We start from the raw sequence: 144,179 nt of genomic DNA, 5'->3' as shown, positions 1-144,179 counted from the left end.
CATTCCCACAATGCGTCTTGCTCCTCGCCCCTGACAGTTCGTTTCCGCTGGTGCCAGTTCGTCCCACCCCGAAAACACGGAGCGAGCACGTTTTCGTGCTCCGTGCACGAAGTCAATTATCGCCTCAGGATCGAAAGACTACAACCTCTGTGCCTTCCGACTCCTTTTCCGTGAATACATTCACAATGTACACGGGTTTCGCTGCAAGTCTATCTCTTCCTTTTTGCGGGGTAAGCAGGGCCTCCAAATATTAGAATAATCATAAACTCCGTTTATTTTTTATTGTTCTCTGAAGTTGCTGTTGCGAGCCCCGTTAAAACGACGGCTGAGTGTTACGTGCCGCAGGAATTTTCATTATAAACGCCGCGGAAGACACATGCACAAAGCAGGAAAACCAACCTTCGTGCAAATACTGCCAATGCGTACGGTATTCGCTACGAGGGGAAATTTATTGTAAGCTCACGAGTATTAACAGCTGGCAAACCGATATAATTTACTTTGACAGCAGCATGTAATCTGCTTGTTAGTCATCGCCGTTGTATTTTCTAAAACTTTCACGGAATTGCGCCACCTGTGAGGCTGTGACCAGCCTTCCCAACTCGGACGATTCAGGGCAGCGAAGGCGGTAGCTTTGCTTCTGCGCTTTGTTTCTATTTAAAGCCTCTCTCTCGGTCGATAACACTCCACCCTGTCGCCGTTGCAGCGTATGCCGCAAACCAGGGATTTATAGACACACCCCTAACACCTCCCCAACACCCCCCCAGAAGGACTTCGACACCCCCCAAAAAAGGTTCCGCAACCACACGCACCCTGCCTACGGATTTATACAACACCCCCCCGCCCAAAATCGAAATTCTGCATAAACCCCTGCCGCAAACTTGAGCCACTTACGCGCACCTAACCACTTGATAGACGCCTTTGCAAGGGCGCGTGCACAGTGCCTAAAGCGGGCGGCCGGCCAGGATGGTGCAGCTCGGCCTACCCAGTGTTGCGCGGAGGCGCGGTAGATGGCGCTACGTCCGCTCGGCAAACTTGACTGCACGGAGCCTATAAAAAGTAAACTGAACTTGGTTATTTTTTTCTTAATAATGTTCTGTTTTGTCATTTTTGCACCGGGTTTTAACTGGGAATGGCATTTTTTTAATAATATTTTTACGTTTTGATACACGGTAGTTGTGGTAATGTATCTCACATTGAAATTTTAAAATCCCAAGAACATTAAGTTTACTTGTTTTGTTTTGGGGGGTTCTTTTATTTTATGCTTCCAAAAACATTCGCAGTAACGCACTCTTTGCGCCGAGCGGAGGAACAGCCGGTTGCGGTGATGAGGCGCGAGGTGCCGTTCTTAAGTTGTAACCGGGTATAGAGTAATTGACACCACTTGCTCCGAGCCAGCCTGAGGTGAAATCAAGATAACTGTGACATAACAAAGCTTTAGACCCATTTTTTTTTCGAAGCACCACCACGTCCCCTTACACAACCCCCGTGCACGTATTAACAGTACTATAGTTTCGTGTTACCTGTGGAAATGAGAGGGAAATGGTGCGGTAAAACGCCAGGCGTACGGGAGTTGCTGTTGTAACCTTGTACAGCACATCGTTTCCGAAGGTACCGAGGAAAGCGCTCCGCTCCAACCGTTGGCAGCATCGTCCCGTAGTTCACCGTGCCCGCTCGGCAGAGTACTAAACGTGTTCACTGACGATACAACCCACCTCGCCACTCCACGCACAGCAAAAGTTAAGCGCACACCAAATTAACAAGGAAAAACGAATGCAAATGCGCACCACCAAAACACGCGAGGGGCGTTTCCTAGCAGACGAACTTTAGGAGCGCCTTTCCGTCGAACACTACAAGGACTGCATCACAGAGCAATGACATGTGCCGTTCTTCAGAGGGCGCTACAAAAAAGGTTTTTGAGAATGAAGAGCATTTTCATAAATTATTTACACTCTCTGCCTAAATAAATGTGATTAAAAAATAAATATTGTTCATAAAATATAAATGCTGTTTTATTGTTGAACAAAACTTGGTTTTTTGTTACTAATGTTTGTTCCCTCCTCACCTAGTCGCGCTTCAACCGCCACTCCCATAAGCCCCCCATGCTGATGTCGCTGGCAATAGGTTCTGAACCGCTTTTTGCCCGTAGCTTCGCTACCATTTATATTTACCTTGGGGTCTGCCGCCCACAATGTTGCCCACCGAGCCTGGTGGGGCCACTGAACCTAGCGGCCAACAAATATCAGGGTTGGGGAGGGGGCGCCACACAATTGTCACACCCCTCACCCCAAAGTTTGTTTGCCCACACAAACACAAAACAACACCTGTCACCCCGGCCTGTACCGGTCTGGCGGTCTCCGCAGTCTCTCACTCCGCCTGTGCACAGGTGTCGAAGCAGTTGTGGCAGCATTGGGTGCTACCTGTGTCACACTCGCACCAGCAGTCGGCCTTGCAGGTGGCACCGGACTTGCACGTGGCGCCACAGTGGCGCGAGTAGAACCAGCACCTGGTGCTGTGCTGGCAGCGGTCGGTGTAGCTGGCTCCCCTGCCTGCTGGCTTCCTGAATGGGCGGCTGAGGTTGCCAGGCGAGGCCTCACATGGTCAGCATGCCGGTGCCACGTGGTCCAGTCCGACATACGGACGAGCAGCGACGACGCACTGGCAGGAGAGACCACGTGCCCGGCAGACCAGCGTGGACCAGGCCGGAAGTTCCTGGCAAAGACCGGAGCCCCAGACTCCGGCAAGGGCCCAGGAAGGAGTCCAGGCTGAGGCAGTGCGGCGGGCCCGTGGCCAGGCAGCCCGGCTGCGCCAGCAGGGGCGCCAGCACCTGCTCGGGCGCGTACGGGTCCCCGCACAGCATGCACAGCATCAGCCGCAGGTCCGGCCGGGCCCCGCGGCCGCGGGCAGCGCCTGGTACATGTGCAGCCGGCCCGCCCACCGCTCGATGCTCTCCACCAGCGCGCACAGCGCCTGCTCCAGCCGCACGGGGTCCAGGCCGCCGCCGTCCACGAAGGGGCACTGCAGGCTCTTGGCCCTGTTGATGCCCTCCTCGCGCAGGGAGTCCCTCTGGTCCGCAAACAACATGACCAGGGGCAGGCTGTGGAAGGGCAGCCGGTCCTCCTGGTGCAGGTTGGCCAGCAGGGTCTTCTCGAGGCTCTCGCGGATGTACTCCAGCCCCGGCTGGCTGGCGTACACGCACAGGCAGCCGTGGGGCAGGGCGTCCGTGCGGAACGAGTTGTACGGCAGGCCCACGTCGCCGTCGATGATCCTGAAGTCCAGCGCGTACTGGGCCTTGTCGTCGAGCCGGAAATCCTGCGGGAGCGCCTGCCGCATAGCCTGCGCCACCTGCTGGGCGCTGCCCCTGGCGCCCAGCACCACCAGGTGCAGCAGGTGGCCGTTGGTGCCCAGCACCCCGCCGCCGTTGGTGCCGGCCTCTCGCCGGTGCAGCAGCTGCTCGATGACGCCGTCCATACAGTTGGGCTGGGCGGGGCAGTGCTCCCTCTGGCACCTGAATGCTTGCAGCTGTGCCGGTGAATGTCCCCACCCCGGGCTGGAACAGGGCCTTGAACTTGGTCAGGAGGCTCGGGACGTCTTCCACCGCACGCACTGCTTCCCGGTACTCCGGCAGCCGCACACCCAAAGCCTGGATCCAGTCCCGGCCCAGCAGCGTCGGTGACGACCCCTTGGTCAAGTACAGGGGCAGGGTGGCCTCCCTGTCGCCAAGGCGGACGCTGACCTGGGCTTGATCCTCGACTTGGGCGAGCTGTCCGGAGTAGCTGCGCAGCATGACGCCCGACGCCTCGACGGACACACCAGGAAAGGTGCGCTTGGAGGCTTTCCCGGTCATGACCGACACACTGGCCCCTGTGTCCAGCTCCATAGAGATGGGGCGCCCGCAGACTTCGACGGTCTACATGTATGGTGGCACCGACGGCTGCACTGTGCCCGCGTGCCACATGTCGAAAATCTGCCGGTCTTCGGCCACGACGTGAAGCCTAGCCGTTGAACCCGAAGCTGCTGCCGCACGCCCCCGCTGCCTACCCTTGCGCATACTTCCTTGGCCGTGGGCTGGCGCGGAACATGTGCTCGACGCCGGCTGCTGCTTCCGTCCGTCCGCCGTCGTCCCCCCTCGGCGCGCCCGAGCAATGTGCCCAGTCCTCCCACACGCAAAGCACTCCGCTTGCGGGAACTGGCACTGTGAGGGGGAGTGGTCACCACCGCACCGAACGCACCTGCCATGCCGTGTCGCCACCTTGTTCACCGCTGACCCGTATCTCCAAGAGCAAGTGCAGCAACCACCAGCGCAACAACCATGCCAAGGCGGTCCCATTGCGTAGTGAGGTCGAGAGCGGCGACGGAGTCGCTCACGATCTGGCAGTGGAACTGCCAAAGCTTCGGCAACAAGAAAGCGATGCTTCAGCAACATGTAAGGGGGGCGTCAAAGAAGCCGGATGTTATCATGGTACAAGAAACGGTGGTAAAGGACCCGACCCTGCCGGGGTACAGGGCCTACGCCGACCCGTCCGGTCGGCGCGGGGTGTGTACCTTTGTTAGGAAGGGTCTGGCCGCCGTGGAGCACCAGCTGAATAAGGGCAAGAAGGACAAGTGCGAGCACGTGTGCGTCGAGATCGTACCTGGCAGGGGATGCAAGCAAGGGATGTTCGCGGTGAACGTGTACAGCAATCCGAAAGACTACGGCCAGAAATTCAAGACCCTTCTAAGAGCGGCTAGCAACCAAGCCAAGAGAGAAACACTGGTAGTGGGGGGTGACTTCAACGCTCCGCATCACTCGTGGGGCTACAAGAAAGACACGGCCAAAGGGAAAGACCTCATGCACGACGCGACGGAGCAGGGGTACACGCTCATCACGAATCCCAAGCAACCCACGCGAACAGGCCTCACCTCGCTTCAACGGGACACCACGCCGGATCTAACCTTTGTCAAGAACGGAGGAGAGGTGACGTGGCGCAACACTGGCGAAGACCTGGGAAGCGACCATTACATCTTGGAGGTCGAGTTGATCGGCAGCGGAGGTCGCAAGATCGAGCACAAGTGGACGGATTGGGACGCCTTCCGGAAACAGAGAACGGACGGCACTGTGGCGCAAGACATCGCCCATATAGAAGAGTGGACGGCGGGGCTGAAGGAAGAAATCAGAAGAGCGACCAAGAAGATCGAGACCGCCGAGGACATCACATGCGTCGATAGCAAGCTGGCGCATCTGCTCGAAGCGAAGACGTCGATCAAGGAACGCTGGAAGAAGCAGCGGTGGAACAGAAAACTGAGGAAGAAGATGGCAGAACTTAACCGGGCAATCGCGAAACACAGTGCGTTGCTCAGTAGACAGCAGTGGGACGAGGTGTGCAGCCGCATCGACGGCAGCCTTCACCAGGGCAGGGCCTGGTCCCTAATCAGACACTTGCTCGACGAGACCACGACCAAATCATACCAACAGAACCGCATGGCTCGGGTCATGCACGAGGCCGAGAAGAGCCTCGGCAGGGACGAGCTGATCAAGCGTCTAAATGACAAATACCTGCCGGAGACAAAGACCGAGCAGCACCCGGAGTATGCGGGAGCTCCCAACGACAAGTTAGACCGAGACATCGCGACGGCCGAGGTCGTGACCGCCCTGCAGGAACTGAACACCAGGTCAGCGGCGGGACCCGACGGGGTCTCTAACAAGGCGCTGAAGAACCTGGACGACCCGTCGATCGAGGCGCTGACTCGGTACTACAGCCAGTGTTGGCGAAGCGGAAAGCTGCCGGACCAATGGAAAAAGGCGAAGACGGTGCTGATTCCGAAACCAGGCAAGCCGCTGAACATTGAGAACCTGAGGCCCATTTCGCTGACATCGTGCGTGGGGAAGGTCCTCGAGCACGTGTTGGTGAAACGATGGCAAAATTACCTAGAACAGGAGGGACTGTATCCGGACTCGATGATCGGGTTCCGGAGGGGCCTGAGCACTCAAGACGCGATGTTGCAGTTGAAGGAGATAATCGAGAACGAGACGAAGGACAGCAAGGTGATCCTGGGCCTCGACCTTCAGAGTGCCTTTGACCGGGTGAAGCACTCGGCCATCCTGGCGCAGGCGTCGCGGCTAAACATGGGAAAGAGAAGCTATGAATACATCCGAAACTTTCTATCGGACCGCAAGATCGCCTTGCACGCGGGGGAGATCAAGTTACCGGAGCGACGCGTCGGCAGCGTGGGCACGCCTCAAGGCTCTGTGATCTCACCGTTTCTGTTTAACATCGTGATGGTACAGGTAGCCGAAGCGGTGTCGAGCGTCAAGGGCGTGAGATACACGATCTACGCAGACGACCTTACCCTGTGGACGACCGGCGGCACGGATGCTGGTATAGAGATGAGGTTGCAGAAGGCGATCTCGGCCATCGAAGAACGACTAGACGGAACGGGTCTGCAGTGTTCGCCGTCCAAGTCCGAGCTCTTGGTATACTCGCCTCGAAAGGCGGGATGGCAGCCGCCGCCCCCGAGGGAGTGTGATCGCATGGAGCTGATCACGAAGATGGGCCAGAGAATTCCCGAGGTTTCGGAGATCAGAGTGCTGGGCATGCTGATCAGCAGCAATGGCAGCAAAGACAACCTGCTGAAGAAGCTGGCAACCAAGACGGCGAGTACCCTGCGTCTGATCCAGCGAGTGTCAACCAAGAAGGCGGGCATGCGTGAAGAAGGGCTCCCAAGGTTGGTCCAGTCCTTCGCGATCAGCCACGTGGCGTACACGGCGGCGTACCACACGTGGACGCAGACCGACAAGAATAAGATCGACGCCATGATCCGTAGATTGTACAAGAGGGCACTCGGACTGCGCGAGTCTACGAACACCGAGAGGCTGTTGCAGTTGGGCGTCCACAACACGGTGGACGAGATCATCGAGGCGCAACTGGAAGCGCAGCGAGAGCGGCTGGCGGAGACTAAGACGGGTAGAAGCATCCTCGAGACCCTGGGCTACGGCTACCGGGTCACAGGAAGACACCTCCAGGAACTCGACGAGAAGGTGCGCGAGAAGGTCCGGGTGAGCCCCATCCCGAGGAACGTGCACCCGGAGCACAACCAAGAGAGAAGACGGGCGAGAGCAAAGTTTCTCGTCGAACAGTACTGCGGGGACACGCGGACTAGGTACGTTGACGCGGCGGAGTACGGGCAAGGAAGATACGCGTTGGTGACTGTGAATGCACGCACAGGGCGGATTTCCAAATCGGCGAGCGCGAAGTGCGAGAACGCCACCGAGGCCGAGGAGATCGCCATAGCCCTGGCGATGTCTGAGGGAGGTTGCGACACAATCCTAAGCGACTCACAAGAGGCCGTCCGCAACCTGGAAAGAGGTCGAGTGAGCGGCAAGGCGGCTAGAATTATAGAAAGATCGGGAGTTCGAGACGGAAGACGAGTGGAGGTCAGATGGATCCCTGCGCACGCAGGAAACTGCTCACCGTACGCGCCGAACCACAACGAGACGGCCCACAGGGAAGCGCGCGCTATCACTCACCGCGCTCCCAACGTGGGCACTCGTCCCGAGTGGGAGTGGTGGACGGAAACCAAAGACAGAGCCAGGGGCTACGGAGAAACACTGAAGGCCCTACGTCTGGCCAGACGAGCGTACCCGCCGCCCCACCGGGAACTGGGCCGCGAGGAGGCGATACATCTAAGAAGACTCCAAACAGCGTCGACAACGTCGCCGGCCTCCTTACACCAAATGTACCCGGACGAGTACCCGAGTGATCAGTGCAGTGTGTGTAAGAAAGGACCGGCCAACCGGTGGCACATCATGTGGTACTGTGCCGCCGACCCAGACGGCGCGCACTTCGAAGAGTATCCGGAGGAACTCCAGAGAGCCATCGAATCTACAAGCAAGACAGACCAGTCATGGGCCATCCAGCAGGTCTTCGCCGCGCTCGAAAGGCACGGGCTCCGTAAAACGGGCTTGTGACGAGTAGGGTCGCAGAAGAAGACGCGACGCCAGGCCACGTCGAGGCGGAGCCGTAACCCGGCTCCTGCCTACTGCAGGGTTTGTTTAAATAAAGTCCTTTCCAGTCCAGTCCAGCCTCCGCCGACGGTGAGCCGGCCGCACGCGCTATCTCGCCCGCGTCCTTGGCCGCAGCATCCATCGCCAGCGCTGCCTTCACGGCGTCGTGCAGCGAGGGGTCGGGAAGCTCCAGGAGTCGCGTCTGCATGGCGGGGTCGTTGATGCCGCAGACAAAACGGTCCCGGAGTAGCGAGTCGAGCTGCTCCCCGAAGGCGCAGCCGCTCGCCAACCCTCGCAGCGCTGCGTCGAACTGCCCGAGCGTCTCTCCGTCTCGGCGGCTCCGGTTGTTGAAGCGGAAGCGCTCCATTAACGTCGACGGAGCCGGGCTGTAGTGCGAGCGTAGCGTCGCGAGCAGCTCACCCAGCGACTTGTCATGCGGCGTGGCCGGCTTGAGCAGGTCGAGCAGGAGAGCGAAGACGCGGGTCCCGCAGCTGGCCAGGAAGATGTCGCGCTGTTTTGCCTCGGGTGTGTCGTTCGCCCGGAAAAAAACGCCGACGGCTCGAGCCTCTCGTACAGCGGCATGGCGTAATGGCGGCTGGCTTGAGGGGGCGGGGCGGTGTCTCGGCGTTCTCGGTGGCGGTGCTCTCGTTGGCTTCGGCCGCTCCGCGGGCTTCTTCCCTCGTCGCCAGTGTCACGATTTAGCCCCGTGTTCGTGAACCTGGGAGGGTAGGGGTACCCTCCAGCCGAGAGACGACATGCAGCGTGCTGGTGGTGACGGTGACTGACCGCGAGCAGCCGTGCTCGGCGGTTTGTCACCGTCACCACCAGCACGCCTCATGTCGTCTCTCGGCTGAAGGGTATCCTTACCCTCCCAGGTTCACGAACGCGGGGCTAAATCGTTTGAACGGGTTTGAATTCACAGTTTGAACGGGTTCACAGGCTTGGCAAGTTCACCGAGGGAAGAAACCGTCCAATAATTGCCAAACTAACCTTCCTCAAAGATAAACAGCAGATTTTGTGTTCTGCAAGGAAACTAAAAGGTACGACGTATTCAATCGGCGAAGATTTTTCGCTGGCGACGCGACAGGCCAGGCGCAAATTGGCGGGCTTAGCCAAAATTCAAAACAAGGCTTTCAAAGTGTCAGTTGACAGGCTGCACATTGATAAAAAAAATACGTCTATGACATCAACACGGACGCAGTTGGGCTATCAAGCAGATAGCTAAAGTCGAACTAGTCCTTGCAAGATCCCAATGTAACTTCACTTCATACCATTCCAACATTATCGCTATCATCTACTAATATCCGTAGCTTAATGCCGAAGCGGGATTTGGTCTGTTCATTTCTAGATGACAGCGACTGCGGCATACTTGCCCTTACTGAAACTTGGCTTAACCCAGATATCACCGATAATGAAATTTTTCCCGATCGTAACAACTTCCACATATATCGAAATGACCGTAAAAAATTCCCCCGCACTTCCCCGAGGGGGAGAGTGTGTAAGTGCGAATGCACGGTTGTTGATTGCGCGATTACGGTGCATATCGTGATCTTAATGAGTAGTCGAGAGATTACACACACGCACACAACTGTAATGTTCGCGAAAGAGAGATCACACACACACACACACAACTACAAAGAAAGAAAGATGCATTTATTCACAGACACCTATTTGTGTTGTCGTTGTACTTGATTGCTAGAGCGGATCTCAGCTTTGAAATTTCGTGTCAGTACTCCTTTAAGCGGGTGCATTAGCCCTTCTCACGCCCGATTCCTGGCCAATCCCCCACGTGGGTATGTGCCATGCACAGACACCTATTTGTGTTGTCGTTGTACTTGATTGCTGGAGCGGATCTCAGCTTTGAAATTTCGTGTCAGTACTCCTTTAAGCGGGTGCATTAGCCCTTCTCACGCCCGATTCCTGGCCAATCCCCCACGTGGATATGTGCCATGTCAGCGGCCAGGCAGCGCGCGCCCATCTCCCCCCGTTGCCAAGGAAGACGAGGAGATTACTGGCCAATCCCCCACGCGGGTATGTGCCATGTCAGCGGCCAGGCAGCGGCCGCCCATCTCCCCCCGTTGCCAAGGAAGACGAGGAGCGCGCGCACCCGCAGCTGTTGCTATGCGGACGGCGGCGGAATGCGGACGGCGGCGGACGCTTCAGGCTCGCTTAAGAAGTGCATTCGCACTTAATAGGCGTGGCGGAGGTGTACTTCTTGCAGTAAGAAAGACTGTGCAATCATGTGCTATCAATATCCACTCTGATTTAGAAATGATCTGGGTAGCCTGTGTTACGAAGTTCACCACACTACTTATCGGCAATTGTTACCGGCCTCATGATTGTTACAATTCATTTGTAGACGACTTGCGCAGTAGCATAACCCAAACCACCAAGTTATGTCGCACCGACGCCATCTACATTTTCGGCGACTTCAACTTTCCCGAAATAGATTGGATCCACTTGTCTTCCTCTTGCCGCAATTCCACGGAATTTATAAACCTTGCGTTAGATTTTAACCTATTTCAAATAGTGAACCAACCCACACGCGGTTCTAACATCCTTGACCTAATCCTTACGACAGTTCCTGAAACAGTAGGTACTGTTCTTAACATAGATGGTTTTAGCGATCACAGCCTCCTCCAAGGAACTCCTAACATTCCGCTACCTTTCTCCGGCACCGGCCACAAAAAAATTCGCGACTATAGTAAGGCCAACTACAGCCAAATTAACGCCGAACTCGAAACTTTTTACACTGACCCATTCCTACCATTTTTCGACCGTCTTTCAGTAAATTATAACTGGGTGCTGTACAGAGATAAACTATGTGCACTAACTAATGAGTATGTCCCTTTCGTAAAAGTGAAAAACGATAAATCAAACCCGTGGTTTACGATATCTCTCAGGCAACTTAGAAATAAAAAGAAGCGTTTATACCGCACAGCCTTTCACTTTTTTGTTGCGTCGACAGGCCGGATGCTCTGCTAGACTCGCAATATCTTCACTCGCAATTTTTTTCCTGACTATCCTGTTCTATCCAACGATTTGCTTTTCCTTCGCTCAATATTTTTCTCGTACTACACTTTTTCTCTCTCTCTCTCTCTAAAATAACCCGGGTCACAGCCTAATCATTACAGCCAGCTTCTTGGCCAATCCCCCGCGTGGGTACGCGCCATGACTTGAGGATCCAACCAACCAACGTGTCGAAAGAACAAGGCTTCTGAAGGCTGCCCGTCAGATGCCCTGTGTGCGGTAGCAGTGGTGTCCCGAATTGTTCGTGAGCTAGGGCGACCGGAACCCCAGCCAAGCTTCAGTGGTCAGACGTTTGAACACTTCAGCATCGTGTTGAACCAGAGCACGTAAGACGCTTATCTATCGCAGGCATGTTTCGAATCTGAACTGGGAACTTTTTTTCCTCTCTCGCCGAAATTCGTGATGTTGCCGCCGTAACATCAGCCTCGTTGATTTGCCCGCCCGGATAAACGTTCGTCTGCGTTTTTTAGCCTGTCTCCATTTTGTAACGCGAGTTCCGGTGACTAGCCAGTAATTCCATTAACGCCGACCTCCATGCAGCGAAATTTCTCGACGAACTTTGCGCGCGGGGGCCGCCACGGTTTGACGCGGCGCTGTTTTCGCCCGCCCCAACGTCCACGCAATGTGATGGCTAGAATGGAAGGTGTGATGACCGGCAAGGAAAAGCTGGCCGCCGTTAAGGTGGCTGGAACCGCCGTTAATAAAGGTTCTAGCCACTTTACCGCCGTTTGCGTGAATGCCGTGCGGCGGCGCTGTCGTCAGGGGCGCCGTCAGCTTGCGCGGCCGTTCTCCGTGCTACGCGTCTCTGGCACGTGCCGGCGGCGCTATTCCGTTTCGTCTACTTTCCAACGGGGGCGTGGCCTTCGGGGCCTCTGACGTATCTGGCGCCGAGGCCGCGCAGCCGCCACATCCGCTACACGCTTTTTAGTGGCAGTAGAAGCAACGGAGCTGTCCCAAATGCATTTTATAATTCGCCTGTAGAGCTTTTAAACTGTTCAACGGGAATATATGTGCTTTTGCGATGATTTTGTTAAACGGGTTCAGCAGTTCGGCGCCAACTCAGATTCGCACTTTTTTGCTTAACAGGTGGCATCACGTACCGCCTCCAAAAAGCTACGTCAGGTAGCAGCACCCTAACAGTGTAAAAACAACCAGGACACCGAAGAACACTTTATTCTGCCGCACGAAAGAAAATATAGCTCCGAAGGCGGCATGCTTCAGCCGTGCTCGGGCACGAGCGTTCTCTAATATGAGCGAAGCGAAGATCGTAGCCAAAAATGTCAGATAACAGTACGGAAAGAGTACTGGCATGACCTGGTCCAGATGTTTTAAGTGCGAATGCACTTTATAAGCGACCCCAAACCATCCACCGCCGGCGGCGGCGGCGGCGGCGGCGGCGTCGGCGGCGTCCGCAGTGCTCCTCTATATTTAAAAAAGAAACAGCATCCGGCGCCAGGTTTCGATCCGAGGACTTTGCGGCCGCAGCGCGACGCTCTACCGACCAAGCTACGGACGCGACGGTGATATCAGTGTTAGACGCGCCTTATATCTTTAACGCATTCAAACTACGTCGTCAGCGGCGTGCGTTGGCGACTCAGCGGCGTTATAGCGGCTTGATAACTGCGTGGTGTACACGTGATACTACAAACCCGATGGAAGAGATGGAAGAGAAGGCGGCGAGGCGGTGGGCTGCGGGGGCCGAGCGCAAGCGCCGCAAGCGGGCCGACAACCGTGCATTCGCACTTTCACATTCTCCCCCTCGGGGAAATGCGGGGGAATTTTTATTCTTGCCTATTCGCATGCTGTCTTTTTTTTTTCTGGCGAACACAAAGTCGGCGACTTGGAAAGAGGGCGAGGAGGATGCTTTTCGCGGTCTGAATGCAATTCTAGATTCATTTCCTGTGTCCCCCAGATAAGGTTCGTGCGTCTAAGAAGGCGAAAAAAAGTTTTTCCCTCTTCCCTAAACCTTTGGTATCACTCTACACCCAAAGGTAAAAACACAGAAATACGACAGCGCGTATACACAGTTCCCTTTCGTGCCCGCATTTACAGCGGCGGTTACATGGCTTCGACAAAAGGGCATTGCAGCGAGCTGATGCAGCGGCAAGGGAGCGCGCGTGAGCCTACTGGGCTACAGACATCCCTCAGCATTCGTTGTGAATCCTGCCGATTACGTAACGTTAACGTGATAGAAGCTTGGTTCTCTGCGCTTCTGTCGAAGCCACGTGAACGTGTAACCTCTCAGAGAAGCATACACTCCCACTTATGCGTGTGAATTTCCAGCAACAACGATTGCGAGTGTTACGTACGCACCAACGACAGGCCAAAAAAATTCCCCCGCATTTCCCCGAGGGGGAGAATGTGAAAGTGCGAATGCACGGTTGTCGGCCCGCTTGCGGCGCTTGCGCTCGGCCCCCGCAGCCCACCGCCTCGCCGCCTTCTCTTCCATCTCTTCCATCGGGTTTGTAGTATCACGTGTACACCACGCAGTTATCAAGCCGCTATAACGCCGCTGAGTCGCCAACGCACGCCGCTGACGACGTAGTTTGAATGCGTTAAAGATATAAGGCGCGTCACTAACACCGATATCACCGTCGCGTCCGTGGCTTGGTCGGTAGAGCGTCGCGCTGCGGCCGCAAAGTCCTCGGATCGAAACCTGGCGCCGGATGCTGTTTCTTTTTCAAATATAGAGGAGCACTGCGGACGCCAACGCCGCCGGCGGTGGATGGTTTGGGGTCGCTTATAAAGTGCATTCGCACTTAAAACTGGAAAACACATATTTTGCGGGCGAGCAAATCACGCTGTGGGACGTTGTGCTTGCAAAAAACTACAGCTTTATAAGTGCTTCTATGCAAAGTAGGGTGCCTAAAGTTGTCCCCCGCCCCGCTTTTAACATGCAAACATATCTGTACTCTGAACAAATTTTTTGGTAAATTTCCCACATTAGAGATAACGTTTCTCGAATAGTTAGACAACTTCGTTGGAATTTATTACCGCTGTATTGCTTTTGAAAAGTTGCACACCGCTACATGGGTTTTGAATTAACAGTACACGATTATACATTGTATCGACCAGATACCATTTAGTCATACAAAATCACCAAACAAAAATAACTATGATTTCCCAGATCATACTGTTATGCATGCGGTTGGGCCCTATCCAAGCTAGGCACATAGTGGTTCGAGCGGAGGTCCTTGTGGTCATTGCTGCAACGACTTGTGAGTTCTAGTAAAATTTAATTTGGCTAACTGGCCGGTGTTTTTAGCATAAAAAGAAAAACTGAAAACTGGGTGTTGCGGATAGGATCAGCCATGGCTCTGCTGAAAACGCTCTTTTATGACATCTTCTTGCCCTATTTAACGATGGTGATTTCTCTCTTAGTTCGTTCGTTTTGTTCTTTTCCGCGTTTTGTTCTTTTCCACATGTGGTGGGTCATCCCCTGGAGCTGAGCTATGAGATGATCAGGCACTTACACAATGACATACTTTACACAATACTCTCTCTCTTTAACAAAATATGGCAGAAAGGCCGCTTTCCAAGAGCATGGAAAGAGGCAATCGTTGTACCTCTTCTAAAAAAAGGGAAAGAACCCTGTTTTGCTTCTAGTTACAGGCCTATTGCCCTGACCAGCTGTTTATCTAAGCTGTTTTAAAAAATGATAAACCGGATACGTTTTTACTTTCTGGAGTTTCACGGTGTTCTAGACAAAACTCAGGCAGGGTTTAGGTCTGGGAGATCAATTACAGATGATCTGGTTGCGTTTGAATCATATGTTAAAGATGCTTTTGTCCATAAACAGCACTGCTTCTCTGTGTTCTTTGACATGGAGAAAGCCTACGATAGAACGTGGCGATATCGTATTCTATTGGACTTGCAGTCGTTTGGCCTTAGTGGCAATGTATACTCAATGTTATTAAAGATTATTTGTCTGATCGCACATTTTGTGTCCGTGTGGGGACTGCCCTGTCTAGAACATTTGTTCAAGAAAATGGCGTACCCCAGGGAGGAGTGCTGAGCTGTGCACTGTTCATTGTTAAAATGAGTTCTCTTAAAACTGTGGTTCCTCGAGCTGTTTCAAACTCTCCCTACGTTGACGATATCCAAGTCAGCTTTAAATCCTGTAATCTATCGATATGTGAACGTCAAATCCAATTAAGTGTCAACAGGCTGGTTACATGGGCTGAAAAAAAAATGATTTCAGTTTAACGCTGATAAAAGTACTGTTGTTGTCTTCTCTAGGATACGCGGTGTTCAACCTCTTCCTTGCATCACGTTAGAAAGTCAGCCCATACCAGTGAGAAAGGAGCGCAGGTTTCTAGGTATTTTGCTCAACCACAAGCTCACATTCATACCACATGTTAAATTACTAAAAGTAAAATGCCTGAAAACAATGAACATTTTAAAAGCACTATTTCATCAGTCCTGGGGAATGGATACAAAATGTCTGCTGACACTTCTTAATGGTGTTGTTAGGTCAAGAATAGACTACGCCAGCATTTTATACCAGTCTACAACCAAAACAGCTCTCGCCAGCATTTTATACCAGTCTACAACCAAAACAGCTCTCAAAATGTTGGACCCAGTATACAATTTGGGGCTTCGCTTGGCCACAGGTGCATATCGAACAAGTACTATTCCATCCCTTCATGTAGAATCAAATCAGTGGTCTCTAGGGTACCAGCGCGCCTACACTGCTCTGATGTATGCTGCAAAGATCACTTCTCTGAAGGAACACCCTCTGAATATCATAATAAAAAATAACACAACTGATCATCGCTTTGAAAACCGCCCATACATAGCTCCACCCTTTCCGCTGGCAGTGTCACACCGCGTCAGCGAGTTCCAAGTTCCTCTTACTGATGTCTACTGTACCTCAATTTATGATTTTGTCGCTCTGTGGGACACTTTACCAATTCACAGTGACATGTCCCTTGAGAAATACAAAAGAAAAATGTACGAAACTTTGTCATCACTCAGAAATTTCTGTTCCTTCGTGACAAATACAAGGCAGCTGAATTTTACACAGATGCGTCAAAAACTACCACAGCCGTATCCTGTGCTGCAAATGGCCCCCTACTTAATATATCCAAAACAATGAACACGAACACAAGTATATTCACTGCAGAGGCATATGTTATTCTACTGGCTTTAAACCACATCCTTCAAAATAAAATTAAGAACTCAGTTATATACACGGACTCTCTGAGTGCCATCTCAAACCTTTCATCTCAGAAGGTCAGTAGAAACTCTACTTTTAATTGTGTTTTAAGAGCTCTCTACTCGGCTTATGGCCTGTAGCTCGTTGTCACCGTCAGCTGGGTTCCTGGCCACTGCGGCATTGCTCGAAATGAAGCTGCTGACCGTAGTGCTGCAGCTGCAGCCCTTCGAAGCAGCATAGACATAAACGAGGTCCCATATCAAGATCTGAAACCTTTTGTAAGAAGGAAGCTGCGGGACCACTGGCAGCAGCAGTGGGATGGAGAAGTAGAGAATAAACTACATATCGTTAAACCCAAAATAGAAAAGCCTCCTGCTGAAAAACATGACAGATTTGTAGAGGTGGCATAATGCAGATTAAGAATTGGCCACATGCACATCACACATTCATACCTTTTAACAGACGCAAACAAGTCACAGTGCAATCGATGTGGGGGTCAGCTTTCTGTCTTTCATATGCTTATTGAGTGTGACATGTGCAACAGTGAAAGGAAACGTCATTTTAATGAAGCTTACACATATAACATTCCCTTGCACCCTGCATTATTTTTATCAGACTATCCAATGTTCTCATACAAAAAAAGTTTTAGTTACCTAGCAGATGTAGACTTTTCAAAACACATATCATATAGCCCATAACCTCACCTGTGTTCATTATGTGTTTTAAAACGGTGGTAGAACCTGAGGCTTTACACCTTAGGTGCTTGCACTCACTGTTTTAATATGACCCTATACACCATTTCTCTTAGTATACTCACTATGCTTCAATTATGGCCCTATACACCAACCTCCTGAGTAAAGTTTTTTTAAACTAGTGCCTCCGTTACAAATCCTTCTCATCTCTTTCATCATTGTCATGGCGCTATTTGCCTTTGTCGGCCTTGCGCCATTAAACCAGAAATCATCATCATCATCATCATCAGCTCAAAGCCATACTCAGGAATCATCAAGCGTGCTATACGAGCCACGCCGTACAGTTTCATTGTCAGTATTTCGGCCGTTATGGGGCATCGCATTTTCGACGTAATAACGAAAGCTTATTGCCCCTTCCATGCAGTTCATTGAACGTTGAGGAACCGAGCACGACACCCTTGCTGCGCCTTTCATGCGCACATAAGGCACGAAAAAGGCACAAAGCGCGCCCACGGTGCACATTCTCCCGCTACCGTTCAGCGGAGCATCCACACTAGCGGCGCAACGCTGTCGCCACCTATACGTCGATCTCGCGTCAAAAAGTGCAGCCGTTTCGGCTGTTTTTGTTTTTGTTACGGTTACAAACATTTAGAACTGATTTAGCTTTAGGACAAATTCGTTTCGTTAGATGGCAAAAGACAGCTGAATGGTTTTAGGTCTGTACACTTAAAGCTAAACAATGGCCTATAGCCTGCCAAAAGAGCTTTTATGTCTGTCTCTCGTTAGCTTTACAACAAATTCGTTCCATTAGCTGGCAAAAGACGGCTGAATGGTTTTAAGTCTACACTTAAAGGTAAACAACAGCCTATAGCCTGCCAAAAGAGCTTTTATGGCTGTCTCTCGTTAGCTTTAGGACGAATTCATTCCATTAGCTGGCAAAAGACAGCTGAATGGTTTTGAGTGTGTAGAGTTAGAGCTAAACAAAAGCCCATAGGCAGCCAAAAGAGCTTTTGTGGCTGTCACTCTTTACTTTAGGAAAATTTTTTCCCAATAGCTGGCAAAACACATCCGAATGGTTGAAACTCTGTAGACATGAAGCTAAACAATGGTCTATATCCAGCCAAAAGAGCTTTGTCGCGGCTGGTCTACAGAACTAAAGCCGTACGTATTTTTAGATGCAACGCATCTCTTTAACTCGCCTTGTCCCTCCGGCGTCTTCCGGTGTGCGTAGTCCGCATCCCTCCCCCATTCTCCTCGCCGCGCCAGCTGCGTGCTAACGCTGCTCTCACCGCAGCGCCATCTGCGTGTTAGCGCTCGCTCCCGTCGCCGTAGCGCTCGGTTAAACATCTAACACATGCGCATGCGCTGCTCTCTCTCATTCCCCTCACTGTTAACGCGTGGTACATATAAACGCGGTAACTGCGCCGCTCCGCTCAGTCGTTCCGCCGCTGCGATGACATCCGATGTCCACCGATGATTTGAATGGAGACTAACAGGCCTGCTATCGCGATGGTCGGCGCAACCGTACGTAATATAATGGAAACAACAACAAATTGACACGCTAAATGGAAACAACATAACGGAAACGCAACGGAAACCCCACGATGCGTCGCATCTACCCATGGTTCCCCTCGCGGGAAGATGGTGCAAATTTTTTTAGCTTAAGGTAACCTGAATAGCCGTGACTCTATCGACTAAACACACCTGCATGTTCTATAATCGTGTGAAGAGAATTGTATCGTTTGCAGTCTTTAGTGCCTGATGCATAAAAACTTGCAACAGCTGGCTATAGCGTAATTTATGCTCTTTTGTTGCGCTGCTGAGCACGAGGTCGTGGGTTCGATTCCCGGCCGCGGCGGCCGCTTTTCTGATGGAGGCGAAAAGCAAAAATGCCCGTGTGTACGAGATTTCGGCGCACGTTAAAGATCCCCAGGTGGTCAAAATTAATCCGCAGCCCTCCACTACGGCGCGCCTCATCGCCTGCGTTGCGTCGGCGCGTTAAACCCTACAACCAACCGACCAACCTAATTTATGCTCTTTTATGGGTGACCAGAGGCACCCATAGGCGGCCATAGCTCACCATAAATTTTCCCGTAGACGCCCATAAGCCATTTTTGAGTGGGATCCGCTCCCAACCCGTGCACGCATAAACCGGCGGGTGGTTAGAAGTGCAAGACAACGTCGAAAATTTCGCTCTGAAAGCTCTTTATGCTGAACAACTAATGTGGCCGTTCCAAGCGGCCAAGTTGCTGTTCATTCTGGAGGGATATGAAGCTATTTCATCAGCTGGAACTTTAGGCGGCAGTATCGGTGGCTACATGTTCGGCGGCGGTGGCTTTCGGTCTTTTTTACGCTTATTCGCGGTTCTGTCGATTCTCCGCAATAGTGGGATAATGGGGCTACCGCCGTTGTCAGCCGACTGCGCAGCTTGGGAAAGAAGCATCGGTGGTTACGAGGGCAATAACAGATGCGATAATAGCAACAACCACGTGTTAGAATAAATAAATGGGATTGGTAAAAGCCCATAGTCCATGGCATTTGTAATCACCACTCAAAATGAGTAACTTCACTGCAGTGTGTGAATACTTGGCACTCAATAACCTTACCAATAATTTTTAAAATTTTTGCCTCGATCTTTGTTATTTGCATAGCTTGACTCTTTATTGACAAAGCAATAGCTTTATTGACAAAGGAATAAGGTAACCTGCAGGAGTACATTATTAGATAATTAGTATGACAGTACAAAATATTTGTGATAAATAACCTGGTAGTAGTGCTTGGTTATACCTTAAAAATGAATGGCTGGCAGTCCATAGCTTTATTAGAGACATTGTTTTCTGCTCACACTGAAGGTAGATTTAGGCTCGTTGAAAGGGCTCGTAGAAGGGGCTCGTTGTGAAAACAATGAGCCCTTTTCTCTTTAAAACATGAGTAACCGGCGGATGTGTGAAATCATTGGATGAATTGATCGCGTTGTTATCGCCACCACGCCTGAATAAACCGTTAGTCATCGCATAAATATACGTACCTGCGTGTAAGGTATAACTATTTACCGGCCAATCAGCAGGATTCAATATTACGCATGAAATTGCACTTTTAACATTCTGGTTGGGCCCTTTTCCAATATTCTCCGCACAGGTACGTCGCCACACCCTCCACCCAGCGGCTCACAGCATTCTGGTGTCCTTCCTCCTGGAGCACAATGGGAAGGGTGCTGGACGTCGCGAGTGCGTTGCTGCTTTTCCTGAGCACGGCTTCATCTGCAGAAATCGACCGCACAGACGGCGGCTACAAAGACATCCACGTCTTCCTTAACAAAGACATTCCATACGAAGAGTCTATCGTTGAAAACATCAAGGTGAGCGCAAGACCCGCATTCTGCGTGGAACTCGGGTGGTGAAGTGTGTATGTGAGTAGCAGTGCCACTTCGTTTTACATTGGGTTCAGGGTAGGGGCTGGCGGAGGCCCAAAGTGCCCCCGCGACGTCCAGGGCTCTGTCCGCAATGGCTTCTTGCGTTGCGAGCTCAGAGCTCCCCAGAGCGTGCTCCCAGTGAGAGGGGGGAGGAGAAAGGGGGGAAGGAGTCGTGCGGACGCTCACAGAGCGAGTGGAAGAGAGTGTCCAGCGTACTACGAGAGGGGCCGTGAGGGGAAGTGAATTGGTGTGGGTGAGTGTGCACAAGCAGAGCGCGGTGTGGGAAAGTGTGGGTTTGAGACGCCATATGTGCGCTGCCGGCGGAGTAAGCGAAGGGTGCGGGAGAGGTAGGTTTCAGCGGAGGAGGCGGTAATGTTGAGTTATGTCCCTGTACGTAAGTAGGTACGCGTGGGACATTTCGGGGATGCCGTTTGTAGGCGTAAAAGAAACGGGAGCCCGGGATATCCAAGCTCGGGCGTGTTGGTGTGACGTGTCATTACAACCTACGCCGGTGTGGGCCGGAGTCCACAGCAGCATCACGGGGTGGCCAGAGGGATTCTGAAGAATTTTGAGGGCCGCTGTGCAAATGATGTCCTTTGTGTAATTTCGTATGGCAGTCAGACAAAATAACCTGGGGGGTAGGTAATGAAGTATAAATTGTCTCGCCTGGGGCCGGACACCGGATTGCCTCCCGGTGTAGGGGAGGTGGTATAGCGAGGAAAGAGTAGTACATAGGAATAGGGGGATAGGAGAGAAGGTTAACATGGCACATGTATACAACACGTAGGGGATGTTAGCGAGGATCGTATATAAAACACAAAGAAAAAAAGGAGTTAAACAACAATTTTGTAAAGTAGCAATGCAGAGAGAACCACTATGCGTATAAACTAAACGTGAATGTGCAGAAGGCAATGGCGTGACATACATGTAAAAGGGACACGCACGCACGCATGCAGATACGCGCGGACACACACACACACACACAGAAGCTGCATAAGCAGCAGCACTCCACTAAAAGCTGGGCGGTTCGATGCTGTTGTAGGGGAGTGCACAGTGCAGCCCCGAGGCACCCAGCTATGCACCCAGGGCCTCGAGCACTTGATCCCGACCCCTCGGACTCCTCGGGGGCCAAGTGAGTTAATCGAGTGGCCGCACCCCTTGGAGCAGGGCCGGCAGCTCCGCCCGGCCTGGCGCAAACTTGGGACACTCGTACAGTAGGTGCGGCAGGGACTGGACGGTGCTGGGCGCTGGAGTGCAGGCGGGGCTGGCCACCCGCCCCAGTCGGTGTTTCCGTTCTGCCATGCACGCGTCCCCCATGCGGACGCGCAGGATGGCCGAGCGGAGGCAACGACGCAGGCGTGAGGCCCCCGCAGGCGGCGGGCCTCCTCCGACACGCCGCCGCGGGTCTGGGTGTCAGGTCCGGAGGTGTCGCGGTATCAGCAGGCGGGCGTCATCCGCTGCCGCCGTGGCCACCGTGTCCGAGGGAGGCAGCGCGTGTGCTCCGGTGGCCAGCTCGTCTGCCCGCTCATTTCCATCCAGCCCGGCGTGCGCGGGGACGCAGTGCAGACACAGCCGGGTGCCCCGGTCCGCCAGCTGCGCTGCCTTCTACCAGATGCCCCGCAGGGCATGGGAGTCACCGTCCCGGAGACGAACCAGGGCCAGGGATTTATACACACCCCCCTAACACCCCCCCCAACACTCCCCCGGAAGGACTTCGACACCCCCCCCCCCCCCCAAAAAGATTCCACAACCACAAGCAATCTGCCTAGGGATTTATACAACACTCCCCCCAAACATTCCGCCGACAACCCCCGAAATCGAAATTCTGCATAAACCCCTGACCAGGGCCATCCGATTGTCGCACAGCAGGGCGCAGTGCTCGGGCAGTGGCTCTATCTCCAGCAGCAGGTCCAGGCCTAGTCCCACAGCCTCCAGCTCAGCCGTAGCCGAAGATGAGGCATAGGGCAGCCGCACTGTGATGGACTCGTTTGGCCTCGCAAGTGCACGACGCGCACGAACGGGACTCGAGAGGGGTAAGAGGGAAGAAAGTACAGGGTGTTGCGACGATAACTGGAACACTTTAAAAATTTTTCCTGAGCGATCCGCCCCTCTGTTCGCGCTCAAACTTCACACAAAGGTGGCATTTTGTGGTCTATTTTGTTTGACACCGGGAACAACAACGGTACTTACCTGTTTATTCTGAAAATAAATAAAAACGATTTTCGCCTATGGGAAAATGGCCGCTGATTTGGACGTGCGAGCCAGCGCAACTTGATGTTGGAACGACGAAACCACCTGCAGAGTGAAACGCATGTTTGGGATTCACGTACGGAGCCAAATGGGGCAGCAGACGATCAGAAAATGCACCTAGAAATGAGCTAACAGACGATCAGAAAACCCGGTTTTCGGGCTCGCACGTCCAAATCGCCGCCATTTTCCCATAGGCGAAAATCGTTTTTATTTATTTTCAGAATAAACAGGTAACTACCGTTGTTGTTCCCGGTGTCAAACAAAATAGACCACAAAATGCGACCTTTGTGTGAAGTTTGAGCGTGAACAGAGCGGCGGATCGCTCAGGAAAAAATTTTAAAGTGTTCCAGTTATCGTCGCAACACACTGTATATTAACCGCGCTACCAGAAAACGAGACGACGGAAAAGCGGTACCATTCTAGTAAAGCTCAACCGAAAAAAAATGAGTCCAATATCCCTAACGGGAGTTCGAGGGAAGAAAAAAATTGTTCTCACAGCCGCCACGACAAACGATGTTCTGCGAAGTCGATGGGCTGGCCGAGGCTCGCACGATCACGCCCCGGTCGTCTGCTGGTCCCGCACGCGTTGGCGGGCCACGACTCCCACGCCTCGAACCACTCGTACTCGAACTGGCCCACAGAAACTGCCGGTCCGACCCCGGTCCTCATCAGCTCGTCAGCGGTGCCGCCGGAACCATGTTCCACCTTCAACCTTTTAAAGACGATAGTCTTTCTTGGGCTACTTAAACCCAGAAATTTTGGTCTGTCTGTATGTCTGTATGTCTGTCTGTCTGTCCGTCTGTCTGTCTGTGACTCGATTCAGCCACCCGGCCAAAGCAAAAGAATGCCTGCGCAATAGTCTTATATAGTCACAGCTAAATCTACCCGTCTTGGTCCGGTGTAATGTTCATACTTGTCAACATTGTTGAAGAAGAACAAGACATTACGCAAATATGAGAACAAATCAATACAGAAGTGATATTTGCAGTGTTCCTTTATAAAAATTCAAACATGCCTGACTTTTGCGAAATTAAATACTTCATCAACTGCAGAAAAAGAATTCACTCAGCCGTCGCCTGCTGTCGCCCGCGCCACTATAGCTTCTGGCGCCATTTTAAGAAATAAACCGGCAACAGTTACGCAAGGTTCCACTAGATAGTTTCCACGTTCTGCTTGAAACGCACGTGGAGTAGGGAAACTCGGTTCTATAAACGTTGAAGTAAGGTGCCTCGATTAACGCGCGTCTTCGCCGTACGGCAGCGTTCGCATCGAGACACCCGGTTTGGAGCAGTGGAACGCGCAAAATTTAAAATGATTTAAGCAAACATTTGGCGTCTTTGCCTTGGGAGGAGCGCGACGCAAGAGGAACAACATGAGAGGTGAGCGGTAAAGCGAAGGGAGGCATTTACTTCGCAAAAGCCGAAAAAGACTATCGTCTTTTGACGTCATTTGCAACGAAAGGAGCAGATACGCGGCCAATTTTTTGTTACAAAACAAAGCAGTGGGTGCTCGGTAACTGCGATGTGTTGTAAACTGAAGGACGCTTTTGAATAGACTTTGATTATTGAGAATTGGTTAAAAAAATCCCCGGCCATGTCCACTATCGTGAAACCTGGGGAGAAGCGAAGCATGCAGTGCATACGTGTATTTTCGGCACCTTAGCGTTTTTGCCAACCCAGAGAATCAGAAAGACAAAGCACTTTATTAAGGTTTGCGCGGTTAGAAGGTTGTTGTGGCTGCCGGTTTATGCCGGGCAGCCACGTCGGCGGATCTGGTGACCAGGGAGATTTGGATCTCCTGGTCAGAGCTCGTCAGTGCCTCCTCCCACTCTTCATTGAAGGAAAAGGGGGGGAGTCTCTGATGCATCCCCATATGATGTGGGGAAGGGTAGCGAGGGTTCCCCATGCCTTGAGTTTCGCAAGAGGTAAAGGGAAGGGTGGATGTGGTTGAGCTTGCAGTGGCATGATTGGGTCGAGCCATTTTGGAGGAGCTTTTGGAGCAGCCAAAAGTAGGTTTTGGAGCAGCAAAATCGGCTTTTGGAGCAGCCAGAACGAGCATTAAGATTTGAGAAATAATGCTAGATGGGGAGCGAAAAAACTGAGAGGAGCCCCAAAAGCAGCATCCTGGGCACACATAAACAAGTAAAATGCCTTCGCTACAGACGAGTTTCTGCCACACAGATATCTTTTAGCAGTGACTATGAAATACCTCAAGACAAGCACCGAAAGAGTACGTGTGAGTGTGTACATGCATTCACTGCATGAGCCAAAAGTTCACGGAAGAACTTGAAGTTTTAGTTTAAAAATGACTATTTGGGCAGCACTCCAATTGCTAGGCTACAGAACATTTCGTAAAACCATAATGAACGGAACACAGTAAGATAATGTGGACAGTTTGATGTACGTACAAAACATTAGAATGTTTTGAAACAAGAAACAACTACGTGGCAATAAAACACAACATGACTAGACTAAGCAGAACATGTAATGAAACAAAACAGGAACTTGTGCTATACCCATGCTTCTCTGGTTAAATATGCATGAAAGTAGAACTACCGTGACTGGTCCAAGGTTTTATTTTGTGCCATTTTGTCTAGTGCTGCCGCAATTCTTTTACCCTCAGCTATAAGAGACTGTCCACTTTCGACATCACGGAAGCTCTTAGACTTTATGCCATGGCTAATTGCTCCGCATTCCACAGCATTTCTTTTGCAGTCTCCACTTTTTGCAGGAGCCTGACTCGGCCATTGCGACTAGGACCAGCCTTGGCTGGGTCAAGACACCACTGCATAGCTGCCTGAGCTTCTTCAGCTGCAATGCGTTCTTGGTAGTTTTCGCTGAATGTTCGTACTGCTCTCACAACCTCTGGTGTCACATTGAAGTCACTTGCACCTCCTTCAAAGCGCTCGGAGAACGATACGGTGTGCCTGATGCCATTAACATTTTCCATCGTCAACGAAGCTCTTTCATTACCGTGCCGGCGGTTCACACTGCAGCCCCTTCCCGCATCTGCGTTTCTATGTATAAGGCAAAGCAACGCCTTCACTACGTCAAGAGAGGGACATTGGCTTTTTTTCAGCCTCCTTCTGCTCGAACATCTGCTGCCAATACTCGTCAATTTCTGTAGACAGATCTTATTCAACATGTTCGAGCTGGAGGAGCATGTATTCATCCATCAAAGTAAAGGCAGCGCAGGGTTTGATCACTTGCGGCAGCCTGGTAGCTAGTACCCTAAAATGAGCTCAAAAGGACTTATCTTTCCTCAACTGTGTGCTTAAGAAGCGCAGGCTCTGCAGAATAACATTGTCGAAAGGCAGCCGCGACTATGTACTGAGTGCATTTTACGTAAAAGCTTCTAGCGCCCAACCTAAATGTCTGTTTCTCTCCGGGTTCCCAAGACAAAATTGCATGCTACGTGTCCTCGCAGACTTCTACTCTCACTTTCCAATTTCTAGGGGACTAGGTTTGCAACAACAGCAACTCTCTGGCTTTCTTTCAGCGGTAAGACGCTGTCTTCGTGAAGCGCCCACCCAGCTTGTGAAGGAGGGTCACCTATTATGATCATTGAAAAGGTGGACCGACGGCTAACTTATTTGACACGAAGACAAAACAATCAGTGAAAACATCAACCACACTCTGCCCGAAGAGTAGCTTTGCAAAGAAAGTTAATAAGAAAATGCTTTCCTGAAGCGCTTCTGTAGCGTTCCTCCTGAACGACATGCTGAGTCAGACAAGATCACTTTCTTCGAAGCTCAAAACTGTTCAATAAACCGGCTTACAGCCTCTCCCAAATTAAGCCATCTTGAAATTTTGTCCCTTTATCCTTTCCCGCTGGCTACCCTTGCAATTCCCTCCCCATCTCGACCACTCGGGGTTATTCACGTGAACTCCTGCCAAACTTTAGTGCAAAGCAGATACTAAAGCATGAACCGCATGGCGAATTTTTGAGCATGAACAGCAGAAAACGCGCTGCGCACGCGCTGACGCTGCCGCAGAACCACCCGCACGCTGTCGCGGCACGGCCGACGGTGGCAACATGGCGGTGTCTTCGGCCACAGAGTGGTGTGGGGATTGAGCGACTGCTTCTAACCGCTCTCTAAAATGCTGCTCAAGGACCTCACGAAGTTGCTTCTGCGGTAAAGGAGCTTATAATGTGTGCGAAAACGGCCCTACAAAACGTCATCCGTGCAGCTAGTGAAAGCGCTCATGCAATATCTGACGGGGTGGTAAGCTAAACATCTCTGGCGGAGCCAGCCGGCTCCTCCAGTGAACTTACATTAGAAACTGTTAAAGAAAAAAACTTCTGCTTTAATCTTGAGTGAGCGGATGTAACGTCCGGGTCAAATACTTGGCAAGTTTTGGCCATCTAAATATTTGTCCGAACACAAAATGAAAAAGCGAAATTGCCTAATAATGCGTAAGCATTCTAACACCGCTTTACATTTTACATTTTTCTTTTCTTTGTTATTTTAAACCGGAAACCTACATCTAGACTATCATAATTATTAAATGCTGTAAATCCGTCAATTACGCATTTTATGTGCAGATACAAAGCATTACACGTGCATTACGGAAAGATATTGCTTGGGTACTCGACAAAGAAAGCTGGCGTATTAAAAACGTACGTGGGCATTGAGGGACCCTACGCTGTGAAAATTAATTCGAATTGAAGCGCAGTATGTTCGCACAGCAAAATTACCGGAACGTCTTTAGCTGAGCGTGCTAATTTCCGCACACACTGGTACTGCTCCAGGAGCCTGGGCGTTATAGTTTGAGCGATAAATACATGTGGGTTCAAATCAGCGATGAAATAATTGAGGGATAGTACCTAGCACTAGATATTATCGCAAAGTTTAAAAAATGCGTAACAGCTAGGAGACTCGGCCGTACGCACTGTTTCTTAAACACCACATGGTGCATTTGTTTTTCTTTATATACTGCCTTGGACGCGGGTTCGATGCCCAGCCGTGGCGGCCGCTTTTCTGATGGAGGCGAAAAGCAAAAATGCCCGTGTGTACGAGATTTCGGCGCGGCATAAAGATTGCCCAGGTGGTCAAAATTAATCCGGAGCCCTCTACTAAGGCGCACCTCATGGCCTGCGTTGCGTCGGCGCGTTACACCCTACAATCAATCGATGAGTTTAATTACAACCTTAAGTTTTCAGTAGCGTGCTTAAAGGCAGTGTCACGCCTGCGGCAGTGTCACGCCTGCGCTGGCATATGCAACGAGATGGGAAATTCCTTTCTGCCCCTGCAAAAGTACACTGCCGATCGGTGCGGTAAAATGGCTGGTTCGAAGGATAAAAGCTTCGCCGGTTCACGACATATATTCGGCGGAAATCGGGTTAATGAGGCTTTTGGCCTTCCGCATCCTCTGTGTGGAGTGCTTTAGAAGCTTGTCGACGTGTTTTTTCAGCCGGAATTCGTGGTTCATACTATTTCAACATGTGTATGTGCAACAAGCTGGTTTTAGAGCCCACGTCGAGACGTAGTCGACATCATTTCTTCGTTCCACGTCAGGATGCGCTTGTTCGTATCGGGCGGGAAAAGGAGCAATACTTGGTCTCCAGGGCTGAGTTGACGCCTTTTCGCCCTTCTGGCGTAGTACTGTTTATGCACTACGTTAGCCTTGCTAAGCTGTTCTTGTGTAAGGCGACAGGTGTCCTCCAGGCGCCGTCTCAGGTCGACAACGTAACCGTGCGATGTCTTCGTGTCCTGATCGATTCCTGGTCCTGTCCATAACTCTTTCAGGATGGCCATAGTACCCCTGACGTATCGGCCATAGACAAGGTCAAAGGGCGAGAAGCCTAGGCTAGCTTGGGGAACCTTACAGTGAGCGAATAGTAGCAGCGCCAGGTATCTATACCGGTTGTTAGGGATCTCCTGTCATATGCCGCGAACCATTTGCTTCAGCGTGCCGTTGAACCGCTCGACCAGCCCGTTGGCCATGTGATGATATGGAATCGTTGGCAACTGTGTAAGAAGAGAGAAGCCTACTCAGCCTCTTCATCAGGCCTGATGTAAATGACGTTCCACGGTCGGTAATGATTTCTTGTGGGATACCGACGCGGGAAAACATTTCCATCAACCCTTTAGCCACCTTCTCCGTCTCAACACTCGGTAGGGCAACTGCGTCCAGATAATGTGTTGCAAAATCTACTATTGTGAGGCGGACCGATTCCCCGTCTGGGAGTCTTGGGAGAGAGGACCGATACTATCGATCGCTACTCGCTGGAGCGGGGTCTCGATGACTGGCATGCTTCCAAGAGGTACGAGCCCTACCAGATGTTTCATTACGGTTTTCTGGCAGACATCACAGGATCTTATGAAGCGCGTGGTATCGGATCACACACCTGGCCGATAGAACTCCTCCAGCGCCCTATCCGTTGTCCGTTTGATGCCTTGATGGCCGGAGAGAATCTCTTCGTGGGCCATTTTTAGAACGAAGTCCTGGAGACCGCTAGGGAGGACTAGCTGTTCCATCCCTTTCTTCGATGGAAGCCGACACCGGCGGAGAAGAATTCCCTGCACCAGGACGAAGACCGTTTCTGCGGTCTTGACGGTCTAAGCCGAAAACTCTACATAAACAATTGTGCCTTTGTGTGGAGCGAAGAAAAGGGAGATAGGGTGCCTTTAGACAAAAAAAAACGGGGACACACGAACCCGACCAACAACCCGCAGCAGTGCGCAGGCCAAAAAATAACGCTGCTTAACCTAAACGCACGAAGTATTCTGAACAAAATACAGTCACTCGAAAACACATTGCTGCTTTATGAACCAGATATTGTGGCTATTACTGAAACTTGGCTGTCGCCATCTGTGTACAATCATGAAATAGCCCCCGAAACTATGTGGTTGTCAGAAAAGATAGGCCATCCCGTGGTGGGGGCGTGGCAATGCTGATACGACGCTTTATATCGTACACCGTTCTTCCGCCAGTGCCAAACGCTGAGGCAATCTTCTGCAAAATCATTTGCAACGGCGTTACATTAGTAGTCGGCTGTTTTTATCGTAGCCCCTCTTCTGACAACGACTGTATAACAAGCATTCACGATTTTCTTGCACATCATGTTCGTAGCTCCCGTATAATCCTCATGGGTGACTTTAACCTTCCCGATATAGATTTGACTAACATGTGCCACACATCTCCTGGTTCAAATGCTCTCATTGATTTAATGCTGCATTTTAACCTCCGTCAAGTTGTACAGCAACCGACGCGTGTTCAAGGCGCAGCATCAAGCATCCTAGACTTTATCTTCCTCAGCCATCAGTTTGAACAGCAGTACCAAGTCAACGTTGTAGATGGTATCTCAGACCAGAATATGCCAATTTGTCGGCTTACACTCGACCGTCCCCTACGCATGCGTTCTACCGGAGCGCCGGTTGTTAATTTCAGTCAAGCGGATGACGGTTCCATATTAACCTACCTTGCGCATGAATTTACCACGTTCTTAGAAATGGCTGGAAAGCCCGGCACACACGTCAATACGCTATGGCTTCAGTTTAAGAACATCGTGTCACATTGTATGAACAACTTCATCACCCTGAGACTAACACGGCCCCGCAAAAATAATCCGTGGATCACACGCGAAGTTATACATGCCAAAAAAAAGGTCAAGAGGTTGCGTAAATCTTCGAAGAAAAACAAAGCGAGCTCTCCTAATGCACCTAACCTGAGACGCACAATCGCAAACTTCAAGTCCAAATTAAAAGAAGCAAAAGAGAACTACTTTAAAAATACGCTGTCTTCATTCATAAACGATAGCCCATGTAGATTTTGGAAACACATCCGCCCTCCTAGAACAGACACCCCGGATTTTTCTCCAGAAGCAAAAAAAGCTCAAGCTAATTATTACAATAATTTTTCTCACTCTGTAATCACACAAGATAACAGAAATACCCCAGATCTCCCTTCCGCCGATGGTATTTTAATTGACCCCTTGATTATCACTGATGAGGGAATTCTGAACCTCTTGCTGAACGTCGATTCTAAAAAAGCATGTGGGCCCGATGAAATCCCCAACAATTTTCTCAGACGTTATGCGGAATGGTGCAGCCGGTATCTAGGACTGGTCTTCCGTAAGTCTGTATCTTCTGCAGAGCTTCCGGATGATTGGAAAAAAGCAAAGGTCGCACCGATACCTAAAACAGGCAATAGCGAAGACCCATCTGATTTCAGACCCATCTCACGCACTAGCACATCATGTAAATTACTTGAACACATCATTCTGAAGCACATAACACTATTCCTAGAGGCAAAAGGCACCTTATCACTTTACCAACACGGATTTAGAAAAGGGCTATCCACAGCAACGCAACTAACTGAAGTTGTACATGACCTCGCTTTTTCTATTAATAACCGCTCGAAGACAGATTTGATACTGCTAGATTTTTCAAAAGCATTTGATTCAGTATGCCATAAAAAATTAAACGCAAAACTCAAAAGTATACTCGGTACCAGAAACCTAACAAACTGAATAGAAGACTTTTTATACGGCCGCTCGCAATTCGTAATCTTTGAAAATATACATTCAGATAGCATGCCCGTAACATCCGGAGTCCCCCAGGGCTCAGTTCTTGGCCCTCTACTCTTTCTTATATTTATAAATGACATAACGACAAACATTTTTTGTAAAATCAAACTTTTTGCTGACGACTACATTATGTACCAAAAAATCAACAGTTCCAAAGACCAGGTCGCTCTACAGGAATCTCTAAACCAACTAGATAACTGGTGTACTAAGTGGCAAATGAAGATTAACCTCAGAAAAACAGTGTGCATGACCGTAACGAGAAAGAAAGAACGCATGAATTACCCTTACAACATTAACGGCACGCAACTGGTGAAAGTACATCAACACAAATGTTTAGGCGTAATTTTAACATCCAACCTTAAGTGGGACTTACACATCACTCACATTACATCCACTGCGTTGCGCAAATTATTTTATATTAGAAGGTGTCTAAGGCTCACACCAAAATCAACTAAGCTTTTAGCCTACACCACGTATGTCAGACCAGTATTAGAATACGCCAGCACCGTTTGGTTCCGTTATACGCTCACTAACATAAAAAGACTAGAAAAGGTACAGAGGCAAGCTGTAAGATTTATCTGCAATAAATTTAAACGTACGGACTCACCAACTAATATGCTATTGGACTGTGGACTTCATACACTTCAGTTTAGAGCTAAACAAGCTCGTCTAAAATTTCTCTTTCAACTATTGGACAATCATTATAAAATCGACGCATACAAGTTCATCCACCCTTCAGAATCCCGGCAAACAAGGCGAAAACACGCGCACACTTTGACTGAATATCCTTGCAATAATGACGCCTTCAAATATTCTTTCTTCCCGCTTGCTATCAGAGAATGGAATCGCTTGGACCCATCGGTTACTAACACGGATTCACTTACCGATTTTTTTGTCCAGAATCGCTAACATTACCAATTAACAGGAAAGTAAAACATGCAACGTTAATTTTTATGAAGTGTGGACTCGGATGTTATGTGTTCTGTACACTTCACGGCGAGCACCCCTAAACCGGCGTCTACATAACGTACAGCATCATGTTCAGTCACTGCGAATTTTGACTGTACTAACTTATCTGTAATGTATTTTCTGGGAATACAATATGTATGACTTGCCTCACAATGTTCCTTATGTTCCTTATCTTTTGTTTTCTTGCTTTGTAGTAAATACTATATACCCGCATGCGCAAACTTTCCGCAGTGTTTTTACTGATTACTCATGGTTTTGAGACTTTTTTTTTACGGTTCCGCTCGGCGCGGTATTGTTCGTTATGAATTGCGCAACGTATGGTTAGTCTGTATAGCAATCTCTTTTCTTTACACAAGTTGCTTTTTTTGGCTTATTTGAGTGCACTTTCCTTGTTGGTATCCTTTAAAAAACTGAGGAACCTCAAATTATTATGCTTGTATTATGCGTTGCTCAACCCTTCTACACGTTTCACTTCCTTTGTATCCTTTAAAAATATGTGTAATCTAAAAATATGACGCTTACACCAGAGTTAGTTAACCCTTGTTCTTGTTTTGACATTTTCTTCTTATTACTGTTGTACTACCTACCGACTAAGTACTTTTGTATGTATATGATTACACCATTGTATGCCCGCCTGCCTTGGTCTCAAAAAGAGACTGGCAGTATTTCAAATAAATTCAAATAAATAAATAATAAATATCGTTCTGCTCCAAATCAAGATTCTTCTGCTCCAAAATCGAGATTTCTCTGCTCCAAAAACTGCTCCCAAATCTGATTCAGCTGTCTCACCCCTGTGTTTGTGTTGCTCTCATTTTATTAAAAACCGCTACGCTGACTGGAGTTCTCGTGTAGTGAGGGGACCCTTGGGACGCTCACCTGTCTTGGAACAGAACCGTAATACCCATGCAATTACTCTTATCAGCTTATGCAAGTCGCTGAACTTGTGAACGTCTACGACGTCGGCTTTCATGCTTGTTGCGCAACCGGTGAGTACAACGGTTTCAGGGTTTGGCGTAGTATAGTCGGGTTGAACGCTGAGAATATTCTCAGGTCATGCATCCGGATTCAGTCTCAACCAGTCAGGACCTTTCCAACAGAGTTCACTTCCAAGTAGTCCTTCAGCAGAACAACCTCACGAGATTAGATCGGCGGAGTTATTTGATCCAGGACAGTGCCGCCATTGTTAGGGATCAGTCGTCTGGCGATTTTCAGGGACTCGGTTAGCAACAAATGGTTCCAACATTTTGTTCCCTGTGTTCCATGCCAAAGAGATTGACGAGTCCGTCTAGTACCAAATAGTTGTGGTACCGTAGAAGACCTTCCTGTTCAGGTATTGACCCGTTCTTGTGGCTGTGAGAGTTTTCATTAGTTCGAGTTTGGGCACTGTCAATTTTTGGATTGGCGCTACTTCCAAAATAAGAATGTGTTCTCTGCTGATGTTGTCTTGCTTAAAAAACGAAGGTACAGCCTCCCAAAGTTTTAATAATATAGCGGGAGCGACGACCGACCGGCATGTCAGTGCCTTATCACGGTGTTCAGCGAAATAGGCGAGAGTAGGCGCATAGGGCTATCCGCTGTACGAGTATCGTCTGGTACGCTGTTTTCCTTGAGAGCGGTACACCCCCTGCGTCTGCACCTGAATGACTTTGTGCCCCACGCTGCTTAGCTATCTTTTGCGGCAGCGAAAGAGCCTTGCAAGATACGATAAACGGGGTGTGGTGCCCTGAGAAGAACAGCAGAGCAGGCGGCACTCCGACAATAGATAGGTCTCTGCGCGTGCGCGCACTCTCGCCTGTTTCGCCGGTGAACACCGTGATAAGGCGCTGACATGCAGATCGGTCACCGCTCCCCCTATATTATTAAAAATTTGGGAGGCTGTACACCATGGCGCCATAGGCTTGAGGACTCGCATCAGAAAAAAACGTGTACCTACAAGTTTCCAGGTAGTTTTTCACGCCCATAAAACAGGTAGCGGAGGATTCTGCCTGCATGTGCGGAGGGAGAGGCACATCCTTACTGATCTTTTCTGTTCAGAGTCGCGGAAACAGCATTTTGCCCTTGACGACGAGTGGGCATATTGCTCCGAGCGAGTCGAAAATAAATTCCTGCCATTGCTTGAAGCACAATCTGCTCTGTTGCTGGTGTTCTGTTCAACAAAGGTATTGTTGACTTCATACTGACCTAAAGTGCATCGTCGTCATCCTAGGCAATGCAGAAAATCTTTCTATCCTTCTTTGGTAGGACTGGTTCCTCTTTGCTCAGTGCGGCCGTTGGTTTCTCGTTGCTGTCAAAGAATTTTTGTAGCTGTTCGCAATTAGTTGACCTTTTCTTAAAGGAGCCACAAAGATAAAATACAAGTTGGGTTTATTAGAAAGACTGCTTAGTCCCGATAACAATGATACCAATATCATCGCAATTTTCGAATAAAGAACGGAGATATTTACTCGAACATAACGGAGATATTAAAGAAAACGTGTGAAGCAGTCGTGACTCCCTAGCCAATTTCCCGCAACTTTTCTATGACGTCACGGAACCTTGTTGGTGCTATTGGCGGCCGCCAAACTCACCTGCCGCGACGACACATGACTGGACGTCAGTAATGGGGCCTCTAGTTCCATTTGACCGCATCACTTGAATGCTAACGTGCAGTTAACGCACTGAATATTATGTTGTATTGTTGGCCCGTATGACGTCATTCTTGCTCATAACACGTCACTGTGGTGCAAAATTTGGAAGTTTTGAAATAATTCTTGCTTTTTTCGTTAAAAAACATCTTTTGTGTCTGTAATGGAGCTGAGTGAGATACTGAATCCTAGTTCTTTCAAAATAAACAAAGCTGTATTTTCTCTTCATGGCTCCTTTAAGTACCAGGCCTCCATCTGCCATAATACTCTGTATATATATGCGTATAGCCTCCTCTTCACTTTCGGCCCCAGTCAACAAATCTTCAACATAGAACGGTGATTTTAAGAGTTCTGCTGTTCCTTAGTTGTGTTCCGAAACTTTGCTCAGGTGGTGTCGAATGGTTCCAGACAGCATAAAGGGGCTCGATGTTCCTTCGAACAAAACACGGGTCATGCGCCACTCTTCTAGACGATCTGACGGAGGTCCTGTTGATACGCTCGAGTACCAAAAAAATCGAAAAACGTCCCGGTTCTTTTCTTGTATTCCTATTTGCAGACAGGCTTTCTGAACGTTGGTGCTAAGTCTGAATTTCTGTCGTCTGAACCTCGGTTACTGTTCCAGAATGTCTGGATTCAAATTCTCGCCATTGTCCAAGCAGCCGTTCAGGGAGACGCTTGGTGGCCGGGAAGAAGACTCATCGAACACCACTCGAAGTTTCGTGGTGACGCGGTCTTCTTTGAGAACCTCCCTATGGGGCACGTAGTAAAGCCGCCTGTGTTCACATGTGTCACGCTCTGCCGCTACTTCAGCATGTTCGTCGACCAGATACTGCCGTATAGCCTTGTCCTATCTTGCTAGCAAATCTTTTTTCGTCAAGAGTCGTTCAGCTGAACAATTCAATCGTCGCAGGGCTTCGGATCGGTTGTCTTCGAGGGATTCCTTCGGATCCAACTTCCACGGTGAGGCCACTTCATATCGCCTATCGACTTTGGAAATGGTAGACTGAAAATCCTCCATACTTTGGTTGTGTGGCGTTCTTGGTCGTCTCACAGTAATCCCATGGTTTCGAGTTCCCAGAACTTACGTCCTACCTTGTCTTCAGGTGATTCACGGTCTTCTGTTGTCGCATAACTGTGCAAAAAGCTAAGCGAGCATGCGAGCGTGTAATGCAGATGTAATGCAGATGGTGTTGAGTTGGACCTTGAAATGTCCATCCAAACATTGTGTTGATGGCAACAAGGCCTGAGTTGGCATCTCTGGTAAGCTCTGGAGTCAGGACCAGCCACATCTGATCAGCGCCATTGAGCCATCCAATATTGTTGTCTCCAACAGTCCAACCAAATTTGTCAATGTCAGCGGTGCTTCTGCCTGTTTTTTCAAATTTCTTGACTAATGGGATATCGGCTACGTTGGAGTAGATATCTTGGCATATTTCTGGAATTTCTACGACGTCCAAGACACATTCACCGCTGTGTCGAATTGCTTTGTAGCTTGAATCGAACGATGCGATATTTTCGGCTCTTGGTTCTCCGGCTGTTGCCGAACGTGTTGATCGCCAATTTTACCTCTCGAACCACTGGAAGTTTCAGATTCTTGGATATATCTTCCCGAAGAAAACTTCTGTGACTGCCCCCGTCAACGACAGCACGCACAAAGATCCTTGTTTGGTCGGAAACAGCCCATACGCGGATGGCGTGAAGAAGTACACGGGACCTTCCTTCTTACTTCGGCTTGTCTCCGCAGATGTACAGTACACCTTTTCGGCATTAGTCTTCGTCTGTCCAGCGTTGGTACTTTGCTGTATGCAGAGAGACGTCGTGTGTGTTCGTTTGCAGTGTGAGCATTCGATACGTCTCCGGCATTCGCTTGATCGGTGCCCCTTTGCTGTGCAGCGAAAACAGCGTGCGTCCATGCGAATTATCTCCTTTTTGTCAGTACTCGTCAGCTTCGACAGACATTCCTCGGTGACATGTTGTCTGTTCTTGCAGAAAGGGCAAGGACTTTCCTTTTGTGGTGATTTTCCTGCGCTGTGAAAGACAGCAACTGTCGGAGGACGTGGCTATGTGAGGGTCCTGGTTGCGCCATTCATAGGTCTTGTCGAAGTTTCTTGACGCTTTGGCGAGCACTGGTTGTGATTTCTCATGGCTTTCAACCTTGCTACGAATAAAATCCATGAGATCTTCCAGTCTCGTATCAGCTGGTTGAGCGCGCTGCCCAGAAGTCGTCGTAGAAGTTTCAGCACGACGTCGATGGTACTGAACAATGTCGGGAGGAAGACTCCGAAGCAGTTTGTCCATAAGCATCGAATCATATGATCAAGTGGGCACTTTCAATGCCGTCGAACCTCGAACGTCGCTCTGGACGGTATCGTAGAGGCCGTGTAACCCAGTCCCATCGGATGAAGACCGAACAGCAGTTAGTGATCGTAGACGGTATAGATGTTCCTGTTCAATGGGAAACGGATCTCCGAACCTGACGGAAGCATCTGGATGGCATCCTTAAAACATGCTTCGGTTGTCTCTAGATTGGTAATTGCTGATGCAGCCTGTCTGGAAAGGTGATTCCTCAGGTAGTGAAATTTCTCCGTTATGCACAATGTAGGGTTTTTGTCGATAGTTGCCTCAAACTGTTACCAAAACGGCAGCCATTTAGCTATGTCACCCCAAAATGGCGTGATTTCCAACTGTGGAAGCCTGGGTCCTGTTAAGCGGCTAAATGACTGAAGCGTCTCCCGTGATCAGCCATCAAACAAGGTCGCAGATGCTGCAGCTAACGCAGTCGGGCTGTTTAGAGATTCTATGACTGTGTTGAGGCTTGATATCGTGTTAGGCACCTTATCTTCGTACTGTAGTGCAGCCTCTAGCTCAACTTCCAGTAATTCGACAGGTATCAAAAGCTGCGTCTTGGTACTGATGGCGCGGAGTTCCGCATCGCAAGTCGTCAAGGGCTGGAGCACAGACTGCAAGCTCACCAAGTCTGGAGGTACAGATTGGAGCGCAGCCTTGGCTTCGCTTACTAGTTTCGTCAGAATTTCCCGCTTGGCCTTCAAACGGTCGCTTGGCCTTCAAACAGTCTATTGTCGTCTTCCAGACCCAATGGGTCGTCCGGTCGGTGCCGGGTGGTTGAAGATGGGTGATTTCGGCACCAAAGGTATTCCACAACACTTCCACAACAGTCTCTTTACTGCTGCTGCCATGTTAGTTTCCGCAGGATCACCATCTGCAGCGCGTACATAAGGAGACCCACAGCCGAGGCGCTCTACAGCTGTAGGGCCATCCGCGGTGAATAGCCACTGTCTCGGGCCACCATCACCGGGCTTAAGAGGAAGGGGCTAATGACTGAACCCTGCGGGGTTCTCACGTCCACCGGCCGGGGGGCCAACAGGGCGGCCCGTGAGGAACGTCTCTACGAAGCCCCTCAGCTTGCCCGCAATGCCAGCCTTCTCCACGACCAGGGAGATGGCGTGACGCTGCAGGTTGTCACAGGCGCCCTTCACGTCCAGCAGCACCAGGGCTGCCACCTGCTTAGAGGCCCTAACATTTTCGGGGGCCACCACGACGACGGCGATGCAGTCGAGGCTTCTGGGTGCCCTCGAAAGCCCGTGAGTGGCTCGGGGATGGCCTCCATCCTCCGCAGCGCCACCCGTTAGAGCAACGTGCAGCCGGAGGATGTGAGGGCCACTCCCGGTACGCTGCGACTGCCACGAAGCCCTTTGCTGGCTTTGGGATGGGCCGCAAGATCGCTAACAGCCAGTGTCTTGCAACACCACGGACCCGAGCACATGTGGGTTGGACCCACCCACGTCCCGGCTGTGTGTGGCTTTGCCGTGTCCGGGGAAAAGGGGAACCTGGTGGCTGAGCCAAAGTTGGGGTTGTTTTGGACCTTTACGGCCCCCCATCAGCGGCAACACGCCACTTCGGCCCCCGCTTCTCGCAGGCGGTACCCCGGTCTGACCCGCGGGGGGGGGGAGGGAATCAGCCAGTCAACTTTTCCTCTCTTCCTCTCCACTCTTTCACTTTCCTGTCTCCTCTCCTACCCCTGTCCTGTCATCTCCTTCCTTCTTGATCTCTACATTTTTCCTGGCGGCAAGGGTTAACCCTGTGCAAGGATAGGGTTGTAGTGGCAGGGGTAACGGTTAGGGTGTACTTTAACGTCACGTTCCCTTGTTGGGCTCGGTGGTGGGTGACCGGCTTTGCCGCCGAATTGATTCCATGCTCATATGGCTTTTTCTATTCCCCCCAAAACACTTATCGGCCTTCTAAAAGGGGCCGCACCGAGGTAACAGAACTGAAACCAGTCTCCCAAGGTGAAACTTTCACAAAATACCTGGTTATCTACTCTGAAGACGAAAATGCACCACTTGCTAAAAAATCTGTCTTCCTCATTGCAAAGTGCCTTGAAAGTCGGCCAGGATTACCAAGCAAAGAAACTAGCCTCTGGTGATCTGCTGGTAGAAGTGCAACGAAAGAACCAAAGTCATAACCTACTAAAACAGAACACCCTGGCTGAACTCAAAGTAACGGTCACACCACATCGTAGCCTGAATACAACGCAAGGCGTGATCTCTGAGAGGGAACTGCGTCACGAGACAGATGAGGATTTGCTTGAAGGACTGAGGAACCAGGGCTTCACGGCTGTGCGGCGGATCACCATGCGTCGCTTAGGTGAGGAAATTCGAACTAAGCATGTTGTTCTGACCTTCAACCGTCCAACGCTTCCTGAATCCGTCCATGCTGCCTTCATATACTGTCCAGTACGCCCTTACATACTTAGTCCTCGAAGGTGTTTCAAGTGCCAGAAGTATGGCCACGGAACTCAGTCTTGTCGTGGCCGACCCACCTGTGCTCACTGCGCACGTGCTGACCACATCAGTGATGACTGCAAAAAAGAACAAGTGAAATGTTCAAACTGTGGTGAACCACACGCTGCGTACTCACGTGCATGTCCCGCATTCAAAAAGGAAAAAGAAATAATCCAACTCAAAGTCACCGAAAACCTAACCTTTGCACAAGCACGCCTGAAGCATGCCCTGCTTTCAGGCAGAAGTTACGCAGACGCTGCTCACCGGGGGGTGGAGCGTCGTCTGGTGGATGCGGGCACCCAGTGCAACCTGGTCCCACCACAGCCCCCCGCTCAGCAGCAGAAAGTTGCTCCCGTGGCTTCTGCTGCTACACCCTGTTTCAGTGCTGTGCCTAAGGCCCCCAGCGCGAGCTCCAGTGCTTCGCTTAAGGCCTCCAGCACGAGCTCCAGTGCTGCTCCCAAGGCCTCGAGCACGAGCTCAAGCACGAACTCAGTCCAGATGAGTGATGATCTGGCTCCATCCCGGGCATCTGCAAAACAGCAGAAGGCTGCTCCTGTGGTCACTGCTGTTGCAGCAATGTCCAGTGCTGTGGCAGCGGCCTCTAGCACAAACAGGGTCGCCACTGACACTTCTCCTTCGGAGACCTTGGATGAGGCCATTAATGTCTCTCCAAGTACACCTGCTCCTGAAACTCAACAGGAGCGCCGCAGTTCCCCTGGTCGTGGTAAATCAAACAAATAGAAGTCACCCAGGAACACTACACCGGGAACTAACTGGGCGACCTAGGTAAACTATTCAAAGGGCCCAAGAAACACACCTCCTTCTCTAATGACTTTTTTAATGGAAAAAGACCATCTCTTGATCTGTATTTCTCTTCTTTTAGTATTTATGGCTGCTGAAAGTATTATCCACTGGAATTGTAGGGGGCTGTTTAGTGGTTCTGAGCGTTTTCATAACATGTGCCAGGGATGTCACTGGCATCCCTGTTATGTTATGGTGCCTCCAGCACGCACCTAAAAATCGTCATTGTTACCTCTGATTTTATTCATCTTCGCTTTTTAAAGTAAGGGCCCTTTGCACCCATATATACACTATTTTTATCGAGTACATCACAATCATTGCGATGGTACTTCAACAACAAATGTCACAAAACAAACACTGTGTTGGCGCTCTTCGGCCTCAGACGCCCTTGCGCCAACGAAACCTACATAGTAGTAGAACCTGATGTTTAGCGTAGAAACATTGCTTGTTGATTAGCGTAGCTAGTCCTCGGTGATTTTGCTCACGTCTGCTGACCGTTCTGTATCCAGAGAAATTGCATTTTCGGCTAGCGTTTCCTGGAGCAAGATCACCTGCGGTCGCACAGTTCTACTGCCTTATAATGAAGTCCTTAGTTTTGGGTGCCATTGTATGTGTGATCGGCGATGCCCTTATGTTCGATATGTCAAGATTCCTCTCTGATTCTGAGGTTGCAATTTGCCATAGCGCCCTCTATTGGTGATTGACGTCTTGAAGTGCCACCATCTCTTCCCCTTGTTTCGTAGTTTCATCCTCAATTTGACCAAGTCGCCTCTTAATTGTTGCTAGGATCTCCGTGAAGTATTCCTCCTCTTTCTCTTGTGTATCACCATTGTTTAATCCTCATCTAGCGACTTTCCTGCCTTTACTGTAATCTCCGCGTTCTTCGGTTTGTTCACGTTTGATCTCTGGGATCTCCGCTCTAATTTCTCTGTCGTCTTGCTTAAGTTCTTCAACTGGTCTCACTAGCGTTTGGAGCATTGTCTCTATGCCTCTGATTTTTGCTGCTACATGCTCTGGCCAAGCCGTATGCATTACCTGTTTCTCCTCCCTGTTCCTGGGTGGATTGCCCGCTTTCGCATCTGCTGCTCGGTCGGCCCAGGTCCTGTTGTCCCTGGCCTCGTTGTCCCGGGCGGGGTCTTTGAGCGGTGGCCTTGTTCCCCGCGGTTGGTCGGCTCCTCCGCTGGGGCTTCTCCACTGCACGGTGCTGCGGCTGCGCTTGGATCTTGAGCGGAATTTTCTTGGGGGCGGAGCATCAGCGCGGTGGCCTTGTGATGACTGCGAGCGCCCTCTTTCTGGGCCAGCTGCGGCACTCGTGCTGGGGCGTGGCCTCCGCGATCGGCTGCCGGCGGAACGGCGCGCCGCCGGCAGCCGATCGCGGAGGCCACGGCTGGGGCACGGCCGGACTGGAGGAGCGGCGAGCGCGCACTTGCGCGCTCGCCGCTCCTCCAGTCCGGCCGTGGCTGGGGCGGCGTTAGAAGCTGCGTCGCCTGTAGCTATGTGGCATCTCAGAGCAGTATCTTTTTTTGTTTTGTTTAGCCTTTGAACATCTTGTCACGTGGATCTCTCTGCTGGCGCCGCTCCCCGATGCACTGCCTGCGGCGGCGTTGCCGCCAGGATGTAAGGCACTTGGAATCACGTTTTGTTTCCAGTGGCGGGCGCCCCTCCGCATAGGCTACATGTCGGTGTGCATTTGTGGTCTTCCTGCGGGTTTTGCGTACCGCAGTGCTTGCACGCCTTACCTATGGGGTTGATACACACATCGGCCCGATGGCTCGCTTTCCCGCTCGTGTAGCGTACGTCGTGTTGGCTTCGAAATAGCGAGCACAGCACCAAGCAGTCGCCCATCATTACATATCTTGGCACCTTCATTCCATTGATTAGCGGGACCACCATCTTCGCGTTCTTGATTCTTTTAGCATCCAATATGGTGGGGTTCCTTTTGTTCACGAACATTTACGCGAGGTCTTGGTCCGTGTGCATTAGGCCCACTCCTCGCGCGACTCCTTTGCATGAATATTTCTGGGCGGCCAGGTATACCGCGGCTGCGCAAGTCTTTCCTCCAATCTGCAGTTCCTCCAGCTGTGCGTACGCCTTGGTGTTCTCCATCCTCGGCGTCGATATGTTATAAATGTTGGGCCCGTAAATCGGGCAGAGCATGTCATGCTTCCCTTGCTCGTACGATACGCCGGTGGCGTTGGCGATCGCCTTCATGAGGGTCATTTTGTCCATCTTCTTTACGCCAATTCCATCCCTCGGGTGGACGATGCCCCGAAAATGGTCCTCAGGTAGGTTCGGGAGCCTGGCTTCGGTCGTTAGGCGTTTGAGTGCGCCTGTGGGGTTGCCGTTGCGGCGCGGTGGGTTCCTGTTGAAGCTCATTGTCAAAGCCGCTCTCCCATTTTCTTCAAAATCGCGCTTCTTTTTACGCATTTGCTGCTTTCATTCGGGGAGGCGGGCCTCCTCCTCGTAAATTCTCTCTCCTTCAACAATTTCCATGTTGCCTTAGGTTACCGGCATGTCAATAGCCACCTTTGCTGCTGCGCAGCTAGGATTCGCCAATTAGGCCTAGCCCAGCGGTGGCGCGGTTTTCACAAAAAGTGTCGTAAAATCCACTCACCGAAAACAATTTTCAGTGGTGGTGGCCGGATAGGCTTCTCCTTGTTTTGGTGAGGTTTTCAACTTTTAGTTGGCATAATTACCGCCGAAATTCAGCAAGAAGCAGGAGCTCGATGAGGACACGTGCGCAGCCTCTTCTGCCGGGTGTCAGCGATGACGAATTTAGGCGGGTGCTCGATGAGCATGGCTGATAGCGAACGGCTAACACACACAACGGAAACTCAAAAATGAGTCTAATAACGCTAGTGCGTTTATAAATGAACTATGCAAAAGGCAGGTGAAACGTAGATATAATTGTGGACCCAATATACTGCGAGCAAGATCATGCAATAGAGCAGAGCACGCGTAACGTGGTTTTGGTGCACCCCTTCCCCCTACCCACCAAGGTAATCTGTCTTTGTATGTTGCAGCATGTGAAACATTCTTCCAAGAGTAGCGCTGTAAATGCGGCCAGTGCATTAGTATAACCAGAGTCCTTCAATGCTTTACTGGTCACGAAACTTCGGCGCTCGTTTCATATAGGGACCGCGCGCGCCACTACAGGCGCCACCGCCGCACGAAGGTCATCCAGCCGCTGCTTTCGCGGCGTATTGGCCTGCTCTTGGCGTGCAAACGCTCGCTGCTTTTGGTGTCTGTGCGCTGATTAAGTGTTTTTAAAGACGATTGTCTTTCTTGGGCTACTTAAACCCAGAAGTTTTGGTCTGTCTGTATGTCTGTCTGTCTGTCCGTCTGTCTGTCTGTCACTCGATTCAGCCACCCGGCCAAAGCAAAACAATGCCTGCGCAATAGTCTTATATAGTCACAGCTAAATCTACCCGTCTACGTCCGGTGTAACGTTCATACTACTCAACATTGCTGAAAAAGAACAAGACATTACGCAAATATGACACAAAAAATCAATACAGAAGTGATATTTGCAGTGTTCCTTTATAAAAAAAATCAAACATGTTTGACTTTTGCGAAATTAAATACTTCATCAACTGCAGAAAAAGAGTTCACTCCGCCGTCACCTGCTGTCACCCGCGCCACTATAGCTTCTGGCGCCATTTTAAGAAATCAACCGGCGACAGTTACGCAAGGTTCCACTAGATAGGTTCCATGTTCTGCTTGCAACACACGTGGAGTAGGGAAATTCGGTTCTATAAACGTTGAAGTAGGGCGCCTCGATTAAGAGGCGTCTTCGCCGTACGGCACCGTTCGCATCGAGACACCCGGTTTGGAGCAGTGTAACGCGGGAAATTTAAAATTATTTAAGCAAGCCATTGGCGTCTTTACCTTGGGAGGAGCGCGACGCAAGAGGAACAACATGAGAGGTGAGCGGGAAAGCGAAGGGAGGCATTCCCTTCACAAAAGCCGATAAAGACTATAGTCTTTTGACGACATTTGCAACGAAAGGAGCAGATACGCGGCCATTTTTTTTTTCGTAGTAGTTAGCGATGAATAGTCCAGTCATCACCTGCCTTCAATGGTGTTTTAGTTTTTGTAGTAAATTACCGTAGACTTCGGCCGCGAATGGCAACGGCTTCAGCGTGCTCTGGCACAAGCGCTGCGCCGTCGTGTTTTCGGATTTTTAAATCTCTATTTCTTCTTTTCTTAAAGTAAAAGTTGTAAATACCACACATACGGTAGCTGCGTAGTCAGGGACGGCTGCGGGCCTATCGATAATACAATAAAAAAACGGACAAAAACCAAGTACGCGTCGTTCAGACTACGCTTAATGAATCCGTTGATTGCTCTGGAATGCACAGAACACTAAAAGAGATAGCCCAATAGTATTGTCGTTTCAATGAGTGGGTACATACTTCAGACCATCTTCAAACGCTGCAGAAACGCGAAGGATCAAAACACGAAGAGATATATGTTGCACCATGTGTCTTTCCGCTTCCACGCTTTGCAATCCTTGCAAAAAACAGGAAGCGAAAAAAGAACAATAAAACTGATTTTTTCACACGCAACGAAAATTCAATGTTACGAAGGGAGACAAAAGAGCGTGGTCCAGCGTGCAAAAATTTATTTTTTCGCGCTGTGATGTGCAGCACACGGAGGAAACAGAATATTGCCATGTAGCCAAGAACGACGCAAAGCTTTTCTGAACGCAGCGAGCTAGCGAGCTCCTGCACTACAAAAGACTAGAATGAAACACAAACATCGAAGAAGCAGTCCGCAGTGTGACGTGCACAGATGAACGTCAATAAAGTGAGTTGCGCGGCGTTTGCTATGCATGCATTACTCAGGGAACGTTATTAATTTCAGATCCATGGAAATGGGATCGATAACATTGTCGAAGAAACAAAAAATCAAGTTGGCGACAAGGTGGCACCCTTTCCATATCAAACAATATTGCCCGATGGGACGTACGACAAAAAGAGCAAATGGGCGCTCCGGTTGAAACGCCAGATAAGAAACCGGAATCGGCCACGCGCGGTTACAAAACAAACAAGACGAACTCTAAGGGATAATTCGCGGATATATGAAAAGTAAAAGCACAAGGACTTCCCAAAGCTTTTTTACACGCGAGCCTGAGCGCAAGGCAATACAAGTTTGCAAACAGCTAATGAAGCACCGCTACAACCTGACTGATATGACAAAAATCCGGCTTTAAGTTAGCCTTGTACAATTATAGGTCCACGATGCTCTCAAAAGGGTACATTGCTTCTTCCATTCTCACACACAGTGCATTTCCACGCACTGTCACACACTTATAATCGAAGCTGAAATCTCCCGAATGGAGAAATTCTCTCGCAGCTCCACGTCGCTCGGTCAACAGAACAAGGAAACATTTTCTGTGGTATCGTTGTACAAAGAACGACATCCCGGGACGCAACACATGTTAGGCATCGTCGTTGCACTACTTAAGTCACATCACAAGAGCGCGAGATGCACGTTACATTTTTTTCCCGCACAAAACAAACACAACTCGCCGCGGCTCCGCCGTTCGAGCCAGCGCAACGCCCCCCGAGGAGTGACCTCAGTGAGAGGGTGGCGCCACCGCGCGGCGGCCAAACGCAGCATATGAAGCTCTCCCATTGAGTTACGGAGCAGTTTCGTGGCCAGTAAACCATTGAAGGACTCTGGTATAACTTAAGAACGTTCGGTGGTAGTTCATAGTGCAGATGTGTGCCACTGTGACTGCGCCCAGCAGTCCACAAAACCCCATAAAATTGAGTGAAGAATTGGAAATCCGTTGCAACGGTCAATTGATAGGTGTAACTTCAAAGAAAGACAGGAATCCTAAGACGTCATGACAATGTTCATACATGCTATACAGCGCGGATGAAAACAGTTTTAGTCATTGACGCTTGCAGAGCTGTTCATTATCGCCTCTGCCTGCTTTTTAGCATGCTGGGAAGGTTCACAATGCCCGCTTTATTGGCCAGTAAGCGAGCGGCGTTGTCTCGATTCTGTCTTTGTTTGAGCTGCTGAAAGGCTTTCGGGCACATATCAAGGTGGAACAGTGCTATGACGGGGCCTGGAAGGAGAAGACAGGCCCTGTGTTTCGTTTTAGTGCTGTACCATCCTGAGATGCACCTACTCCTCCTAGTTCAAACTGTCTTGCTCTCAGGTTAAATGCAAATTAAAACGCGGGATGAAACTGTGCTCCAGCCTTCAAATGTTTCCAAAACGTGCAGGCCCTTTTCCAATCATCGTCTGAGTTCCTTCACCAAGCCACTCATGGACGAGTGTACTTCAAGGAAGTGATCATCGAGCTACCCCACACGTGGCCCAGGAGGGCCAGCGCAGAGGAGTTGCCTGAGAGTATATTCCAGAAAAGCGACGTACGCATCGATATGCCCTCGAAAGGCTACGGCGACGAGCCGTTCACATCAAGTCCAAACCGTTGCGGCGATATTGGCCATTTTATCCATCTTACACCAGGATTCCTGGCCCAAACACGAAACGTGACGGCACGTTCCACGCTGCCCCCAGGCAAGTTGGAATTTCTTGCGCTTTGTGGTTTCGAGGTTTTTGTTTTAATTAGGCCCTCCACCATGGTATTCTATCGTTATTTAGTAGGCTTGTGCGAATAGTACTATTTTAGTTCAAAGCAAATTTCGAAGCGAACAGTCATTGAGGTCGAATACTTTCGAAGCGAATTCGAAAGTATTGTAGGTGCATTACAGCTCATTACAGCTCATCAGGTGTCACTGAGCTCCTTCTAACTGAGACACTGAGCTTCCGGTCGTGGCGGGACCTTCATAAAAAAGTTTTAACAGTAAAATCTCGAGGATACGAATCTCGTTAGACCGCGAAAAATATTCGTACGTCCGAAATTCGTATGAAACAACACAGACCAAAAAATTGAGTTCTTAAAAACGTTTTCCTTGATTTATTTTTTTACTTTCGCGTAGAGAAGTCCATAACTTTTTTCTGCTTTTTTTAACATCCATGTTGCCGAGCGCTAATTTCTGGACTTTCATCTCCTCACTCGCGGTGCCCAAGCTCGCTACAGGAGCACGCAATTTTGCACGCGATTCGTGCGCGTCAGCGTTGCGCGCGCGATATTTTCACGCACGCGTCGGCGATTCCGCGCCCGCGGTTGCCTGTGCCTCGGTCAGAAAATGACGCGCGACGCGCGTGGCAGTGGGAGGAGCCTGATGATTTGCGCCAATGGGAAGGCGTGCGCCCCGGGGCGGCAGTTTCGAGGTGATCCAGATGACTCGAGACCGCTGGATGCCTCCGCCGGAGATGTTTAGGCTTAGCACCACGGCAGATATTTCATGGGTGCTTTCACTAGCGGCGCAAATGACGTTTTATAGCCCCGTTTTCGCCCAAACTATTAGCTCATTTACTGCACAAGAAACTTCGTGTGAGCTTTGAGCGGCATTTTAAATAGCGGTTAGAAGCGGTGGCTCGCGCGCCCCGCGCCACTTCGGGACCGAAGCTGCTTCTTGGTTGCTGCGGCCGGCCGCGCCCCACGCAGCGTGCGGGTGGTTTCGTGAGCAGAAAACAACAGCCCGGCTGTTCCTGAAGAAAGAGCGACACAGATGGGAGAAAGAGCCCGTACGTCGCCGTCGCTTGCTCGTTCGGTAGTCGGGCGACTCGCCGGCTCGTTTGTATCATCCACCGGGCCGCGCAGGCCCGTTCGTGAGAGCCGAAATTTTTCCCATTGCAAACAACCCCATTTCTCTGGGACTTATCAGAAATTCGTATCATCCCGAAATTCGTATCACTCATAATCGTATCATCGATATTCCACTAGGTATATGTATTGGGTTCGCACCCGTGGATGCATTTGCCATGTCACTTAACTGATTGAAGCAACTGATCGCCACCGAAGTTCACGAGCGGAGTGCATACGGCACCTGCACACTGCACGCGTGTCACACGGTAACCAAACAAATTGTTTCGTTACCGTTTCATTGTTTGAAACAATGAAACGCGACTACCCTGACGAACGTGTGCGCGTGAGAAGGCTACGACAACGCTCTGAATGTGGCTTAACTTGTCTTGGCTCCGCATGTAGTCATGATGTAGGACTGATGTCAATGGCACTGCGGCTTGCCTAACGAAACCGAACCTCGAAAGAAGTTTGATATTCGTTCACACCGAATACTTCGAAATATCTGAAATTTTAAATTCGAGTCGGAGCGAATTCAAATACTGTTATATTCGATCGAATATTCGAAGCACCCGATTACTCGCACAAGCCTATTATTTAGCGTGCAAAAGGAAGTTCTCTTCTTAACACTGCTTGTGCTTTGGGAGTTTTAATTTTCAATTTTAGCAGACTTTTTGTTTACAAGAAAAGCTCAATAGAGCACCTGCGCTTATGTTCATTTTACATCTTGGCACGTAGGCGCAATCATGCACTTATTTCTTGGTGTCTTACGCCCCCCGTTTACTGTGACTCGGAGCCCCAATCAGCCACTTTGTTTAGGCTTAACATTAGGTAGGAAACGCTTTAGTCCTAACGGTGGGACAAACCAACGTGGAGCACATTATCAAGGAGTGGGTACTTGTGTAAGTGGGTAAGTGGGTAATTTTGGTTCTAAGATGAGGACGTAAGATCCCAAAGCGAAATGTTCGGCCCAGCGTCCACGTCATACCCAGCACATGCTGTCGTTTTCTGGGCGTATTTGCCTCCTTGTCTCCTTTACCCTTACTCGGTAATTTCGCCAGTCATTCTGGTCAGGCGGATGCTTAAACGTCGGCAGCGTTAACTTTAAGCCTGACGTGTGTATAACAATGTGAAAGTTATTGCGTGTCTAGCTTTGGGTGCTGGTTTACGACGTAAGCATTATTATGCCTTACACCCAGTGTGCACCTAGAAAGTCTGCTGTTCTTTCCGCCTTGATATGATTTCCGGGAACCGCTAGGGGTCACGCAGGAATCATAGAATGGTGCCCAAATAATGCTTTGCGTGCATGTTGAAAATGTGGTATGGCTAAATTGCTTGGCCCTATAAATGTCTGCCTGCTATATTTCCAGGTTTTGTGATGCATACTTGTTCAGTCGTTTTTGACCCTGTTTTCACGTATGCAAGACTTAGCAGTGCGGATGCATTCCGGTTTGACAGCAATCTTGATCATACTACAAAACACAATTATCTCGGCCGGCAATTGTAACCACAAGTCACAACCTGCGCCCGGCCGGTGTCCGTCGTAATGCCACATGGAAATGTTCCTATAGGCTCCGTGCAGTGGTGTTCCGAGTGCGACCGCAGCGCCGCCGAACAGCTGTTCCGGCAATAATCGGATGTTGGCCAGCCCTAAGCAGCTGCGGTGCGTGGCTGAGGACGCGCAGTCGCTGCGAGAAAGTCGAGCTAGTAATGCGTATTTCTGCGTACTGCTGGGTCTACGGCTCCCGCAGCATTAACCAAAATGCCGCGAGCAGGCTACCGAATAAATCATTTCTGTCGGTTTCTTTGAAATGAAGCGGAAAGGCGACAACGATGCATCCCCGCAGTGGACGTGCACTGTAAGCAACGCCGATCGACTTCTGTCCATGTTTTGCTGTTTTGTGAGTCGGGTCCTGTGCACACCCGCTAAAAGCGTCGGTGGGAACCTGACAGCCAGTGCACGGCGAAACGCGCGTAGGCAACGCGATCTTCGCCGGGGATAACAACAGCGCGCCAGCACACGCCCCAGCAATATTCCCTGCGTGCTACGGAATATGAGGCGGAGTAACGCTTGGCGTTTTTTCCCTCACTGAGCGCATGCGTACCCAGGTGTTTTACTGTAACGTTTTGCTTATGTTTTGAAATTCTGTACGGTTGATTTCTCTTCTGTATTACAATGCTCATTGCTGCTTACCTTTTCCTACGCGAGGCAGCGGCGGCTTGCTTTGACGCATAGGTCGCGGCCAACTCCAGGCGGTGAACATTTCGCTGACTCTGACAGAGGAAACATCGGTGGCAAAAGTGGGCAGTAGCTTCGCGGTGTTCAGAGTTATGTGTTGACGAACCTGGCCGTTGCATGAGCATGCACGAGCCGTGGCAGCCGGCCTTGCACGTGCAGCTTGCTTCTACTTGTATTCGCCGAAATAATGAGCCTGGTGTTTACAACTGAACTCACAACCGTTCACTGTACCCGCCTTTAACAAAAGTCGTAGCCCACACCTGTTATGTGACCAACGCCGTTGCTGGAAACATGTGAGAGCTTGCGTTGCGCTCGATAGCCCTTCCCCGGACGCAGTAAACATCGTTTGCGGCGTCCGTACGTAACTGGCGACATTGGTGTATTGCATTGCCTGTTCTTCTTGAGGGTGCTCTCTTCTCGGTTGACAATCATGAAAATGATGGTATTACAGTTATCCACTTGTCCCTTATGCTTAGTTATGAATGCGCTTTTATGTCGTTATGTAGATGCATTACAGCTCTTATTTTTTTCGTGCATAGTTCGTGCACAGTTTTGTTATTCAATTGCACTGTCAAATGATTTGTGTCTATTGGTATAAGCTGATTGGGTGATTGATGTTTGTGTGACCACTGGGCTGCCCCGTCCGCATACAAGCTCCTTGGAGCGCTTCTTTGGGAAGGCAAGAAAATCTATTGTATCATAAGCGAAATGAAACTTCAAACTGCATTCGCAAGAACTGCGTCGAACCTAAATTGTACCGTGCGCTACGCTGTTGAAACGCAGAGAATCTGAATTCGGTGTTGTGCCCCTTGCAAAAGTGTCCCTTTCGACTTCATCTTCGAGACACGACACAGGTGCGCTCGCGAGGGTTTTAACTGGCACCACTGCGGAGAAAGTGCTGCCCGCTTTTTTAAGTTTGTGCCACTTGCTTCTCGTCTGCACTGAGCCAATTAGAGCTCCCTTGAAGTGGATAACTTGTAAGCAACATGTAATGGACAAAACTGGGAATTCCACCGCAGACGACGTTACATAAAATGTCTCGCAGAAGAACGTGACAAACTTCTTCTCATCTTAGTTCATCCTCAAAGGCCCACTGCTGGAAGCCTGACCCTGTATCAGAATGCAGCGTTTCATTGTTTTTTGTTCCCATGTTATATTGTTCTCCACCTATCAACACTTTATTTTCTCAAAGAACAAAGTGTTGATAGGCGGAGCTCATTGAAGTGTTGCTCCTGACTCCGTAATGCATGTTTCAGCTTACGTCTTCGTGCACGAATGGGCGCACTTCCGGTACGGCGTGTTTGACGAATACGGAAGCGTGGATGACAGCAATTATCCCATCATATATTGTCGCAACTCGAGGGTAAGCAAAACGATTCATTTGGAGATTTGAGTTCGAGATTGAGTTCGAGTGAACCTTTGGAATCTCTTTCTAGCGACAGGTGTACCACCAGAGCCTCAAAACAAACGTTGCCGACATTGGTGCTATATATGGAGGAAAGAAACTTTCGGAAGGGAGCGTCTCATGTGATAACTGTGAAGCCTAGTCACAAAAAAAAACAAAAGGGAAAACCCATGGGAAGTGCACACCGCCATGTGACAGGCAAGCGGCAGTTGTTTGCGCCTCGTGCAGCCGCCCGCTGGCGCTGCGTGCGGGCATTTGCGTGATGCAGCGCTGCCTGCAGTCACTGTTGTAAGAGAATACTTCTCCTGTCGTTGCAGGTTTTTGAATTAACCCAGAAAAAGCACTTCGATATTTCGTTGGTTAAACTGTTTATTCACTTCTCGTTGGAGCCAATTCGAGCAGTCGCCGAGACGATGCTCGTCCGTGGGCCCCTCCGAGTCGTTCTGTTGCTTTCCGCTTTCGCGGTCACCAAGAGCCGGGCCGCTCCCTCACTTCCCCGAATTCTGCGAGCGGCCCCCTCCCTCCAGTCGTGGTGTCCCGTTACGGCCTGAGGCGCCTCTTAATGGCTTTTCCTTTTCTGCGCCCGGCCGTTCTGTCGTCCCTCTGTTCTCTCTCTCCACGACGGGACGGAGGGTCCGCGCACAGTTCTAGCACTCCCCCCCGGAATGAGACAGGGCTCATTCTACGCTATGTTGTTTCCAATGGGAACAGAAGCTGAACCGGTTGCTTTTCTGTTTTTCCCTGCGGCACCCTGACCTCACAAGAGCGGATTTTGCCGTCTCGGCCGGGAAACACTGCTGTCACGATGCCGGTCTTCCACAGCAGCCGCGGGCGGTCCTCCCGTATTAAGACCACGTCGCCGACCCCAGGGACCCCTCCTTTCGTTTTCTTCGAGGCGTATGCCGAACGAAGCTGCCCCAAGTACTCTTTTTGCCACACATTCCAGAACAGATGCAGGATCTGCTTTCGTTTTTGCCAGAGCAGTCGGAGCGAGGTCGCAGAGCTTTCCACGAATTTTAAATGCAGAGCATTTCAGTAACTCACGATGTCACCCGCGTTGGCGTCCGTGGTCCGCGTCCGCATCGCTCCCCCTACACTATATAAATACTTGCCGGCGCCAGGTTTCGATCCTACGACTCTGCGGGCGGAACGCAAGGTGCACGGTGCTCTACCAACTGAGCCACAAAGCCGACACAGAACGGAAGGTTACGAACGTGCCTTATATCCTTGACTCATTCAACCGTCGGCCAGAGGTGCGCCCTCTACCCCGCGTCCTCCTCGCCTTCTCTCCGCTCGCAACGCCCTCTCTCGCCGCGTTCGGTTCGGGCGCACAACAGGTGGGGACGTGCGCAACACCCTCTCTCGCCGCGTTAGGTTCGCGCCCAAGAACAGGTGGGGCGCTCGCATCTCGCTCTCTCGCCGCGGTCGGTTCGCGCTTAAACCACATATGTCGTTCGCGCGCGCTGCGGTCGCTAACATCTGTGGCGTGATCGTGACGTCAGCATCACGCGTTCGCGTGGTGGCGATTTCGGCGCTATAACACTCTCTCGCGAGGGGCATTGGATTGGATTCGATTGGATTGGCTTGGATTTGGATTGGATTGGATTAAAGTGGATTGTGTTGGATTGTGTTGCGTCATAGCCGCGCCACGTTGTGTCATGGCCGCTCCACGTTGCGTCATAGCCGCGGCAGGGGGTTCACGGCACGTTTCACCATCGACTTCATCGACAATGTCTACGCTGGAAGACAACAATTACAACAACAACAACCAATACGTAATCCATACGACTTGCAGGTGCGCCCCCCCGCAGAAATGCTCTGCATTTGATCGTGCCCCTCGCGAGGGGGATGTTTTTTTTTAATTTCCTCGTGCAGTGGCAGTGTAGTTAGGCGTCTTCCGGCCAAAAAGCTGGCTGGTCTGAGGGGGGCGCCATCGTTAGGGTCGTCGTAAGTGTAAGTGAGGGGCCTAGAATTTATGACTGCTTCGACCTCGGCGAGCACTGTTGACAGCTCGACAAAGCCAAGGGTCTGCCGGCCGATGGTCTTCTTTAGGGCCAATTTTACACTCCGAACCATTCTCTCATAGAACCCTCCCCACCACGGCGCTCGTTCGCAATAAACTTCCACTCAATGCCCGAGTTGGAGAAGTAGCTCTGGGAATCGGGGTGCCGCAGGGCCTTCCAAAGATTGCCCATGTCCTTAGAGGCGCGTTTGAAAGTCAAGGCATTGTCCGAGTAAACTACTCGGCATAACCCCCTGCGTGACACAAAGCGACGAAAGGCATGGATGAAAGTTCCTGTGCTCATGTCCGTAACGAGTTCCAAATGCACTGCACGCGTCACGGCACAGGTAAACAACACTATATACACTTTCACCATCTTGTCCTTCTCGTTCACAAAAAGGGGGCCGGCAAAGTCAATGCCGACAACCTCAAAGGGCTCTGCTTTGGTGGTCCGTTCGGGGGGAAGGAGTCCGGTGTCTGCCTCGATGTGGGAAGCACTGTACCGCCGGCACACAGCACAAGATCGCACCACACTTTTCACGAGTTGGCGTCCACGCACAATCCAGTATCGTTCGCGCAGCTGCACGAGTGTGTCTCTGGCGCCCGCGTGTAAGAGTTGCAAATGTGCTCGATTTACCAGCAGGACTGTGTATCGGCGCTCCTTGGGCATCACGATCGGGTGGCGCTCATCCCTCGTCTTGTTCGCAGAGCAGAGTCGGCCGCGTATTCTGAGCAGGCCCTTTTCGTCTGCAAACAAGTTAAAGTCCTTCAACGAAGAGTCGTTTGAAAGCTTCATACGCTGTGTCGTGCGGCGTATTTCGTCCGAAAAGGCCGTTTGTTGAGCTTTCTTCAGCCAATACTCTTCGGCTCGTTCAATCTCGGCTGCCGTCAATGGACCGGACATCTTTTCCTTGCTTCGCAGGTTATGCAGAAAGCGCATAACCCAACCCGTCACGCGATTCACCTTTGTCGCCGAACTGAAACGCGTCAACTTCAGGAGATCGGGTTGTTCCTCGCAAGTCGTTGTCTCTACATTCACTCCCCTTTTCGTTTCCAACTCTTCAGGCGTGAAACTAGACGGACGCTCCTCGGACGGCCATACTTCCTCCTGTTGTCTTATCCATGATGGACCGTGCCACCACATGTCGCTCGATTTTAGGCTAGCCGCGGTGATGCCCCTCGTCATGAGATCGCCGGGATTACCTTTGCCTGGGCAATGCCTCCACTGTGCGACGTTCGTGTTTTGTTGGATCTCTGCAACCCGGTTCTTTACGAACTCCTTCCACCTCGTCGCGTCACCTCGGATCCAGTGAAGGGTGATCATCGAGCCCGTCCACAAGTGGACGCTGTCGATATGAAGCTTGAGACTTGACCCGATGAACTGGCAAAGTCGAGATGCCATCAAGGCTCCCATCAGCTCCAGCCTTGCCAATGTGATGGGCTTCACTGGTGCCACGCGGCATTTGGCCATGATCAGGGTGCAGGTTCGTTCTCCTGTGCTGCTCTCTGTGCACAGGTATGCAGCCGCACCGTACGCCTTCTGGCTGGCGTCGCAAAACACGTGTAGTGTGCGGTGCACAGGGTTCCTTCCGATATTTCCCTCGTACGTTCGGGGAATGTTCATCTCACTGAGCAAAGGTAGCTCCTGGCACCACTTCGTCCATTCGTTCAGTAGATGGTCGGGTAAGGGGTCATCCCAGGCGATGTTTGCCTTCCAAATTTCCTGGAAGAGTGTTTTTGCCCTCACTGTGAAAGTTGACAGGAAACCAAGTGGGTCGTTCAGCCGAGCGCTTGTCTGTAGGACGAAGCGTTTCGTGTTTCTTTGTTCCGCAGAAATTTCGATGACAGGATCTGGAGCAAAGGTTAGGAGGTCTTCGTTAGGTAACCATGTAAGGCCGAAAACCTTTAGCAAGTTGGACGGTTGACCAAGAGGTACTTCGTTGAGGCTATCCTGCGCGAAAAGCTCCCTCATTTGGCTGCTGTTAGACCCCCACTTGTGCTGGCGCATCGATGCTGCAGCGAAAATGCGGTTAACCTCGCCGTACACCTTTACCGCTTCCTCTTCGCTGGAGGCGCCGCACAGCACGTCATCGACGTAGATGCAGTTTTTCAGCATCTTCGCTGTTCCTGGGTATTGCTGCTCCATTTTCTCCAGGTGGCACTGCAGCGTTGCCGCCAAAACGAAAGGGCTTGACGTTGTCGCGAACGGCACTCGAGTCATCCTGTATGCAGCGATTTCCGGCAAGGGCTTGCCGTTTTCGGGCTTACGAGCAAACCACAAAAATCTAAGCGCATCCCGGTCTTCAGGGGCGACACTTATCTGCAGAAACGCCTTTTCCGCATCAGCGACGAGTGCGACTGGGTGGCTTCGGAAATTTAGTAGCAGGCGCACGAGGTCTAGATTTAAATTTGGCCCACTGTCCAAGTTGTCGTTCAGCGAGTTTGCGTCCGTACTGTGCGATGACGCGTCGAACACGATTCTGAGCTTGGTTGTCGTGCTGTTGTCTCGGAGAACAGGTTGGTGCGGCATGTAATAGGTACGCTGATTGCCGTCGTGTGGATCAGTGGGCGCTTCCTCTGCTACGCCATCGTCAATCAGTCGCCGCATCTCGGTGTCGTATCTTTCCATGAGTTCCGGGGCTCTGTTGAGCCTTTTTGTCAGGGAACGAAATCGTTTCCCTGCCACTGCGCGGTTGTCTGCCAACTTTACGTTATTCTTCCACGGTAGCTTCACCTGGTAGCGGCCGTCAACTGTCTCAAGGTTGTTCTTGAACTCGTCCTTAACTTGGCAGTTCGAGGGGTTTTGTGTTGTTTCCGACACACCGACGCCCTCTAGCTCCCAAAACTGCCTCAAAATTGGCGCTGTTTCTTGGTCGGCTACTGTCGTACGTAGGACGATCGCGTGGGCACAGTTAACTAGCTGACATGTTGTCGAAGTCTGACCCTGAACTGCCCAACCGAATCTTGTCTCCACTGCCATGAGTTTGTTTTGCAGTTTTCTTACAGAGCCCGTAATGCACTCCCAATAATGATCAGAGCCGACAAGTATTCCGGTGCTCGCGTTCGTTAGCAGCGCTGTGTCGTCACCCAGTGGGCAGCGAAGTTCTTCTAGCGACTTGCGAATTTCGTCATCAGGGCAGGGAATTTGTTGCTCGCAGATTGAGGGTGTTTCCAGCGCCTCAATTACCCTTTCCGTGTTTGCATTATGCCTGCTGATGAGGCGAACCTCAACCACCCGGAATGTTCGTGCGTCGCTCTGCCCTCCAAACACTCCAATCGAGAGTTTCTCCGTGCGGAGCGGCCGACAACCGAGTCTCTGAGACAGCTCCTCCGTAATAAACGATCGTTGGCTGCCGCTGTCGTAAAGAATTCTTGTGATACTCTTTGTGCTCTGTCCACTGCTCCACGCTGTCACTGTCGGCATTAGCACAGAGGGGCGATCGGTTGCATTCTCGGATGCATGCAGAGAGATGGGAGCGTTAAACACCTCCTTCACGATAACAATAAAACTGCGCAAAAGGACGGGACGGAAGAAGAGGACAACAAACCTCCTTCACCTTCGTTTCTTCGCCAGGCGCTTGCATTTTCCTCAAGAACTCCGGATCGCACATCGTCGTTGCATGCCGTCGTTTGCAAGCTTTGCATTCGATGCTTGCCCTACAACGCCTTGCAAGGTGTCCGCGCTTGGTGCAGCGGAAACACCTGCCTTTCGATGTTAGGATGGCCTTCTTTTCCGTCAGGTCTATTTTTGCGTTGCAGTCGGGAGTGTCGTGTGCCTTCGATTGACAAAGTAGGCACTGTGTGTCGGACGACGTCCCGTGCAAGGCCGCTACCGTTGGGGTTCTAGGGAAGCCCTTGTCTGATGCCGCGTGATGCTTGCGAAAAGGAGGCGGGGGCTTACCGTGGTTGTCGTCGGGTCGGCTTTCCGCTGCCCTCTCACGGCTCTCCAGCTCTCGTCGGTAGAAGTGGAGGAGAGATCGGAGTGGAGACCCTTGAGATGACGTTGATGAGCCAGTTGATGCAGAGTCGCCGTTCGTTGATGCTGGACTGCTACTCATGTCACTATCCTCGGCCTGCCGGCGATGATAATCCAATATCAGGTCCGCTGGAACCACACGTAGCAGCACGGGGTAGAGCATTGCGCTGTACGACTCGTCCACTACAGCAGAGTCTTTCAATGTTTTACTGGTCACGAAACTTCGGCGCTCGTTTCATATAGGGACCGCGCGCGCCGCTACAGGCGCCACCGCCGCACGAAGGTCATCCAGCCGCCGCGCGTGCGGCGTATTGGCCAGCTCTTGGCGTGCAAACGCTTGCTACTTTTGGTGTCTGCGCGCTGATTAAGTGTGTTTTTTTCGTAGTAGTTAGCGATGAATAGTCCAGTCATTGTGTATACCACCTGCCTTCAATGGGGTTTTATTTTTCGAAGTAAATTACCGTAAACTTCGGCGGCGAATGGCAACGGCTTCTGCGTGCTCTGGCACAAGCGCTGCGCCGTCGTGTTTACGGATTTTTAAACCTCTATTGCTTCTTTTCTTAAAGCAAAAGTTGTAAATACCACACATACGGTAGCTTCGTAGTCACGGACTGCTGCGGGCCTATCGATAATACAATTAAAAAAACTGAAAGAAACCAAGTACGCGTCGTTCAGACTACGCTTAATGAATCCGTTGATTGCTCTGGAATGCACAGAACGCTAAAAGAGGTATCCCAATAGTATTGTCGTTCCGATGAGTTGTTACATACTTGAGAACATCTAAAAACGCTGCAGAAACGTGAAGAATCAAAACACGAAGAGATATATGTTGCACCATGTGTCTTTCTGCATCCACGCTTTGCAATACTTGAAAAAACAGGAAGCGAAAAAAGAAAAATAAAATTGATTTTATCACACGCAACCAAAAATTTCAATGTTACGAAGGGAGACAAAAGAGCATGGTCCAGCGTACAAAAATTTATTTTTTCGCGCTGCGATGTGCAGCACACGGAAAAAACAGAACATTTCCACGTAGCCAAGAACGAAGCAAAGCTTTTCTGAACGCAGTGAGCTAGCGATCTCCTGCTAAAAGACTAGAATGAAACACAAACGTCGAAGAAGCAGTCCGCAGTGTGAGCCCTCATTCCCACAGCCGTTTTTCACCCCGTCACGTCACCGTCCCGTCACCGTCTTCCGTCATGGGCGCCGTTTTTCGACCGATTTCTCGCCGAAAACGGTGCGACGGTGACGGGAGGCCGAGCTCTACGTTTCCGACACGTCAACGTGACGGGACCATGCCCCGCGCTCAATCAGGTAATCAGAAAACAAATTTTTACGGCTACATTTCGTGAAAAGTGAGCCCAAACCATTTTCTTTACTTTTTAAATTAAAAATGCTCAATTCTAGGCTAAACTGATCACTAGGCAGACGACCCTGTAATCTGACGGAAAGCTCCCGTGTAGATCCAGTCCGAACACTTCTCCGTTCCGTCAACGTCGCTTTTTGTTGACGGGACGGTGCCGTGACGGAGAAGGGGACGGCTGTATGAATGACGGCTGACGTGCACAGATGAACGTCGATAAAGCGAGTTGCGCGGCGTTTGCTATGCATGGATTACTCTCGGAACGTTATTAATTTCAGATCCATGGAAATAGGATCGAGAACATTGTCGAAGAAACAAAAAATCAAGTTAGCGACAAGGTGGCACCCTTTCCATATCAAACAATATTGCCTGACGGGACGTACGACAAACAGAGCAAATGGGCGCTCCGGTTGAAACGCCAGATAAGAAACCGGAATCGGCCACGCGCGGTTACAAAACAAACAAAACGAACCCTAAGGGATAATTCGCGGAAATATGAAAAGTAAAAGCACAAGGACGTCCCAAAGCTTTTTTACACGCGAGCCTGAGCGCAAGGTAATACAAGTTTGCAAACAGGTAATATAGCACCGCTACAACCTGACTGATATGACAAAAATCCGGCTTTAAGTTTGCCTTGTAAAATTCTAGGTCCACGATGCACTCAAAATGGTACATTGCTTTTTCTATTCTCACAGACAGTGCATTTCCACACACTGTCGCACGCTTATAATCGAAGCTGAAATCTCCCGTTGCTTGCCTTGGAAGGGCGGACCCTCCATTTCTCACACAGCTTCCCGTCGCTCGGTCAACGGGACAAGGACACATTTTCTGTGATATCGTTGTACAAGGAACGACATCCCGGGACGTAACACATGTTCGGCATCGTCGTCGCACTACTTAAGTCGCATCACAAGAGGGCGATATGCACGTTACATTTTTTTTCCCCGCACAAAACAAACACAACTCGCCGCGGCTCCGCCGTTTGAGCCAGCGCAACGCCGCCCGAGGAGTGACCTCAGTGAGAGGGTGGCGCCACCGCGCGGCGGCCAAACGCAGCATATGAAGCTCTCCCATTGAATTACGGAGCAGTTTCGTGACCAGTAAAGCATTGAATGACTCTGGCCACACCCAACGACTTAAGTCCTCGCATGTGCACCTGTAGCCTGTCGTAAAGACGCTGCAGGGCGGGCACATTCTTTGGCGACGTCAACGGCTGCGCGTCGATGAGGCCTTGCATGTGCTCTTGTATCAACGCCGCTGGGCTACCGAAACGCTGCTGTAGAAGATCAACGGCGTCGCTGTAGCACTGGGCAGTCGCTGGGAGTCCTGCAATAGCAGCTGCAGCATCTCCGGTGAGCAGGGACCTCAGGTAGTGAAATCGGTCGCTTGCAGTCAAGTCCGCGTTCTTGTGCACTGATTGTTCGAATTGTTCCCAAAACGGTTGCCAATTTTTCCGCTTGCCGTCAAACCGAATGAGTTCTAATTTTGGCAGCTTCGTTTTTGGGGCTGAAGTTTTCGGCGGTTGGGGCTCGTTGCTGCTCGTGCTTGTATTCTGTGCCTGACGAGGAAGACGTTGCGTCTCGATCTTGTGCTTGAGCCTGCCCAAGGAATTGGCGATCTTGTCCGAATATGCCAGGACCTGCTCGAACTCTTCGTCAGCGTCCTCATCTGTCACGCGCCATTCGATCGCCGCGTCCACTTCTGACAGCTTGACGCTGGCCGTTTCAAGGCGCTCCAGGATTGCCTTCAATGCGTCGACGGTCGGCTCGGCGCTGGCCGCAAGGCATTCGTCGATTTCTTTAACGATTCGGGTTACCTGTGATCGGACGGCCCGTCGTTTCTTTCGTTGAATCTCCATGTCGGTGCTTGAAGTGGAGTCGATGGGGTCCGGTCGATGTGGTAATCCGTTCCCGGGTTTCGGCACCAAAATTGTTGTAAGAGAATACTTCTCCTGTCGTTGCAGGTTTTTGAATTAACCCAGAAGAAGCACTTCGATATTTCGTTGGTTAAACTGTTTATTCACTTCTCGTTGGAGCCAATTCGAGCAGTCGCCGAAACGATGCTCGTCCGTGGGCCCCTCCGAGTCGTTCTGTTGCTTTCCGCTTTCGCGGTCACCAAGAGCCGGGCCGCTCCCTCACTTCCCCGAATTCTGCGAGCGGCCCCCTCCCTCCAGTCGTGGTGTCCCGTTACGGCCTGAGGCGCCTCTTAATGGCTTTTCCTTTTCTGCGCCCGGCCGTTCTGTCGTCCCTCTGTTCTCTCTCTCCACGACTGGATGGAGGGTCCGCGCACAGTTCTAACAGTCACAACCAGACACGCGCATTGCGAGACGGTTAACGACGCCCGCTCCGAGCATGAGCGCAGCGCACATGAAAAGTTCCGCAAAGGAAAATAGTTTAGCGGCCACTTAGTGGCCGCAAAACTAGGGACCGCTAAACTAAACCGCCCACACATTCATGTAATTGTTCTAAAGCTACAGACAACAATTCTGCAGCACCACACTTTAAGCATATGGGTGCATAAGCTCGGATTGCTGGTTACCATAGAATTTTAAATGCAGAGCACTTTCGGGGCTCGCCTTGTCGTCGTAGCTCGCTCGCTGCACCTAAGTAGAGCCCAACGGTGTACCGTCGTAGCGTCGTCCCGTCGTAGCCGCGTCCCACAGAGGCTTCAAAAACCAAGCGGTTTATATATTCATAACCGTTCGAAATTCGTAAACCGCTTGCGCTTGTCACAAATCTTTCCGTTTAGCGCAAGGAAAACTGCAGGTCCATTTGAAGCAAATATACGTAATTAACCGGTAGCGCCCGCGTTCATTTAGTCAGGAATGCTCGTTGGGTTGGTTTTTAAGGTAGTAAGTGGAAAAAGGGGCCACGCAAGAAAAAAATTGGCGTGTTCGAAATGATGCCATGCAGCTCCATCATACGAAATTAAAGTAAGCACAAAAAGAACAGAACTCCCACTGGCGCAGTTTCAGGCAGGGAGCGCGCGAGCTCATCGAAGGCGGGAAATTTAATTTCATTAGAGAAACCTACCTTACATTCATCAAGAGAGGACTGAGGCAGGGCGGCAAAGGGCTTGACGGGTGGTAGCAGTGAGTGGATAACGGCGCTACACCCCATTATAGCGAATCACTGCTGTGTACTTGATTGAACGTTTATTACCATTTGTCACATGAAGTTTACAAACACTGATTGGACCCATAGCCAGAAGGTAGTGCAGGGTCGAATAAGAAAATTAATGGGCAGAAGCCGGAAATATCAATTACACATAATACAGATATAGCTGTACAGACACTGTAAATATCCCTTCCGTGTAATTATGAGCATACACTTTTACACAGTAGAGAAGACTTTCTCTCCTTAAACTATCGGGTCACAAAAACAAAACAAAATAGGCCGAGAAACCGCATGCGTGTTAGAATCGGATACGAAACCGAAACTGCCGAAACAGTAAAAATTTCGTCCCACCCATCGTCATCGCCATCTCAAGATGGCGCCAAAGCTTTTAGCAACGATTTTTCTGACGCAGGAAGCATAAGCGCCTTTCTATCGGCGTTCACACAAATCGTCAAATCGTTCTACTTGCGCGCTTGATAACAGCAATCGCAGCAGCGGCTCCCACGCGTTCAGAACGAGCGGTCGGATGAAGCGTGCGCCTCTGGAGAAGCTCGCGGGATGGGCGTGCGAGGCGTGGGCCACGATCCCATGGACCATGGTTGAACGTTCGTGCAGAAGTCTGGCATCGCGAACGCGCTTGACGGCACCGAGGACGAGATGTTGTGGTCAGCGGAGAGCGACGACGAGTGAGATGTGTGAGACTACTTCCGGTAATAAATCGCCCGTTTCTGTCGCATTCGTTTTTCTTGCTCAAAATCCGTGCGCGTTGCAATCGGAGGTGCAAGTTTTTTCGTTTTTTTGCCAGGAAAATCAGGTGCGCGTTAGAATATGGGGCGCGTTAGAATCGTGTAAGTACGGTACATGTGCACATAATATAAAAAAGTTATGACAGATCACTTTGTCGACACACGCAGAAACATGAGTTAAAATACATAAAACATAACTATCACGGGTTTTATGAAGAGGAAAAAGAAGGCTAGGTTTACAAGATTCAGCAGTGCATAATTGTACAAATATAAGTGTTTACCACCAGACGAAAAAAACAAGCAGTTACAGCTTGCTCAAGAACTGATTTGTTAGCTTCACCCCAGCATTGTGTGACCTCTTCAATGCAGTGGGCAAACTATTCCAGATCTTTATCCCTGTGAATTGCATTACTCTCGCCCTATAAACATTAGTTCTTGGCGCCAAGTTAAAGTTACCGAACGTGAGTCTTCTAGTAGGACGAGAAGAGGAATAAAATAACGAGACATCGAATGGATTATTGTATATTACAATACTATTAACACAAGCAGTCGTCTTGTATTCACGCAAAACATCGGAGGGTAGTATTTTCAGCATTCGAAATAACGGCCGGCTTGGCTCGCTGTGGTAAATGTGACTTATTAATCTTATGGCAAAGATTAATCTTATTAATCTTTGTAACCTCCGAAGGGGATCCAGATAAGAATCATAAGTGCAGGCCCACGATTCCATGCAGTAAGTTAAATGACTATTGATGAATGCAAAGTAAAGCACCCGCAGAATGCTGTTGTCGAAGTATCCTCTAAAACCACGTGACAGCCGGAAGCCAGCTTCACACCGACGGCATTTATTTGACCTGCCCAGTGAAAGTGATTATCTAGTATAATCCCAAAGTATTTGAACGTGTCCGTACGTTCCAGAATGCAGTTGTCAATTTTAATCCGAATATCTTTGTAACTAATTAATTTACTGCAGGAATGAAATTAATGTACCGTATTTACTCGCGTTATGAACACACTTTTTTTCCAGAAAATTTGGCATGAATTTGGGGGTAGGGTTCATTATGCCGGAAAAAATTGCAACAGATTTTTTAAAAGTTAAATTTCCACACAATAAAGTTGCTAAGAGAAGCGCGACCACTTTCGTAAAAACACGCGGGTCATTATGTAATGAATTTTTTTTATTCTGAACATGTCAGTGGCCACCTACTCGCCACGGAGCTGTCCTCACTGAAATCGCTAGCGCATTCACATTCGTAGCCGGCCCAGAGTGCACCATCTTTCGTGCCGTCAAGGCACTCAAAAACTTCTTTTCTCACACCCGGAAACTTCCCTTTTTTTGGGCCCACGAAACACACGGCAAACCTTGTTCACCGTCCAAAAACCTCTTGTTTTCACCTGTAGCCTACACGCGCTGGGGCAACACTGAAGTGCCGCCCAGCCGCGCGGTTTCCATGTTCATCAAAGCATGCTGCACCACCTTCAGCTGAAAACCGGCTGTGCAGCTCATGTACTGGCCCATCGTACGGAGCGCACCAGGAGTTTAAAAAAAAGGTCGCAACACGGCTGAAAAACAAAACCACGGAGCGTAATGGCGATGTCGCGGAACAGCTAGAGTAGAAGTGTGCGGAGTACGTTTAGTGCTTTATTCGCACGGCGCCAAAACGAGCCAAAACAGCAAAGAGCAGGGAAGGAGTGCGGAGTGTGTTTTGCTTTTTGTTCGTACGCCACGTTTTTATGGCGCAGCAGGTGGCGCACTGCAAGCGCGCATTTTTTAAATTGTGAGCCACAGCATTCTCGCTCATGTCTCTGCCTACTGTTGGGATTTCTTTTTGTTGGAATGCGTTTTTAGCATTTCTGTGTGTACTGTGGCGTGATATCAAGTTACTGCTATTGTCTACAGCATCAGCAACCATGCTAAGATAAAAACATATCCCCGCTGCCATTTTTATTCTAAGTGACAAAAAAATAAATTTTCAATAAGAAAAGGGGGGAGGAGAGTTCATTATGCGAGTAAATATGGTACTTTGTTTTGTAGGCATTAACCGCTCACCTCTTAGCAATAAACCACTGGGAAATCTTTTTCAATTCTGAGTTTACTTGTGTTTGTAGTTCAAAAACACTGTGCCGTGCATATTAATGCTGTATCGTCGGCATGCATAATAATTTTGGAAGAGCTTAATACAGGATGCAAGTCGTTGATCTAAAGTGAAAAGAACAGCGGCCTGAGAACCGATCCCTGTGGCACTCCTGTGTTCAGATATTGCAGCGTGAAAGTAATATCGTGCTCGCATGACTACAGTTGACATTACAACAGTACCTTACACCGACCTAAAGAAACACATCAGACGACAGCTTCGTAACACATGGCAATGGACCTCTCCCGGGGTACGTCACGCGGCGGCCGTGACGTCACGGAAATCGCACGTGCTGGGTGTGACCGGGAGGGTGGTTGGCAAAACATTCGGACCGGCGCGCGGCGCGTATGCCGTGAGGCTGCATTAGACGCGCGCAAAAGTGGAATTTTTGTTTACGTGTTGGCTTTTCTGATGCCGGTGGGCTGCTGTGCTCTCGGCTACCCAAATTTTGCGAGCAAAATCAGCGGCATCAGACTTTTCGGAGTCCCCACAGAGGTAAATTCGGCGTGTATTGTGGATGCGCGCAATGTGCCGAAGAGGCTGGCAGCCAAAGCAGCGACATAGTCTGCTCTTACTCGTAGCAACATTTCGCATTCTCGAACTTCAGCTGTTCTCCAAAGCGCAGTCATACCGTCTACATTGGCAGTCCGCGCTGATTCGTGCAATGAAATGATACTGTTTATCAACCATCTGCTATCATGCAGCACCAGCAGAAATTTGCTCAAGTGAAATAGGGGGGGGGGGGGAGGGGGAGGAGGGGCAGATGGAAATTTTCTTGCTGCGAAATATTGTCATGTTTTGAGTAGGTAGAGCACTGTATTAAAAATACAATGAATGCCTAACCTGCTTAGGCGACGCGAAATAAATGTTTCGACGAGGGATCCGCGATAGCCGCCTGCCGCCTGATCGACAACGACAAGTTTGGTCTTTTGTTATGGGGGGATCTGTTCAAGACGAACGAAATTCATTGCTTGTAAGTACAATAAATTTTTGCCTTGATCAATTATATTCTGCCTTGAGGATGCCGGAAAACTGAGATGCTTGCCGTGCTCACCTGTAGCATCGTGCCTTCGGGGCGAGATGGGCCGCTCACGCGACTCGAAAAATGTGTTTGCCCTTAGCGAACAGACTCAGTGAATGTATTCATTTGTTGCGACCTCCCGACGCTGCCGTATGCAGCGGGCGTACATGGACACTAACTTTAACTATAATGAAATAATGACTACCGAAAATATTTCAGTGCACTGTCACAAGATATACGCACTAACCATATGTGGCTGCTATGTTACTCTTACAATGACGATGAACCATTTCGAGATTTCACTGGGGTAAAGGTAAGAAAACAATCGGTCAATCTCGTAGAGAACGACATGATCGCGATATTTTTTTTGGAATAATTTTTGCCTTTTGCTCTTCATATTTTTGGTTCGTTGCTGCTTATTTTACTATTTAATCCTTTCATGCTTTACTTTTCCCCCTCGACATGAAATCGTGTGTACGCCACTGTCTCCGGGCGACGCAAAGAGACCAAGAACAGGCAGCGTTTAGCTGCCTGAGGCACCGCGCTTAGCTTAAGCGGACCTCGAAAGCAACAATAAATTAGCTTTCCTTGGTATGTGTCCGAACACAAAGAATCTTAAAAAACATTTTGGGATGCGTCGTAACAGCACCAATCTTCGGAATGACTCGTTTAGGCTGTTCTGCCGCGCACTGATTATCCGAAAGCGTCGCCGTTCAGTTGACCGTACGGTAAACGAAAGTGTTGCGGAGGTTGTAGATGCGGAAAGCTACATGGAGGTGCGACGGCCACAGCTAGGATATCTAGACCCCCCACCTGCAATGTGGGAAGCCAGTGACGGCCCGAAACAACCGCACATCGTTCCTTTCGGGCGCCGCGCGGCCAGGCCGTGCCGTCGGCGCAGGCGCTTTCTGCCAACCGCCACCGCACTTCGCGGCCGCCAGCAGGTCCCACCCGTCGCGCACGTGCGCTTAGTGACGTCACGTTGTTTACATACAGGGAGATGTCCATTACACTGGAGTCAACAAACAGACAACAAACTACATGTAATAAAACCACAATTGGGACGCTACACAACTTACTCACACAACAGATACACTGAAGTCGCCCTGGCTAGGCTGCGGATAGGCCATACACATGTGACGCACTCCCATCTGCTCACTGGAACTTCGGGACCCACGTGTAGCAGGTGTGGAAAGGGCCTATCCGCAGTCCACATACTCACATGCAAGGCAGTTGACACAACACGACACAAACATTTCCCTGAATTACACAGACGACACATTCCTTTGCACCCATCATACTTTTTAGCCGACGAACCAATGTTTTCCACTCAACGTGTTCTTAAGTTTTTACCGGAAGTGAAATTTCTGCAGCTCTTTTCATATCACATGTAATCAGGCCTGGCCCTATACACCAGCCATCTCCATTGTCTTTTGTTTTGCGTCACTTTTATTTGTAGTCACATGTTTTAGTATTTACGGTCTCATCAAAATTCAGTAACTTCTTCTTTGGCGCTCTTTGCCCATAGTCGGCCTTGCGCCAAAAAACCCAACCATCATCAAAGTAATATCGTTCGTCACGACAGCCTGCTGTCTGTTTTTGATGTAACTAGAAAATCACCCAGGCTTGATTACATAGGCCATACTGCTTTAATGTATGCAAAATAATTGAGTTATCTACCGTATGGAATGCTTTTTGTAAGTAAAGGGAAACAACTCCCACTAGCTTGTTGTTTAGGGCCGGGTTAATCGACTGAGCCAATGTCAACACTACGGATGACGTAGAATAATTAGACCGAAATCCGTATTGCTGAGGACAGAGAATCATGTACTTGTGTAAAAACTTATTTATGCAGCTTGATAGGAGTTTTTCCAAAATGTTATTTACAATGCTAAGAACACATATCAGTCTGTAACTGGATGGATTGGAATTGTCGCCGTTTTTATAAACTGGGATTACTTTTGCAATTTTTGGTATGGACAGTCATTAAAAAGGCTCACGAAAAAAATCGCGAACTCGCTCGTGGAGAAATGGACGTTACAGCGCAAAAATGTGGAATTCCGTACAGGGAAGATTGCCCCAAAACAAATAAATCAACCTAAAAAAACTTGCGCTATCGGGAATTAGAACCTGCGAACTGCAAAACAATGTATACCTGGAGCTCCAGCCCACTCGGCCATAAGCCAGAAGTGACAATGGTGGAAATTTAAATGCATAGTCAGTTCGCATTTTTAGCATTACAGGCAGATTAGATGATTATTTCTTGAATAGTGCTCGTGCAGTAAGCGTCCCGCAAATTTCCACAAACATATGATCTGACTGCACTCCTTAGGCAGAAAAGCATTCTCAGATGTGTCGTCGTGCTGCTGACTGCTGTGCTAGTTCAACCAGCGCAAGAAGTACTTCGCGCACCGTGGTTTTACGCTGTACTATAAAAGTTTCGGTTGACTTTATTTCCTTAGTAGCTATATTAACTTCGCTGACTCTTCTCCTGCCTTCAATTGGCCTTAGATTTTTCTACTAGCAACCAGTCAGTGAAGCGTCACGTGCTTGTGTGGAGCGATTTGGAGTTAGAACTTGATGCAGTCTACAAACTAACAAACTAAAGGCAAATTCTTCCAGACGTAGGTGTGTCGTGGCTTTAGTCGGCCGGTCGACTAAATGCTCGGCCGACTGATTCTGTCACAGGGTCGGCGAGCATTCCAGTGCGCAGTCAAGCCGAGCCATCTCGTTTTGACATCATACGAAACGTCTTAGAAAATCGGCAAGGAGGATGAAGAGAGGAGGACAGCATTTTTGAATTGATTTTCCCACTGAATAAATTTGCCGCACCGCAGCGAGAGATGTTGAAACATGGTCTAGATACTCGTAGATTTGCGCTTGTAATCCCACAATTTTTACAATCCGACGGTGTCCCTAAAAATCACTTCAGTGTAAGGTCGAGCGCGCCTTTGGCTGTATTGTGCGCTGAACATTTCGCAACACTGGAATCAGGATGCACAAGCGAGCATGTCACGTGGTGTTTTTTGTATTCCACAGGCACCATCAGTTTGCTGAAAAACACTAAGGCTTAATAGGTAAAAAGACAAACTGTTTACTCGGACATTTCGCAAACCGCTGTGCAACTTTCTAGTTAGAATTTTATTCCCAGCTTTGTTGCTTCAGGAGTTGGCTAATTAACCTTGACTAATTATGTAATTAAGCAATACAAAAAATAGCGTGACATACCACATACAAAACTGAGCAGCATGCATTTGGACGCATCGTCTTAGACTGCGTCGGCATATTTTTCAACTCTGGCTTAAATTAGTATACGACCTGAGTCCAAAAGTGACACGTTCTTTTGGCACCTGGCCCCAAAATCAGTGGCTCTGCGCCTTTGTTTTCCAGTGTACCGAGGAGACAAAAATTTTACCTCTAATCCGGAATACATTTTTTCTGTGCTTGAAAAAGCATATCTTAAATATCCTGTTATACGAAGCTTAAATGTATCTTTGTATCTGTATTTTAGGCAGCCAACACATGCATAACAATATTTCTATTAAAGAATACCTTTTGAAGTTCTGAATGCAGATGCGCATGCGAGCGAAACCAAAGCTTTTCGCGCCATGTCTGAGCTGGTAGAACCATTGTTACACCGCTATGGTGTAAAGATAAGGTGGTGCGATTACGCTCAGCAAAATGCCAAACGCAATCGTCGCAGAAATCCTGGCAAACGCCACCCAGCCGCAAATCTGGGAATTGTTACGGCCGTGTGTTCTAGCAAAGCCGGTCGTGGTTCGAGCGATCCAACGTCACAAGTGAAATTGGCTCGCAGCTCGTGCGGGTGCTTCCTGCACATATACCTCTCGCTTTGCTTTGGTCAGGGAGAGTACTTCCAGGATTCGAGGCTGGGAGCGCAACTGGCGCAACGCCGGCGAAAAATCTCCTATCGCGCCTTCGGCAATGCCGCTCCCCCTCCACCAGCAGCCAGCCGGAGCCACTAAATACTACCATGAGCCTTGGGTCGGTGTACGAACTCCCAGGGTGCAATGCGCCCGAGGTTGGCTTGCGAAAGCCGGGCCGCATGTTGTCATGATTCTTCCTAAACTTTTTCCTGCTCTGTGTTGCTAAAGGACACCACCAAATCCTACCTGTGAACCTGAATTGGCATGAAGGGTGAGCCTTTGGTACGAAAAGAGTTTTGAGCACTCATTTTAGCATTGCCACACTGTGTACGACTGTTTAAGTTTGGGCTTTTAAAGACGATACGCATTTTTGGGCTACTACTCAAACATGAAAATTTTGCTCTCTCTCTCTGTCGCTCGATTACGCTGCACGGTCAAAAGCTAAAACGAATTCTTTATTCAGACGTTAACATTGTCCCGAGCGACACTTGTGGCCTCGCAAACGTAGAACGCATTTAATTGCGGTGAATTGTTAGCGTTGGCCTAGAGAGTTTTTGACGCCAAGCGCGCAACCAAGCGCCCTCGTCCAATTCTTCTTCCCCTTGAGGATATTAAACCAAACGGTCTCATCCAATTCGTTTTCTCCTTGAGGATATTCAGAGCGCCCATATATGGAAAACATTTTCAATGTAGTAAATCCAATAATATGGTTCATATTTTTCAGCACAGTTCAGCAAATGAAAACGTTACGGTTATTTGAGGAATAAACGCAATGCATACCTGGTATTGCAGTGCTGCATTGTTGCCAGAGCAAAATAAAGGAACTTTGTGAAAACCTGTTTTGAATCACGAAATACAAACAAGGCTGGAGTCCGAGCCTCGCGTTCGTGGCTCGAGCGTCAAGTACGTCGCAGGGGCGGCAGAACACTTGTCGTCTGTCGACGACATTTGCAGCTACACAAGCTGAGGCGTGGCCAATTTTTTAATGCGTAGCATTCTTTTCTTATTACAACCACAGCCAGGGCTGTGTAACGCCCCGCATTTCCACAAAAATGCACGTTTAGTGGAAATATCACCTTCAATCGTTAGAACAGAATAATCAATAAAACGAAAAATATCAAAACGTTAAAATTTTGAAACAATGATGTGATGCGACAAAATCAAAAAATGTTTTTTATACGTCTCCCCCGAAACCGGAGAATAAACGAAAAAAGCCCGCGAAAGAACGTTCAAAATACGCATAAAAATAGCGCCAATAGCGAACCGTGTAACGGCCTGGTTTGGCGGAAGTAGCACCTTGAACCGTTACGATAGCTTAAAGGAAACATAGTTCAAAGCCGATCTAACGAAGCCAGTGGGAACCGCGAATGATTTCATTATATTGGGAACTTTGTAATATCGGGACTCTCATTTTACAAGCAGTGCATTCGATAAATTTCATGTTTAAAGGGAGCCGAATCCCAGAAGCTACCATAACAATGTAATTGCGGTCGACGCAAGGCTCGCCTGCCAATAATTTAGCTATGCTGTGAAAATAATAACAATAAAACGCTATGTGTTCGGACGGAAGCAAATTAACTTCCTGGCCAAAAAGCCTGCAATTTTTTTCGGCATGTGCTTCGTTAGCATTGGGCGGAGAGACCTTTCGTAGCATGGAAGAGCCTGATGAAGTCACCAGCGACCATCACTTGCACGGAGTGTGCAAAATAGCTTCAGCAGTTTCTGGGTTGTCAGCATCCTCTTGACACCGCCTGTGCGCCGAAAGCTACTTGTAGGATTTCTTTATCGCTCCAAACCTCCGTACTTTCGGCCTCTGCATCTGCGTCGACGCTCAGAGAGTCGTGGAAGCTCAGGTTTTTTTGGCGTTCTGACAAAGCCCATTCGGAACTGCTTTTGTTTAAATGTGTCTGTTTTTTAAAATACTTCGTTAAATTGGCAATGGCACTTAATCTGTTTCGTTAATTTGAGTTCATAACAGAATTGAGCCGTATAGGAACCTGCAGGGGAACCGTAATTTGTTGATCGGTAAATTCGTAAGATCGGGTTTCGTTAGATCGAGTTTTTACCGTAATTGGTTGGAGAGAATATTGAAAAAAAGAGGAAGGAATAATGTTTTTTGCAGAAAATATCTGACCATATAAAAAATATGCATCTTATACATCGGGCCTGAAAACTGAAGACTATACAAAAATGCCTGCAAAAGAATGATGGAAATGCATAAAAAAATAGCGCAAACGGACCAACCCTGCTATACACCTTTCATTTGCGGAAAAAACCATAATGAGCGACGTAAACGAACTTACCACTATAACGATAGAGATTTACATCATTGGCGAAGACTTATTTGGCTGTAAATAACTCACACTCTAGACAATATGCATAAGAACACTACGCATTAGTAAGACAATTTTCTGAGTTTCTGCTCCTTTTTTTCACCGAAATGGCTATTTCTGTTCTCAGATTCTCGTCAACTCCTGCTCAGGAAAGCTACTTTTCAATGCTAAAGCTCCCGACGGTGGCCGATGCATGATAGATGGCGACTGTGTCCTCACAGGGAGAGCCTGCATGATCACCATCTCCGAATCTCAAGTGGGAGCAGTCGATTCTTCCATTATGTTCATGCCCTACTTTGCCAACGTGAGGGTATTTTTGTGCTTTTTGGTTTGAGTGATCTACGCACACTTTGCTGCTGCAAGAATGACAAGTAAATACAGTTAAACCTCGATGTAACGAACTTCAATGTAACGAAACCCTCGATGCAATGAACCACGGAATGTTTCGTAACTTCAAGTGTATGCACACCATGTATTTTCACCCTCTGTTTAACGAAGTCTCATTTGCGGGAATTTCAATGTGATGAAGTTTCATGGAGAACTAGGCACAAAATTTAAGTTGTAGATGTATACTTTGGGAGACGCAAGCGCCGAAATTGGGTCTCAATACAACGCGAACGGCAGCACGTGCCGCCCAATGCCGCGGATGCAGCGAGCCACACAGTCTGGGAGCAAACCCCTTACGAGCCCCTTGCCTACAAACTGCGTGGCGTGCATACACGGCTGGCGCACTGTTTCTGTTTCTGTCGGAGCTTAATCGTCTACGCGAGAATCAGCGTGAACCGCATGGAGTGTTTTCTCCCCACAAAAACGCAAAACGTGCCCCGCAAGCCACAGGTGCGGTGGCGCACCCGCGGAGACCACCCGCGCGATGTGAGTTGCTCCACCGCTTCTAACCGCTCGCTGAAACGCAACTCGAGGGGCAAACGAGAGGGGCACGCGAGAAAAAAAAAAAATCGGACAGCGCGGGCGAAATTTTCACAGTAAGACGTCATACGCGCCGCTTACGAAAGCGCACATCAAATATACTCTGCGGTGGTAAGCCTAATCGCCTCTGGCGGGGCCGCCGCCGCCGCATGCCGCCGCTTTGCCCTTCGTACGAATTTGCTCATGCTCGTTGGGTTTAATCGTTCCAGCAAGCATTTGTGAATCGTTATGAGCCTTCCGCGCGCAAGTTTTTTTTAACATTTGCGTCCGCGATTGCGGGTCGGCGGCAGATTCTGCCTCATCCAGGAAGTGACTCGCGCTGCAAGCAGCAGTGGGAGGAGCCTGACCAGTTTCGCCAATGGGGAGAGCTTCAAAGCGCTCGGGGATGCCGGCTGGCCAGACGATTAGGCTTACCGCCGTGGGGGATATATCATGGGCGCTTTCGTAACCGGCGCATACGACATTTTACAGTGAAAATTTCGCTCACGTTATCCGCTTTTTTGCTCGCATGCCCCTCTCGTTAGCCCCTTGAGTTGCGTTTCATGATTTAAAGCGGTCGCTTTAGCTACCCACATCGCGCGGGTGGTCTCCGCGGCTGCGTCAGCGCGCCTGTTGCTTGCGGGGCACGTTTTTGCGGGGAGAAAACGCTCCATGCGGTTAACGCTGATGCCCGCGTAGGCGATTAATCTCCGATAGAAACAAACAGTGCGCAAGCCGTGTACGCGCGCCACGTTTTCTTTTGCAGGAAACGCTTCACGGGATTGACACTACACAACAACCGCGAATTTCAATGTAACGAAGTAAATTACGAATTGTACCGACTTCGTTACATCGAGGTTGAACTGTAAATATCAAGGCAGAGCGTCCCGCATAATGAAGCCCGCATAACAAAGCTTTCAGATCAGCCAAACAGGAAAAAAAGAGGTCTGCTAACTTGCTGTCAGGGCGATGTATAAAAATGCATCCTCCTCTCTGGGGGTGCGGTTAATTTCTTGTTCTTGAGTGTTTATTTAGGGATTTTAAGCCAAAATACAAGTTTGGTTCATTAACAGAAGTGCTTTGTCCCGCTAACAATGGTACCCCTTTTGCTAAAAACATCAAATAAGTGAGGTATTACGGAAAAGAAATGTAGCAGCGGTGACTCCCAAGCTAATATTTGTTAATTTTTCGATGGCGCCAGGAATTCGGTCGTGAAATTGGCAGCGGCCAACCCAAGCCGCCGCCAAGAAAGATGACTCGGCGATTGCAGTGGGCCTCCCATTGTATCACTTGTGTACTAACCTGCAGTTGAGACAGTGATAACTAGGTTTTAGTTCCCAAACTTTGTGTTTCAGTATTTCTTACTCTTTTTTGGTTTAAACAACGTGTTTGAGATTTTTGTACGCATGGCCCCGTTCAGCGTGTCCCAGTTTAGGCACTAGGGAGCAAAGGAACTGCTTCTCAGTGCCCAGCTGCCATATATGAGAAAAAGAGGTTGCTCAGAATTAAGATAAGCATGATAGTATGGAAGATCTATAATATATAATGTCGTAAAGCACTGATAGAATATCACCGCCATGTGGGTTTTTAATAGGAGTTTTCCTGAAAGCCATTTCTAGTTGCGCCTTCTATATGGTGGATTTGTGACACGCCAAATCATTCCTTTTCATCATTTTCAATTTGAAAACTACGACACAAGGTGAAGCTGTAGCTTTTTGTGCCCTTACTATTTTTACAGCTGAGCCACTTCTGTGACGATAACGACGACCTTCGCCGCCATAATGCATTCGCCCCTAGCAAGCAAAACGCCCTCTGCGACCAGAGGTCTACGTGGGAAGTGATCAGCGGGAACGACGACTTCAAAGCGTACGTGAATGTCCGTGTGGTGCTTAATCCAGCAAGCCGAATTAATAGCTGAAGTGAAGCTTGACTATAGATACACCCCATTTTTTTTCACGCTGCTGGCATTGCTGCGTAAATAAGGGGGTGCTCATTCATCAAGTGCAAAATGAGCATTTATTTGTGTTCTTTGTGGTACAGTGAAGTGTGAAAAGAGAGGTCTCTTTTTTTTGCCTGCTCAGAGCAGCTCTGAGCAGTTCCAAGCGGCCCAAAGCTGCTCCCGTCAAAGATGTTCTATGGGCAAATAAAATACGGAGCTGCTTGGAGCTGCTCCGAGCTGCTTTGAGCAGGCAAAAAAAAAAGAGACCAGAGGTCAAGCTTCGTTTTGATATTATTGGGCGCAAGCGGACGGCGGACTTCCAATAAGAACGTAATGTTGGCAGAAACGTAACTGTAGCCCCGCGAATACAGAATAGATCTCTTCAACAAATATGCCTTGGCACTTGATTTTCAGTTCATTCAGCAATCGTGAACGTGCCCTCTGTCGCAGAAATTGATGGACTGTGGGGTTAACACCCCGAAGCTGCGCTCGGGCTGAGAGGGTTCGCCTTATAGGAGGACTCCGGTTTACTTTTGTCCAACTGGGGATCTGTGAAGTGCGCCGAAACCTCGACACCTGGACGTCTCTCTTCTCGCCTAGCGCTGAAATTTAAAGCTTGGAAAATGATTTTGGTGTAATACCGAAACCCTGTTAAAAAGCTTAGGGTGCTCATGGGACCATTGGCCATGTGGCCTTGTGGTGTCCACTGGGGCACGGCAGCGTTTTTCAGAACATGCCTAAGCCTGCATGGATTGTCGTGCGGACATTTGTTCTTGTAAAGCCTGGTCTGCTGCCTGATACTGGACGGCCATACCACTCTGGGCATGCGCCACTGGATTGACCTCCAGGCACGTGGAAATCCCCATCGATATCGCAGCTACGTACACTGGTCTCCAGAGCACCACGCCGTTGGCTTCAGTCATCGGTGACGTCAGCGGAGCTGAGTATAATGCACCAAGATTTCGCCTCCCGACTCAGAGAGCACGGCAACGTTCTTCAGAACAACATGCCTTTACGACATTCAGAACAACATTTCATTGATTGTTTTGCAGGCGTGTCTTCTTGCCAAGCCTGGTCCGCTGCCTGATACTGGACGGCCATTCCACTCCGGCCATGTGCCGCTGGATCGCGCTCCAGGCACGTGGAAATTACCGTCGATATCTTAGCTACGCACCATCGTCTCCAGTGACCCACGCCATTGACTTTAGTCATCGGTGACGTCATAAAGCACGAAAATTTCGCCTTTTGACTCAGAGGGAACGGCAGCGTCGTTCAGAACAACATGCCTAAGCTTGCATGGATTGTCGTGCAGGTGTTTCTTCTTCCCAAGCCTGGTCCGCTGCCTGATACTGGACGGCCATCACACTCCGGGCATGTGCCACTGGATCGCGCTCCAGGCACGTGGAAATCACCATAGAGTTTCATACTAACACATACTTGAGGGTAATCTGGCCCCAATGTCAGGCGGGCCGTGCTTGAGGGAGTGTTGCGTCATGTACCGGGCAGGCACGTTCCACTTCTCCTTGGCACTGCTCATAAACAGACTGGGAAGGTTCGTTTGGTTGCAAGAAAGCAACGATATTACATCAAATGTTAATTAAATTTGATTTGTTATTTTGAAATGGAAGCGCCAGAAATATTTATTTCTCAGTGATTTTTTAGAAGCTTCTGGCAAGATGAACAAGAAAAAGACGTTACCTTTTTTGTTTTTTGGCTTCAAGGCAAAAAAGCCATCTGTTTAGCCAAGCCAAGTAGGTGAGGAACGTCGCTAGCTGCAGTGACGGCTCCCGACTGCAGCGCCAAATTTCGCTTTAGTATATATTAGTATGAAACTTTACGGAAACCATCGTAGATATCGCAGCTACGCCTCCTCGTCTGCAATGGACCATGCCGTTGGCATGAGTCATCAGTGACGTTAGGGAGCAGAGTATAAAGCACCAAGATTTCGTTCTTCTGAACAACATGGCTAAGCTTGCATGGATTGTTGTGCAGGTCAGTTTTCACACCCCTAATTCAGTTGCTTTGCGCTTTTGATGCTGCCGTGCCCTGGCGATGTGCCCAAAATGTTGACTATTGCAGGTCCGTTTTAACAATTTTGCTGTGTATTGATGTGGAGAGCAACCGTGGTCCAGAATTTGACGAACTTATAAATACAATACCAGCAGAACTGAAGCAATCTCAAGAGAAACAAGAGAAGGTCGGCGCCGTGTACTTTCAGATATTAAGGAAAAACTTTCCAAACTGGACGAAGTCTTAAGGTATGAATGAAGAAAAAAAGACGCTGGAGGGATAGAGCTTGTAGAAAATGCTGACAGCACAAGACAAAAAGTTTGTCGATAACAAAGGTTATTCTAGAAGGAGTAACGTGGTTGTATTCGGCATGGCCTCCGCGATTGGCTGCCAGCGGCACGCCGTTGCTCCGGCCGTCCCATTCGGCGCGTCCCCCAGCAAAAAAATGTAATGCGCCTCATTCCGCAACGTGCCGCGAGGTGGCGGTGTTAGCCGATGGTTCGGCCGCTCGCACCGACTCCTCTGAGTAGCTTGGCGGAGATTGTGCGGCTGGGTGTCTTCGCTGTCGTAATTCCTCTTAACTCTCCTGCGGGCGTTAGTTTTGATGACGTGAGAGACCTGACAATGATTTTATGAATTCGGCTTGTCTCAGCTGCTCAGAGAAACTTATTTAACTGAAGCAAAGGTGTGCCAGCGATCAACGAAGGTTGACTATGTTTCAAGCGTGGAGCGAGCGTACGGAGTGGTACGCAGTACTCTCTCGGAGGTTATGTATAGGGTTATTATAAATAGTTTTTTGTGGTGATGAACCAGATTGCGGTTACTGTACTATGTTGTTGCAACGGTCACCGACCTAGCCCCATCGCGCCCCAAACGTGCCGGCAGCTGATCGCGGAGGCTGTGTATTGGGCATACCGGAAGGACAAGATGAAAAAAAATTCTGTAAGACAGTTTTCCAAGACATCCTAAAGGTCACAGTTACTTTTGTGGAGCGCATTCATAGAATTGGCCGGGTGAACGAACAATGTCCAAGGCCGGTCATTGTACGGTTGTACAATTACAATGAGAAACATGTGCTTTTTAAGAAGTGTACCGTATTAAAAGATTCTGGTGTGTCAATATCTCACTACTACTTGCAAGCAACACTTCAGGTGTGAAAAAAGCTATGGAAAACAGTAAAAGACAACATACGTCTGGGTAATAAGATTTAGTTAATGATAAGCTCTACATCAATGATGACGTCTTTGTATGGAACAGCCGTCAAAACCCTAGGAAACTGCTCTGGAGCGTTGTGCGCTCAGACGATTGACATCACAATGAAGAACAAACTTCAGCGCACAAGCGGCTTTGTTTGATAAACTTCAATGCGCAAGCATGCGTAATAATCAAGAACGGTTTGAAGACGTCCTGCTATCCTACTACCCTCACATAGCTATTATTTCAGAAACTTGGTTGCAGCCTAACGATCCACATAGTTGCGTGTTTCCGCCTTCATATACGTGTTATTGTAAAGGTCGTAAAACAAGGAGGGGGGGGCGGCGGGGTGGCACTGCAGTTCTTGTGAGACGTGGTGTGCCGTATCAACTGCCTGAAATTGATGTCTACCATGATAATGTGGTTTCAAATGGGAAATTTTAGGCAACCAAATTATCGTCGTAGGTCTGTACAGACCGCCCAGTGCTGAGTCCGATTTTTTATCGAAACTTTGCGACCAGCTAAGTGAATATCGCACCCAACCTCTTTTAATTCTTGGGGAATTTACCTGCCTAGTATTGATGGAGAAATGCCAAAGTGCGGCCCTACGGACATTCCGAATTTTGAAATTTTTCTTGACAGGCTCTTGGCGTTTAATCTGACTCAAACCGTTTAAGCCGTTTTGTTTCTCACTTAGAGGACAAGCAGTACATTTTCGATCCTAAATCTTGTCTTGTGCTCCTCTGTAACTGTGATATAACCACTGAAATTTGCGAGGGAATTCCATATCTAATACCCCTGTCAAACGTGCCAATTTAAATCCACTTACGCCAGGCGCACTCGATCTTCCCTAGTGACACTTCGGCTGCGCGCTGCTAAACGACGAAATAAAGTGCTCTTCGCCGTGATGTCAGTGACGATAGCCGGCGTAAGTATTACGCAAAATTACTTGCAATTCCCCCTCTTTATCACGTGAGAAATATTGTAAACATTTCGTTATGTTTGCATGGTTCGAAATAGCGATCTTTGCCTCTCACCAGTCCATTAAAAAGGAGTCGTGACGGCGACTGAACACCAGCGCTGATATCTTCACTGCTACTCACTGCGCAGCGAATAGCAGCAGTATTATCGTTTGGGGGAAATTATCTGAAAGCGTGGAATATAACAGAGAAGGCTGAAGCGGGAATACAATCACAGGGTCACAAGAGACCACCTACGAGAGCCGCTGCCATGGAGAAAAACCCGACGAGGCCGCGTTGGCACGGTGTTGAGAGAGTGGTTATTTGCTTGTTTTTAGTCGCTGCTTCTCTTTTTGTAAAAGTAAATAAGGAACATATCTATAAATAACCTTTAACGTTACTTATTATCATCCAAACGCTCGCGGCTTTAAGTTACTTTTCCGCATTTTCGGACTTCTGCTCACGAGATTTCTCACTCGGCGAGTTGGCCTCGGTAAAGTGTGTTTGGGGAACACACTCAGGTTGAAGTGCGTTCCTTGTAAAGTGTCCTTCGTGTTGGCAGTTTAGCGGCTCCCGAATGACGTTTTAGCCAAGTGCACTCTGTGGAAGTGCACTCAAATAGGCCCATTTGACAGGGGTATTAAGTTGGTACACTTTACATCATTACTCCCGTATCAATCCAACCCCCCTCAATGCAAATCTATTATTATAGGGCAGTACACTGCCGCAGATGATGTTAAAATAACTTATTATCTTTATGAACCCATTTGGTTTGCTGATAGTGATGACTTTAGTACATTATGGACAAAGTTCGAAGCTCACTGTCATTTCTGTATACAGCATTTCATTCCAGATAAAGTGAAAAAAGTTGGCAGGACGAATCGGCTGATAAATAGGGAAAGAATTCATGTAAAGCGCAAATGAAAACGCTTACAGAAATGTTCCAATGCTGCTCAAGGAGACATTTTTGAGTTACAGGCTACATTAAAGTCCGAATTAGCTGCTTCCAGGAACCGCTACTTTAATGTAACACTTACTCGTTTTATATCTGAAAGTCTCCCAGAATTATGGCAATTTTTATCGAACTGGGGTGGCACAAGGCTTGATCAAATCGCCAAACGTGATCGTGTACGTACTCATCAGAGATAAATGGCAGAGGTGTTTAACAAAAACTTCAAATTGTGTTTTCCTAGTCAGATCTTTTATACGGTGCTGCTTGTTAAAATGGTGATTCCGGTGTCATTCGGATTTCTTTGGCAGGTGTCACTGAAATGCTCTTGCGATTGGATCAGAAAAAATCGACAGGTCCGGACGATATCCTTTCCGCATTTGTTAGATGTTAGGCTACACTGTTAGCCACGTTCATTGTAGTCAGTTTTCAAAACTCCATTTCATCTGTCGTGATACCGTATGACTGGCACATAGCACCTGTGTCTCCTGTTTATAAGGAGGGTAACTTTCTCAATATTTGTAACTATTGGCCCATCTCTTTCACCTGTCATAGTTGTAAATTGCTAGAACATATTATCACAAAATAACTGACTAACTTTCTGCAATATCAAAATATTTTAAGTGAGCACCAACACGGTCCCCACCGGGGCACCTTGCGTTTGAAGGTGACGGTAGTGACGACACCGCGGACTCCGAGCCCTTGTGGGTTGGACCCACCCGCACCCTCGGCTGTGCGTGGCTTTGCCGTGTTCGGGAAAAAGCGCATCCTGGTGGTTGAACCAAAGCCAGAGTTGGTTTGGACCTTTATGGCCCCCTGGGAGGGGCAACACACCACTTCGGCCCCCGCTTACCGCAGACGGTGCCCCCAGTCTGACCCGACCTGGGGGGAATCAGCCAGTTGCCTTTTCCTGTCCTCTTCTTCACTCTTCCTTTCCTATTTTCTTTCCTAACGCTGTCCTGTCGTCTTTCCTCTTCCACATTTCTCCGTTCTTCTCCAGGCGGCGAGGGTTAACCCTGTGCGAGGACATCACCCTAGATTCCGACAATACGGTAATAGTGGCGAGGTACAGTTTCGAGTGCTTCAAAGCCACATTCCCTTGTTTGGCTCGGTGGTGGGAGATTGGCCTTGCCACCGAATTGATTCCATGTTCTATGGCTATTTTCTCAACTCCCGCAAAACACCCTGATCGACCTCCTAAAAGGGGTCGCACCGAAGCACTCCGCACACTCTCGACCGACGAAAAAACTATCACCGACCTGTCAGTCTTCTTAATTGCCAAGTGTACTGAAAACATTTTGTGCAAAGACTACAATTCCAAAAAGATGCCCTCAGGAGACCTCCTTGTTGAAGTTATGCGAAACAACCAAAGCGACAACCTCCTGAAGCAAGAAAAAATTGCCAACTGGACTGTCACAGTTACGCCACACCGCACGCTAAACACTGTCCAAGGTGTTCTCTGACAAAGAACTCCTCCATGAGTCAGATGATGATCTCCTTGAGGGACTGCATGACCAAGGCGTTGTTGGCGTCCATAGAATCATTATGAGAAAAGATGGAGCAGAGATCAAGACCCGACACATTATCCTAACATTCGCTAGCTCTACCCTGCCCGAGACAGTGAAGGCACCTTTTATTAGCTGTCGTGTACGCGCCTACATTCCAAACCCGAGGCGATGCTTTAAATGTCAACACTACGGTCATGGAACTCTAGTTTGCCGTGGCAAGCCTGTGCGAAATGTCGCGAAAATGATCTCTCTTCTGATGACTGCGAAAACACAATCATGAAATATCCGAACTGCAGTGGCTCACACGCTGCATACTCACGATCTTGCCCATTTTTCAAGAAAGAAACAGATCATTCAGATCAAAGTAACCGAAAATATCACTTTCCCTGAAGTACGCCAAAAGCACAAGATGTTTTCGGCTGCACCCTATGCAGACGCCACCCGCCGGAAGTTGGGGCGACATTTGGTAAGTACTGCGACACAGTGCAGCTCAGCTGATGTGTCGCTGTCAATAACCCCCTCCGAGCAGCCACCCGCTCCTGCCTCTACAGCAGAGGCCCTGGTGGTTCCGCCTCTTGCTGGGCTGCCATCCACAGCCGAGCACCCCGTCACAACTTCTGCAGAGCCCGTGGAGGACGTGGTGACGCTGTTGGGACTGGTCCAGCCTCTTCCAGTCCAGCTCCAATGGCCCGCACGACACCCGAGGGCTTTGAGAGCATAAGCACAGGGGCCCTACACATACGCCTTCCCTTCCCGCACCGCACATTCCAACCAAAAAGCCTGCGGCGACCTCAGGAACAAATCCACGAGGTGGATGTCAGAAGGACACCCTTTCAGAGCCCCCTGAATTGTCAGACAAGGACATGGACACTTCGGCATCTCAACCTGCCCAGCAGGCACAAAATGAGCGCCGCACCACTTTTGGCCGCGGGAAAAAACACCTCGTATCACAGGCCCTAAACAAGACTCACTGACATAAACCAAAATACGCAACTTCAACTACATTTTTATAATATTTAATCTATAAGTGCTGCTGAAAACATAGTTCAGTGGAACTGTAGGGGTCTGATTGCCTCCAAGTGACACACCTGAATCCCACGCAAAGTAACTTTCTGAAACAATACACTGTCTTCAGGAAATATAGAGATGACTCTGTTCATTCGTCTGGTGGGGTTGCCATTGTGACGCAAAAATTATATTCTATCCGAGTCCATTAGACTACTCACCAGCCTTGAGGCAGTTGCTGTCCGTGTGATCATTTTTGGTCGGCTGATTACGGTAGGTTCCTTATACGTTCCCCCGGATCATCAATTGTCTACTTCAGAATTTGAGTCCTTGGTGGATGAGCTTTCTGAACCATTTATCTTAGTTGGAGATCTAAATGCACACAACAAAACCGGATTCTGGGCGAACTGACGCTCGTGGCCGCTTGATTGAACATTTCCTAGTATCCTCTGGTGCGTGTTTGTTTAACAAAAAACAGCCTACATATTATAACACCACACACAACACGTACTCACACATAGATTTGGCAATCGGTTCTGCTGTTCTTTTTCCACTCGGTTGGTGGCAGGTGGACAAAAACCCGCTTGGAAGTGATCAATTCCCAGTATTCCTGAGATGCCTAGACAGAGACCCCTACACTCCCATCTCAACTAAAAGGTTTAAAGAAACCGCTGCAGACTGGGAGAAATTTAAGCAGAAATCTCAATTCTCGCACACTTCCATAGAACACTTGGATAACGATGAAGCTTGTAGCTTTCTCACAGTACATATCCTTGACGCTGCAGAGAACTTCATTCCTCAGTCTTCTGGTAACACAAGTAACCTAAGGCGGTCCTGGTGGAATGAAGAGTGTCGACAAGCACGCCAGGCACAGAACAAGGCTTGGGGAATTCTCCGCAGGTACCCAACTGCGGACAACCTTGTAGCGTTCAAGAGCACCAAAGCCATGGGAAGGCGCATTCGCCGTCAGGCCAAAAACAATAGCTGGAGGTCCTTTTGAACTTCAATAAATTCTTTAACCTCTACACGAAAGGTGTGGACAGGATAAGAAAGCTTAATGGACTAATTACCACTGGTGGCACCCTAGAGGACCAGGCAAACGCGTTGGCACAACACTCTGAACACGTCTCAAGCTCTTCCCATTACACAAGCACATTTATACACTACAAAAAATCAGCTGAGCGGAAATCCATACGTGACCACAAGCAATAAAATGACTCCTATAACTCTCCATTCTCCCTTCCCGAGCTCATGACTGCGTTGGCTGGCTGCAAGTCAAAACAGACGACTGGGCGAGTTGGTACATTGTCTTGCTTGGTAACAGCGCAAATAAAACAGGACACAAAAGGAAGAAGGAACGGACACAGCGCTGTGTCCGTTCCTTCTTCCTTTTGTGTCCTGTTTTATTTGCGCTGTTACCAAGCAAGACGATGGCTGCAAGTCTTCGGTGCCAGGTGCAGGTCACATAACGTACAGCATGATCAAACACCTTCCTACAGACACAATCAATACTCTCCTGTTTTTATTTAACAGAATATGGCGTGCTGGGCACTTTCGAAAGGCATGGAAACAGGCTATCAATGTTCCACTCCTGAAACAGGGAAAGGTTGCCTCCTGTGTTCCAAGTTATCGTCCAATTGCCCAGACCAGCTGCTTGTGCAAGCTGTTCGAAAAAATGATCAACAGAAGGTTACTATACTTCCTGGAATACAATGGTATTTTTGACAGCTTCCAGGCAGGCTTTCGATCGGGCAGATAAACAACAAACCATCTTGTCGCCTTTTAATCCTATGGGAAAAAAGCCTTTGTTAACAAACAGTTTTGTATGTACATATTTTTTGATCTAGAAAAAGCATATGACACTGCCTGGAGCTACGGCATCCTGCGCGACCTAAACTCTTTTGATATTTGTGGGAATATGCTTAACACCCTTGAAAGCTATCTGTCTGAACGAACATTCAGAGTGAGGGTCGGGGCTGCAGTATCCGCACTGTATATGCAAGAAAACGGTGTTCCTCAGGGTGGAGTACTTAGTTGCACAGTTTTTATAGCTAAGATGAACACACTTAGAAAAGATCTGCCCCGTGCCATTTTTTACACTATTTATGTGGATGATGTTCATATCAGTTTCCGGTCCTATAACCTATCTATTTGTGAGAGGCAGGTACAACTTGCCACAAACAGGCTTGTAAAATGGACAGAAGAAAATGGCTTTAAACTAAATCCTCAAAAGAGCGCATGTGTCTTATTTTCTAGGAGGCGTGGTATTCACCCTCAGCCCACCGTCCAGCTCAATGGAGTAGCTGTGCCTGTGAAGAAGGAACACAAGTTTTTAGGCATTATGCTAGATGAAAAGCTGTCATTTATTCCACTTAAAAATCTACTCAAAATAAAATATATAAAGGCAATGAATATCCTAAAAGTCCTATCCCACCACTCCTACGGCGCAGATATGTGCCTGCTGCGTCTCTACAACAGCTTAGTGAAGTCGCGGTTGGACTATGGGAGTGTAGTATACGGGTCAGCTTCGAAAACCACTATAAAAATGCCTGACCCTGTTTTACATCTGGCGCTTCGCCTTTCGTCAGGAGCCTTCCGAGCGAGTCCTGCACAAAGCCTAATGTGGAATGTGACCAGTGGTGCCTGGAAGACCAGCGCTTATACACAGAAAGAACTATTGTATGCTGTGAAGACAACATCCGTAAAAAATCACCCTTCCTCGTTTATTGTCGGTGACACCTCTGCTATGCACTCGTTTCTCAATCGGCCCTCTATATTTCTGCCTTTTGTGAAGACAACATCCGTAAAAAATCACCCTTCCTCGTTTATTGTCGGTGACACCTCTGCTATGCACTCGTTTCTCAATCGGACCTCTATATTTCTGCCTTTTTTGTTGAGAGTGAAAGTGGAAGCTGGGGAGCTTGGGATTTCTTTTAGCGAGACCTACAAAACTTCTATCACAGACCTTGTCGCTCCTTGAGAAATGTCCCCGGTTCCTTGTGATTTATCTTTTAGAGCCATTAACAAAATCACTGCACCAAGAGAACTTACCTTGCAGGACTTCCTACACCTTCGACACAAATATCCTTACACAATGTTTTACACAGATGCCTCCAAGTCCGCTCATTCTGTGTCATGCGCTGCACATGGCCCAAACTTCGCTATCACAAAGATAATGAACAAAAATACCTGTATTTTTACAGCTGAGGCACATGGCATTATAACCAGTGTGGAATACATTACAGAAACGAGAATACACACTTATAATATTTTTACAGACTCCCTGAGTGTAGTACTAGCTCTTCATTCAGGAAAACCAACGAGAAACTTTATTTTGAACCGTCTTATAAAAACCATAATGTCTGCCTATGCTCTAAAATTGACTGTAGTAGTGTGCTTGGTACCTGGGCACAGCGGAATTTCGGGCAATGATATTGCTGACCAGAATGCCGCTGTTGGGGATCAACTTAGTGTTGTAGATATCCCACATGTCCCCTACCTAGACATGAAGCCACCAGTTCAGACTATGCTTCGGAGGCGCTGGCAGGCACAGTGGGACACACAAATCGAAAACAAACTGCACACTATAAAACCACACATAGGGAAATACAACGCAGAGAAACGGAGCAGGTTCACAGAAATATCAATATGCAGATTAAGAATGGGTCACGCTGCTATACACTCATATCTTTTAAATGGAACCCCACCACCAGCTTGTGAGAAGTGCGGACGAAGACTTAGTCCTCCACGTATTTGTTGAATGCTTGGCATACTATGACGCAAGGAAACGACACTTCCCCGAACTATACACCTAAACGATACCTTTACAGCCGTCATTGTTTTTATCTGATCAGCTCCCCATCAGAAGTGAACGCCTTTTAGCCTACCTCACTGACATTGGATTTTCGGCACTCATCTCATACCATGTGTGACATCAGGGCCACCCGATGCAAGTAGTGAGTGGTCTGAGCGTTTTCATAACGTGCCAGGGACGCCACTGCCATCCCTGTTTTATCAGGCCCCCAGCACGCACCTTAACATCGTCATTGTTAGCTCTAATTTATGTTCGCTTTTTAAAGTAAGGGCCCTTTACACCCATATATACACTATTTTTATCAAGTACATCAGAACCATCGCCATGGCATTTTAACAGTAAATGTGACAAAACAAACATTGTCTTGGCGCCCTTTGGCCGCAGACGCCCTTGCGCCAATAAAACATACATAGTAGTAGTAGTAGAACACCAACACGGTTTCCGACGAGGTCTTTCTACTACTACAGGGTTATTAACTACAATTAATGAATTTGCCAAGGCTTTAGGTGCTGCTGGCAAGGTTGAATATCTTTTTTTTGACTTCTCGACGGTGTTCGATAAAGTTCCATACAAACAGTTAACAACTAAACTGAAGTCAGTTGGCGTTCTTTCAGATATACCAAAATGGGGCATATCTTACCTAATAAACCGTAAACAGTACGTCGAGATTGAGGAATCGCGCTCGCGTTTTTTATACGTTTTTTCTGGAGTACCGCAGGGGTCCATGCTTGGTCCTTTTTTATTTAATGTTTGTAATATTGATTTGGTTGAAACAATAGATCCCAGCTTACCAGCTATATTATTTGCAGACGACTGCATTCTTTTCAAAGTAATCAACTCGACGGCGGATCAACAAGTTTTAAACATAAATAACGGTGACTTTTAAACTTCGTGTATGGAGTGGAACATGGTAATTCTTCTAGAAAAAAACTGCTCATCTGTGTAACACCCACGGAGAAAGAAGTATTTATTTCTTGCTCCGTGGTAACACCAACAAAATAAACAAGTTTCATTTCAAATATGATATAAAAGGGTCGCAAATTAGACAAGTGGAAGAATATTGTCGCGTGGATTTTGTGTTAAGCAGGGCAATCCCCTGTTTAAGGTATGTAAGGGTCATTGCACTTGGTACAATCTCCAAGTGATGGATACGTGCCGTGTTTCTAGGATAGCCATCTAGTACAGGAAGACGACGACACAAACGCGTGGCCCGGGCCCCCCGCGCGCTCTCTCGCTCAGCCATTTTTGCTGAGACTTGACGTGCTCTCTCGCCTTCCCATTTTACGCGCCCTGCCCCTAATAAATCGGTGCAACACCGTACAGCCGATTTTGCCTGCGTCTATCGGGACGCAACACTGGTGGAGGTGCGGGGTACACCCATGCCTGGATCGCAGTCGGACACCAGCCCCGAAAGGCCTTGTCTCGTCGACACCCCCGTGCATCGGACCAGTCGCCGCACGCTCAGTCTGTCCCCAGAAGTCTCGGGCCTGCCTAACAACGTGCCCCGGAGTCAACCTCCGGTGTTAACACCTCAGCCTCAATCTCGACCGCCTCCGGTGATGGCCACCTCACCTCCGGTGTTGACACCTCAGCCTCAATCTCGACCGCCTCCCGTGATGACCACCTCCCAGGTGATATTCCATCAGCCCCGCACCCCGAACGCGTTCCATGGTGAGGTGTTCGAAGATGTTGAAGACTGGCTCGTGCATTTTGAGCGTGTTGCCGATTTCAACCGATGGGACGATCGCGAGAAGATGCGGCAAGTGTACTACTCGCTGGAGGACGGTGCTCGCACATGGTACGAGAATCACGAGAGGAGATTGGAGACTTGGAACGACTTCTGTCAGGAGCTCCAGGAAACCTTTCCGAACACCGATCAACGAGACCAAGCGCTGCGTTTGCTGGAGTCGCGTTTTCAAAAGCCCAACGAGAGTGTCGCCATGTTTTCAGAGGACATGGCTCGCCTTTTCCGCCGCGCTGATCCAGCCATGTCTGAGCCAAAAAAACTCCGATACCTTATGCATGGAGTCAAGGAGCAGCTGTTTGCTGGGCTTGTTAGAAACCCACCACGCACGGTGCAGGAGTTTATCAAGGAGGCCACGGCTATCGAGCGGGCTGTGCAGGAGCGTAGCCGGCAATATGCCCGTATTACAACCAGAAGTCGCGCGGATGTCGCTAGTATGACCTGTGACGAGAGCTCCTTGCGGGACCTAATACGGTCAGTTCTTCGCGAAGAGCTAAATAACCTTGGTATTTCGTCCCAGCAGTCGGCTCCTTCTTTGGCCAGGATGGTGCGGGAGGAGATACACCAAGTGTTCTCACCACCCGATCCGCCGACGCAACATTTCCCTACAAGTTATGCCGCGGCTATTCGTCAGCAAGCTCCAACACTGCCGACTCCACCACCCTCGCCACGTCGCCAGTCACCTTTGCCGGTACATCCTTGGCCCGCACAGGAACCTGCTGTCCCGCCACGTCGCCAGTCACCCCTGCCGGTACATCCTTGGCCCACACAGGAACCTGCTGTACGTCCGCCAGTACGAAAGACGGACATGTGGCGCACGGCAGACGGGCGGCCGTTGTGCTACCACTGTGGTGAACCTGGCCACATACAGCGACGCTGCCCCTATCGCGACATTGGTCTTCCGGGATTCTCTCCTACAGCTCCTCGTCCGCGGTTGGGACAGCGGCCTGCCGAAATCGCCGATTATCTTGCCGCACAAAACGCTACGTTTCCCGACAGTCGTCGATCACGCTCGCCGTCTCCCGCAGCCCACTTCTCGCCGACCCGTCGTAACCCTCGAGACAGCCGCCCGGGGAGGTTTTCCAGCCCCCGGCGGGAAAACTAGGCGAAGCAACCTCCGGAGGCAAGGTTGCTGAAGATCGCAAATGTAAAGACCTTCAAGCGACGCAGACGACGACTCAAGATATAGCGACGAAGACCCGACGGATTACCGACATATTACCACCCCAATGCAAGTACACGACGACGACGCCACTGAATACTGACAGAGTCGCGAATGCCGACCTTCCTATTACCATCGACGGGCATGAGGTGACCGCGTTACTCGACACCGGCGCGGATTATTCAATCATTAGCCAAGAACTTGCCGACCGTTTACGGAAGGTCAAGACTCCGTGGGATGGTCCGCAGTTTCGATCTGCGGGAGGTCACCTCATGACGCCAGTTGGGAAGTGTACAGCACGGATTGGTTTGGGGAGCGCTGACTTTGTTAGTAGTTTCGTCGTTCTTCCGCGGTGCTGCAAGGACCTGATATTGGGCATGGATTTTCTGCGCGAGCACAATGCCGTTATAGATCTCGGAGAGCGCCTGGTGAGATTGTCCACAAGCCTGCCTCATAAACAGCTTACCGACCAGCGCCGCTTGCCCCTTCGTATCGCCGATGAAGACGTGAACCTGCCACCGCGATCCTGCGCATTCGTTTCAATATCGTGCGACGATCCCTGCACCGCCGACGGGCTTGCCGAACTGCATACTGAGCTCTTTTTCGACCAGGGCTTTGCCATCGCAAGAGGCCTTGTGCGCCTGTCAGGCGGCCGCACCAATCTCTTGTTGACCAATTTCTCCAACGAACGCCGGCACATCGCTAGAGGGACTACAGTAGCATTTTTTGAAGGTATCGACAAAGGGGAATGCTGTTTTCTGCTTCAAACCAGCCCAACCACAACGACGAGCGCTAAATGCACAGTCGACGTCAACTCCAACCTCTCGTCGGAAAATCACCGAGCGCTCCTTGACCTCCTTCAGCACTACGAGGATTGCTTTTCGTCCACGTCTGGTGTCCGTCAGACACATTTGACTAAACATCGAATAATCACCGAGGAAACGACGAGTCCCATACGCCAGAACCCTTACCGTGTGGCTCCCAAGGAGCGCGACGCGATACGGAGGCAAGTACAGCAAATGCTGGAAGACGACGTCATCGTGCCGTCGAACAGCCCCTGGGCGTCTCCAGTCGTTTTGGTTAAAAAGAAAGATGGGACATTGCGGTTTTGCGTGGATTATCGCAAGCTCAACCAAGTGACAAAAAAAGACGTTTACCCGTTGCCTCGAATTGACGACTCGTTAGACCGACTGCGAAGCGCCCGCTATTTCTCGTCCATGGACTTAAAAAGCGGGTATTGGCAGATAGAAGTCGACGAAAGGGACCGCGAGAAAACCGGTTTTGTGACGCCGGATGGACTTTACGAATTCAAGGTTTTGCCCTTTGGATTGTGCTCAGCCCCGGCTACTTTTCAAAGACTTATGGATATCGTGCTGTCGGGCCTCAAGTGGCAAACATGCTTGGTATATCTGGATGACGTGATCGTATTTTCGACCACGTTCGCAGAACACCTCGAACGTCTTCAGTCGGTCCTCGAGGCCATAAGATCTGCCGGACTTACGCTGAAACCAGAGAAATGCCACTTTGGATACGAGGAACTGTTGTTCCTTGGCCATGTGGTCAGCTCTGCCGGAGCTCGTCCTAATCCTGGCAAGGTAGAAGCGGTCGCCCAGTTCCGCACGCCCGTCAACAAGAAAGCCGTGAGGCGTTTTCTAGGCTTGTGCTCCTACTACCGGCGATTTATTAAGAATTTTGCCCACACTGCGGCGCCCCTGACTCGTCTTACGCGGGATGATGTCGCATTCCTCTGGAGTAACGGAGAACAGAGAGCGTTCGACGAGCTGCGGCAACGGCTGCAAATGCCACCAGTACTGGGCCATTTTGACGAAAACGCCGCCACCACGCTCCATACGGACGCTAGTAACGTTGGACTCGGAGCTGTCCTTCTGCAACAGCAAGAAGGTGCCGAGAGAGTTATAGCGTATGCCAGCAGAACACTCTCACGGACAGAAGCCAACTACTCGGCAACCGAAAAGGAGTGTCTCGCCGTCGTATGGGCGGTGCTGAAATTTCGACCGTACCTATATTGTCGTCCATTCACGGTGGTCAGCGATCACCACTCACTCTGCTGGCTAATGAGCTTAAAAGACCCGTCCGGACGCCTAGCACGCTGGAGCCTTAGGCTTCAATAATTTGATGTGACTGTCGTGTACAAGTCCGGTCAACAACACGCCGACGCCGACTGCCTCTCGCGAGCACCAGCTATTCCAGCGTCGTCAGATGACTACGGCGATGACGACGCATTTCTTGACGTTCTGGACGCATCCTCTCTGTCGGAGCATCAATACGCAGATCCGGAGCTGCGGCAACTCATCGAATTCTTGGAAGGACGTACCTCCACCGTACCGAAGCTGTTTTCGAGAGGGGTGTCATCCTTCGGATTCCGGAATGGAGTTCTTTACAGGACAAACTTTTCCCCACGTGGCAGAAGCTACCTTCTTGTGGTTCCTGCTGCCCTCAGGAACGACGTTTTGCGGGCTTGCCACGACGAGCCGACAGCGGGTCACCTAGGCTACACCCGTACCCTGGCCAGGATCCAGCAATCCTATTACTGGCCCAAGCTGGCAGCCACGGTGCGGCACTACGTACGCACGTGTCACGAGTGCCAACGTCGTAAAGCACCGCCACTCCGACCAGCGGGTGTACTGCACCCTGTTCAGATTCCAGCAAAACCTTTTGAACAGGTCGGAATGGACCTTTTGGGGCCATTTCCGACGTCATTCGCTGGTAACAAGTGGATTATAGTTGCCACGGACTACCTCACTAGGTACGCGGAAACGGAAGCCCTGAAGCGTGGAACAGCTCACGAGGTCGCCCAGTTTTTTGTTACGAAGATTCTTCTCCGCCACGGTGCTCCTGCTATCGTTATTACTGACCGAGGAAAAGCATTCACTGCTGCCCTCGTCGAGGAAATCATGCGTCTCAGCGGTACCTCCCATCGTAAGTCGACCGGGTATCACCCGCAGACAAACGGCCTCACTGAGCGCCTAAATAAGACAATAGCGGACATGCTCAGCATGTACATCGACGTGGAACACAAGACGTGGGATGCTGTGTTGCCATTCGTCACGTTCGCCTATAACACGGCTCAGCAAGACACGACAAGAATGACGCCGTTCTCTCTTCTTTATGGCCGACCTGTCACCACCATGCTGGATGCAATGTTGCCCCATGACACCACCGGCGACAACACGGAACTGCACGAATTCACGGAACGAGCAGAGGAAGCGCGGCAGCTGGCGCGCGTTCGAACAAGACGGCAACAGCTGTACAACCTCCGCCACAGGACTGCTGTGTACAAACCTGGCGACAGAGTCTGGGTATGGACTCCCGTCCGACGTCGAGGACTCTGTGAAAAACTTCTTAAACGGTACTTTGGACCATATCGGGTGCTGCGCCAGGTTACAGACGTAACGTATGAAGTTGTCGACGATGGCCTCGTGTCTCGACGCCGCCGTAACCGCTGCCCTGACGTCGTTCATGTAGTGCGCATGAAGCCATACTTCGATCGTTGACGGACTCATTTTGGGCAACACCATAAGTGCATCTATCATTTTAAATAACTCTGCGTGCATCGGGGTGATGCTATTTCGACAGGGGGGGGGGGCAAAATGTCGCGTGGATTGTGTGTTAAGCAGGGCAATCCCCTGTTTAAGGTATGTAAGGGTCATTGCACTTGGTACAATCTCCAAGTGATGGACACGTGCCGTGTTTCTAGGATAGCCATCTAGTACGAAGACGACGACACAAACGCGTGGCCCGGGCCCCCCGCGCGCTCTCTCGGTCAGCCATTTTTGCTGAGACTTGACGTGCTCTCTCGCCTTCCCATTTTAGGCACCCTGCCCCTAATAAATCGGTGCAACACCGTACAGCCGATTTTGCCTGCGTCTATCGGGACGCAACACTGGTGGACGCAACAATATATATATTTGGGTGTAACAAAAACTTCAAGCCTCAACTGGACAACCCGTATACCCATGTTCTTCTGCACTTTAAACACTAGTCTGACAACCCATATAGTAAACACATGTTCTTCTGCACTTAAAACTCTAGGGTTTCTGAAGCATCGATTAGCTAATGCCCCCAGTTCCTTAAAGCTTAAAGCATACAAAACAATGGTAAGACCGTCTTTGGAGTATGCTTCCGTAGTCTGGGACCCTCACACAAAAAGCCTCAGTGTCCGTCCAACTTTAAATCGAGTACCTGTGTGAGGGGTTGAAAGTCCCGACGTGTCTCGTTGAGGTGGGTATCGTGTGCGATCTCTATTACCAATGGCTGACGTGCGCTGTTATTCGTACAAAGGCATCCTAAAGATCAGCAGCTTTCCAGCGCAAGTACTGCACAGACAAATGTGGAAACAAGAATCTAGTGTGGTAATGGACCTCTCCCGGGGTACGTCACGCGGCGGCCGTGACGTCACGGCGAGCGCACGTGCTGGGTGTGGCCTGGAGGGTGGTTAGCAAAACATTCGGACCCGCGCGCGGCGCGTATGTAGTGAGGCTGCATTAGACGCGCGCAAAAGTGGAGTTTGTGTTTATGTGTTCGGTTTTCTGATGCCGGTGGGTTGCTGTGCTCTCGGCTAAGCAAATCGTGCGAGCAAAATCAGCGGCATCAGGCTTTGCCGCGTCCCCAAACAGGTAAATTCGGCAGGTATTGTGGATGCGCGCAATGCGCCGAAGAGGCTAGCAGCCCAAGCAGCGACATCGTCCGCTCTTACTCATAGCAACGTTTCTCATTCTCGAACTTCTGCTGGTCTTCAAAGCGCAGTCATATCGTCTACATTAGCAGTCCGCGCTGATTACTGCCATGAAATGATGCTGTTTATTAACCATCTGCTATCATGTAGTACCAGCAGAAATAGTACCGGGGGTTGGGGTCAGATTGAAACTTTCTTGCTGGGAAATATTGTCATGTTTTGATAGATAGAGTACTGTATTAAAAATACAATGAATGCCTGACCTGCTTAGCTACGCGAAATAAATGTTTCGAAGAAGTATCCGCGATAGCCGCCTGCCGCCAAATCGACCACAAGTTTGGTTGTATGGGGAGATATGTTCAAGACGAACGAAATTCATTGCTTGTAAATGCAATAAAGTTTTACCTTGATCAATAATATTATGCCTTGAGGACGCGGCAAAACTGATATGCTTGCCGTGCTCACATGCATGTAGCATCATGCCTTCGGCGTGAGATGGGCCGCTCACGCGTCTCGAAAAAACTCGATATCTGTTGGCCCTAAGCGAACGGACTCAGTGAATGTATTCTTTTGTTGCGGCCTCCCGACGCCGGCGAATTCAGCGGGTGTACAAGGACGCTAACTTTAACTATCATGAAATAATGAGTACGGATAATTATTTCAGTGCCACTGTCGCAAGCTATACGCACTAACAATATGTGGCTGCTATGTTACTCTCACAATGGCGATGAGCCGTTTCGCGATTTTACTGGGGAAAAATGTAACAAAGCAATCGGTCACCTACGTAGAGCACGACATCATTGCGATAATTTTAGTTAAATAATTTTTGGTTTTTGCTCTTTATATTTTTGTTTTGTTGCTGCTAATTTTACTTTTTAATCTTTTCATGCTTTGCCTTCTTTTTAATCTTTTCATGCTTTACCTTTCCTTTCCCCCCTCGACATGAAATCGTTCGTAAGCCACTGTATCCGGGCGACGCAGAGATACCAAGAACAGGGAGCGTATACGCTGCCTGAGGCACCGCGCTCAGCTTAAGTGGACCTCGAAAACAACAATGAATGAGCTTTCCTTGGTATGTGTCCTAACATAAAGCATCATAACAAAACATTCTTGGAACGAGTCGCAAACGCACCAATCTTCAGAATGACTCGTTAATGCTGTCACGCACTGATTATCCGAAAGCGTCACTCGTCATATACGAAAGTGTTGCGGAGGTTGTTGGTGCAGAAAGCTACATGGAGGTGCGACGTCCGCAGCTAGGATAGCTAGACCCCCACCTGTAATGTAGGCGGCCAGCGACGGCCCGAACCATCGGCACATCGTTCTTTTCGGGCACCGCGCGGCCAGGCCGGGCCGGCGGCGCAGGCGCGTTCTGCCAACCGAAGCCGCATTTCGCGGCCGCCAGCAGGCGCCACCCGTCGCGCACGTGCGCTTCGTGAGGTCACGGTGTTTACATACAGGGAGAGGTCCATTCACCAGCATATTTACGTCTTGCTACCAGAATGAGATTATTTGTCTCATTTCACTAAGAGCTTCAAGTTGAGACACTCATCCTCACGTAGTATGTTTCTGTGTCCCGAGACACAACCGACAATAGCTGCTTCAAACGACTGCTTGCGCTTATTTGAATTTCTAAGAGTGTTAACATTTACCAAGCAACTTTATAGGTTTGCGTTTGCCTTCTTTAAACATTTGTATTTGCCTGCTTTAAAGGGGAGAAATGCATGAGTGACACAGAGTACGGGCATTTTCCTACATTCGTCTTTTCAGTCTACCCAAGCCGGATATGTCGAAGCGGATTCAAGTTAAATTTCAGGAGAAGCAAAAGAGGAACAACCTTGGCCCGCGCACTGTGCTTGTCCTGGATGCATCTGGAAGCATGTCGGTAAGCATTATTTTGCTAATGCTTCCCAAGGTTGAGCACGGAGGCATAGAACAAAGTTCGGATAAAAAAAAAGGGGGGGGGGGAGCTACTTCGCGGACTGTGAAAAACAAACCCAGAACTACATGATTGATCAAGTACATAAGTTCTAGCCGGGGAAAATACACAATGACACGATGATTACTGCGGACAAACCGGTATACTAATGTGGAGGGAACCTCTGTTGGTACCCGAATACTATTTGGAATTCCTTTAGGTGGCTTTATTTGGCGGCAGGGTCCGGGATCCTCCGATGTACTGATATTTTCCGTATCAAAAGCCGCCTTCATGCTAGTCATAAATGCCGCGAGCCCAGTGAATCGTCACTAACCGTGCTTAGCAAGTCCGTACTCAACAGTTTCGGAGAAATTGGGGAGTTGTCCCTTTCAGAATATACGAGATATAACCCGTAGGACGACAGTGACGGGTGCCAAGAGAAGGCGTTTTCTCTTGGTTTCTTGTGCTGGTCTATTCATCATTTCAACGTTAGCGGCTTCGCAAAAAGCTTGATACGGGGCACCCAAATTTGGGCCACCCATGGGTTGCTTCTCTTACACAATTCACCTATAATATGCAATGCCAGCTCATCCAACAAGTGAACCGGTACAGAAGCTATAGTAGACCCGCTTTATGAAATGGGTATTGGTAACATAGCAAGCATTTTAAACAGTAACTTTACGAGAATACGTCACAGACAAGGCTGGCAGTTTGGATTGCCAGAAGTCTAATAGCATAGCACAGTTTGAGCAAGACCTTGTTCAACGCCAGATATAATTCCCTAGTGGGTACACGCCATGCATTGCGCAATCTGCTGCTATGCTCGCGACGTATTTATTTAATGCATCTGCTAAAAGAGTTGTGCTGTACTGCCTGAGTAGCTTAGGGAGTACAGTCTGGGGTCCTAGAACGCACGCTTCACTTTGGAGCCCCAGCAAGGATAACATTTTTTTCCCAAGACCGCTACTTTTGTTGCAATATCTTCTCTTGGCTGAACTCTGCACATTTGTTTCGTCAAGAAAAGTGTTTGGTGTCTTTTAGGTAGGTGAGGCTCAGCACATCAAATCGTTTAATTTTGTGGCCTTGGACAAGAAGCGGGGCCGTGTCCCGATATTTAAATGGCATGCCGCGTTGAACTACCTCTTGACCTCCATACTGCACCCAAACGAGCATTTCCTTCCCCTGCGAACTTCGCAAGTAATTTTTGCGGAACACAAAGGTAGTTTGGCCAGTTAGTCCTAATAGTAGCGTCGGTAGTGTAATGTCCATCTTGTGATGTTCTGTGACGTCTGGTTGTACCCTGATGCTTATGGGGAACGGTTATGTTCTTTGAAAACAATTACGATTTTACTCTTATGTGAGAAGTAGTTCCAGAGATTCGTTGCTACAAATGCATTCGTAGAGCGTTGGACTCATGTGGTATGCTGGTCGGTTGGTTGACTTACTCACTCTCGGTCTCTTATACAGAATTTTGGCTTGCGACCGCAAACCCGTCCTCCCACCCGTACGCCACGTCGCCTTCGCCAGCTTGGGGAGGGGGGCACTGGCTTACTCGCGTGTTTCAGGCCTAGTTGGCGCTCAGCTTTATACCGGGAGCTTCGGACGAGGGGGACCTTCTGCTAACAAAGTTCCCTCTCTCTCTCTTCCACTTATGCAGGGCACCCCGCTGGAGTTCGTGAAAGTGGCCGTAAAACGCTACATCACCGACATCGAAGACAACTCTCGACGACTGGCCATAGTTGCCTTCAGTGATGACGCAGAAGTCCTCCAGCCTCTGATGGCAGTGAATGCATCCACGCGACAAGAGTTCTTGGGCAAGGTAGCAGGCCTAGCTGCTGCAGGTGCCGCCTGCATCGGATGCGGCCTAGAAAAGGCGCTGGAGGTAGGCTGATACTTCAAACTGGTTAGCAGAGCGATGCTGTTAGCGTTTGCTGTCGGCCTCAGTGCAGATTGCCTTGAGTTTGCAACAGTCAGCAAGCAGCGTGTTTTGTCTCACAATATTTGTGGTGCGACACCTGCTGAACAGGGAAGTTGAGGGTCGGAAAAAGGGAGGCGGATGCAGTGTCGGGAACCGCTACACAATGAAGAAACTTCCGTAAACCTGCATCCACAAGAACCATCACTTTCAGAGTTCAGAGTAAGTTAAACCTGCGCGCGAACGTGTTCGGCGCTTGCTTTGAGCTAGACCAAAATGGAAGCGTTGTTCCACTTGACTCCGAGGTTTCCTGCCACTCTTGAGTAGTCGGTGACAGAAGGTGATTCTTTGAAGTCATTATTTCTGGTCGCCAGCCTGTTGCTTTTTTGCCAGCGACACTTTAAAGCCGCAAGTAGGAAGTGGAGACTGTTGGCTTTTGTTCACACATTTCATTATAGTTTTGCAGGGACTAGAACAGGTGGGGTGCACGCAGCGGTCTTGTTTTAAAAGTACAGAGGCTGCTGGCATGGCTACTACCTAGGATCTACTTTTGATTACAAAGGACGCTGTAAGAGAATATATAAGGAAACCGAAGTTTCTGTGCCTGTATTTTTAACATATGCGATCGCCAAAGACGCATGTTTGTTTAAAGGAGCCATGAAGACAAAACACGACTTTGGTTCACTCGAAATATTGCCTCGTTAGAATCATACTGACACCACTTTTAACGTGAACTTTGCTCAAATAAGCTTCATAATTAGGAAAAACGGCAATCGCCACGGGACTCACTAGCTCATTTCCCGCAACAGAACCTATGATGTCATACCACACACCTCTGCGATTGGCGGAGGCCGGCAAAAGCAAATGCAAGTCATGCAGGGCTTATAGTCTTCCTTCACGAGATATTTTTGCTCAAATGTAATGCCTACCGTGTTTGCTCGCGTAATGAACCCACTTTTTTTCCAGAAAATTCGGCATGAACTGGGGGGGGGGGAGGGTTCATTATGCGGGAAAAAATGGCAACAGATTTTTAAAAGTTGAAATTCCATACAATAAAGTTGCAAAGAGAAGCGCGGCAAAGCCTTACCATTTTCATAAAAACACCTGGATGATGATGTAGTGGAATTTCTTTTTTATTCTGAACATGCCAGTGGCCCCCTACTCGCCGTTGAGCTGTCCTCCTCAATGAAGCCGCTTGCGGCTTCACATAGGCGGCCCACAGCGCACAGTCTTTCGTGCCGTCAAGGCACTCCAAAACTTCTTTTCTCACACCCGAAACTTTCCTCTTTTGGGCCCACGAAACACACGACGATCCTTGTTCACCGACCAAAAACCTTGTTTTCGCCCGTAGTGTACATGCAGTGGGTCAACACTCAAATGCCGCACAGCGGCACGGTTTCCATGTGCATCAACGCATGCTCCACCACCTTCAGTTCAAAACCGTCTGTACAGCTCATGTATTGGTCCATCGTACGGCGTGCACCAGGAGCACAAAAAAAGGTCGAACCAGCTGAACAACAACACCACGGATCGTCATGGCGAAGTCGCGAAAGAACAAGAGCAAGGGAGTGCGGAGTACGTTTAGTGCTTTGTTCGCACGCCGCCAAAACCAGCCGGAACGGCAAATAGCAGGGAAGGACTGTAGAGTGCGTTTTGTGCTTTGTGCGCACGCCGGAATATTTTTAAGGCGCAAGGTTTTTGTGTTCAGCAGGTGGCCCACCGCAAGCGCGCAATTTTTAAATTGTGAACCACAGCATTGCCACTCACGTCTCCGGCTAGTGTTGAGATTTCTTTTTGTTGGAATGTGTTTTTAGCATTTTTGCGTGTACTGTGGCGTGATATCAAGTTACTGCGATCGTCTACAGCATCAGCAACCATGCTGAGATAAAAACATATCTCCCCTGCATTTTTTATTCAAAGTGACAAAAAAGTAAATTCTCAAGAATAAAAGTGGGGGGAGGGTTCATTACGCGAGTGGGTTCATTATGCGAGTAAATACAGTAGATTCAGTTTATAGAAGTAAGAATGGTGGGGTAAGCATGGAAGCTACGAAAGCACACGTAAACATCGAAGTACCAGATCGTGCTGTTGTTGGTACTGCGCACACTTGGCTTGTCATAGCTGCAGAGCAGTATGGCGCTTTTGGGTTGTCTCACACGACACAGGCCGATTAGCGCAAGCGACATTGTCTTACGTCACCCTTTTGTCGAGTATACCCACAGGATGTTTCACCACAGGAGTACTTTCTACCATAATAAGAACAGGCGAGGCACAAATACGGTCAAAAATAAATCAAAGGCGGGCAAATGTCAGCCACGGTATGGTAGCGCCATCTGGGAGGGCTGAGGGTAAACAAGGCTGTGTAGTTCGCTGGATGCCTAGTGCCGCATTCGCGTTCACTTTAAGGCCTGCTTTACTGACGTCATCGTGGACGACCTCACGAAAGACAGTATTTGGCGGGAGAATCAAAATTTTACTGTAATTGATTAATTTCATAGTGAATAAACTATCGTTTGCTGCCGGACTAGCGCTGGGGGCAATATAAAACCGAATCTTTCGAATAAAACCCACTTGTACTTTGTCTTCATTGCTCCTTTAACTGGTTGCAGCTGCTAAACACCACGACCGAGAAGCCAGAAGGGGCTATGATCATCCTCTTGACCGATGCCGAAGAAAATGCACGCCACCCCAACATTTCCACCATGACGCCCAAGCTCAAGGAAGCGGAAGTCACGGTCAACACGTTTGCACTGGGCGTCTCGGCTGACAAAAGACTTGAGGACCTCGCAATGGCAACGAGGGGAACGGCGTACACATACGCGGACCTTACGGGGAACTTTGCTTTGGAATTGGAATCGGTCTTTGCTTCTTCCTCGTCCACACAGTTGGCCGATATACAGCAGCCAGTAACGGTATGTACACCACACAGATTTTAAATTTGGTGATGCAGTTACGGTTGCGGATCTGTATCTCACAAAGTGAGGGTGATATGGAGAGGAAAATAAACACCCACTTTAAATAAAACAGGAAAGAACGGAAGGTATAGCAGGGAGTCAATATATGCTGCTTCGTTTCAGGCAGCTCTGGTTTGTCTTTCCACACTATCGAGCTCCTCATATCGGTTGTCTGTTCCCGGCAACTTACTATTGTGATGTGTCCTAACGTCCCCCTCGTCAGTGTGATCCACATGACTTAGTGTCGGTCCCACAGGGCCGACCAGTCATCTCATAGTGAGGGAGATACGCCTGGTTAGAGCTGCAGCTTTGTAAACATCATTTTTATGAGGCCAACGTTATCTCATGTCTCTTAAAGGCTACAAAAGAAAGCGTCTCTGACTCTCATTAGAATAAAAATGCAGTAAACCTAACGGGACCATGCATGTTTTACGGTGACAATATATCTCCACGCATGCTACAGAACTCACAATATGCTCAAGGTCGTTAAATCATATAGCCGTGGCGCTTCGATGAAGTGTACGCAATGCACAAATCATCTAAGGGTGCAGGTATTCAACTGCGTGGCAAGGCTGATGCGATTAAGACCCCTAAGAAAAAACCAGTCGCCTCACCGACACTGCAAAAAACTACCAGTGTGACTGATTTGCTAGCGACATTACGCCTGTAAATTATGAACAGCAAAAGAAACACGATTTACAGGAAATGAATCGGCCATTTCCGTTTGCCGAAGGGGCACTGAAGTGAATTTGTGCGACATCTGTTTTGTGTTTGCATCGCATAGACGGGTTCAAATGGACACATTTTTGTTCCTTGATCAGGTCGCTAAAGCCGTATTTCTTTATTAGCCTGAAAGAAGAAGAATACCACGCGGCGTCTGCGGCGGCGGCTTAAATAGGGCTCCTGCGCCGCCCAGGCGGCGCTCCACGGCAGGAGGCCAAACCGACTGCCGTGTGGTACATGTGGGTTGTACAAAGCTCAATGGGTCCCAAAGGATCCCGAGTTTACAGAAGCAAAATGATCTCGGTACTCCCAATTGCCTAGCCCATCCACGGCGGGTCCGAACCCTTCCGGCGATCAACCTGGCACGAGGGAAAAACAGCTTTGCAGCGCTAAATACATTTACAGCTTCGAGGAAACTGCTGGGACGGTGACGGCACTCTGCCACTCGCAGGCGAAACAATGGTCGTATAAAGTCGAATTTGCAGTGAGAGCTTCTTGTTTAAATTAATATACTCGGTGAAAAAGAAAGAGTACCTTAATCGACGACGATCGTATGTAAAAATCAGCGGGTCTGACAGACCGCGCAGGCTCGTCTACTGCGGTGCGCCGCACTTTTGCGCGCTTGTGCACTTCTGCGTGCACTTTCATTAAACACTGCTGGTTTGCGACGCCGTGATGAATACGTGGCGCAGCGCTGGCTTCCCTTTTTCTTGCATCATGGCTCAATGACAAAAGGCAGCGATCGTCAGAAGCGTGAAATCTTTTGTGATTCAAAGCAGTCGGGCGAACTGAGCGGCCGTTATATTTCCTTGTTTGCGCTCACTTGATTTAATTACGCTCTTTACTTATCCATTCCCGTTTCGCATTTAAGAGACTAGAACAGCCCTAGGCGTCGGGAGTGTTTTGAGGTAGAGGGCCGAGGTGCATCCAGCCGGCACAGTGGAGGGTCTGAAGGCAAATCGGGTGGAAAGAGGAAGGGGGGGGGGGCTGTGAAGGCAACCGGAGATAATTCAGCGAATTGCCAATAATATTTGAGAATCTCTCCGTCTAACCCCCTTTTGAGGTAAAAACTGGCGTGTCAGCCTTCAGATAGGGACAGGGGAAGGAGCGCGGCTTTGACGATGGGCTGGGAGCCACATAACACCGCCCCGCGGGCTGCATGTGGGCCGCGGGCCGTAGGTTGTTGACCCCTGCACTAGAAGATAACGAACACAGTCATGTGACGATCGTATGCAAATATTTGTGCCGCACACCGTGGATGTGGCTGTTATGCTTCCAAATGTGAAATCACTCGTAAGCACACAGCATTCAACCGATTTCCTCACAGGTTAATGATAAGATCCTAGCAGGCCCGCCACTTTTTGTAATGATCGGGCCGGATCACGCGGCAGAAGGGGAATGTTCCTGGTGCGAACGGGGAGAAGACATTATACATGGAGGAAAGAATACTCAGGAGAGGCCCCTAGCATCCCAATGCATTGCGAAAAGTGTGGTGGAAGTGACGTCATTTTTATTGAGCCCCCATAGACAGTGTTGCCTACTTGTTTACAGCTGCGGCGGCCAAATCTGGGCGAATGGAATGGACAAATTTTTAAGGCGCTTTGTCTGTGGCTGCCTCGCTACGCTTGCAAACCAGTGCAGTCGCTACGGCAAACGTTTTTAGATTAGGCCAGTTTGAAAACTCCGCCATCGGACGTGGCCTTAACTCGTATCCCGGCTGCAGCGGCGCTTACGTCGCGTCGAGATCGGCAGAGCGAGCCGCTGTCGTCGCCGGCGGCTGCAAGGAAAATCCACTTCACTCAGTGTTGGCGAGAGCCAAAGTCAGTGCATTGCTCACTTTGTGTTTCTTCGTTGTGAAGTGAAGTGAAATTCATCGCTGCTGAGACGCACCGTGCAAAGACCGCCGTGCTGCACGGACCCAAACACTGCTCCCGTCGTCTGCGTTCGCTTTCGCGAGCCGCCCGCCCCGCGAACGGGAAACAGCAGAGGAGAATGGGGCTCAGTGGGCTTATCGGCATGGCGGGTGTGGCTTCACAAACGAGACGCCAGGGCCTCTCCTAACCTTTTCTTGCCTCCATGACATTATATTTACAGAGGACACAGGACAGAGGTTTGAATCAACGACGAAAGTTACACTCTGAACGTTAGGTGTGAATTAAGTTAACGGGAAACCCCAAGTGGCCCACTCCAATGCCCGCAACTAAAAGGTCCTCGAACGTTCCCGCATAAACGTCCCGAGAAGGGAACGCGCTCACGGTCAGTCCTAGGCAGACGCGGGCAGCCGGCGTCGCCCTCGTAGCGATACTTGCGCCGTCGGGGGTGCCTTGTGACCACAGGTTGCGACGCCGTGGAGAAGCTCAGCCGGGTCAGTCAAACGGCTCGACCACGCCTCGCGCTGTTCGGCCCTCCGGAGCCCGGTAGACGGTAGTGCAGACCTAGTCCGTGCTGTCGATAACGCCCAGGGCGTTGTGCGACGATGCCCGGAACCATGGCGATGTCTGGCGACGGCCTTGCCTCGCTGCGAGAGGTAGATGGGCATCTTACGCCGGTTTCCACAGTGCTGTGCCTCGTTCGATCCGCCTGGTCTCGTTCTGGCTCGGTCTCGCTCGCTCTCTGCCCGTGCCTCCTTCACACCTCTTCCTTTACCTGAGCAGCACCCGCGGGGTCTTTGGAGCTTCGTCTTTTAGCGTACAATGCGCCATCATTTTCCTTCCCGGGTATGTTCCATCACACTTGCGTTGGACGCGTTTCTTCCGCACCTTGAGAGCCCGCCAGTCTGCTCCCTGTGGTACCAACCGGGTGGTAACAGTCGCGTGGTCACAAGGCCAACCGTTGGTCAATTCGAAGGCAAAAAAAGAGAACTGCCGCCGGGACTTCATCCCACACATGGAGGTATAACTCTTCCATTGCTTTATATTAAGCTCCATTTTTTATACGGCGACGGCACGTTCCATTAGCGACGGGAACGTGCCAGATCGCTCACAAAGAACAGATGTAGTTCCCAGAGGCCTACCCGACATATTTATTGCTGTTTACTTGTTGGATTGCAGCACTCCGGGCTACTAATCTGGGCATCAATGACACTTGAGTAGTAAGCTTCTCACTAGCCCCCAAAAGTATCTGATCACCAGTGACTGCGACCCTTGAGGCAGGAAAGCGATCGGAAATGGGTGGCTGTGTTGGAGACAGGTCTGATAGTTCACCCAGCGAAAAAGTGCTTCTCGTACATTGGTTTTACGTTTAACTGCAACAGCTTCAATTGATTTTAAATTCCTTTTACCTAGATTACCTTCACTTATGTATACCCTTATCCGGGCCTTAATCTAACTGGGCAAACATTTGCTACAAGCACACCGGTCGTGAAGGCATATACGGCTTACACTCCAATACACTGAAGTACGCGGAGCCTGGTTAGCCAAATATGCATTGCGTATCCATTAGTACGGAGATACTTTTCATCAACTTTACTAAGCTTAACACAGTCTAAAACAAACAAAATAAAGCCACGTCTTTCCTCGCACAAATTCTGTTAGGGCTCAGTTTTCACTACGCAATCAAACTGCGACGATCCACCTGCGGTTGCCCGGCTGATTTTGTCGGCACTGTGGTTGGCTGGTCGGCAGTCCGCGATGTCAGCCCGGTGAACCGATTCGGAAGAGAACGCGACAGGGGAGACCTTAGGGAAATCGGCAAGGGTATGCTGAGAGAAGGAAAGAACTTTAGAATTCATTTTTCGACTAAATGAATCCACATAAACGCACACTGAAAACAAGTCTGAGGCACTCGGAGCTTATTTTCCACAAGAAATCGCCCACAGTTTCCAAATAACTCTATGGGTATTGATTTGCGAAGCTCGACAGGACCATACAGCAGGATGAGTACATATACATCACATTTTGAGTGAATAATTTCTGGCCGCAGCTTCATCGGTGTCTTCACTCAGTCTTTGCGCTCAGCGTCTCAGGCTCGCTGTTCCTACGGCACCGCCCAATCGATGCCACAATGACGCTTGCACTCTGCGTAGGGGCCACATGAACTAACCCGTTTCATGCTTCTTACTGTCTATGCAGCTTGAGCAGGGGAGAAAGACATTTAAGAACAAGCTTGTGCAAACCTTCCTAATCAATGAAGGAGTGGGAAACAAAACGGTGGTCATCGTTGATCCGAACAATAGGAGCCCATTAAATTTTACGAAGGCGTGGCTGGTGGATCCCAGTGGAAAAGAATGCCAAGAGTGCAAGCAAAGATCTGATAATTTCGGCGTCGTCATCTCCATACCAAGCATGGCTAAGGTAACGTAAATCTTTGGTATACTGCGGTTAGGGATGGGAATAATTTCCACGGGTATTTCAATACCGCTAAACATAACCAGCCACGTTTCAGGTTACTGAAACATTGGCGGCGTTCAGTTGATGTTTATCTTTTTCTGTGATCTTTATCAATTGCGTTAACGTACTCGTCATAGGTTGGGACCTGGACGCTTCACTTGGAGACCGACAGCCCAGACGAAATTACTGTGACCGTCAAAGTCAACTCCATGGGTGACGAGCCGATTCATGTCTTTTGCAAAGTCTCCCATATAAAGGTTGACGAGCCATCCCAAGCCATTGTGCTTGCAAGAGTTACCAAGGGAAAGCAAGTCGTCTTGAATGCCGTTGTTCAAGCCGTGGTCACTGTCGTTACGGAGTACGGCGAGACTCACAAATCGGCGTTCCAGCTCCACGACAACGGAGGAGGAGGTACAGTGTCCCAGCTTCATGTGCACCTTTAAACCGACTTGAGCAGCACGAGTATACCTTTTGGGATACCATTGCAATACAAGAAAGTGTTCTTGGCATGCTATAATGTTCCCTGCCATTTTTAATGCCCAAAGCGTCACAGAAAGATACGAGTGGTAATTTGCCTCTGATACTTCATACCTGCCATGAGTGAAAACTTTTTTACCGCTTGCGTAGATCGGTTAAGATGACCATTTTGATTTGGAGCTTTTCGCCAACAAGTCTATCGAACCTGCTTTTGTGAAACTCGCAGCTCCAAGTTCGCTGTAATGGCCCTGTCGAAACACCGACGCACTCTGAGGACTAGACTATCAATGTTGTGATTCTGAGGATGAGTACGAAGGTTTGATGCAAACCGAAAATTGAAACCAAACCAGAATTGTGGTCCGGAATTAAACCCGTATTTTTTCCACCATTTTAGAACTGAACCCGAACAGAAAGAAACCGAAAGAACAGTTGCGAACCGGTTCTGGAACTATCGAAATGGTTCTGGGAACGGTTAGAGGGAATGGAAAAATATCGAGTCGGCCAGACCAACCTTTATACCTTTATGGTCATTGTAGGGGTGGAACAGCTGCGCCACTTGCACCATTGAGTGCCAAACTTGTTTACCTGCGCCGAACCGTCCCTTTGCACCAAACTCGTTTGTCAGCGCCGTCCTGCGCCGCATAGCCGAAATTAAGCTGCGAGATATAACAGCTATGAGGCCCCGTGCCTGAAAACTGGGCTGAAACATAGTGTTTTTGGTTTCAATGCCGCTATGGTTGCGGTTTTATCAAGGCTATGAGCGACTATGGAAGCTGGCTTTTGCTTAGCTTTAAGCTCGCAGGCACCACGCAGCCTCTCCGCCTTCACTTTGTATTTATTTGGGTTACATTTGCACGGTTGTTGAGTTTGCCGGTGCAAGCCGCTGCGCCACAATCAATGGAAAATGGCCATACGTGAGTGAAATGTTGTGTCACATCACAAACAAATAGAAAATAGACTAATAGTCACCTGAAAGGTTGTAGTTATTACAGGTGAATTGCAATTTGACCAGTTTTGACGAGCGTAGCTGCATGTATTGAACAAACAGGGTCCTGGACGCTTTGCCCTCGCTTGTTAATTCGGTTAGGTTTTGTTGTAAGGTAATTACTAACTTTCGCCTGTTGACTTTGGGGTCAGATTTGACTATGTGTAGGATGATTCAGCGTAAATTACGCCTTAATTTTCTAACAAGCTCCTAATGCACAGTCTACGGCATACGTTCGTCGATTATCACAACCCTTTGACGGGCGAAGACAATGCTATGTACTGCTTCGCACACACTGAAACCGCTGATAGATAGCCAAAATGCAAGCAAACAACTTGTTTTGCAGAAAGCCACCGTTGGTTCGCTTAACACTGCCGCCTTCGGGACACAAAGCGAGGCGTAATATCTGCTGCCCTTTGACTCTGCGCGTGAGGTTATCACCCTTTAAAAGGTGATAACGCAGCCCACTCGCTGGGGTCGAAGGTAGATAACTTTGCATATTGTAAATTTCAAGATATATTACAAGCACTGTGTTCGTCGTTCGGAGTAGGAGAAAGTTAATGGTAGTACGCCTAATATAGCAGATAGATTAAGCGTAAATGGCAGGCGGCTGGTACAGCAACCTGTGCCAGCCCCCTGCCAGACGGCCTTTCTGGCTGCTCCAAAAGTGCTCCAAAAGGCCTTTCTGGCTGCTCCAAGCCTGCTGCAAAAGATAATTTTGAATGCTCCCAGGACTGCTTCCAAACTCATGTACCCGGTTTCCCCACTGTCATTGGCATTTGCAAATTTTGCATTGTTTTCCCTCTCAACGAATCAGAAAATTTTGTAGCGCAGAAAAAGCCGGAAGCTTTTTGGGTGATGATTACTAAATGCTATAAAATGTCCTGCTTCATGCACCTGTTGCGCTGGTATGTTCTTTCTAGCGTACGATTAACGTCTCGAACTGAAGTTGGTAAATTGTTGTCAAATGCATATTATGTATTTATCCAAGGGTTGTCGAAACAAGTGTTTATATGAAGTAAGAGTATAGGAAATAACTCAAGTGAAACACAAAAAAGCGCGATCAGCTGGTTTGATGTGAAGGAAACCCGATAGCGTTGTTCAATACCTTCTTTCCCTTTGTGCTATCGTTCTGCAGCCTTGGAGTACCAGTGAACACTGCCGCTGCGTCTCAACTGACTAAGTATCTTTACTAGAACCCAATCGCTCTCACTGCTTGCTGAATGTGTAATTAGCGGGTTGCTACCGCCGGTGTTTCCCTATAGTCATTGGGTCACTACAGCCGTTCTTTCCTTCTGCGTAGTCAAGAGTTCGACGAAAGTTCGTCCGGTCCGGTATCATGATGAGGACGAAGATGCGGTCACTGGCCAAGTCAAGTCGCTCTTCACTTCGGTTCCTGTCGACTTGGCGGTAACAACATGCAAGGAGGTCCTGCTGGGGGACGAAATGGTCACGGAACGCACACCTTTGAAGGTAGAACACTTGTGTGAGTTGCTGGAAATTTGTTTAGGCAACACATACTTCACCTACCATGAGCATTTTTACAAGCAGGTCCACGGAACTGCAATGGGAGCTTCCATATCCATTACTACGGCAAAATTGGTCATGGAAGTCATGAACAGAAGGCCCTCGCTGGTTTTGCTCCCAACCCCAAGATATTCGTCCGCTACGTGGACGACTGCTTCTGCATTATCAATAAGAACGATGCCCTACGGCTCCTGCTTCTTCCTAACCCGATAGAAGCCGCCATACAGTTCACTGCAGAATATGAGTGTGACAGCAGCCTTCCTTTCCTCGATGTCCAGCTGAGGCGTACCGGAACTAGTCTTTCGTTTTCTGTGCACAGGAAGGCGACGAATTCTAGACATTACCTGAATTTTAATTCGTGCCACCCAGCCTGTCACAAGCAATCTGTCGTTTCATCTGTTGTGATGCGGGGAACACGTATTTGCTCAAGTGACGACGAAAGGAGGAAAGAACTTGAAACAATACATCAAGAATTATTAACGAACGGGTACCTGGAGAAATTTATTACGAATGCTGGAGATCGTGTTCTCAATCCCAGGCCATCCCAGGGCAAGTCATATCGAAGACGCGCCGGCACCCCATATGTTCCTGGGGTCAGCGAAGCTCTAAGCCGCATTTTTTCAAGGTATGACCTTCGCGTTGTGCACATGCCGTCCAACAAGCTTGGGAATCAGCTCGTGAACGCGAAAGATCGCTTGGACAGAGATACCCCGCTGTTGTCTACAAGATACCATGCGCAGACTGTAGCTGCAGTTACATTGGCGAAGCTGGACATTCATAAGGAGATTAAAGGAACACCAAAGGGACGTGGGCAGCAACAAGAAAGCGTTGAACGCCCTGGCCGAGTATGCCGATGATTAGGGTCATTGCATCGACTGGGATAACGCCGCTATAATAGCCAAGAAAAAGAACCCAACCACAAGATTACTTTTGGAATCCGTGTTCATTCAAAAGACCAAGGACACTATCAATTGGACAGATGGAAATCTTCCGTCAAGCTACACCCGTCCATTACGTCACATTTTGGAATAAGAAGCGACTTACGGCTCTTGTCTGCTTAGTGTGATCAAGGAACGTGTACGTGTTCCGAAACGTCTGTCTTCACCTTGACTTGGTCCGTGACCGCATGTTCGTCCTCATCTTTCGTTCTATGTGGTCTGCTCGCAGGTGGAAGGTGGGGGGAATGAAATCTCGCCTGCGATGCTTGACAGGTGGAGGTTGACACCGACGCCGGGCAGTTGTCGACTTTTAGCGCTGCTAATGCTCCCGCGTTAAAGATGAAACGCGTTGAAACTATACACACATAAGAGCGTAGAAGACCAACCAATTTTCTTTTCAATGCGAAAGCATCACTTGCCCCCATTGAACAAAAAATATGTGTTCGCGTGCAGACGCATGTGTGTGCATGCGTGTGCGCGTGCATGTGTGTGCGTGCATGCACGTGAGTGCGTGCATGTGCGCATGTCTGCGTGGCCACGTTTGATGGTACCAAAAATGGTGGGAGAGAGGCACCCTCTGTGCTGTCCAGAAAAGGTTCTGCGCGCCAAAGAGGCTGCCCAATAAGGCAATATTTGGAGAAGGGATGCGGCCCGTCACTGATCGGTGATGAGAGTTGAGCACAAGGCTACCTAGAGCTATTGCTGTTGTATTCCTCAAGAAAGCAACTGCGCTATAATTAAACTGTGGGTTAATGGACCAAGAAAAAAATAACCTTAACTGTAACAAACTAAAGTAAATTAATAACTAAAAACTTGCGGCCATAAAGAGTAATGCTTTGACACACACACACACACACACACACACACACACACACACACACACACACACACACACACACACACACACACACACACACACACACACACACACACACACACACACACACACACACACACACACACACACACACACACACACACACACACACACGCACACGCACACGCGCACACACACACACACATAACACCTTTGAGCATCCCTGTGAACCTTTTATTTCGCATCAAGTAGTCTTGTAATCGTTGGCCTCCCATGGAAAACATTTTGCAGTAGATTGTACGCTTAAGTTGGCCAAGTCAACATTTAGAAAAAATCCTACATTACGAATTGTTTTATACCAAACTGACGTTAAAACAACTAAAGGAAAACGTAATACTACAATGTAAAGCACAGAAACACCTTGGCTGTTTTCTCCGAACCTATTTGAATGGGTTCGATCCGGTTTCGAAGCAGAACTGCGTGGTGCTCGGGAACCGAACCCGGAATCTTACCCGAAAGGCTTTAACCCGAAGCGAACCCGAAAAAATTCCCGTTCGACATCGTGTACACAGGATAGGATAAAGGAGCCGTGCAGCTTTTCCCCGCTTGCTGGCCTTCCCACTTTTTCGGAGCGCATTGCCAATATTTACTTCTTGTTCAACTATTCTTTAAAATTTAGGTCGGCTGGTAGAATCAGGGGATAGACAAGGAGCCAGACAAAATAACGTACAAACGGACAAAGAGAAAACAGACAGATGGGCGGGCGGGCGTATATTTTCCTGTTTAGGTAGTTCAAGAGAGACGATGGTCTATAATATAATACCATAAATCACGTGTAAAGCAGCACGTTTGTGTACAACCGTTGCCAAGGTGTTGTTTTTGCATCTAGAAGCTTACCAGACATTTCTTCACCTATTCTCTGCACACGTTAGAACAACCCTTAATTCTGTTCTTAGACTCAACATACCAAGTAGATGTTCTCTTGAGTCCCGGTTGCGCAGGTATTTGTTAAAAGCCATTCTCAATTAATCACCATCGTTATAATCTTTATCATTCATCTTTTTCTGAAGAGCCCCTTTCGGGGTATTGCATAAGCCGTATTACTGTAGCTTGGCACTTAACTCAAATTCGCTTGGTCGAAGCAATTTATGTGTCAAGCACGTATTTTTTTGTGACATCAAATTAACAAATGAGGTGATAATTGATGGAGAAAGGGCCGTTCAATAAACTTGCAGCATTTTTTAAAATTTCCAACAGCTAATACATTTTCTAAGCCTGTTCCTACCTGTGCAAATGCTCACTTTTTCGAAAAAAAATTTCAGCACACCTTAAAGACGTAAGCAGTTGTTGGGACAATAGTTGTTTCCTGATACCTGTTTTTCCTGGAACTCTAGAGCCTGACACTCAAGCCGATGACGGATGGTACAGTGGATATTTCACCGAATTTGTCGGCAAGGGCAGGTACTCCGTTTCTGCCTACGTATCCAGTCAGGATGCGACTCAACTTGCTGATGCCTTGGAAGGTTCTCGAAGCTTCTCCAGCAACCCCAATGTTACGGTGGTATTTGGTGAGTTGCAACTGAGGAGGAAAACTTTGGTTGTAGTGCCTCAAAAGGTAATTTAACGTATCTTTGAATATGCGTACCTTTGACGTTTCGCGCATCTCAGGAGTGCTTTAGCACCCCTTTCAAATGATTCCACTAAGACGACTTGTTTTGGAAAGCTGATGGACGACTAGAAAACCAGCAAAAAGTGAGGCGTGTAGTGAGGATGTTCTTCTGGTATTGTCATTTGTTTGAGGCCTTTTTCAGTAAGTTATACAATTTTTTAAATCATAATATGATTAACGTCAATAAACAAAAATCGCTTGATGGTTTTCTTTTTTTTGACGCGTTTTCGTGGCTCTCCATTGTGGCCTATGAATTTTAAGGGCACCACCTGAAACTTCATTTAAATGTAGCGCTCTGTGTGTCTGGCTTCCCACACTGCTGCTCTTGATCTGCTCTTTGCCTCGAACGTTTATTCTCCACTTTTATTATTGCCCGAGAAAGCTTTAAGGAGGGACACTGCTCTTAAAACAGCTCCTTTTAGTTTTTAAAGTAGCCCGGAAACAGGTTTTACCGATACATGGGTGTTCACATTTTTAGGTAAATCAATGTCCTAGTAATCACCTCCTCCAATAATTGTGTTAAAGCGACGAGTATTAGTGGAGTTGTTACAAATGAAAACATTGCATTTTCGCTCGCGCTGCGATTCTCCCTCGTTTAGTCCACCTCCCCGCACCGTGCAAGAGTGACTGCCCATGATGCCTTGCTTCTCAGTGACGTCTCCAAGAACATCCGGTGGCGCGCTTCGTATGCTGAGATATCCTGCACCGCATGATCGCTTTGGGACGGAGCCGCCTGACTTACTGCGTTCCGTTGGGGCCATTGTTTATCATTTTATGAATCCTGCACTCTGCTCACGACTGGAAAAGCTGATGGAAAGAATCTGGCGGGTCTTTTACGCCTACACACAATGCAGAAAGATAACAAGAACACAGGACGACCCTGTCACCATGCGTTCGCGTCCACGAAAGCCTAAAATATGTGAGGGAAGGACTAAAAAATCCCCTCAAAATTTGGTAGAGTGAGCATGTGCATGCGCTCCGAACCGACATCGGTTTATATGGTCACGTAGCCAAAGACGACGCAGCTGTCTTAAAGAAAAAAAATTCCCCGCATTTCCCCGAGGGGAAGAATGTGAAAGTGCGAATGCACGAGTTGAATTTGCGCGGTTCGGTAATGTTCGCGAAAGAGAGATCACACACACACACACACACAACTACAAAGAAAGAAAGATGCATTTATTCACAGATACCTATTTGTGTTGTCGTTGTACTTGATTGCTAGAGCGGATCTCAGCTTTGAAATTTCGTGTCAGTACTCCTTTAAGCGGGTGCATTAGCCCTTCTCACACCCGATTCCTGGCCAATCCCCCACGTGGGTATGTGCCATGCACAGACACCTATTTGTGTTGTCGTTGTACTTGATTGCTAGAGCGGATCTCAGCTTTGAAATTTCGTGTCAGTACTCCTTTAAGCGGGTGCATTAGCCCTTCTCACGCCCGATTCCTGGCCAATCACCCACGTGGGTATGTGCCATGTCAGCGGCCAGGCAGCGCGCGCCCATCTCCCCCCGTTGCCAAGGAAGACAAGGAGCGCGCGCACCCGCTGCTGTTGCTATGCGGACGGCGGCGGAATGCGGACGGCGGCGGACGCTTCAGGCTCGCTTAAGAAGTGCATTCGCACTTAAAAAACAAGTTCATTGGAGCACACTTGTGCTCCCCTAACAACTAAAAGAGTACACAGGCGGCGAAACAGCAGTCAACAAAGTGACGTGCGTAGACTGGTGTCGGCGATTAGAATGCCGCGGCATCTCCTCAGTGGGAATTTATCACTCGGCGCGAGGGTTTCTGGAATAGCCGAATGTATCCCGAACACTGTAGATCAACGAAGATTATTCTAGACTGTTCACATTCGTTCGGAACGCTCTCCCTATTAGTAGAGCTAACACATGCGGCACAGAAGGAAAGAACGGAACACGCGCCTCCCTTGGCACAAAGACAACAGCGATAACACGGACCGGCGCAGACGGGCGGCAAAAGCAAAACACAAATAAACAAACCCAATGCATGGTTCGTGGCATTACCCCCCCCCCCCCCTTTAAGTGTGCATCGACCCGATGCTAACACAAGCGGCAGTCCGAAGAAATAAAAAATAGAAGTCCGTCATCGTGCGTAGAAAGGTTTCAAGCGAACTACGTGGATGACTTCGGGCCGCGTGCGTCGTCGTGATGTTCCGGAATCACCATCGGTGATCACCTCGTAAGTAAGGTAGCCAACACGTTGTAGAATCCGGTAGGGTCCGAAATAACTTCGTAGAAGTTGCTCACTGAGTCCACGTCGTCTGATGGGACTCTAAACCCACCCACGATCCCCTGGGCTGTACTCGGTGTCTCGGCGTCGGAGGTTGTAGCGTCTCCCCCGCATGGGGCACCTTGAGTAATCTTGGTGACGGTAGTGGCGACACCGCGGAAGCCGAGCCCCCATACTCACGCTGTATCCTACCGTGGCTAGGAGTTTTAAGGTGAAGGGTCCTTTACACTGAAGTAGTTGTATGCACCATTTGTACTCATTTCATCAACACATTTTTACCTGAACATAGCAATGGCGCTCTTGGCTTGAGATGCCCTTGCGCCAAAAAAACCCACCAAAAAGCAAGAAGTTCCCCATGGCATCGTAATCCCCTTATCTTTCATCCATGTTGCAACTGAAAGCGTGCCCGTTAAAGAAGAAAGACTTCTCTCCTGGTGGTTTTGCAAGTTTCGGTGCAAGTTTTGCACCGAAAGTGTGAGCTTTCCGCTGCACACAAAAATGTTTTACTTGGCACAGCTGACGTTGACCTCCCAACCTAACGATTGCGCTAATTCTTGTAGTGTTCATCAAACTAATCTTAAAGCTAATTCATGTAGTGTGAGTCACAAAACTAATCTTAATATTTTTCGAATACTATGAAGCCTGGTGCATGAAATGAGTATCAGTTTTTTTATTCATCGCTTGGAACTAATTTTACAGCTCATTAAACTACGGGAGCACCAGTGGCACACTGGCACGGAACCATTTTGAATGCCCATTTCAAACGCCAAAGTTTAATGAGCTGTAAAATTGGTTCCGAGTGGTGCATCAAAAAAATTGACATTGCGTTATCCGTGTTCATACTCAAATATTGAAGTTTTTGACTGACACTGTTTTGTCTATTGTTTCTCAAAAAATGATTATCTCTAATTGTCACGAGAACGGATGGTGGGGTGGTCTTTACCAGCTCGGAGCAATGGACACAGGGAAGCCGTTGACGTGTTTAACAAGATACATTTAATGCACACCCAAAAAAACCCTCAGGCAAAGCACTCAATATTTTAACTACCCAAAAACAATAAACACTCAAACCTCTACAATCCCAAAATACAACTCCCATACAAACCCCTAACTTAACAGCTTAATATACAATTCAAATCAAAACTCAAAACACTCTACAATAATGTTCTACACCTTCAGTCCAAATTCACTCATTACGTCAAGTCCTACTTCCTCTCTTTCTCACTACAACTCCCTAGTTGTATCCTACGAATATGCCCCTAATGAACTGGCCTACCGCGCTGTCCTCGGCGCTGACGTGTCGCACCCGTTGCGTGGCCGCGACCTGGTGGTAGCCGTCCTCGTCTCGCTTCGTCGGTGCCGGCGTTCGATGCGCGCGGTCACTCGTTGGACGGCGTGGGCTCCGCGCGTCCCGACTTCTTTCATCTGTGGCTACCCCCTGGTAGCCGCTCTCGCTGGGGGTTCTTGATGCCGGCGTTCGACGCGCGCGGTCATTCCTTGGGCGGCGTGCTTCCTCGGTGGCTACCCCCTGGTAGCCGCTGCCGCTGGAGGTCTCAGGTAGGCTCGGCCCGAACGTAGCCTTTCGGGGCCGTCGAGACGAACGTCGACGGAGCATGGACGCTAGCCGCTGGTGCCCGACCGATGCCGCTGGGGCCACGAAGACACACGGTTCGTGGTGCACCTAGGATAACGGTGCCGATGCGAAGTCGGCCCGCTCCCGCCCAGGCTCGGATGGCGTGGTCGATGGCCTGGCCGCGTCCCCCTAGCTCGTTCGTTGAAGCGCACGTGCTCCGGCCGCCTCCTGGTTTCTTCGGTTTCTTGCCTCCCCCTTCTCTTTGTGCGCCCCGCTTTTATACCCTCTGGGCTCTCCCGTGGCGCACTTCCATTGGCTTCTTGCTTCCTCCCTGTCCTTATATGGCCATCTCGCCACTTGTCCCATGCGTGGCCTTCCCTGATTGGCCGACCAGTGCGCTGCCACCTTTGCCCATGATTCCTTGGTGCGTCGGCGCTGGCACTTGCTGATTGGCCCGCTCCTGGCGCGCACTTCAAAATTCTCGTTCCTTTGTTCTTTTCTTCGGTTTTCGGGAGTTTTGATGCGTCCCCCTCTCAGGGGGTGCCCTGACACATGACACTAATTATCTGGGGAACTACTTGACTGACTCCAAAAATAATGGCAAATTTGAAATCAGTTGGGAAGAAAGCAGCCAGACTGGCAAGTGTCATGGAGTTTACTTAATAATTAAAATGAATTGTTTTTAGGGCCGTGTTTTAAAAGCCTGCATACAACAAAGTGAAAGGTTTTCTGTTTTGAGCCGACATAGGTCGCTGACTTCAAACTAACTAATGAACTCCGGGTTTGAGCTCCCCGAAAATGCACTGAATGATCTGCGGCTTACATTTGGCTTTTGCGAAGCACCACCGCCGTAACTATTGTCGTCATCATAATCATAGCGCATTCAGGCCCGCTACCCGACAGAGGTCGGCGGACTCACTCATGAGTCCGCTCACTCAAATTCATTTCGACTCAAACTCACACGTGAGTTTGAGTTTGAGTGAGCGCGAGGCATGTGTGGCGTGGTGAGTTTGAGCTTAAGTGAGTTTGAGCCCGACTGAGTTTCAGTGCGCCTGAGACCAAGTGAGTTCTGAGTCCATTTTGAGTTTTTAGTACATTTTGAGTGAGTACATTTTGAGTTTTTAGCTGACTACATTTTGAGTGTTGTGTCCGAGTGAGTTTTGAGTTTTGCGCTCACTGTGAGTTTGAGTTTGAGTGAGCGCAGATGTGCTGATCAGCATTGAGTCTGAGTTTGAGTGAGTGGTGATTCGAAAAAAAAATTGCGAGTGAGTTTGAGTGAGCCGCGCCAACTTTGCCGAGGTATGCTGCCCGAGAAATTCTCCCCCCGTTCACATTGAATTGTTCAGGCCTGCGCTACACTAAACCATTTTTGGCATCTCTCATATTTCTGCATGCTAACATAGTTATCTCTTTTGCCGTATACTTCTGGCTCTGTCTCTGTTAGCGCTTTTGAAACCATGATGGTTCAGTTTGTTGCTTCTTCGCAATACGTGCCCAGCCGAAGTTTTGTTCTGCTGGGAACTATTTCATACAGAATTAAAATAACACGCCCTATTTCAGTATCGCTATTTCCTACGAATGATCTACGTGAAAGAGTACTGCACATGATACAACTAACACAGTAGCAGTCTCATTTTAACATGGCTGTGTCGTCTCTTCTCTGCCAATCCATATTATACAGTGTTTTTCTGATTGTGAGTACCGTATTTTCGCGTGTATAACCACTCCCGGCATATAATCCGCACCCCACTTTGAGCCCGCCGGATAAGAAAAAAAACCCTCGCATATTGCGCGCACATTGCTACAAGAAAGGCTGCCCCAAAGCTACTGCTGAAGCAACACATAACATACTGTGTCGACAGAAAAAGCGGATCTTTAGCAAGTAGAATACACTAAGTGCAAGGCGAAAGTCACAATTCACTAATAAAATTGAGTTGTTAGAGTGCACTCGTTGTGTTTTCTTCCTTCCCAGTCCTTGTACCTTGTATGTTTTGCGCAATCGCTGCCATGGAAGGCTTAGTAAGCGTTACTGCGTGGGAGCTTTACGGCACAACGCGCATTGTGTGAAGTTAGACTAAAAAATTTGCACATATTATCTGCACCCCTACATTTTTGGTGAGGGTTATACGCGCGAAAATACGGTACGCACGAATAACACCAAAGTGAAACCTTCCAGTCGGTCATAAGCCCAGTTGTAAGGATCTAAAAGAATGATTTAAATGAATTCAGAACATTACAAGTATTTTCAACAAATGAGCTCACGTAATCTTCTCAGCTAGGCAGCTATTACAGAGGGTGGTAAAAATTGTAATTTTCTGTATAATTTTAATTCGTCGCATGGCTTATAATTCGTTGCGTATAAGTGGTTCTTGGTTCAACATAAACGTACCTTATGCTATTCTGTTTTCAACTTTGACCTCCAGTCCCCGAGAACCCTGGAGCTGCTAACGACCATCCGATCGACGACTTCATCGTGGTTGAAACAAGGCCCAAAGAAAATGAGACAAGGAAGGAGGGAGCGAAGCTTAATTTTACAACAGAAACGCAAGGAGGGACCTTCTATGTCGACCAAGATATTTTCGAAAAGGATTTGCCTCCTCGAAAAATCCGGAACCTGAGAGCGATTGGCCTACAACCGGGGAGCAGCGGTAAAACTCACCTGGTAAAACTTACCTGGACCTGGCCAGGAGCGCACATGACAGCAGGGAAAGGTGAGCGTCCAAGCAATGTGTTTTTATTGTCTAAATCTCTTGCATGGACTTTTTTTACTTAGGAGATAAAACAGTTGTATGTTTTATGCGTTTTTTTTTTCAGGTTTATATTGCTCAAATGGCGTTGGGCTACTCAGGCAAAATAATTTCTGTATGTTGTCCATGTGTACATAAAATTTCTGCCATTGCTGTATGCCAAGGGTACTGGGACCTCGTCAATCTGTCGCATGACAAGCTTTTTGTCCCCGTTTCCCTGCATTTCTGTGTATTAGGGAAAAAAATATCTCGCCAGGAAGCTACATTTAGCGAAAAATGTCACTGCTTCCGAATAACTAAGAAATCTTTCTGCACTATAGGCGGTTGTTTTAGATTATGAAGAAGACATGTTGGTACGCAGTAACAACTATACATAACAAATTACAGGGGATTATAATGGGCGTGCACATACACGGGCACGCACGTAAACAGTACTGTCAATTCAGTTTAGTGAATTTTGATCAGACACCCTAGTTAAACGACTGCAGATGCTTGCAGCATTACTCGGTAATTCGATTGTGGCATCGGTGAACCCGTATTCTATAGTCCCAGTAATAAAAAAACGCGTAGCCAAAACTGGTGCCACAATTACGCTACAGCCTTTCTTTAAATATCATGATCGTAAACGCCTGCTGTATTAAGGCGCGAATCTCCGGTGTAGAATAAACACTTGTGCAAATGCAGTGTAGCAGGTTACAACCCTTAGTTAACTGTGCTATACGCGGGGTGCCCGAGCTATCATGCACCAAGATTTTTAAAAATAGGAGTGCCGTAACTCAGAGAAAACCTGGTGCATAATATTTCCAGCACACTGAAGTAGCGGACAGTAATTGTTTCGTTAAGCATATTTAATTAGCTGTTTGTAGATAACTTTTGAACTCGAGAAGTAGTGTCCCAATCACGAAAGTGTCAATGAGGTCCTTGCAGGTACCCACGAGGAACATCTAACTGCGGTATTTTCAGCGACGCATTAATTTTGTGCCAACTTATTCTTAGTCATATAGAAAACGTGAGTGCGCTTCAGGCCGCATCATAAAGCAGTGCCCTCGAACAGGCTCCCTCTGAGTTAGCCTGAATGCACTAAAGAAAAGAAAGAATAAAATAAATCGCGGCCGAGTCTGTGCCTTATTTGTCACACGCGCCCCACGAAACTTGCCCTTAATGTTCCATTCATGGCAGTATCGAGGTCATGTGCTGTCTCTTTGGGCGTGTGTCAGGCAAAGCAGTTGGTTTCAATCGGCTTATTTGAGGGCGCTGGTTTATGATGCGGGCTGGAGCGCAGTCCCGTGGTATTTTTCATATTTCGCCGCGGGGTTTCTTTATAAGTTGGAATAAATTACTATGCAATTAGTACGTCGCTGAAAATACCACAGTTCGATGTCCCCCGTGGGTGGTACCTATAAGTGCCTCATTGACAATGATTGGCACAATACTTCTCCAGTTCGAAAATTAATTAAAAATGGATAACTAAATACCATTACCGAAAAATTACTGGCCGCTACTCTATTGTGCCGGAAACATAATGCACTAGCTTTTCTTCCAGTTTCGCCATTTCGCTTTTTAAAAATCTTGGTCCATGACAGCTGGGACACCTTGTATTTACTGTAGACCATTTATAACGTAACTGCTTGCAGTGCGGGACCAACTATAATGCTGTTTTCCTAGCCACGGGTACGCCTCTCATAGAACTCAATGCATAAGCACGCCAAAAAAAAGGCGCCCTTCAGCCCGCGTGTTGCGTTTGCGCTCGCGTGATGACCACACTACCCTTGCTCTGGGCACACCTCAGAAGATAGCGAGTCGCGCCGCCCGAGGCGCGGTGAGTGGTTGCGATTAGAACTTGGCGCAGCTGGGGCATCGTTTTAGGGTCGCCAAAAGAAAGGAAAAGGACGGATTCTGCCTTCCGGCTCAGCCCTCCCTCCCTTCTCTCCGCTAACTTAGAAAGAAAATAAAAAAATGGCTGGACTTTAGCTCAGCTAACCAGGGATATGCAAAGTAAACGCTTGGCTTAGTCTGGTTTAGTCTTGGTGTCACTTATTGCCAACCCCGGCTCAAAGCCATCCGGTCCCGTACAAAGCTCACAGAAGGAGGCCCGGCCTCGCTTTCATTTACGGCGAACGCGGCGTTCCTCTTCGTCGGGCGAAAGACGAGTCACGTAGCCCGAGGCGACCTAGCGGCGCATGAGGGGGAGGCTGCGGGGTTGGTCGGCTGCTTATGAGCTGAGCGGCCGACCCGCCGCGGCTGACGGCGCTCAGCTGACCAGAACAGGACTCTGGCAGAACATAAAAGTGGGGCCTTGTGCGCAGCACCGAAAGCGGGCTCGGCGAGTCACGTTATGCGCTCCAAGGGGTGTGTGTCCGGTCAAAAGGAGAACTTCCGCATCGGCGAAACCACTGGACGAAAGTAGTAAAGGTTTGTTTTAAAAAACAGGCACCCCTTAGCCCGCGTGTTCCGTTTGCACTCGCGCGGTAGCCACATTGCCGTTGCTCTCGGCACACCTCTTAAGTAGCGAGTCGTACCACTCCGAGGCGCGGTATGTTGTAGGGATTAGAACCATGTACTCATAAGGAACCACCCTTTTTTATTTCGAACACCTGCAGATAGCGAGCGCCGACACCGGAAGTTTCCACTAGTTGTACATGCTGATAAGCTATCGCCTTCGGCAACGCGAACGACAGGCACGGTAGAAAAAAGATCCAGCTTCCGTTCTCCTCGCGCCGTCTCGCTGCAATAAGCCTGGCTACTATCCCGCTCCACGGCATCGGTTCTATTAGATGCCAAGAAACGCAGATCCCTCAAAACGTGAACACAAAGTGTAAGTTAAAGCAGTGCTCATGGTTTGCAAGACCGTACAGCAGCGTCTGATGTGGAAAAAGTTAAGACGAAATAAAATCGTGCATCTGTTCTGTTGGTAGTCCTGCCTGTCGAGGGGGGTTCAGGCAGCAGCTTTGTCAAAAAATTGCCGCACAAAACGTTGCAAGAAAAGCCATAAGCAGTGGAAACAAGAGATAAATGGCACAAGAGATACGTTCGCCACAGCACTTCAATGTCCGGAAACGTACGGCACGGCGGAATGAACGGCTGTCCGCGTGCTGTCGTGCGAGCTCCTTGGAGGTGGCTGGCGGCGGCTTGTCACTTCTGGCTGGCGGCACTTCCGGCTGGCGACTCCCCCCGGTGACAAGCGCCGTCGCGCTTATTTAGCTTGCATCCGAAGTTCGACGCCCCCTTTGTCGCACGGTACTTTTAAATGCAGAGCATTACAGTAACTCACGATGTCACCCGCGTTGTCCCGTCGTAGTCCGCACCGTCGTTGTCCGCACCCCTCCCTCTACACTATATAAAAGAAAATACTATCCGGCGCCAGGTTTCGACCCCTCGACCCTGCGGGCGGAGCGCAATGTACATGGTGCTCTACCCACTGCGCCACAGAGCCGACACAGAATGGGACGCTATGAACGCGCCTTATATCGTTGACTCATTCAAATTACTGCTGACGAGCGCTCTCTCGTCAGCAGTTGCCACAAGTGCAACAACATTAACGTAACGCAAACTACTTAACGTCGTGCGCCCCCGGAAATGCTCTGCATTTGATCGTGCCCCTCGCGAGGGGGATGTTTGACGCTACCTCTTGCAAGACCGAGTGCAACCGCCGAGAACCAAGTCCCACGAGCGGCGCGCGCGCCGTGGACTGGTGGCGCCATCTGTCAGCTGCGACGCGAACTACCATCAAGGCCGTCAGAAAAGAGAACGCGCGAAATACATAATGGGCTTTAACAAAAGAACGTTTTGTTCCGGTTCGCTCTCATGAAAGTTGAGAACCACCGCCCGTCGTCCTAAACTAATTACCGCCTTAATTAAAGCAGAGTCCTTCAATGCTTTTCTGGTCACGAAACTTCTCCGTAACGCTATGGGAGAGCTTCATATGGGGACCAACGCTCCCGCGCGGTGGCGCTACGAGTCTGGTGAAGGCGGCTTGGACGGCGGCGGCCGTATTTGCAGCGCGTTGGAGCGCGAGCTTGCTGGTGTTTGTTGTGTGATATAGCTTTATAAGCTCATCACGAAGGGCAAATTATGTGAACTACCATGCCTCTGACGTGCTGTGTACCTGGTTGCCGCTCTGGCTATCGGAATACAACGGAAAGGGCTTCGTTGTTCTGCCTCCCAAGATTGATTTGATTGATTGTGGGTTTTAACGCGCCGACGCAACGCAGGCGATGAGGCGCGCCGTAGTGGAGGGCTCCGGATTAATTTTGACCACCTGGGGATCTTTATCGTGCGCCGAAATCTCGTACACACGGGCGTTTTTGCTTTTCGCCTCCATCAGAAAAGCGGCCGCCGCGGCCGGGAATCGAACCCGCGACCTCGTGCTCAGCAGCGCAACGCCTTAGCCACTGAGCCACCGCGGCGGGTCTGCCTCCCAAGCGACCGCGAACAACGCGACAGGTCGAGCCATTCCACGACGGGAGACGGACGCTTTCAGCTTCGAGTCGAAGGCCGTTCGTGTGTTCGGAAAATATTTCGACCCCACGGACATTATTCGAGCCGATGAGTTCAAAATAAGTGAACAACCTGTGCTTCTGCAGCGCGAGAAGCTCAAGCTCCGCGTCGCCCCGGATATTTGAAAACCAGCCGGCGTATCTTACGAAGCCCAAGCCACGATCGCGCTCACAACGAGAAAATCCGTCTGCTAAACGTCATCGCGTTTCGTCGCCGCACAAAGATCGGACTGCAGCTACTGTGATTTTGGTTATCCAACCAGATATTTTGAATTCGGAAAGCGTACCATGGCTATCTTTGCCTGCATACATTTTTTTTACTTGCCCGCCGCGCTTGCCCAGGGGCTAAGGCATTGTGCTTATCTTATAAGCCCAAAGATGCGGGTTCCCAGCCGCTTTTCTGATGGAGGGGAAAAGAGAAAACGCTTGTGTGTTCGAGATTTCGGCGCAAGTTAAAGATACCTGAGTGGTTAAAATTAATCCGGAGCGCTAAACTACGGCGCGCGCCCTATTGCCTGTGTAGCGTCGGCACGTTAAACATCATAATCAATCAATCAATGTTTTTTAACTTGCCGTTTGGGTGGGAGGGGTGTGACAGGCACTGAGCGGGCGAGTTTTTATCTGTTGACACCCTATGCCGATGAGAACAGCCGTGAAAGTAGCTCAAAACTGTAGCATTTACTCCTACCCTGGCCCCTCCGCGCGCCCATTATTCTGCTTCCATTTCGTAAGGGTTTTTTTCCCTGCTGTCCACGCTAACTTTCCGAATTTCGTTTATTATTTTACATTATTAGCGCGCTATAAAATAGCGCAAACACAGCGCTAACCCAACGTGCTGTACGTTTGCACACCTATTTGCTCAGCGCAGCATGTCGCGCCCAGGGCTGAATACAGATTTAATTCTGGCGCTAGTTCACTCAAATCATGCAGGCGGCTGCAAAGGCTAGTCAAAAATTGAAAACGCCAGATGTCCGCCTTTTCGAAGCGAGAACGTAGCGGTGCTTGCCGGAACGAACACTGCAACATATGCGCCTCAGTAACACCCGTGGTCTTGCCCCAGTTTCACAGCTGAGCTACGGGACAACTAGCTCAAAAACAACGACTGACTGACTCAAAAACTTCGCTCGCATTTTTACTGGTGGAAATGAAGAGCAGATGAAAGTAGGCGCGTCCCGACGGAGAAACAGCCGGCCAGCAAGCGTCGTCGACCGCCGGCGAAGCCTTCACGTTAACAGGGGCGATCCTAGCGGCAGCTTTTGTCCCCGAATGAAACTTCGGCCGGAGTTTCGTGACCAGAAAAGCATTGAAGGACTCTGATTAAAGGAAGGCCAGCAAGCGCACCGAGTTCACAAGCTCGCAACCTCGTCCGTTTGACCCCTCTTCCGGTTTGCCCCTCTTCCCACATTTCCTGCACCTTCTTCATCCCTGTTGTGCCACCTTTCCCTCCTCTTCTCGTACCTGCATCCCTTTCCTCCTCTCCTCCAGTCGTCGGGGCTGAATCGCTGGCGCCGGCTCCACGCGTTTCACCGACCGAATAACGGGGAGGCTCGGCAAGAAGACCCCAATTGGAGCGCGTCTTTGTCTGGGCCGCGGCGTTGGCGCGCCAATCGAAATGCACTCTGTCGAATGCGCCAGTTTCTCTGGCGCAACAAAGCCACGTCGCTGTGTAATGACACACACACACACAAAAAAAAAAAAAAAAACTACCTGAAAGTGCGTTTCGCTCGCGTGCTTGAATGTCAGGCTGCGCGGCGTCCCTCAAGGACGTCCACTCTCCCCACTTCTGTTACCCCAGTTTTTAAAGTCCGCCCCTACAAGGCAGGAGACGTGGCGTGGGGTTTTCAACTGGGAGTGGTGGCACAACAGGTAAGTGAAAACAAAGCACTACACTACTTCCCCCCCCTTTCAAAAGGAAAACAAAGTCCTTCACTCCTTCCCAGGCACGCACACACACGCAACGAAGTCGTGTGCCGTGCCACTAAATAAGAGTTGCCGCACGCCGAACTTGTGTGCGTAGCTCAGGCGGTCGCATGGTGGTGAAGGTGCATTGGTTACACCAGCAGTCATCGGCATGTTCTTGGTGCCAGGGGACGAGAAACTGGTTTTAGTTGCCCAGGTCACGACCAGCGAGTAAAGAGTCTGAGTGCGCAGACGGGGCGTTCCATGTAACGCTCCGATACGTTGCCGTTTGAGGTAGACCAGGTCCGGTAGCGCCACAACCAGGATGCGGTGTGTTCGCTTGTCCGTGCCGTACGAGGGGGTAGGGCCATCCTTGCTGCTGCGCGGCGGCTCCGGAGTTTCAGCACCTGGGTGTAGGCAAGGTGTGCGAAGACAATGCTGTATTGACAACGAAAATCGTTGCTCTTCAAAAGCAGAAATATCCTTTGCCCTTTTGCGCATACTCGGGCGGAATTCTAGGGCTGGAAGCAGTCTCTGACAGTGTGGTCAAGCGAGCACGGCACCAATGATATACCGCTCTGCTTCAGGTGCGTCATACTTGCTGAACCGGATTTCTGTAGCTGAGGTACCTCGAAAGAGTCTGTGTGGCTGGCGAGCCCGTCGTGTGGCTGGTCGGAGTACTCCGGTGGCAGGAAGTTCTGTTCCTGAAAAGACCTGTTTAGCCTGCATGAATATTCAAAATTGCACTGGCCGTTGTTGATACTCGTCTGGGCATTTCTATGAGATACTTATGCAGTCATTTCAAAATGGGCCACTCTTAACGCAGCCTTCGAAGGAGACCACGGTAGGCGTTACCAGACCCGATACTTTTTTACGACTTGCCATTGTCTTGGCCGATTTAGGATTATGCTGTAGCGGAGCGCTTAAAGCATTATTGGAAACACTTATGTTGTAGGACTCATTTCATTCATTGCACTGTCTAGTCGCCTGGCTTTATCTGGGACCGGGTGGCTCTCAGCTCCATAGCCCATGTTTGCAGAGACCGCGTGGCCTCTCTCGTCGTAGGTCATAACACAATGGAGGAGCTGTGGGAAGCTCAGAAGATTGCCCGAATTACGTGGCTAAACCAAACATCCAATGGAATGTGGCTATTGGAGCATCTGGGTATCAGCATGCATAGCGGGCAGGCAGAGCCACTAGATCTTGCTCTAGACATAAGAAGAAAAATTACTATTAGTCGTATACCCAGGAATATGCCCCTATACGTAACGCCGAGAGAAAGGAGAGCCAGGGTCGAGTCCCTGCGAAACTATGGGACAGTAACCGGAACACCCGATATGTGGACGCCGCCGGACCTCAAAAACAAAAGATGGTAGTGGCAGTTACGGCACCGGAGAAGAGTTGTAAGTTCGGCTACCCTGAGGACGAAAATCGCCACCCAGGGGGAAGAAGCAGCCATTGCCCTAGACATCGGTTCGAACCCCAGCGCAGTAGTTTTAACTGACTCGCAAGTGGCCTGCAGAAGCTTCATACAGGGCAATGTCTTCAAAATCACTCACCAAATTCTTCGTAAACACCCACCGGAAAATATGCTCATCACATGGATGCCAGGACACACGGGTCAAAAGGCGAACGAGCCACCGATGCCAGAGCCCGGGGCCTTATTCGGCCCCCTTGTACCTATCCCCGTTCTTGGACATGGTGAGCGTAAACTTCACCAATTATTGAAGCGTATTTGGACTTAACAGAAGAACATTTTCACCACCGGGCAACACCCTCACTAAGAAGAAGAGCACACTCTCAGGAGATTACAGACAGAGACACTATCCACACTGTCTAGACTTCACTAATGGTACCCCACGTTGTATTCTCCTTTTTGCCCACACGGACGGGAGAGGGCGGAGGCGTACCACACAGTATGGGCATGCCAGTACACACCAACAGTACATCCACTCACAAACACGTCAAGGAAGAAGTGGAAGGCCGCCCTGTGCAGCGATGACCGTGCATGCCAGCGACGGCTGGTTGAGAGAGCCATAGAGGTGTTGCGGGCCAGCGGAATCATGGAATTGGGATAGCCACCTTCTTTCGTTTCTCTTGCTTTTCTTTTGTTTCGAACAAAGATAGTTTCAATAAACCAATGAATCGCGTTGGAAGAGACCGGGTGGCCTCTGGACCCGTAGCTCGCGTAGGCAGAGACCGGGTGGCATCTGGCCCCGTAGCTCGCATGCGCAGAGACCGGGTGGCCTCTGGCCCCGTAGCTCGCCTTGGGAGAGACCGGGTGGCCTTCGGCCTCGTAGCCCGTGTCGCCAGGCACTGTGTGGCCTTCATCACCAGGACCATGCGTTGAGTCATCAGCGCGTCCCGGTCTGCGCGTTAGCAAGGGGTCAGGATGTGGCTCGGGGGTCGGCTGACTGGAAAAACCGCTGGGGTTGTCACATACGAGCGCTTGCTCTGGCCGCCGATGAGCAGCATCCACAGACTCCTCTGTTGCAGGCCGAGAAGCAGGCTCAACGCGGCCACGGTCACCATCGGGAGTTGCAGAACTCACCACGCCCTCACGAGTGCTTGTGCCGGACGGCATCTGCGGTTCACTGAACATCTGTGCCTGCAAACGTTGAAATATGAAATTCAGAGAACACATCTCAGATGCTGCAGGGCTGCTAGCTCCGGAGGCTGGAGGTGCAGCATTGTGCCGCGGAAAAAAATCCGATGCTCGCGGTTAAGCGGTAATAGCATACTCAAAAAAGAACACTGTACAACAATAAGTGAAACTATGGTCCCTGTTTGAAAACGTTTCCGCCGACTTTCAGAACTGGCATTTCTGAAGCCACTGCCTTACTGCGCGTGCGCTAGAGATAGAAGAATCTAGTGTGGGAAAAGAGCACGAATCGGCCCGATGTTATCAACCAAATAAACGAGCGTTGGGATGGCGCTCAGAGGTTATCAGCTTCGGTGGTCACTGTGAAACTTCACATTCGGTGCCGCTTTAAAGAATCCTGCGCCGTGCGTGGGCTGGTTGAAACGAAATAAACTCGGGCGAAAGAGCAACAACATTATGCCCGGGTTTCAGAGCGTCTAGCGCAGTCCTGAACAGCAGGAACATTCATTTATCTAAGCTGAAGTGCTCGGTTCTAAAAACAGCTTCCGCTTAAAATTCCCCAAAAGTTTTACTTGCAACTTGCTCATGTGCAGTAATCGTCTTGCTGACAGAGGACGGTGCAAGCCTAAATCCACGTTGGGCGCCACTGTAGGAAGTCCTGCCTTCCAATGGGGGTTCAGGGAACAGTCTTGTCAAAACATTACTGCACAGAGCGTTCGAAGAGAAAACATGGGCTTTATACTTGAGCAGTAGAAACACGACATAAATGGCCCAAGAAATGCATTCGCTACAGCACTTCGATGTCCGGAGGCTTACGGCACGGCGGGACGAACGGCTGTCCGCTTGCTGTCGTGTGGGCTCCTTGGAGGTGGCTGGCGGCGGCTTGTCCCTCCTGGCTGGCAGAACTCTCGGCTTGGGACTCCCCGGTGACAAGTGCCGCTGCGCTTATCTAGCTTGCATCCGAAGTGCCACACCCCCTCCGTCAGAATATATTTCAAAAGATCGCTCCTACACGGCAGCAGAGGTGGCACGGCGTTTTCAACCGTGAATGGTGGCACAACAGTTCAGTGAAAACAAATCCCTACAGTTTGTAAGTGGCGTTCGTTTGAGTGATGGTAATTATTGAAATGTACGTCGCGGTGAGGTTGTATTTGCGCATGTTTTGTTTGAAGTGAAGTACCGCTTAAAGTGCGGATTTTCGCGGCTCCCGCGACATATATTACAAGCGGTCTATGCTGAAACTTCTACGGCTGAAATTTTTTTCTGACTAGCTTAGAGTTCCTGGTTAGTAAATACTACTATCTAGGGAGCAAGATATTCTTTTTTGTTGAACTGTTGCTGTCACCCCTGTTTCCTAAATACCCTGTATGTGAAGAACTATATATCAGAAACAAGGCTTATGGCAACGTTTTTTGTAGTTTTATATACGTTTTATAGAGCTTGTTTATTCATCTGTACGTTTCCGTTTGTACAAGAAGCAAAAGGTGTATATTCGGCACTTTGGTACTAAAGGATAGAAGAAGCAAAAAATTATGCGTTTAAGTCGTCGAAGCTGAGTATGGGTGGAGAGAAGGGGGTGGACGGCAGATAAAATTAGGCCACGTGGAGGTTTGTGGCATGCAGTGAAATCAAGGCTGTAGTCTTGCAAAATAGCGACAGGAGTACACCTTGGCATGATAAAGCTGCTCCGAACAACAGCGTTGTGTAAAACTGGGCTGCATTCCAAAAAATCAGGCAGTTCATAGGTTTATTGATTGATGTGGCACCGTTGTGTCATTACCCCTGGGACGGCTGAACATTTGGAATGCTGCATCGACATGTCTTGTCAATCATATTCCAGTTGTAAATGTAACAACAATCGTCGAAACTCCCAAAGGTGTTTGAAGAAAAGACTGAGTAATTCCATATGTTTGGTTCATCATCATCATGATGATGATCATCATCATCATCCCATCCTATCTACGCCCACTGCAGGGCAAAGGCCTCTCCCATTATTCTTCAATTATCCCGGTCCTGCCCTAACTGCGACAGATTTATCCCCGCAAACTCCTTGATCTCATCTGCCCATCTAACTTTCTGCCGCCCCCTGCCACCCTTGCCTTCTCGAAGGGTCCACTCCGTTACTTTTAATCACCATCGGTTATCTTGCCTTCGCATTACATGCCCTGCCCACGCCCATTTGTTCTTCATTCCTACTAATACGTCCGTAACACGCGTTTGTACCCTGACCCACTCCACTCTCCTCTTGTCCCTTAATGTTACACCTATCGTCTTCCATTCCATTGCTCGCTGAGTCGTCCTCATATTAAGTTGAAACCTTTTACTGAGCCTCCAAGTTTCTGCCCCGTAGGTGAGTACCAGTAAGATGCAGCTGTCATACACTTTCTTCTTCAGGGACAGTGGTAGGCTACTATTCATTACCTGAGAATTCCTGACGTATGCACTCCACCCCATTTGTATCCTTCTAATTATCTCTGTCTCATGGTTGGGATCCGGGTTCACAACTTGGCCTAAGTAGATATCTTCCCTTACCACTTCCTCAGCCTCGCCACCTATCTGAAACCGCTATGCTGTCCCGAGGTTATTGATCATTACTTTGGTTTTTGGGCATATTAATTTTCAGGCCCACGGTTCTACTCTGTTTTCCCAGTTCAGAAAGCATGCTTTGCAACTAGTCCCCGAGTTACTTAGCAAGGCAACGTCCTCAGCAAATCTGAGGTTACTGAGGCATTCTCCATTAACCCTTACTCCCACCTGTTCCCAATCCAATGTTCTGAATACTTTTTGCAAACATGCTGTGGATAACATCGGAGGGGTAGTTTCCTTGTCTGACGCCCTTCCTTAAAGGTATTTTACTGATCTCCTTATGGAGGATTATGGTAGCTGTGGACCCACTGTAAATATCCTCTAGTATTCTTAAATAATCCTCGTCTACACCCTGATTCCGTAATGCCTGAATGACTTCTGAGGCTTCGACCGAGTCAAATGCTTCGTCATAATCTATGAAGGCTATATATAGGGGTTCAGTATAGTCAGCGCACTTCTCTATCACCTGATTGATCGTGTGAATATGGTTCATTGTTGAATAGCATTTCCAGAACACTGCTTGTTCTTTAGGTTGACTGAAATCTAAGGTTGCAGAAATTCCGTTAGCGATTACTTTGTAGACGACTGACAGTAGGCTGATTGGGCTGTAATTTTTCAAGTTTTTTATGCCACCTTTCTTATGGACTACGATGATGATGTTCGCTTTCTTCCAAGATTCCGGTACACTCGCGGTCGTTAGGCATTGCGTTTACAGGTTTGCCACTTTTATAGCACAATTTGCGCGCCATCCTTCAAGAGGTCTGCTGTTATGTTATCTTCACCAGGTGCTTTGCCCCCTTTCATTTCTCTCAAAGCCTTCCTTACGTCTTCTGTCGTTACTGGTGGTATTTCTACCTCCTCTGAACTACTTTTTCGTTCGGAACTATCCTGGATGTCCCGGCTATTGTACAGATCTCTATAGAACTCCTCGGGTACTATGACTATTTATTCCCTATTTGTGATGACATTGCCTTGGTTGTCTTCAAGTGCATACATCTGATTTTTCCCCACGCCTAGACACCTCTTCAGTGCTTTCAGGCTGCCTCCGTTCTTGACAGCACAATGCCGCGAACTATGTACGGGTTTGTTTATTTATTGTTTGTTTTACTGCCCGGCCACGCCCTGCACTATTATGTGAGTCCAAAGCAAAGTGCGTCTTCCATTCTTTAGTTTAATGCCGCAGGGGTTATCTCGTCAGATATGGAGAGCGTTGCGCCCTAACGTCACTAGCCTAGAATAATCTTCTTTGATATACAATGTTCTGGATGTAAATCGACAGTTCGAGAAACACACGCGCCGTAAGATAAAAGCCTGCAGAGTAGACGCCGTGGTATTCGACTCGCCGACGTTCGCTTGCGCACGTCACTTTGCTGACTGCTGCTTCGCCGCCTGTGTATTCTTTGAGTTGTTAGGGGAGCACAAGTTCGCTCCAATAAACTTGTTTTCTTAAAAGACATCTGCGTCGATTTTAAATTCGTGGCACTATTTTTTATTTCAGCAGATCATTAATTATTTCGATTTTATTTCGGCCTTTTTTTTTACTTTTTATGTTTCTCTTGGTTCTGGGTGTTTGGAAATTCTGTTGAAAAGTTATGTCCCCTTAGTCCAATATGATTATTTATGTTTTTTCGCAATTTTTACATTTTTGTGGAAATGCAGAGCGTTACATGGTCCTGGCTCGTGATTCTGGGCAAAGAAGGCAACGCATTAACAGAATTTACTTTATTTAGAATAGTACCACGTGCTGGAGCTTGTGGAGGTGGTCTCAATTGTTTTCTGAACACTTATCACTAGTCTGGTTAGAACAGCAGGCGCTCTCCTAGCCAGCGTCCGGGCTAATTTTGGTCCTAGCGCCGCATCCTCCCCTGGTGCGCCCGGGGGCACATTACTGCGCAGTAATTGTCATGTTGGCCTTGCAAGCGTAATAATTGTCGTAACAACCACGCGAGGAGGTGCAGCGGACGCGGGGAGAGGTGATGTTCTCCCGTGTTGGGGTCTGATTTTGCGCCCTTCCCTCCCCCGGCCACCGCCGCTGCCGCCTCCTCCATTGGGCTTTACCGGCGCGCAGCTAACGCAGCCGCACCAGGCCAGTGTACGCCGCTTGGGCAGTGAAGACGCTAGCTCAAATTGCAACTGAACGCTTTATTCGCGCGAAGTGCGGGAACGCGACTAGCGACGAGAAACACTGATGCACAATACAAAATAGAGTTGTCGTCAAGCACAACGCACGCACGACACAGATCGTAATCTTGAGCTCAGCTTCACGGCATACGAACAAGTTTCTCACCTTTAGCTACCACGATGCAAAACGACTTGTTGTTGCGATTCGCCCTGGTGTCCTTGGCGTCTTTTTCTGCACCGTAGTTCCGGGAAGCACACACGAGAAATCCCCCAAGTTAGAGGCGCGCGTTCGCCCGGCTCCGCAGCAGTGGTGGCAGCGGTGACCGCTACCGCCATGGAAGATGGTTATCGCGCATGCGGGTCCCCATTGGCGCTGGGGAGAGGCTTAAGAGAGAAAAAGTCAATGGATCGGCCTGTTTCTCCAGTCCCGCTGCGTTTAGGAGCGCGATAATAGAACCGAAACTGACAAAAGTAACATAGACCTGGTCACAACGTAATAACGAATTCAGACCACGCACAACACAAGTTGTCGTTTGTAATATTTTGAGGGTTCATAAAAATATTGATGACACTGCATTTATTGAGCTAAGCGCACGTCACAGTACACGCGAGAAAGAGTCGATTATGTTCGCATGTTTACTTAGGGCTCGACAGCATGGACATCAGGGCTGGTAGTTTGCGAAATGCGTTCAAGGTGAAGCAGCGAGCGGTGGTCCACCGCGCTTGGCGATTTTCAAAAAGAAAACCGTAATTTATTTTGCTTCCTTATAAATTCTCGCTTATTTACCTTAGATACGCACACACGGGTTTCATTTGATCACACTTCGTATGCTAGTTTTATCATTCCCTAATTGCATAATATTTGTTCTGCAAGCCTGTGCAGTATTCGCTGAATGAAGCAAAGCGGAACGCAAGTTTGGAAATTAGAGAATGAAGTGGTTATGCATGTAAGCTAATAAAGAATTTCATTTGGTGCAACAATCGAGCTTAGCAATAACTTTTTAAAGGCATCATAACTGGCGATATGAGCTTATCAATGGAATAAATCTGCGTGGGGAATTCCGAGGACCAATTTTGCGGGCATTGTGACGAGCAACGTCTCACCTGGGTTCTCGCTTTCTTTATAGCTTCAGGTGTGACGATTCGAGCAAGTGAAGACTGGAAAAGCCTAAAATCAAACTTTGACAATCAGACAGAGATCACCAATGACAGTGTTATGGTCGGCAATCTCGACCCACTTCCGTCTGGGGCCAAGCACGCCGTAACGGTCGCCCTGCCAGCAACCTTCAGACATCTTCGAAGCGACGGACAATATGACTGGATAGCATACATAGCAGTGCGCGTCACAAACAGTTTCGGCAAGAGTTCCAACACTTCGAATGTGGTGGACGCCTCGTACACGCCTCCGCGCGTTACAACTGCGGTGCCTGTCACCACCAAAACAGCGGCTCCTACAAGAACTACAACAACTAAACGTACTGCTACAAACAAGACCACTGCAGACAAAGAAGATGACGAGTCGTCAAAAGGGGCCTTCTCAGTCTGGGCTTCAGTTGGAATGGCCATTGGTGCTGCATTTGTCATAGCTATTATTGTCATAGCTCTCATGAATAGAACCAAAACAGATACCCTGGATGAACGTAGGCAGGCAGAAACGGTGACACAAGCAGGTCCATAGTCCGCCACGTTGTGCTTGTTTTAGAGAGCTATGTTCTTTGACTTGTACCCCCTCCCCCAATAAAAGAACAACAAATGAAGAAAATTGCAGTTTTCTTTACTGTTAGACCACTATTTGGCACGAAAGATCAAGACGCTGCTAGAATGTCCCTGTTTGCTATATGCTACTAAAGGCGCCAAACACTCGCCGACGAGCTAGAGTTTTCGAGCATGGAAACTTTCGACCATGGTGCAGCGACTGCCCGTATGGAAAGAGCAATGTTGTTCCACGTAGTTTGCAGGCATAGCTGGAAATTTGCAGATTTGTAGCGACCGGCATCCGGTGTTTTTTATTAAACATCCGGCAAGACGTGCTCCAGGAAATCTATAACTAAGAATTAGAAGCGCCTGTGGTTGATCGTCAAGGACTAGTATTGCCTTGAATCATGCCATCATGCGGTAGTAACCAATTTAGTTTTGGTATTCTGTTTAAATGCGTGACATTTTTTCACATCTTTAACAATAGCAGCTGAATGTGCTTCATGCCAACGATCTTTTCACTGGTTGAGAGGATCCTGCAGTTAAAGTCTCCCCTTACCAGATACAGTTAATTGTCCAGTGGGCTGAAGTGGTAGGCATTTGCAATTCCAAAGCCTGCACAGCTCCATGTGACTAATTACCGTAAAAACCCACGTATAATACGAGGTTTTTTTTCCAAATTTTACTATGTAAAATTTGTGCCTCGTATTATATGCGGATCCCAAAGTTTTCCGCCGAAAATTTGCACTTTCGGTTTCGTTTTCAGCGGAGGGTGCGCCATCTTGCGGTGGCGTTAGCTGGCTGCTGCTTCTCTCAGCCGGCGCTATTTTGATTGTTTTGACCCCGCGAAGGATCGACACGCTCAGCGCAAGTCTATCACGATGTCGCGTGCTCGAAGGCAGTGTTCGGCTTCAAGTAAAAGAAAAGTTATTTTATATGCCAAGACCATCAGGAATTGCGCCGCAGGACGGCAGTTCGGCGTCACAAAAGGCAGCATTCGCGGGTGGAGAAACGAACTGGTGCTTGACTGGATAAAGTCTGTGTGGTGTCGGTAGCCTGGAGCACTGTTGGGGGTTCCCGTCAGTGCTCGTGTTGGACGCCTTTCGCTGCCACCTGGCCAATTCCGTGAAGAAGTGGCGCGAACCCCGCACCGAACGCATTGTCATTCCAGGAGGAATGACATCCCAGCTGCAACCGCTAGACGTTTCTTCAACAAGCCTTTCAAAGACTGAACCAGGTCCTGCTACCAAGAGTGGATGAGGTCAGGAGACCCGTAAGTGACAGCTGCCGGATGCCTGACGCGGGCTTCTACAGCGGTGCTTTGTGGCTGGATCGCGGATGCGTGGGCCAGCATCCCCGAGGAGCTCGTCAGTCGTTCTTTTAAGAAATGCAGCATCTCGAAAGCCCTTGATAGCACTGAGCACCACTTTCTGTGGGAAGACATTTCCGACAAGGTGACTTCGGGAGACAGCGGCAGTGAACCTGAGGATGACTGAACGGACGTCGGGAGACAGTGCTAGCGAAAACTGACAATGACTGAAGGGAAACTGTAGTGCAAATAAATGTGTTCTGTGCTCTTTACCTCGCATTATATGCGGATGAAAACTTTTTTTCTGCTTTTGGTGTCCCAGAATTACACCTCGTATTATACGCGGGTCCGTATTATACGCGGGTTTTTACGGTATGCTGTTTCCTGTTGCCATTCATGCAAAAACACAGGCAAGAAATGACGAAAGAGCTGCCAACACAAGTACACCGTGTTCATCACGGCAACCTTCGTTGTACTTCGGTTTCGTTCATTTGGCTGTTTTTCCTCCCATATGTCAACCAAAAAGCCCAGCTTCAAACCTTAAGCCAGAACATACAACACGGTGTGTGTCAATGATAAAGGATACTGCCAAACGTAGGTGGCTGTGCAAACATTCAGTGAGTAGCTCTAATTTATCTACACAGTCTTTGGTGTGAAGTTTCCTTTCCAGACAAAATTCCAGAGCTTACACGTTTTTCTGCGCGGCCCACGGCATTTAAAAAAATCAGAATAAGCAAGTAATACCTCCTAAAACTACACTAAAGTCCTGCAGGAAAGCTAAACCACCATGCCATCTTATTGCTTGAGTGCAAAGCTCTCTAGAGAAGCCAAGGAAAAAGATTTGTTTTTGCTGACACCAAAGTTCTGCTGGAAAGCCAAAACGTGTGGCTTCTGTCACCGCGGATTTGCTGTAAGATGGGCATGTGAATGTATTGCAGTAAGGTATTTAATGTGTAGATATCCTTCACTCCAAGATATATGAACCAGGCTGTCTGGGTAACAAAAACCTTGAGTAAGGTTACAACGAAATTTGTTATGAGAAATGATAGTATACAGTGTGCTATAGATAGCAGTTAATGATTTAAAATGCTTTTGACACTAGGTAGGTGGACTTTTTGAAACCATTGCCAGAAACTAAACCGCAACATTTCCTACTGCTGCCATCATGGGAAATAGCCAAAGAATGGCTTGGGCCCTAAATTCAGCAGGCATGCTCCAGCTGGGAACGTTAGTTTGTTGAGCACAACAATATTAAAGGCATGGGGAAAAAAATTCCCCGCATTTCCCCGAGGGGAAGAATGTGAAAGTGCGAATGCACGAGTTGAATTTGCGCGGTTCGGTAATGTTCGCGAAAGAGAGATCACACACACACACACACAACTACAAAGAAAGAAAGATGCATTTATTCACAGACACCTATTTGTGTTTTCGTTGTACTTGATTGCTAGAGCGGATCTCAGCTTTGAAATTTCGTGTCAGTACTCCTTTAAGCGGGTGCATTAGCCCTTCTCACGCCCGATTCCTGGCCAATCCCCCACGTGGGTATGTGCCATGTCAGCAGGATCAACAACAAGAATGAGCCATGTGGATGCGGCCAGGCAGCGCGCGCCCATCTCCCCCCGTGGCTAGGGAAGACGAGGAGCGCGCGCACCCGCAGCTGTTGCTATGCGGAGTACGGCGGCGGACGATTCAGGCTCGCTTAAGAAGTGCATTCGCACTTAAAAGGTGTTTTAGGTACCACCAAGGTATTGGTAGACATTTAGATTGGTACATGTCATGTGGTAAAAAGAACCCATACCCGAAGGGGGATTGGCCCGAGTAGAAGATTATGGAAGAAAAGACAAAGAGAAAGAAGAATCAGAGTACGAGATGCGAGAAGGATTTGGAAGGGGCCAATGAAGAACCTATACGGAGTGATTAGGAGGAGGAGGAGGTTATCTGACCCGCAAGTGGGAGCCTGACACGGTAGAATGCGAGGCGAAGAGGAGGACGACGAAGTTGGAGTGGACAGAGGGAAACGAGGTCTTGGGAGAAACGGTGGCAAGTTCGGGCCGTGCCCTACAACGCACAAGCGGCATCGCACCGTTTGGCGGGCAGCTCGGATTCACCTATTTCCAGCAGCTTCGCTCTGCTGGCCTCCTGCTGACCGGCGGCATCGCACCGCCGGCGACCTGTCGAGCCGTGCCCCACCACGCACCAGCGGCATCGCACCGTGTGGCAGCGGGCAGCTCGGGACCACAGATTACCAGCAGCTTCGCACTGCTGGCCGCCCACTGAGCCGCGCTGCTCAGCGAAGCCGTGACACCGCACCACGGTCATCCGGACCACTGCGACCAGCACAGGCCGTCGCGACGTGCTGCGACTTTCGGCAACGGGGAAGCCTACCCACCGGCACATGTCATCGGAATAGCAGCGGCTTCGACGTGCTACAGGGTGGAACTTGTTTGAATTTGGCATAGACAGTTAATGTGCTATAGTTACTATTTGAGTAGATTTTTGATAGTGTGAGTTCGTGTTTCTTTGTGGTGTAGTGTGATATGCTTGTGAGTTTATGATCGCGTTTGTTTGAGGTTTTGGTGTTGTAAATATATTGTGTGTAAATCAAATGCTTCAAACCGAGCCTCATTTCTCTGCTGCGTGAGACGCGTGACAGTAAAATACTTAAAAAATAAATAGTTTGGATACCCTCAAACAATATGGGAAATTTCACTTGCTCTGGTTTCAAGTTTTTAGTAGTGAGCTTAATTTACCCCACATAACACCAATGAAGATTACATCCGCATGGCACAGCAGCTTTTAAGCTGTAACACAGCTTTATTAAAACAGAGGGAAATGAGAGAATATTGAATAAGTAGCGCATCGGTGCATAAATTAGCAAAAGCAGGGTTTTCAATGTGAAGCTGGAAAGCATCCTAACTGTAAAGGATGAATGGCAAGTTGATGTTGTCACTAATTACAAATTTGAAACCCCTCAACGAAAATAAACCTCTTCCATGGAGGGAGTGTTAATAGTAATATTTTGAGAGAAACGTTTGTGAATGCACTGTATACGTATGTGAAAAGGTATTCTGACACCCCAGCCGATGACTGTGAGTAGTCAGCGTTCTTTTCAGCTGTTTTGGTGATCAAGGTCTGTTCAGGAATCACCTTCTCTTTTTGCTTTGGCCAGCATCTTTTTTAGTCACTGCATTAATGTGCTTCCGGAGGGAGCTAGCACACATGGTGACCAACTATAGGCTGACTGACCCCAGACTGGGATGATTGGTGGACAGGCAAAACAAAGTTTTCGAGATCTCCTTTGAGCTTTAACTTTTTTTTTCAGGAAAAAATCACCTAGATAAGCCTTTGAGAATTGTCCCAAATCACAAAAATGCGTATTTTGTGCCCAAACTGGCCAGCTAGATCCACGCATGTTAAATGCCTCGCATGAAGATGAATAAATGAAAACCTATGCTTTGAAACTGCTTAATACGTAGCAGAGACTCACTGCATTGACTTCACTGTGTGGGTTGGCTACTGGTTTACATTTATGGAGCCTGTGGGTTGTGTTATTGTGTCCAGTCTTACTATCAGAATTTTTTGGGGGCTTGCCCTGCCTGCAGCGTACCGCGGTGGATTTCTTGGAATTTATGTCCGCCACGGGAATTCCCAGTGAATCGTTAAAAGCCACCGAAATGTTAGCAAGTGGACATTTGTTTAGCGACTGTTGTACAGTAGGTAGGCTGTTGAAGGGGCTAAGAAGAAAAAAAAAACACTAGTTTGGTTCATTAACAGGACTTCTTTGATCAATCACAAATGACGTCAATTTTATCGCGAACTTCAAACAAATCATTGTGGTATGAGAGAAAACATGTAAAGCAGTGGAAGCTCCACAGCCACTTCTCGGCCATTGCTGTTTGACACTATACAATCGTTTGTGTGACTAGCTGCCACCAACGTAATCCAGCACAAAGAAACATGACTGGGGGATTGTAGTGGAGCCTCCATTTTTGTTTGATAATAATTCTTGAGTGATAACGTAAAGTCAACATACTGATAACTGCGTTTATAGTGCGCGTCCATATTACATCACTGCTGCCCATATTACATCAATGTAGTTTGAAATTTGAATGTTTTTTGCCATTTCTTCTGGCTAAACGCATCCCGTGACAGCCTTGACGTTTGCCTACCAATTACATTTGCAGATGCTCGCTGCTTGTACCCATGCAAACAAACAATCCGTAGATGCTTTAACGTACCAGGCACATCTTAAGATTCTCTTAATCGAGATTTGTCTTTGAAAATGATTATTGATCCTGCACAGAAGCCACGGGTTTTGATATGCCAGTGTGCATGTATGTGGAGCCGACAGGATGGTCAGCCAAGTGCGCATGCCCTTCCTATTATATACTTCTGTAGAGCTTCTTCTCTGACCCTATCGTCTGGGTGTCCTGAATTAAGTACCTTTGCATGAAGGCCTAGTGTTTCGGAGTCATTAAAGTGGGGACAACATAGCATATAGCATAGGATATACAGCGAAGCGTGGAGGTTATGGCCGTGCAGCAGCTATGGCATAAGTACCTGTCAGCATACCTTTTTCAGGATCCAGGTCCTAATTCTCCGTAGAATCGTGCATGTTCCAGTGTGAGAAGCTGAATGCATGACGGAAACTACCCTTCCACGTTGTGGGCCGTGACATAAGAGACTGCCACCGGTATCACTCTTGCGGAATCCTTTGTGTGGCAGATGTATTTTTGCCACATTGTACACCCCGCAGGGGGCACCTTCACTAATCACGGTGTATGGTCAGTAGTTTCACGACGGTCCCGATTTCCGCTGGGGTGTCTACATCTGTTGGCATTTGGTATTTGCAACACCACGGACCGAAACACATGTGGTGTGCCCCCCCCCCCCCCCACGCCCGGGCTGTGCTTGGCTTAGCTGTGTCCGGGGAAAAGGGCATCTTGGTGGCTGAGTAAAAGCCAGCTTTGTTTTGGACCTTCACAGCCCCCTGGCAGCGGGAAAACGCCACTTTAACGCCCCCTACCGCAGATGGTGCTCCCGGTGTGACCCGCCCAGGGTGGAATCAGCGAGTTGCCTTTTCCTGTGCCCCTGTCACCCCTTTCTCTTTCCTATTTTATTTCCTAACTGGTCCTGTCATTTCATTTCTTTTTGCTTTCTATGCTTTCCCAGGCGGTGAGGGCTAATCCTCTGCAAAGACATCACCCTCGATCCCGAGCACAGGAATATAGTGGCAGTGTACGGCTAGGTTGTGAAGCTACGTTCCCTTATTGGGCTCGGTGGTGGGCGGCTGGCCTTGCTACCGAATGTTTTGATTGATTGTAGGGTTTAACGCGCCGACGCAACGCAGGCGATGAGGCGCGCCGTAGTGGAGGGCTCCGGATTAATTTTGACCACCTGGGGATCTTTAACGTGCGCCGAAATCTCGTACACACGGGCGTTTTTGCTTTTCGCCTCCATCAGAAAAGCGACCGCCGCGGCCGGGAATCGAACCCGCGACCTCGTGCTCAGCAGCGTAACGCCTTAGCCACTGAGCCACCGCGGCGGGTCTTGCTACCGAATGTACACAATACATTTATGGCCTCTTTTTTCAAACCATCAAGAAAACCAATTGGTCCCTGAAACGTGGCCGCGCCGAAGTAATTAGTATAAAACCGGCTTTACCAGTTGAAACCTGCAGCAAGTACCTGGTCATGTACTGGGAAGGAACGAATGCACCTTTTCCATGGAAATCTGTGTTCTTTATTGGAAAGTGCCCCGAGAACATTGTCGGGAAAGACTGCCATGCAAAGAAATTTGCCTGAGGCGACATGCTGAGAGAAGTACAAAAAAACAAACTGAAACCTCCTGAAACAGGACACCCAGGCTCAAATAAAAGTGGCAGTCACACCACATCACAGACTAAATTAAACCAAATGCGTCATCTCTGAATAAGAGCTACTTCACAAAAGGGAAGATGATCACCTTGAAGGACTAAGACGAAGGTTTGACAGCTGTGCGGAAGATAACAGTGTATCGCACAAAAGGTAATCAGAACAAAGCACATTGTTTTGATATTCAATCGTCCAACACTTCCTGAATCTGTCCATTCCACCTTTATTGCCTGCCGGGTTCGTCCGTACATACCCAATCCACAAAAGTGTTTAAGTCCAGAATTATGGCTATTTTACTCAGTCTTGCCGCGGCCGACCAACCTGTGCTCACTGCACAAACACTGAACACACCAGCGGCGATTGCAATAAGAAACAAGGGAAATTCCCAAACTGCAGTGGACCACACTCTGCCTTCCAGCGTGTATGCCGAGCATTCAAGAAAGAAAAAGAAATCATTCAACTGAAGGTCACAGAGAACTTAACGTTTCCTGAAGCATGCCATGCTGTCAGCAAAAATTATACAGACGCAGCTCGCCGGAGGTTGGGGTGTTGTTTGGTAGATGCGGGCACCCAGTGCAGCGAGGCTGACCTGGTCCAGTCACAGCCCCCCACTCAGCAGCAGAAAGTCGCTACTGTGGCCTCTGCTGCTGCACTTCGACCTAGTGCTGAGCCGAAGGCAGCCAGCAAGACTTCTGTCTGATTCAGCGATGTTGTACTGGCTTCTCATACTCCTATGCAACAGCAGAAGGCTACCCTTGTGGCGACTGCTGTTTTAGCGGTGTCCAATGCTGAGGCTACGCCACAAGCACAAACTCTGGTTCCCACAAAACTATCTCCCTTTCAGAAACTACGGTTTAGGCCATGGATGTTTTACCACGCACGTCTACTCGTAACTTATCACAAGACCGCCGCGGTGCCGCTGGTGCGGGTAAACCGACCAAACCAAAATCCTGTAAAGTCATTGCACCCGGAACTGACTCTGCAACCTGACGAACCTGTTGAGAAAGATTCCCAAAACATGGCCTACTGAGAAATGGCACTCAAAAAAAGTAAACACCCATCACCCTTTTTTCTCTTTTGTTCTTTTTAATGGCTGCTGAAAATATTGTACAGTACAACTGCAGGGGGATCGAAATTTTGACGATATTTATAATATCCTCTTCAATCACAAACCTACAATCCTGTGTATCCAAGAAACACACCTACACCCATTAAATACAAACGTCTTAAGACAGGACATTGTTTTAAGTAAAGACAGGCAAAACTGCATCCACCCGTATGGGGGTGTGGCAATAGTAGTACAGAAATATGTGGCTTGTCAGTACCTTCACCTTCAGACGTCACTCGAGGCTGTAGCTGTTAGAGCCTTAATTTTTGGCAAACTAGTAACAGCGTGCTCGCTTTAGATTCCGCCTGTCGAACGTCGAATTTGAAAACCTCATCAATGAGGTACCATAACCGTTTATCACATCTGGTGAATTTAATGCTCACAACTCTATCTGGGGATCCCTGCAGGTCGATGCTCGAGGGCGGCTATTTGAAATGTATGTCTAGGTCATCCGGTTGTTGCATCTTTAGTAAGAAACTCCCCACATATTAGAACTCCACACACCACACCTATTCAGCTATAAACTTAGCAGTTGGCTCCGTGGTATTACTGCTATGCTCGCGTGGAATGTAATTAACAAACCCTATGACAGCGACCATTTTCCCGTAAAACTAATAGATACAAACAATGACTCTCAAAGCTCAGGACCCATTCGAACAATTTAATTAGAAACAGTTGACTGGAAAACGTACAAATAACTTTCGAGTGTACTCCCTACATTAATGAACCACCTCACGAATTACGGCTTGAGTGTACCCCCTATATTAATGAACCATTTAAAAGTTGAAGCAGCTGCCTCACTAATTACGGCTTATATTCTTGACTGTGCGCCGAAAAGCTTTCCAGAGTCTACATCTGAAACTTTCCCTACACCCAGACCATGATGGAATAAGGACTGTAGACGTGCACAGCCTGATCAGAAGAAGGCGTGGGCCCTCTTACGCCGCTATCGCACGGCCGACAATCTTCTCAACTTTAAACGGGCAAAAGCCAAAGGAAAGCTTAGGCGTCGTATGGCAAAAAAAAAAAAAGTTGAACCACGTTTATATCCTCTATAAACACTTATACAGATTGTAGGACAGTCTGGACTAAAATAAAAAAACTAAAAAGCTGCAACACGCATCCTATTCTCCAAGTAAGTAGTGTAGGTAACGCTGCAAAATTAATAATAATATTTATTAGTCAAACAGAAATCATGTACATAATCAGGCCTACCTAAGCCCCAACGGGCTTGTCTGGCAGAGCCTGGCAGGCGACAAGCGTTAAAAAAAGTATATATATAACAGCACAGAGTACCAACCAAGTACAGATAACCATGCGGTATTCACAAAATCTCGGGAAAGCGCTAACGCAGGCGCTGTAAAGCCTTTTTCAGTTTATATTTCGAAGAAAGCGCAAAAAAGTCAGAAGGAAAAGCGTTAAATATAGATGGCACATAATAACGACGTGTTCTTTTCCCGTACCTTGCGGAACAACGAGGAATTACGTAACGTTGCGTCGGTCTCCGGGACCGAGCAGGAGTGTAACAAGTTTTGAATGTGTTAGTCCAAAAATGTTTTAAATAACAGTTTCGTTTAGGAGCGAGGTAAAATCGGGCTACAATATTGTTTTGAATACATTTTCATCTTTCATTTATTTATT

At 49.0% G+C, this 144,179-nt stretch overlaps 2 protein-coding genes across 2 annotated transcripts; one reads left to right on the top strand and one right to left on the bottom strand.

Annotated features, from left to right (window-relative positions):
* The first annotated feature begins 72,426 nt into the window (after nucleotides 1-72,426).
* LOC144168043 (calcium-activated chloride channel regulator 1-like) lies at nucleotides 72,427-112,293 on the top strand. The gene is made up of 12 exons (XM_077697130.1): nucleotides 72,427-72,450; nucleotides 74,791-74,918; nucleotides 76,304-76,388; nucleotides 87,825-88,228; nucleotides 95,803-95,917; nucleotides 97,608-97,832; nucleotides 100,475-100,781; nucleotides 103,879-103,907; nucleotides 105,613-105,834; nucleotides 106,008-106,281; nucleotides 112,009-112,182; nucleotides 112,283-112,293. Exons 1-12 carry the CDS (start codon nucleotides 72,427-72,429, stop codon nucleotides 112,291-112,293), a joined length of 1,998 nt encoding a protein of 665 aa, XP_077553256.1.
* Nucleotides 112,294-125,271: 12,978 nt separating this feature from the next.
* On the bottom strand, nucleotides 125,272-127,997 carry LOC144168040 (uncharacterized). Its single transcript, XM_077697129.1, has 3 exons — nucleotides 127,688-127,997; nucleotides 127,192-127,613; nucleotides 125,272-125,651 (listed from the first exon to the last, which is right to left on the bottom strand). Exons 1-3 carry the CDS (start codon nucleotides 127,774-127,776, stop codon nucleotides 125,272-125,274), a joined length of 891 nt encoding a protein of 296 aa, XP_077553255.1. The 5' UTR covers nucleotides 127,777-127,997.
* Between the last annotated feature and the right edge of the window lie 16,182 nt (nucleotides 127,998-144,179).

This window comes from Haemaphysalis longicornis, unplaced genomic scaffold (assembly GCF_048455015.1).
Source record: "Haemaphysalis longicornis isolate Haplotype H1 unplaced genomic scaffold, Haemaphysalis longicornis Haplotype H1 scaffold_2, whole genome shotgun sequence".
Lineage (NCBI taxonomy): Eukaryota > Metazoa > Arthropoda > Arachnida > Ixodida > Ixodidae > Haemaphysalis > Haemaphysalis longicornis.
Note: the sequence above shows the minus strand (reverse complement) of the source record. Positions and strands in the feature narration are given on the sequence as shown.

Bases quoted from the DNA above. Each gene is read 5' to 3' on its own strand.
- LOC144168043 (XM_077697130.1), top strand. From the start codon at position 72,427: ATGTTCATGCCCTACTTTGCCAAC. The intron at 72,451-74,790 runs GTGAGGGTATTT...CTATTTTTACAG, and splicing joins TCATGCCCTACTTTGCCAAC to CTGAGCCACTTCTGTGACGA. The intron at 105,835-106,007 runs GTAACGTAAATC...TACTCGTCATAG, and splicing joins CCATACCAAGCATGGCTAAG to GTTGGGACCTGGACGCTTCA.
- LOC144168040 (XM_077697129.1), bottom strand. From the start codon at position 127,776: ATGGTGACCGTGGCCGCGTTGAGCCTGCTTCTCGGCCTGCAACAGAGG. The intron at 127,614-127,687 runs GTATGTGACAAC...GCTAACGCGCAG, and splicing joins GGCGGCCAGAGCAAGCGCTC to ACCGGGACGCGCTGATGACT. The intron at 125,652-127,191 runs GTACTGTTGGTG...GCCTACACCCAG, and splicing joins TGACGTGTTTGTGAGTGGAT to GTGCTGAAACTCCGGAGCCG.